General features: G+C 36.5%; 2 protein-coding genes across 4 annotated transcripts in view; one reads left to right on the top strand and one right to left on the bottom strand.

The window, feature by feature from the left end:
* Nucleotides 1-44,814: 44,814 nt before the first annotated feature.
* On the top strand, nucleotides 44,815-128,011 carry LOC121382313 (transmembrane channel-like protein 7). Of its 3 annotated transcripts, XM_041511891.1 has the most exons (19): nucleotides 44,815-45,046; nucleotides 46,699-46,774; nucleotides 47,633-47,681; nucleotides 56,036-56,169; nucleotides 61,601-61,670; nucleotides 72,771-72,843; nucleotides 73,282-73,454; nucleotides 80,088-80,218; nucleotides 82,062-82,212; nucleotides 83,561-83,664; nucleotides 91,390-91,471; nucleotides 93,429-93,509; nucleotides 110,048-110,188; nucleotides 112,982-113,071; nucleotides 114,419-114,532; nucleotides 119,706-119,911; nucleotides 121,345-121,527; nucleotides 127,331-127,409; nucleotides 127,891-128,011. In XM_041511891.1, exons 2-19 carry the CDS (start codon nucleotides 46,710-46,712, stop codon nucleotides 127,948-127,950), a joined length of 1,986 nt encoding a protein of 661 aa, XP_041367825.1. In that variant the 5' UTR covers nucleotides 44,815-45,046; nucleotides 46,699-46,709; the 3' UTR covers nucleotides 127,951-128,011. The 3 variants fall into 3 exon arrangements, with proteins under 3 accessions (XP_041367825.1, XP_041367828.1, XP_041367826.1); XM_041511894.1 differs by lacking the exon at nucleotides 112,982-113,071; XM_041511892.1 differs by lacking the exon at nucleotides 44,815-45,046 and having other exon boundaries at nucleotides 46,249-46,774.
* Nucleotides 128,012-140,132: 12,121 nt separating this feature from the next.
* LOC121381358 (bcl-2-like protein 2) overlaps nucleotides 140,133-144,179 on the bottom strand; it is a 36,771-nt gene continuing 32,724 nt past the window's right edge. Inside the window, exon 2 of the mRNA XM_041510640.1 lies at nucleotides 140,133-142,364. Coding sequence (XP_041366574.1) covers nucleotides 142,224-142,364 — 141 coding nt within the window. The 3' untranslated portion in view covers nucleotides 140,133-142,223. The remainder of the gene's footprint in view (nucleotides 142,365-144,179) is intronic.

Raw genomic sequence — 144,179 nt, 5'->3', positions numbered from 1 at the left:
GAAAGTGAGATTGTTCCAGAGATAGAGATAAGTGACTTGAGTATGGAACAACAGTTAGCTTTTAAAAAGCTTGAGTACGAAAGAGAAGAACGTGCATTAGATAGAGAGAGAGAGAGAAAAAAAGAAGATAGAGATAGAGAAAAAGAAGATAGAGATAGAGAGAGAGAGAGAGAGATAGAGAGAGAGAGAGAGAGAGAGAGAGAGAGAGAGAGAGAGAGAGAGAAAGAGAAGATAGGGATAGAGAAGATAGAGAGAGGGATAGAGAGAGAGAGAGAGAAAGAGAAGAGAGAAATAGAGAAGATAGACATAGCGATAGAGAAAGAGAAGAGAGGGATAGAGAGAGAGAGAGAGAAAGAGAAGAGAGGGATAGAGAATTCCAGTTAGAAACATTAAAAGTGGAACATGAGTTAAAGTTGAATACTGAAGAAGTTAGACGTGAGGCAGGAAATGGTTTTAACATGTCGGAGGCTTATAGATCAGTGCCTGTATTTGACGATCAGGAGGTAGACATGTTCTTCCAACTTTTTGAACGGGCCGCTAAGCAGCTAAATTGGCCGCAGTCTAAGTGGACATTGTTAGCCGTGTCTAAGTTTAAGGGAAAGGCTAGTGTAGCTTATAATTCAATGAGTGATGAGCGAGCAAGTCAGTACGACCTAGTTAAGGCGGCAGTGTTGAGGGCTTATGAATTACGACCTGATGATTATCGTTTACGGTATAGCGAGTTGAGAAAAACGCAGGGTCAGTCTTATAGTGAGTTTGTGGCTAAGAAGGCAGGGATGTTTGATAAATGGGTGATTTCTCATCAGGTAGAGTCATATACCGAGTTACGGGAGTTGTTGATCTTACAGGACATTAAAAATGGATTACCAGTTAGCTTACGTATTCATTTAGAGGATCGTGATGTCAAAAAGATAGAGGAGGCAGGCATAGTGGCAGATGATTACGTGTTAATACACAAAGCTCAGGCAGTACAGGGTAGCTCTTTACAACAGGGTGATAAGAAGAAATTTCAGCCAGGGTTTTCCCGGGAAAGTAACTATCGGGGAGAGTCTTCTAGTTGGTCAGCTAGTCAGGCAAGGAATGCACCTGGTGGGCAAAGTAAGGATAAACCTGCATTATCAGCCAATGCACGAACTTTTCGTCCACATTGCAGTTACTGTAAAAGGGATAACCATCTTGTCGGGGACTGTTTTAAAAGGAAACGCGATAATGCGCACGTGGTCGGTTTAGTGAGGTCAGCTCCGTTAGCGAGAGAGTTAATGGTTAGTCCCATGGCAGAAAAAGTAAACCCGTATGTGTCCACTGGTATGGTTTGTGATGTGAAACAAGAGTTGTGTCCTAAAGCAATATCAATCTATAGAGATACCGGGTGTAGTCAGAGTTTGATCACGCAAGAGTGTTTAGCTGGTATTGAAAATTCAGACATAGGACGTAGTTTGGCTTTAACCTCGGTTACTGGAGAAAATATGGTTGTCAGGTTATATAAGGTTTTCTTGTGTTCGAAGTTTGTGACGGAACCAGTCGTTATGGGTGTTGTGAAGGACTTGCCTGTTGAAAACATAGGAGTTTTGTTGGGTAATGATTTGACTAGTCAGTGTTGTCAGCCGAAATGTGACCAGTTGTTAATTAAAGACAGCCCTTTACCAGTAGGAGAGAGTGAGGTTGATGAGATTAAATATCCTGCGTGTGTAAAGACTAGGGCTATGGCCAGTAGGTTAGCACAAGACGCAGAGGATATTTGTGATTTGTCTGATACGTGTGTGAGCCATGAAATTGGAGTGGATGAGGTTATCAGTAAAATGGTAGATAAGTCAACTGAGGAATTAAATGTGGTGGAACCTGTTGATCTCCCGCAGAGGGGAATTGAACCAGTTGTGTTTGATAGAGGGGATTTACCTTGTAATAGACAAGAGTTAGTACTAGAGCAGGGGGCTGATCCAAATTTGTTGGCAGCTCGCACTACCTTGTTAACTGTGGACAAGGGAGTATTAATGAATAAGAGAGTTAGGGATAGGAAGGCTAGGAAGCAACTGAGCCATGCTCAGAGCAAAATAAAATCAGTGTTTGATAGGAAGACTAAGAGTCGGGAATTTAAACCAGGGTATAAGGTGCTGCTGTACCTTCCCATTAAACGGGGTTCTGTGCAGAACAGGTATTTCGGGCCCTATGTTGTGCACAAACGGGTTAATGAGACAGGGTATCTGATAAACACTCCTGATATGGTTAGGAAAAGTAGGTATTGTCACATCAATTTGCTAAAAGGTTATTTTGACAGACTGCCGATAGTTCCAGAGAGACCGGTCCAAATTGAGAGACACTCAATTTCCTGTGATGACGTCAAGACTGCAGAGGTCAAGTTGGCCAACGGCCAGATTCTAGCAGACTTGAGCCCCAAGCGAGCAAAGTTGACTACGTTGAAACAAGACAATGTTTCCATTTGTCAGAACCTTCCAACGGTTACCAATACCTTAAGCCAAGATGTGCGCTTGGAAACCAACGCTACACCGATTCGACAGCATGCCTATCGGAGAAAACCTGGAAAACGTGCGACGCTGAAAAAGAAGGAAACGAAGTTCCATTGGTCAGGTGAATGCGAGAAGTCATTCAACTGTCTCAAGCAGAGGCGCTACTCGTCTCCCATGATGGCAGAACCAGACTACCGAATGCCGTTCAAGCTAGCTGTGGGTGCCAGTGACGTGGGTGCTGGAGCTGTGCTGTTCCAAGAAGACGAAGACGGACTGGACCATCCTAATGAAAGCCTCCAACCAGAGAGTTTTGAGATGGAGTCTTCTTCTGCAAGAATACCCAATTACCATTGAACATATCAAGGGCACATCCAATGTAATCGCTGATGCCCTGTCCCGAAGTTGAACGTTATGATAATGTGTTGACATTCTTTATTTCTGTTTTGTTTATATATATTTTATTTGTATACCAGGGACTCAGAGACTCAGTGTGATTACTGGTAGTCACCTTATTATTACATGTGTTATAAATGCCCGTATGCGTCGGTTAACGCACCTTTTTGTTTTAATGTAGTATATTTCCCTATTTCTAGAGTAGAGGAAATATCCTTTTTGAGGTGGGGGTGTGTGACGGTACATGCTCTTAATTTTTGTTTTCGCCTGTGGCGATATTAATTGTGTTATAGAATCCCCGTGACAATTATACTTACAATAATGAATGAGCAGTGTAGATTATACGTATAATAATGAATGGGCAGTGTAGATTATACGTATAGTAATGAATGGAGAGTGTAGATTATACTTACAATAATGAATGGGGAGTGTAGATTATACGTATAATAATGAATGGGCAGTGTAGATTATACGTATAATAATGAATGGAGTGTAGATTATACGTATAGTAATGAATGGAGTGTAGATTATACTTACAATAATGAATGGGCAGTGTAGATTATACGTATAGTAATGAATGGAGAGTGTAGATTATACTTACAATAATGAATGGGGAGTGTAGATTATACGTATAATAATGAATGGGCAGTGTATATTATACGTATAATAATGGATGGGCAGTGTAGATTATACGTATAGTAATGAATGGGCAGTGCAGATTATAGGTATAATAATGAATGAAGAGTGTAGATTGTACATATAATAATGAATGGGCAGTGCAGATTATACGTATAAATAATGAATGGGCAATGTAGATTATACGTATAATAATGAATGGAGAGTGTAGATTATGCATTACTATTATAATGGATGGGGAGTGTAAATTATACATACATGTATACTATTAAATTAAATGGGGAGTGTACATTATAGGTATAATAATGAATGGGTTGTTTAGATTATATATGTATAATAATGAATGTGGAGTAGATTATATGAATAATAATGAACAGAGTACAGATTACGTATATAACAATGAATGTAAGGTGTAGATTATAAGTATACTAGTGAATGAAGAGTGCACATTATATGTATAGAAATGTATGGGTAGTATAGAATATAATGTACACAGAGTAGATTATGTGTATATTATACGTATAATTATGAATTGGGAGTGTAGATTATACGTATCATATTGAATGGAGAGTGTAGATTACACGTATAATATTGAATGGGGAATGTAGATTATATGTATAATAATGAACGGGTAGTGCCCATTATAATAATTTACAGGTAGTATAGAATATATGTCTAATAATGAATGTAGAGTAGATTATGTGTATAATAATGAATGTAGAGTAGATATGTGTATAATAATGAATGTAGAGTAGATTATGTGTATAATAATGAATGGGGAGTGTATATTATACATATAATAATGAATAGATAGTGCAGGTGGTGTGTATAACAATGAATAAGTAGTAGTGTAGTCTCTCTCTCTCTCTCTCTCTCTCTCTCTCTCTCTCTCTCTCTCTCTCTCTCTCTCTCTCTCTCTCTCTCTCTAATGTAGGTTATGTGTATTATAATGAATGGGGAGTGCAGATTATATGTATAGTAATCAATGAGCAGTGTATATTATATGTATAATAATGAATGTTGAGTGTAGATTATATGTGTAATAATGAACAGGGAGCGCAGATTATATGTATAATAATTAATGTGGAGTTTAGATTATGTGTATAATAATGAATGGGTAGTGTAGATTATATGTATAATAATGAACATGGAGTATAGATTTAATACTACTAGATGTGTAATAATTAATGTGAGTTCCAGGTTATGTGTATAATAATGATCTATTTATTATCACGCGCTGAACTCATTAAATTGTATAACATCAACTCATTGCTTGTGCAATTTAAAAAAAAGCTTTTGTTTGTTTAACGACACCACTAGAGCACACTGATATATTAATGATCGAATATTGGATGTCGAACATTTGGTAATTGTGGCATAGAGCCGTAGATTTAGGAAACCCGCTAAATTTTCCATTAGTAGTTTTATATGCACCATCCCAAAAGACATGCCAGTACATACCATGGCCTTTGATTTACGAGTCGTGGTGCACTGGCTAGAACAAAAAAAATAGCCGACTTGGCCCAACGACGAGGATCGATCCTAGACCGACCGCACATCAGGCGAGCTCTTTATCACTGCGTTATATTCCGCCCCTTGTGCATCGAGATAATCATGAATGTATACGTTATAAATGTAAATTGTATACATGATTAGTTTCGTTACTTACAACTATAGTATAGATCTATGGCTTGTGTATATTATTGCTTTATACGCTGATATTCATATATGTTACTATCATGCACCACAATTAAGTTACCTTTATTTGATTATTATTCTTCTGTTTTGTTAATATAATAATTTTCTATTTTCAACGGAAAATCGTTTGCAAGGTCGTCTAAAATTCGCTTTTCTTCCTTTGTCTTTCCTTTACTTACAATTTTTTTATATAAATGTTTTTAAACAAACAATGGCTGACAATATCGGATCACTGATAAGAACAAAGAATGCAGGAATGACGATGGACATACACGGTGATACTTAACTAGGGTAGGGTTAGCTCGAGTCACCTCCAGTCCCCCCCCCCCCCCCCCCATTGAAATTGATATAGCATAATCAATAAGGAGCGGGCTGGAGGTGACACTCGAGCTAGGGTAGGCTGGATCTGAAGTAATGATTTTTTGGTTCTGAAATATGAACCTATTTAAGACCAAGCTTTGCAACGTTATCGCCACACAATTACTGTCATATTAATCGGTAGTAAGAGAAGCAAGGGATAGGTGAAGATATTCTGGGGTCCATCCGGTCACCACGCATGATGAGTTGTTATTTTTATTCTGCAAATTTACAAGGGCGGATCCAGGAACGTTTTGGCCTCCATGGGTCCGCCCCTAATTCACATACCCATCTAGATTCGCCACTCAGTTTTATATCAACTTTTACAAAGTGCACTGACCATACAAACATAAAAAAAAAACATTTTTTTTTTATTATTATTATGTGAGTGCTTAAAAAATTAGTATAGCCTACGTGGGAGAGTGCATATTATTCAGAGGGAGTGCATATATATATATATATATATATATATATATATATATATATATATATATATATATATATATATATATATATATATATAGACTGGGGGCTTGTATATTACATGTATAATATGCACTGGAGAATGCTTATTCTACGTATAATCTTGACGACTGGGAAGTGCCAATCCAAGTGAGTGCACATTATATGCGACACATGTCTATATAGCAAGTATAACCAGTAGCTACGTATACACTACTAAATTAGCACAATACTAGCACTAACTGTAAGGACCTTTTATATACATTGACTCAAACATCACAGCATGGTTTAACCAGATTGTATTACCAGTATATCTTTATTGTCCGGTAACTGCAACAGATAATGATATCCCAATCGATTAGCAGACATGAGTGGTTGCTGTTTGCAGATAGTGTAGATAGGACAACACACAACAAGGCGTTTAATACACTAGTCGTGGAGCTCACTCGAGAATAGTTCTTTATCAATTTCAGTAAATCACGGTAATATGTTTACCGGTAAAATGACAAATCGTTATACCTGTCATGTTAAATTAATGTAGACATATTATCTGTATAATTAAGTACGATATAATCGTGTACATGTACTTCAACATATATATATATATATATATATATATATATATATATATATATATATATATATATATATGCATGTATGTATGTATGTATGTATGTATGTACGTACGTACACACACACACACACACACACACACACAACGAACAGATGTTGCATTTTCAGCTGTTTGTAAATTTATTTTAATGTTATTTTATTACAGCCTGAAATATTAAAACTACCGTAACTAAGTAGTGTCCAAAATAGAATAAAAATGATTTTCGTCGATTGTTTCTTTCATATTAAACTAACAAGTAAATATTTTGTAAATATCTATTTAGTGATACTCTACCTAATTTAGCATTTACTTGTTTGGGCTCTCATTGATGTACAAGGTGATGTTTACTCTTGACATTTTATTATATTTCCGACACTACTTGTTTTTTCTTTCTTTTTTTAGGTGCAATATTAAAACCACCATATTCTGGGGCGGATGTACAAGTAATAAGGGACGACATGCAACTTAAAAAGGGTACTTGTAATTCAAAATTTACTAACATGCATTATATAAACAACTTATCATACACATAACCAGCCGACAACAACAAACAAACAAACAGAAAATTCCACCTAAATAAATAAATATAAATATATAAAATAAAATAAATTAAGTTCGAGGGGGATTCGCGTACCCTAGCAAACCCACTTATAGAACTGCGCCTGGTAGTTTTGTGTAATAGCGACTTTCATAGAATGGAAAACATAACGGTATTTAATATTAAGTTAATTTTGTTTTACTTATGAGCAAATTACCACATGGGAGAAAATTATGTGCATGCGTTTCGAGCTTAAAGCCCCAAAAGCATACGCCAGTTATTCATAAGTATATTTACTCATGCAAGTATATGTAAATTTACTCATGTGAGTATATGTCATGCGAAGGGATTTACTCACATGAGTAAAATTACTTCCGGACTAAATTTGCAATCTAGTCCTGAAGTAATGTTAATCAAAACAAACAATTCATTGAAATTACATTCGCAAATATTATCTTTCATAATAATACAAATCAATAGTTTGGATGTATTATTTTCAAGTGACTATGTATGAATTTAGCTAAACTGGTTGACGCGTTTACGTCAGTTAGAGGGATTTGGGCATGCTGTTGCAGAAAGTTATAAAAATTAGTTAAGTAAAGTTCACAGTGAAAAATGCAGCTAAATGTATCGTTAAAAAAACGGGTACGGTATGTAGCGCAGTGGTAAAGCGTTCGCCTTATGCACTGACGAGTCATTTCTCATTCCAGCCAGTGTCCCACAACTGGTATATCAAAGGCCGTAATATGTTCTATCCTGTCTGTAGGATGGTGCGTATGAAAGACCCCTTCATACTAATGGGAAAATGGTGTGGCTTTCCTCCTAAGACTACACGTATGTCAGAGTTACCAAATGTGTAACATCCAATAGCCGATGAGTAATAAACCAATGTGCTCTAGTGGTGTCATTAAACAGAATAAACCTTAAACTTTAAAAAAAGGTTGGGATGTGTGGAGCAACTGCTCCAGTTGTCCCTCACCCACCCCGCAATCCACGACCTTGAGTACATACTGTATTTGGCTTATTTTTTATTAACCTTTTATCTTATGGTTTACACAAATAAAGAATTAAAATTCATCAACCCTTTTTGGTATAATTAATGAAATACTCACCTTTCGTTAATATGTGAACGCTTAGTAATTTTGCATTTACATGGGGGAGGGGGGGAGGTATATTTTGTGCATGCGTTTGAGGCTTTTGAAAACTAATTTCTAAAAATAAAACAATATATTGTCCTAATAAAATATTACACTATTTAAAACTAAATCGTGTTATTAGATCGAACATCGACCTGGAAACATAAAGAAGTTTAGGAGTTACTGTTACTGACGACCTTTGTATGCACCGGCAGTTTCTTTATTAATTAGAATATATCAAACATGGCACACACATCTCGAATGCGCAGGCGTGAGCTGTCGAATAAATTATTGTTTGACAGACTATCTCGATTTACGGTCCGAGTGCAATTATTGAATGTCAAAGACTGAAATGAAATCGGTGAAATACTACCATTTTTGACGAATCGCCTCTGTTGTTTATTGTTTAATTTGGTGTATATATGCTGACCCATTGTCTGTTAATTTAAAATCAAATCCGAAGTCGAGAGATACGCATCTGAACAAGGAATCATATTGTGAGCTACAAGGCAAAAGACGAATTGGAAGTAGAAAGATACGCGCCTTGGTCCAGAATCACACTGCGAGCTGTTGGCTAGAAGGTACACCACAACCCCGAAATTGAATCACACACCAGCTAGAGGCCAGAAACTAATATAGAATGACCAAGTCAACCAGGTTTGTAACACATCACAAGATGCCTTCGAGCGTTAGTCCAACTGAAAAAGTAATGACAGATGTTTGGTATACTCCAGCCACCAATGAAAGTGGTTGTTTCACGAAAGGAACAACTATTCTGAAGGGTAATTGCGAAGGAATAGATATATCTGCTGTTACTCCAAACACCATATATCTTGGAGGCGGAGGGAACCCTGGGAAGGTCTCTGATGAACACCGTAAATACACGACAGACGCAGCCAGACCAGTCTATGGTTTTAATGGCCAAAAACCGTTCTTCACTGCTGACCACCCATTTGCCACCCAGCACGGCTGGAGGGCTCTCGACCCTGTAGCAGCTAAGAAGATCAGTCCATGGCTAGATATAGGACATCTTGAGGTTGGAGATTATGTAAAACGACTTTCTGCTAAAATGGGTCCCCGTGGATTTGAATATAAATTGGAAAAGATATTCAATATCACGATGGAAAGTCTTCCAGCTGGTAGTGTTTTATATGGTCTTCACACGAAGGAGGGACCGAAATCATACAACGCCAATGGATATCTAGTACACATGCACTTTGCCGAAATCTTGCCAAACACTTTACAGAAGAGTATTGCGAGACTGTTCAAATCTGAAGCAGAGTCTGTTGTCGAAAGGGTAATAAAACCGCTGCTTTCCGATATGCATGGAGAACAGGGACAGATATATCTAGAAGCTATAAAGAATGGTTTAAAGAACACACACACTGTTGAAAAAGCTCACATTCCTATAGAGGAGGTCGTGCTACATGATATGGAGCTATCGTATGACATGGAGTGCCATGACTTGCCAATAAACATGAGCTTAATTCGAGGTGAAGTCTATATAAACAACGAATTCATTGAATCGGGAACTATTCTAAACGAACACCAAGTTGTCTGGACACGTGACATAGGCGGGATTCTACAGCATGGATGCCTACATCTTAATCCCGACAGAAGGACAGGATATGGTCGCATCAGTTTTACGGACTACCCACCAGCGCCAACCATCGCATCATTTGTACAAGACTATCCACCGGCGCCAACCGCCGTATCATTTGTGCAAGACGTAAGTCCGAAAAGTGATATGCTAGTACCTCACGGCAAATTCACCGCAAAGCTACCAGATAATGTATACAATTGTAAGGTTGGGGTTACCCCTCTTGCAGAAGGTGAAACAGTGTCAGGAGGCGAAATGGTAGACTGGGGAACATTAATAATGGGATACGTATACGATCCCAAGGCAGGCAAAATGAGACCAAGTGGCCAAGTGACTATGCCTCCTGTAGTGTCTAAACCCAGTTTTGCTAAGAAAGTAATATTTTCAGTGGACAAAAAAACCCAAGCGCTGAAGGTCGAGCTAACAGTACCACAAGATTACTACCCGTTCGGCATAAAATATATTCAAATGCAAGCAGTCTTCAGCTGGGACTATTCCTCATTGAAGGGTACGACAACAGACTATGACGCAAACGCTACAGCGTATCTAGGTAAAACATATGAATTTGAAGGACAAATCGTCTTGAGTGCTTCAGCTCAAGCCAGACTACAGCAAAGTCGTAATGCATCTGTTCTAAGACAAAAATCCTATTCATCAGCTGTTAAACCTATGTTAGCAATGAGCTCGCCTGTTCAATATTCAGTTCACCCAGACGCACTTGCTCTTGCCGACGCTTCAAGGAAGGAAGATCTTAGTCTGTCGGAATTATTTACACTAACAGCACCACCACAGAGTGAAGTACACTCTCTAACCTTCGACCTGATAAAGGAAATGATGACTCACCAGTTAGATGACAACGTTCGTAACAACGTTCTAGGCGTTACTAAACCAGATATAGGAAACCTTGAAGATTTTGCAAAGAAACATAAAACTTTCCTTGTAGATGAGTTCGGTGTTGGCTATATTGGTTATGCCCTTTCAAAGAATGTTCGCTATAAAGATTCGTTCTCAACCGATGATAAGAATGCAATGCTGTACTACTGGGCTGGGGATGACAAAACGAGCCTGTCGCACAACAAAAATTATAATAACACAAACACGGTGGTCTCGACATACGCATATGTCAAAGAAAACGAAAAACTACAAAAATATATGAACTCCGACCCAGCTGGCTGGGCGGAAAAGCTCTTTCACGAATTTGATAGCCCGTATGTTATGAATGGTTTTATTCATTCATTAGATGCAGCTAATACAAATGAGATTCTACAAAAACAGTGCATGGTCCTGCAGTGCCTTGCTCCGGACAAGGATTACGGACCCAAGCTGTTCTATAAAGTAATGGTACAAAGGCTTGCCGATATAGGGAAGACTTACACGGGTTCTACTAGCACCATTGAAATTCTACAAGAATTCATCTATGACGCTTTTGGCCAAATGATCACACAAATCTTGGCCGGTACTGACAAGCTGGATAAGTCCATTGGTGATGAGTTGCGAAAGAACATCCAAAAAAGTATGGAGGAAGTGCAGGCCACCTCGACCACTGATTATATGAATTCTATGCAGACAATGATAGCCAACGTTATAAGCATCTGGGGTAAGGAACCTGGGGTTCTCATGCAGAGGTTATCCAGTGCAGGTGCCAAGATGTTCAAAAATTCTCCAAAACTGGAATTCACTGGAAAGGTCTTTGGAAGTATTTCCTCTCTTGCCATGTACGGTTTCATGGCATATAATGTTGTTAGCATGTTCATGAACTGGAAGAACCTGTCTCCTGACCAAAAGCTACTGGCAGTTGCGAATGCGATTAGCTTTGCATTTTCAAGTATCGGAAAAATTCCATCCATCATGAATAAGCTACAAGAAATAAAAAAAGGTTTTTATGATTTTGACTTTGTTCAGGACTGGCTTTCTGCTACTGACAGTGAAACTACAAAATTGCTGGAGGAAGAGCACATGAACAAACAGGTTGAAGACATCGAAAATATTCCCAAGGAGGAAGTTGTAACACGCGTGTCAGAGCAGGCAACGGTAGCTGGAGGCACAGCAGAAGCAGAAGAAGTTACAGTTACTAGGTATGTTTTGCTATTGTAGTCAAACATCTTTTAATCCCTTAACCACTGTTATGTTTCTTCATTTGACTATCCGTTCTTCTGAAGATGTCTAGATCAATGTCATTTACATACATAATACACAGGGGATGCAGACATATATATTCCTCCTTTGTGTAGAAATTCTGGCAGGACTTGTACGCAAAAATAAGAAAATTAAAGGAATTTCAGTACAGAATAAAGAGTATCTCATTTCACAATACGCTGATGATACAGATTTTATACTTGATGGTAGTAGAGAGTCCTTCGAAGAGACAATAAATACTTTGAATATATTTGCGAAATTATCTGGACTAAAAATTAATTATAATAAATCTAAAGTCATGGATTGGCTAATTTAAGACCAGTGCAGTCAGATATTTACAAAACCTTCATTTAAAATGGAATCCTTCCACTTTTAAAGCACTTGACATTACCTTTAGTACTGATCTAGCTGAAATGACTAAACTTAACTATAATTCTAAACTGTTTGAAATTAAACAAGTAATAAATAATTGGATACGAAGAATTATCACACCACTTGGTAGAATAGCTATAATAAAATCCTTATTAATATCTAAACTCAGCTACTTACTTTTAACACTACCTAATCCCTCTGAATATTTTATGCGTGAATTAAATAAAATATTATTTAAGTTTGTATGGAACCAAAAGCGGGATAGAATTAAAAGAAATACCATGTGTAAATCTGTTAAAGAGAGAGGCCTAGGCATGATAGATATATTTAAATATGTTAAAACTTTGAAAATTACTTTGTTACGAAAACTGGAAAGTAGTGATTCAGAATGGAAACCTTTTATTAGTATGTTTTCCCCAACTACGTAATATTCCTGTATTTGGTAATGATTTCCCTCAAAGATGTTATAAAAATATTAAGAACTTGTTTTGGAAGGACTGTATTTGGGCTTTTTGTGATTTCTCTACAACTATTACGGTAACAGACTTTAAAGATTTTTTTATCAGAACCAATCTTCTATAATTGTCATATAAAAATCGATAGGAAAACGTTTCTAAAACAAAAATGGCTCGAAACAGGCATCTCTCAAATATGCGACCTAGTTAATGATCGTGGAAAATTCTTTACATTAACTGAATTTAATTATATTTATGACTTACATGTGTCAATTTTAGAATATCAGGGAGTTATTAATTCACTCAAGGTATACCTTAAAAAAACTAAGTAAAATTAAGATGGTTCCAATATAGGATATTACACAGAATACTAACGACAAATATTTTTGCCTACAAGCTAAAACTTATTGATACTGAAACATGTACCTTTTGTAATGTAAATAAAGAAACAATAGAACATCTTTTTGGGGAATGTAACTTTGTTCAAACGTTTTGGAATTCGTTTTTAAACTGGTTATCGAAGTACTGTAATCATTTATGTAACATAAAACTGTCTCTCGAACTAGTCATATTTGGATTTAAAGATAACATTAACACAGATTATATTTTTGATCTCTTGCTACTTCTAGCTAAGTATTTCATATATAAAAGTAACGTGCAAAAGGTTAAGTTAAATTTCATTCATTTTAAAAAAGAAATTAAACAAAGATACTCTATAGAAAAACATTTATATTTTAGTAAGAACAGTCTTAGCAGGGTTTTTTACCAAGTGGACACTGTATCATTCATTAGTTGAAAATATTTAATATAATAATTTTTGTATTATTATTATTATTTAAATCCTCTCGTCTCCAGCAACAGATGTAATATATAGTAATTTAATAAAACATCTACTTCCCGCAGTATCACAGAACATTAACAAACTATAATACAACTGATGGGAAACTAATCACATATGTACATTTGTTATCAAGCTATGTTGCGTGCTGGTGTATGTGTGTGTATGTGCATGTATGCTTTTTTAATGTTAAAACTGTCTTGCTGTCCTGTTTTATTTCATCTCTCTCTCTCTCTCTCTCTCTCTCTCTCTCTCTCTCTCTCTCTCTCTCTCTCTCTCTCTCTCTCTCTCTCTCTCTCTTCTTTCTCACTTCTATCTCTCCCTCCCTCTTTCTATGAAAAAATGTACAATCAATCTGAACATATTTAGTCTAACAATACTCATTATGTATTATATATATATTTAATGTTATTTATGTTCAACATTATCTGTAACATAGTGATTCAGGGCCCCATCCCTGACACTATCGACATTTCTGGGCTAATAAAAAATGTACAAAAAAAAAATAATAATAATTTTTAAAATGCCATTTACATACATGGATGGGTGCCAAGCAAGGAAGCATATATATACCGAGCAGAGTGGGGGGCGGAGAGGGGCGGACAGATGTAGGATTTTCTGAGAGCAAGTTGGCCGAGTTAGATATACATGTATTCCAATAAATATTATTATTATTATTACTATTATTATTATTGTATTATTGTTGTTGTTGTTATTATTATTATTGGCTTTAAATAGAGCTGGCCGCCTGTGCAATAGGCGATGAATAGAGTATATTCAAGAGTCACTAATAGCAAGGAAAGAAAGGTTTTATTCAATGATACTGCGGTATTTCATCAGTTGCAGTTCAGTATGCTAATTAGAAAAATGTCTAAAGAATGACGCAACAAACATGCGACCCGACATATATATTATTATTATTATTATTATTATTATTATTATATACTACCACACAGACAAAATAACACATCACGGCATTCGGTATATCATTTGTGGAGGAAATGTAACTAACATGATTTATGCATAGTATTAGACGCATGATGTGTAATATCTTTAAAAATAGATGAACATACAAATTAAAGATGCAGTCTCAGACATATTTTTAATATCGAAGCATTTAGTTTAATTCCCCGCCTCCGATTCATTCTTTGATTTATGTGCATTTATTTACCCAATTTATGTCTAGTCAGTATATGATAGCTAACACGAAATACTGAGGGTGGAGTGCTTAGTTACTAGTACAAGCTTTTATTATGGTACTACCTTAAGTGACAGATGGCGGCGTGTATATCGGTTGTCTTTATAACATTCATCTTTGTACACAATATTTAGTAAGTGTACAGTAATCAACTGGATCAGAGCGGGAAAAGATCTTTGCGAAATGCGGCATCGGGTCAGAACAAAGAAGGCCGTTAGCAGTGCAGATCAAAATAGGAAAAGCGATCAGAAACTATTAAAAAGGCCTTGTGAATATTATAGATTTTCCCACTGTTTGGTCCTGACGTTAAACTGAATTTCAAATTATACTAAATGTAGTGTATGCTATTAAAATAATTTTTTTCACTTTTCGTACAGATTTACGAAGGTTTTCAACGTTGTTGACAAGCTTGTTAAAGTATTCAACATCGTGGCGTTGTCTGCAGCGGTCATTGCCATGGGTTTCCAGATTGCTCGTGACTTCGAAGAAGGTCAATCGCCCGCCATCAAAGTATTGGATATTAGTGAAGTAAGTGCTAGATAGCATTTCATCGTGTCAAATTTCGAAGTGCATCTTACATTAAATAGCACAGTAAGTACTGCCACGAATGGCATTGTTGAGATATTCGACAGAACTTGTCACAATATGTTGGTGCATCAGGACAGTAAATTCATGTATGGTCAGGAGTAAGGTGTGTGGGTGGTGTGTGTGGGGGGGGGGGGGGGGGTCGGAGTGCTGTTTGATTACCGTTCATATATCCAAGATTCACGCACGGCCACAAAGGGTTCAACTTCTGACATTGCCAGCTATCGGATCCGGAACGGATAGAGGTGGTGTGTTTGAGGTGGGCGGAATTTGGAATAGGAATTAGTTGGAAAGCTAAAGTTAATTTGCAAAACGGAAACATTTGCAGCCAACAATAAAATTAGACTGCTCAGTGGAAAGATTCAAGGTGATTTAAACAATTTAGATGCGCTGTCAAATTAAACTGTGTGGAACTGTTTATATATTCCATAGTCTAGTATTATTATGTACACCAGCTTCGTCTCACCCGTCCACCTCCATCTCACACGTAACCGCCGTTGGCGTCGTCGGCTGTCTCTTCCTCCCAGCCCGCCCCTGGTTCGGTTGCCAAATAGTGATGGACACCGAAAAACTACGATCAGAGTACACCATCTTGTATTGAGTTATTGATCATCCGAATTCCTTCATCGCCCCATCCGATGTTGTTGTTGTTGTTGTTGGTGATGGTGGTGGTGTGTGTGTGTGTGTGTGGGGGGGGGGGGGGGGGGGGGTCCAAGGGAAAACTCTCATAGCTTTAGCAAAGCTCCTTCTTCATCGGCGTAGAAAAGAGGAATGTGAAATTCCCGTAATTTGACATGACCTATTATTAGTGTTGCAGGACCATGCAGGCACAATTGTTCTGAAACGTACGGAGTCAAACTAAGTATGACAATTTCTATGCAGATGCTTCTTGTTACATACAAAACCAGCAGCATATACCCCACTTTTTTCTAATTAACTTTAGGATTGGGGGATGGTGGTATTATTTAAATCTATGGTGTATATTTTGACTGAAATGTTACGTCACGAACTTTATCCACAGATGTTATTATTTTTGTGTATGTGATTTGATTTGATGATATGAGCACGGTCTACAGGGTGTATACCACCTAATGAAATCCCATAGATGGCAATAGTAACATGTAGCTAAAACTCCTACCTGCAGCATATCACGGATATAAATACTGCCACCCTTCACCCTTAAAGTAAATCTGAAAACAATGGGGGTTAAGCTGCTCATTTCAGAGATAACGGGTAACGTCTATAACTACCCTAGTTCTACACAAAATTTGTGTACTTTTTTTTACAGGCACCCCATACATGTTTCAAGTACAAGGCTATTTGACACAGTGGTACTAGATGAAATAAAATTGCATACATTTTTTGCTCAGATGTAACTATTTTTCTTTACAACAAACACACTCACAATTATCACCAATGACAGGACTTGTGGTATTAACTGCTCTATCAAACGTTGAGTGCATCTCGAACTTTGACCCAGCCCGAAGTTATTTGGTTTAGTATTACCTACAAGTGTACCGCCGCAATGACTTCTGATACCGCAATGGGTACCTTGCATTGGACCTCCAAGAGCTGGTCGTTCAGAGGTAGAACAATTTTCATACAGGCAATGTAATAAGAGTTGGTAACATCCACACAAACATAACACTTTAGTACAACGGCCATAATACGAGCTGGTAACCATTCACACAAAAATAAATTTGGTGCAAAGACCGTAAGACAAGTTGGTAATCATTCACACACAAAACACCTTGGTACAAAGACCGTAAATTGAACTGGTAACCATTCACACACAAAACACCTTGGTACAAGCTCCGTAAATCGAACTGGTAACCATTCGCACACAAAACACATTGGTACAAGCTTCGTAAATCGAACTGGTAACTATTCACGCACAAAACAACTTGGTACAAGCTCCGTAAATCGAACTAGTTAACCATTTACATACAAAACACCTTGGTACAAGCTCCGTAAATCGAACTGGTAACCATTCGCACACAAAACACCTTTGTACAAGCTTTTTAAATCGAACTGGTAACCATTCACACACAAAACACCTTGGTACAAGCTCTGTAAATCGAACTGGTAACCATCCACACACAAAACACCTTGGTACAAGCTCCGTAAATCGAACTGGTAAACATTCACACACAAAACGCCTTGGTACAAGCTCCGTAAATCGAACTGGTAACTATTCACAAACAGCTGCAATACCTTTGTACAAGCTTTGCAATACAAGTTGGTAACCAGTCACACACAACAGTGACGAACTGGTAATTATTCACAAAAACACATAAAACACCTTTGTACTAGTCCTGGAAGACGAGTTGGTAACCAATTTACAACAGATATTTCAAACGCTTAGTAGAGGCGATTAGGCATTCACCCACAACAGACTGCAAAACCAGTAACAACAGCCATTTACAATAGATATTTGACACAGCTTTGTAATAGCACTAAAAAATAAGTGATGGTGAGAATAATTAATAATTAGTATGGAAATACTATTAAAATATAATTATCTCCTCCCCGCCCACCCCACTCTGTGTGGGGTAATACAGATACTTTTGTTTGGTTTGTTTCAGTATTTCATTTTTGTATTTCTTGTATTTCAGGCAGCAGTATTTGGTTTACAGATCGCAGTTGAAATAAGCGCCATGGTGTTCGAGAACGCAGTGTTGTCGACGTTAGGTTCTGCCCTGGCCCTTGTTGGCATTGTTATTGCCATAGTCCTTATGATTATTGGAAGAAAGCCGCCCAAACCGAAACCCACTGCTGCTGACAATTTCGTAAACAATCAGGTCAAACCATTTGTCAAGAAACTTCCAGTTCCTGAAAAAGATTGGCTAGATAAGTATCATAATAGGTCTAAAAAGTAGACATTTTGCCCAAATAAGATTATTCCAATAGTAATACTGCTACCGGTCGTTTTGTTTTGTTTTTAGTTCTAGAGAGTTCTAGAGAGAGAGAGAGAGAGAGAGAGAGAGAGAGAGAGAGAGAGAGAGAGAGAGAGAGAGAGAGAGAGAGAGAGAGAGAGAGTGTGTGTGTGTGTGTGTGTGTGTGTTTGTTCAACACATAACGCTTATATTTGACGTGATTGTTCCTTGTAACGCTCATATAGACTGGGTGCGGGGCGTGCGTGCGGTCCGGCTAAACACAAAATCGAAATACATTAGTTTCAATGAGAGCGTCTAGCGTGTATGATGCGTGAGTACAAAACGTACGTGGCCACCCGCGATGTAATAATCGTACATGGTGTATATACCTGTCCACAGCGCAGGCCGCGATGTACTAATCGTACATGGTGTATATACCTGTCCACAGCGCAGGCCGCGATGTACTAATCGTACATGGTGTATATACCTGTCCACAGCGCAGGCCGCGATGTAATAATCGTACATGGTGTATATACCTGTCCACAGCGCAGGCCGCGATGTACTAATCGTACATGGTGTATATACCTGTCCACAGCGCAGGCCGCGATGTACCAATCGTACATGGTGTATATATACCTGTCCACAGCGCAAGCCGCGATGTACTAATCGTACATGGTGTATATACCTGTCCACAGCGCAAGCCGCGATGTACTAATCGTACATGGTGTATATACCTGTCCACAGCGCAAGCCGCGATGTACTAATCGTACATGGTGTATATACCTGTCCACAGCGCAAGCCGCGATGTACTAATCGTACATGGTGTATATACCTGTCCACAGCGCAAGCCGCGATGTACTAATCGTACATGGTATATATACCTGTCCACAGCGCAAGCCGCAATGTAATAATCGTATATGGTATATATACCTGTCCACAGCGCAAGCCGCAGACGCAATAGGCGCAACAGTGTGACCGCACGCACGCGTCGCATCCAGTCTATATGAGCTTTTAGTTTCAAAACGACGCTCGTTTCAAAACGGTCGGTAGCAATCAATTAATAGAGGATATTTACTCGATACGAGTTGAAATAATACGGGTCAAAAGCATCTAAATTTCGTCAGCGAAATAGTAAAGTTGTAAAGTAGTAAAGTAGTAAAGTTGTAAAGTAGTAGTAGTAAGAAATGTGTAGTAGAGTAGAGACATAAACTTTGTAGTAATACTACTACTACTACTACTACTACTACTACTACTACTACTACTAGTAGTAGTAGTAGTTGTAGTAGTAGTAGTAGTAGTGGCCATAGTAATAGTAATAATGTTATAGCTATGTATATGGTGGTGATGGGTTATGATGGTGGTGGAAAATAATAATATAAAAACATTAATGAAATTTTAAGAGAGGTTGCACATATTTATCAGTGATTTGAAACAACCTATACGCTTAATACACACAAATATTAATGATAAGAAGAATAGTGTTATGAGTAGTTGTTGTCAAAGTGATAATAGAACAAATAGTATTTAAAAAACCCCACACAAAACTCAGTTAAATACTCTTTTTTTATAAACAGTTACAATGTGCACAATAATTTAATAAATGTGAAAGTAATTAAGAAAATAAATAAGTAAGTAAAATGAATGTATAATTTTTATAATTACTTCGCGTATTGTCTGATTCTATATATACTAGTAGTCCGAAAAAACTATATATCAAGAACTAAATATAAAACATCAAAAGATGTCGAACAGTCCATAATAATATTTTATTTTAGGATTCTAATTAGTATTTGTGCTTTCTATTCGGGTTTTTGTTTAAAGTTTTACTCTAAAAGTTAATATGTTTTTTAAGGTTCGGTGTAAAACGTTTTTTAAAAGGCCCCCTCCAGTATTCAGGGAGGGGATGCAACGTTTAAAAATGGCACTACAGTATTCAAAACCTACAGAAATAGCATATTACATGTTACATCAATAAACGCATTGTATTGGTCTCCTAAACCCTGGATTTTTCGGGGGACTTCGAATTTTGGGGGGGGGGGGGGCGCACCCAACACCCGCCCCATGGATAATATTTTACTCTTGCAGTGAAACAGTTATATTATGACACCGTCTTAAACTTCGATATAACACTGAGGTTGAACATGTTTGTAATCACATCATATGATATTGTCCTATTATGCATTAATAAGCGGTTTTTTCTGGGAGTCATTACCCTCAGGGTTAAACATAAACTATTCTTTAAATATCGTATATATAACACGTGGTATCGGTCCCATGCTGCCCTGTAATATCACACCGATTGCATTGGTGTGAGTTCAGGTAGGTGATAATTATTTTCTGATTATCGATTATAACCGAAACATGATCGGTTCGGTTCCATTAATGTGACAACCCATAACCGATTCTCAGTGGAAAATGTTTCTTACACACCCATTGGTGATAACACATACTTGTTAACACATATACGTGCGATAACATTTTAAAGGTAGGGTCAACTCAAACAAGAGCCTTATGTGTTGGAAAGATGCATACCCGGACCACCAACACATACTGGCACTTTAACAAATGAAAAACGCGTAATTTTAGAGTTAATAAAACACATGATTATTCCTGCTAACTGGGGGCAGCCATTTTGTTTCGTTTTTGTGACGTCCGGTGGTATAGCTTGGGGCGAAGTGACGTCAGCTCCGTCCAACTTCTCTATGCACAGTGTAAACAAATGCTCTAATTTACGACAAGGCGCTTCGCTTTCATCAAACTGACTTGTAAAACAACATAAATGATTTGATAGTATAATAAACTATTTAACTAAATATATTTCAGGTTACATCAATAGAACGAAATGGAGTTGTAGTATTTTTCTTTTTTAAAAAATACAAAGAAAAAATGCATACTATTAGGCCTATTGGTAGGGCACGTTCGAGCAAAAACTACCACTCACGATACCCAAGTGATACTTTTCTTTTCTTTGGGACGACGTAATTGGTCAGTTTTGTGATTTTAGATGGGAAAGTCTACTTAATCAAGGGTTTTTCAGAATTACTTACAGTAATAAAGCAGGGCGGTTGGTAATGTCCATTACGATTTGAGGTGTATCCGTGCTATTATCACACAATACCCAGTGATCTTCATAAAAGAGGCACGTCTTTTTAGTGTGTCTACGGAAAGAAAAGACCGATTAACCAAGAAAACACTCCGATTATTGTTTCAGTACGTGGGTTAATTTATGTACGAAACATAATAGTTATTTCAACACTTTGACAATGGTGGTTTATTTTGTATTGAAAAATAATATATAATTGGTGCTGGCTTACTAGGATGGATATAATTACAGAACATTGCGATGCATCTGCAAAAATCAGGTATGTTTTGTTTCTTCAGTTCGAAGACTAATTCCTGACGTGACACGTTAGGTATTACGTAACCACCAGCTCGCCAGAGGGCGTATTCACTGGGATGGTACAAAATGGCTGCGCCCGTTATATATAATAGCCATCACATTTAACCGTTTTATTAATTAACTGTACGATTACACTTTGTTGATATTAAGCAATAATGTGCATTATATATCGTTGAATATGCATACCAGGCCAAAATTTAATGCCTTAATTGTCCCCTCCTTTAAAGACATACGATTGGCTGCTCCTAGGTGATGACCAGGTCACCAATGCCATACCATCCAATAAAAAGAACAGTCGAATCGATCACTCCGTGACGTACAAGTCAATATAGTTTAGATAATGAAATATATGTTGTTAATACAACCACAAAATAAATATATATCCTTAATTTGCTTAATGGTTGAATGGCTTTTCATTACTTTGGATAATATTATAAATGTATTGTGAAGTGTTATTTATTGTTTTATTTATTATATTTATTATTAATGTTGTTTTATTATTTAAATATTATAATATTATTATTATGTTATTATTATTATTATTATTATTATTGTTAACTTTATTACTAATATACTCTAAGTGGGGAGTTTACGGTTTGTTTTGGCTTTTTGGATTTATTTATGTTGTAATTTTCATATAATATAATATTATCAAATCTGACAAATGTTTGTAATTAAATCCTATTTCGACTAATTATTAATAAAAAAATTAATATAAAATATGTTTTACTTGTTACTTTTTACTCGCATGCATATATTAAAACGCAACAATCTTTCTTTAAATGCGCAAGATCGAATACAATTTTATGTGGTTCCATACAACAAGGTGGTAAAACAAAATATGAAGGCGTTTCCAAAATGTTGGTTAAATCAATGTTGGAAAGTGATAAAAACTGATTAATGTGAAGACCAAATGTTAGAATGGCATTCGGCTTTGTATCAAATAATTTCATATATTTGTTACCGCATTATGTGCAGGATGTTTTGGCATTGATTTAATCTTTGTAGCATACTGTTGAGAAAGCTTTGCACGTCTTGCACCTGAACTAGGTTCGTGTGCATCGACGTACAAGCTCTCCACAGGAGATGTTTTGAAAGCACCAAGACAAAGCCTAAGTCTCTGGTTAAATATAGGATCTAGCTATCAATACCAGGTTTTAAACACTGGTTGATGCTGTTAATTTTTTTACAGAAAATAAAATTATTGACAGGATGCTATCTTGAACCACACCCATCTCTTGGGGGTGAGAATCAGATAACGTAGATCCCACTCATACCTTGAAATACCTGTTTTTAAGAAATCTGAGATAAAGTCAGCCATACGGCCTCTTAGGCTCATGCCATGGATGTCTTTCAAAATCCCATACTTCCACGTGGTCAAGCTTTCTCAAGGTCAAACAAGACCGATATCAAATGCTGGTTATGTATGAAAGCATCCCTATAAAACGTTTCAAATCGAACAAGATGATCGACCGTACTACATCTAGACCTGAACCCACATTGCACATTAGTAAGCAATTTGTGGGACTCAAGATACCAGACAAGTCTACGGTTGATTATTGCTTCCATGGTTTCACAAATGCAACTTGTCAAAGCAATAGGGCGATAACTGGTGGGATTTGTTGGATCATTACCAGGCTTAGGAATAGGAATGACAATGGTTTTTCTCCATTCAGAATGAAAGTCACCAGAAATCCAGATTTTGTTAAAGATATTTAATAGAACCATTAAGGATGATTCAGGTAAGTGTTTTAAGAGTTGATAGTGTATTTCATCTGGTCCTACTGAAGTATCATGGGCTCTGTGTAAAGAGTCCTACAATTCCTCCAAAGAGATGTGTCTGTTGTATATTTCAGCATTTTGAGATGAAAAGTTAACAGGTTGCTTTTCAGCTTTATTTCTGACAGATGTAAAAGCATCGTTACTAAAAGACGAAGAGTAGTTATGAGAGACAATGCATTGGTAATGTCACGATGAGACGTCACATCCGTGTCATTGACAAACAAATGTGCAAATTGTATTCTTTTCCCTTGATTTTATGTCTCCAAGATGATTTCTTACTCTGTCTAATAGCTTTACAAGCCTATGCCCGAGCAATGCGATAAGTATTCAGGTTATTCCTGGTAAGTTCGCATTTGAACCTCCTGAGAGTCCTGTTTCGCTCTTCGATTGCATCTTTGCATGTTTCATTGAACCATGGTTTATTGAAACGCTTTGGTACTGCCGAAGTCTTAGGAATAATTTCCTCTGTAATATATTTCAAGATGGATGTGAACAAAGACATGGGATCATCGACACCAGTCATGGCAGTGTGTTGCAGTCCGAGTGCTGCATAGATGCCGAAATTCACCTCAACATGCCTTTTGTCAACCTCCATCTCTGAGCCCTTTCAAGTGATGAGGTGCATCATTTTCCAAAACAATTGGAAAGTGGTCACTGCCACAAGGATCTAGACAAAGTTTTCAGGAGAAATCAAGACAGTTATGGACTACAAAGGGTTAAATCAATAGATGTGAGATACCAACTTGCAAGATGAAAGTATGTATGACTTTTACCATTAAATTATATTAAGTCATTTTTGAGAATTAAATCTTTTAATTGTTTACCTCTATTATTTATGTCATCGCATCCCCACAAAGTGTGGTGAACATTAAAATCTCCACTGATAACAAAGGAAGTAGGAAGTTGATCAAGAAGACCTTCAAAATCGAGGAGGTAAATAAACTGAACATAGAGTGACAGTTGTAGGAGCCGTGACCTTTACAGCCACAGTTTGTAAATGAAAAAAAGTAAAGTTTGTTTTATTTAACGACGCCGCTAGAGCACATTGATTTTTTATCTTATCATCGGCTATTGGACGTCAAACATATGGTCATTCTGACACTGTTTTTAGAGGAAACCCGCTGTCGCCACATAGGCTACTCTTTTTACGACAGGCAGCAAGGGATCTTTTATTTGCGCTTCCCACAGGCAGGATAGCACAAACCATGGCCTTTGTTGAACCAGTTATGGATCACTGGTCGGTGCAAGTGGTTTACACCTACCCATTGAGCCTTGCGGAGCACTCACTCAGGGTTTGGAGTCGGTATCTGGATTAAAAATCCCATGCCTCGACTGGGATCCGAACCCAGTACCTACCAGCCTGTAGACCGATGGCCTGCCACGACGCCACCGAGGCCGGTAGTTTGTAAATGTGTCTTTAATGTAACTTTACTCTGGGGAATGTTTTCATTTACAAGAATGGAAACGCCTCCAGACGCCCTATTTTCAGTTTGTTTTACATTTATGGTAGAGATTAAATCCTCTAATGTTAATACTGTCAGTATCCTTCATGAAGGTTTCCTGGAGACACACTGCAATTAATTAATCAAAATTGGGCCTAAGCCCATGACAGCTGCACTGGATAATTTTATTTTCCATTTTGTGGGGAACTATGGGATCGATCTTTATCTTTTCTTTTTGTTCTGGCCGTGGTGGGTTTTGTGGCTGTGAATGATCCTGATTGGAATCATCCATGCCACCACTCACATCCATCTTCATAGGATCAAAATTATTGCTATCCGGGACAGATCTGTGCTCTGTCTTCTTGAGCCGTCCCGACAAGGGGCACTGTTTATATTTGGAGTCTTTTCTTGTTGGAGAGACAGTAGGACCTGGCACCTTAGTGCTCGCCTTAGATGGTTGATTCTGGGAATCCAAAGACACTTCTATCATTTGTTCTTTCTTCTGAATAGCTTCATTTTGCCGTAGAGCTGCTTTTGCTGTTTGTCTTTCAACTTTTTCAATATCCGAAATCTCTTTTTACTTGTTCTCATCATAAGGCCATGTTATATCAATATTTACCGAAACACTTCTGGCGGAGACCTAAATAGCAGCGGCATATGACTGCCCTGTTGTGACTGGTGATGCGTTCTCTACCAGTTTACTTGCATCAGGAAAAGTTGTGTGTTTTTCTACCTTTACCTGCTGAACCTTCTTTTCCAGTTTCCATCTCACACACTCTCTAGAATATGGGAATGGGATCACTTGCAATTGATGCATTTGATGCCATTTTTACCTGGCTTGCTCTCAGGGTCAATCTGACCACAGCGAGCACAAGTCAGCTTATTGCGACAAGAGTTTTGACAATGTCCATATTGTTAACACTTGAAACAACGCAAGGGATTAGGAAGGTAAGGCCCGACAGGTATATTTAAATACCCACCCTTAATCGATTTTGGAAGGATTGTTTTTTCAAATGTTAGGATAAAGGTATTCGTAGGAACTAACTCCTCTTGTTATCCTCTTGATTGCTTAAACATCCTGCGATGACAATTTATTTTACAAATTTCGTCATCACGTGAACGGATCACTCCCTTTGGTGAGTTCAGGGACGAATGAAGTGTTACAGTTATTCGGATATTGTAAAAGCTGGTTGATTTCAGCAAACACCTAGAATGACTCTCAGTGTTGCATTCAACTAACAACGACCCATTTTTCATTTTCTGCACACGTTTGGGTTCGCCGGCCAAACCAACGAGCCCTTTCTGTATGGCAAAAGTTGAAATCCTTTTCAAGGCTTCATCATCAAACGAACTGATAACTAAAAACCTTTAATTTATTTAAGATAGAAGTAGTCATAGAAGGGTCCCATCAAGTGTTTAAGACTTGTGTTTAACCATATTGTGGTTCCGACAGTCCTTCAACCATGTCCCCACCTACCACAGAGTCCAACAAGGGGGACATGATGCTGCGGATGACCAGCAGGCACTCATGCCAGGGATACATGGTTGATATACTCCGGCAATAATAAAAACAATAATTCACTCGATTGACCCTAGTCACCGCCCCAAGAGCAACAAATACAAATAGTATATCACAAATTGTCTGTTCGTGACAATATCAACAAAACAAATGTCCTTTGCTCTTGGGCTTGGCGTGACCAGCCGGTTGATCAGGTCGGGCCTTCCTGACCACACGTCTATTTGAACTCCGGGCCAAAGTGGTATGTTGCCAGAAGTCATACCTGTAGATATGCCCCAGCTCAACCACCAGGATCCCATCATCTAGCATTACGGGATGCACCTCACGGCAAACAAAGTGCCCCAAAAGGGGAGTTGTGCTGTATTGGCCATTCTCAAAGAGAATGTTACATCCCTGCACCACGGTGAGGTTACAGCACGCGCAGGGGCCACTCCTCTTGAAAAGTATTCCATTAAAAAAAAAAAATGGCAGTCGGCGAAATATTACAGGCTGTTGTTTCTCCAAGGATCTAAGCGAAGTCGATATAGGTGACATGGTTACAGTTTAGTATATGAAATTTGTGTCATTAAAATAATTTGTTTCAAGATTTCTGTCTGGACAAAATGTTGGAGAAATCTAGGTAGGTGAGTAATTTATCGTAGTTGTTAACAATGTGGTTCGGACTTTAAATCAAATCAGTTTATTCATAAATAAATGAACAGTATAAATGAGTTGTGCCACGTATTGTGTTCTGTTAATGCATGAAAAAACTAAATAATATGATAATGAAAGAAATCTTTTATTCTTATTTTTGTTTTAAATATTTGATCGCAAATGTTTAAAATGTGCGTGCGATAAGGGTCCTATAGTATATTAGGGGCTCTCAAAGGTTTAAGACGAAAATAGGTTAGTGACGTAATCAGGTTACGGGACGAAAATATAAATTTACGACTTTAGTAAAGTTAGCACACCTCGGAAACTTGGGGACTTTAGGTATGTTATTACTATAGATATTCTGCATCTATCCTAAAAAATTCAGCTCTGTACTATTTATTTCCGGGTTAAACACTAATTTTGACCTAATGTTCCTGGAATATCTATGTTTCAGAAAAACAGCCTTTATAATTTTGGCCCCTGGTGATTTTGACACTTGGCCTAGATACTGATTCACTGAGAAGGTAAACCCATGGCCATGACACAGACCATTACTTTATTTCAGCATTTTTGACTTTCACTTGAATTATTTGTTTACACCACCATCACAGCATCCTTTGGTAAATCAAAATCAACAAAACATCACAGTATCATACCACCTTTAAAAAACCCCACTGATAATCTATCTATGTCATTTTCCGACTTTGAAAAAGCGGAAACGTTAAATAAGTAGTTTATATCAATTTCAACGGTAGACGATACAAACAAAGCACTTCCCTTTTTTGAAAAACGATTAAAACAAGTAGTAAATTCTATAGGATTACCACTACAGTTATTATTCAATAAATCACTTCATTTATCGACATTTCCTACGAACTGAAAAATAGCTAATGTAAAACCACTATTTCAAAAAGGAGATGTAAGTTGTCCCACAAACTACAGACCCATATCATTGATCAGTTGTGTTGGGAAAATATTTGAAAGAATCGTTTTTAAACATCTTTATAATTTTTTCATATCTAACAATCTCTTTTACGAGTTCCAATGTGCTTACCGCCCTAAGCATAGCGCTTTATATCAATTAATTGAACTATATACAAATATATGTGAATCTCTCGATAACAAGGAAAAGTTTGTGCAGTGTTCTGTGATATGTCTAAAGCTTTTTAACAGAGTCTGGCACAAAGGTTTAATTTACAAACTAGAGCGTTACGGTATTACAGGACGTTTACTTAGTTGGATAAACAATTACATATCAAATAGATCGCAAAGGGTCCTAGTAAATGGCTCCCTATCCAACTATGGCACTTTAACGGCTGGTATACCCCAAGGGTCTGTACTCGGTCCATTCATGTTTTTGGTTTATATAAATGATATACTTGATGAGTTAAATTGTGCTACTAGATTGTTCGCTGATGATACTAGTTTAACGGAATCATCAAATGACCTTCATGCTATAGAAGCTAATCTTAACGAAAACTTACACAAACTCTATAATTGGTCTAATCAATGGTTGGTGACGTTTAACCCCGAAAAAACACACGTAATATTATTTTCAAAAAATAACAATCCACCACATGCTATTAACCTACATTTTGTACATCTTACAGATACCCAACTAGTAGGCCCCCTATAGACAAGAATAATCAAATATATTTTTAGTAAGTAGACATGCTAGTGGTCTTTATAAAAGATTTGTCGGATTTTTTGAGTAGTGAAAATTTTGTTATATAAGCCAAAATGTGCTAATAAAATATGAAATTGTAGTTTAATATATTGAAATAACTCCGCATTTTTGTCATAGAACATACAAACATTAATGGATATTACGTTGTACGAAAATAATGTCTATAATGCACACACACACACACACACACACACACACACACACACACACACACACACATATATTATATTATATTATATTATATTATATTATATTTGACATGTATTTCAATTTAAAAACTCTTTATTATGTATAGATTAAGGCATATTTTAATTTTCGAGACGTTCGAGATGTGTAAAAAAAAATCTAGCCCGGTGACACCCCGGTGCAGATGTGTGTTTTGATATGCGTGTAGAATAAATAGGTAGAAATATTTGTAGCAAATGCCTTTTACAGAATGTTGTAACATTTATTAGGCCTATAACATTCGTTTAATTAAATAGTTTTGAGCTTTGTTTTGTTTAATAACACCATTATAGCACATTGGTTTATTAAGCTATTGAGGTACTGGATGACCAACATTTTTTACTTTTTAAACTTGAGAGAAAACCTCTTAGATTTTTCCATTTGCAGCAATGATCTTTTAAATGCACTTTCCCACAGACAGAGCAACACATACCACAACCTTTCATATACCAGTTGTGATTTGGTTGGGTCCACTGAGGCGATTCGATCATATGACGCAAGCGCTTTACTGAGCTAGGTCCAGACTGTAAAGTATGTACTAACTGAACCAGCTTCCACTGAATATTGTTTGCCAATTTCAGTCTAAATTCACCTAATAAGCAGACAAACAGGGGTCCCAAATAATATTACAAATTACCAGTGATTGCGTTTCCGGGATCCTGATCCTACCTAGAAACAGGGGCCGATCATGTTTTTTATTTGACTGATCAAAAGCGTGCATGCAGCTTACTTGATGTTTGGTGGCAACAACTGTTGTAATCAAATACAGGAACAAAACTGACAAAAGAAGAATGTCAACAAACTGAATATATGTACTTTGAGAGATGAAATAGACAATTATCTTATTATAGCCATTGTGAAAAACTTGTGGATGTTGTGATTGCGAATCATGCCTTTTTACCTTCTAGTTATAAAGTTAAACGTTTGACAACACCACTGGAGCACATTGATTTATTAATCACTGGCCATTGTCTTGAATGTCAGATATTTGATCTCTAACATGCAGTTTCTGAGAAAACACTCAACATTTTCCCCATTAGCAGCAAGGGGTCTTTTATATGCACTTTCCAATAAACTTGACAGCACATACCATGACCTATGATATACCAGTTGTGGGGTAATAGTTCAGACTAATGTCAGAGTAGTGAATATGGAAATATTTTTTCTATTGATTCCATTATAAATGTTTTTACATATATAAACAAATATATGCATACATATACATATTATAACAATGGATCAGGCTTTCTGCCAGAAAATAATTGTATGAATTAAAAAAAAAAGACCACACGTGCTCCTACTAGGTGATTATGGGTTTAAAATGTTTTGACATTAGACAAGTGCTGCATTTCATGCACCGTGACAAATTTTAAACAGCAGTTCTCTTACAATAATCTATTTTAAAATTATTCAAATACATTGTATATCCATTAATTTCCAATATTTTAGGGTATGTAATTATACCCTTTCTACCCTTTAGAAGAAACCTTGTCTAAGATGTAAAAACTTTTATAATCGAATCAGTACAATACAAAACCAACAATAGTCAACCACCAAACCATAGTTTTGCAGTATCTATTTATTTTCAGCTGACATATTTAGACAGTAATTACTAGTACCTAGCTATTGCCAGAGCTCTCGTTTGCTTTATCCTACTCTTTAAAGACTTTACTTTGGTTACACAAATAACAGGTGAAATGGTGCTGTTTGTGATAAAACCCTACTTCATGTCTATTTTACTACCAATATTTAATTGCTTACAGTGGGGGAAAACCCCCGTTAAATGAGCTAATTTGCGGGGTTTTCACCCTATTAAATCAAACATTTGTTCATAAATTCAGGTGTCTTTGTGCTATACAAATTTCTCACCCTATTAAATCAAACATTTGTTCATAAATTCAGGTACCTTTGTTCTATAAAAATTTATCTGTGCGTTTTAAATTAGTATTTAATTATCTAAGTGATGTTTATCTCAGTTTTCTTACTTTTATCAATTTTAGGGGTTAGTAACGCAATATGATACATTTCGGGAGAATGATTCGTTAAAAGTTTCTCTCTTGCGTTTAGGTTTGACGCGGGGGACAGAGGGCAGTTCTTACCATGTCTGCTAATGTCTTGTTGTAGAGATGATGCAACCTGTTGAATTATCCTTTATAGCGTATCATAACTATATAAGTTATAAATTCACCAGTGTTGAAGTACTTATACCCTAATCTTTGAGTAAATAATTATGGTAGGTTAGTAAAAATACTCAATGCCCACTCCCATTACTTCCGTATCTTGTTCCTACGAATCCTAGGTGACTAACTTAAAGCTATATTGATAGTATGTCCAGGGCCGACACCACACGGGCTTTTTTTTACAATAAAAGGGACCAAATCATAATTGAGTATGTTATGCTATCCTACGATGAAGTATTGTGGCCCAACACATCACTGTTTGGTTTGTGTAGGTGCATATGGGTCACACCTAACTATGTGGAGTATTTCAGGCTCTCATTTCAATAAAAATTGCACAGTGAGTTAATTGGTGGGTTAAATTAGGGTACTTTTTATTGTACCAGATTTTCATATTAATTTTCATTGAAATCATCCCATTGTTGTAAAAATGTATGGAACATGTTTTGTGTTAAAATGACAGTAGTTTGCAGACAATTCAATTCTCTTTAAAATTTGAGTTATTTTATCAAAATTGGTCACCAGGTTCAAAAATTATTGCAATTTATGTAAATGTACTAGTTCGTTATGCTTTTTTCAAAGACAGTTTCTACCTCATGCTATATGGTCATTAAGTCTTTCAAAACGTCAGTGAAATTAAATCAAGTTGCACTTAATTTTCTCACAAATAATTAGTATTTATGATTTAGGAATAAAGAGTGCAATATTTTTTAATGTTACAAAAATTTACAAATTATGGCAACTTATAGGTTTGTCACAAACAAATGTGTAGTGTCCGTAACCATCTAATAATTTTTGACTTGATCAAAATAATTCTACATCCATTTTAGGGTTACAAGTCAGATGTACGGAGAAACTCTGCAAAATAATAGAAATGTGAAGGATTTGAAAATAATACACACTGAACGTAGATTTGTAGTGTCTATAACGGTAGTATCCGTAACCTTTCAAAAAGCATCATTATAAATTTAGATACTTTCTAAAAAAATATAAAATATGTACTCAAATTTTCTTCTATTTTATTTTGTAAGGCTATAACATGTTAAAAGAAGAATGGACATAAATAATATAGCTGAATTGGTAATTGTTAGTTTTATCCAGCATTCACCCCTAAAAATTTTTTAACAAAATATGACTAGCAGGACATTCCTCGTGCTCTACAGAGGGGGATTCTTGAATTACCTATAAGTTCGCTTATTGTCATTAACTTGCCCCTATCATTCCAAAGTCCGTAAAGCCATGTTTCAACGTCTATGTTAATCAATGTGTCTTGTATTAACAAAAACGTCGACCGTGATATATCAAATATGTTAAATACGAATAATTCCAAATTATTAAAAAAAAAATAACATTGTTATCCCATTGTTTACGATATTTAAGCGACCAAATGTTAATTAAAATTATAATACGATTTGTTAACACATTATTTAGGGTTTTTTCCAAAAACGCACTACTTCAAATCTTTGTTTAGCAATACACGAAAGCCATCTCATGTCACCTCAGATTGCCAAATTGGGAGTTTTACTACCCACCCCAAGAAAAAAAAAAACCCGACAAGCTTTGTTCTGAACAGTACTGATGCAATTAAACTCTCTAGTGCCCCATATGGCGGATCCGTATGTTAAGATGGGCTGAACAAAATGGTTGTACTATAATAATAGCACTAAGAACTCTGCTGGCAGATTTAGCTATTTCTTTTGCTGTGTAGTTTAAATCCAAATTTTCATGAAGCCAAATCCCTAGATATTTATATGCACGAGTATATTCAATCTCTCCACATGTAAAACCAAACTTTGACATAGCAACTGATGGATTTCGATAATAAACGATCTTGGTCTTTTTTCTCTCTTTTTTTTCATTTATCTGTAAACGCCATTTTTGTTACACCAATTAGTCACGCAGCTTAACATACGTTGTAAAGAATGTTCATCCGTCGCGATGAGGCAATATCATCGACATACAGAAGTAAACTTAACACCGAACTATCAATGGCAATGCCACAACTGAGGCTATTAGTTTCGTCAACCAAATCATTAATAAAACTCGAAAACAATGTTGGTGATAACGCACAACCCTGTTTAACACCGTTATTAACAAAGAATTATTCAGTAACAAAACCATTTACACACACCCTTAAGCGGTTATTTTCATACCAAGGTATAACAGCCAAATAAAATTTACCATTTACTCCCAGTGTTTGGAGCTTATACCAAAGGCAGTCTCTGTTAACTCTGTCAAATGCTTTCATTACATTAATATAACAAACAAATCTAGATTGCTTTTAAGCCATTCTGTTGTTAATAATGGAATATAATGAATAGATATGTTCAACAGTATTTCTTTTCCTGCTCAAACGGTTTTGTTCATCTGCCAAAATGTCATTTAGTTCAAGCCAATTAACAAAACGATTATTAAGAATACCAGCATAAATTTTACCTGGGATAGAAATAAGTGAAATTCCTCTATAGCCTAATGGATCCCTCGGGTCGGTATCAGGTTTACTTATTGGGGTAATTGTACTTTGTCGCCATACATCAGGGCGGGTGTTATTTTCAAAATAAAACGAAAATAATCTAAACAGAATAGTAATACATGTACTATTTTTAATATCTATTCCAGGAGCTTTGCCACATTTTGCCCGGTTTACAGACTTAAATACCTCATCACGAGTAATAAATGCATTCAAGTCACTAGTATCTACCTTGTCTAAGTTTAGTGTACCATTACTGATAGTATCTTTAATGTTCTGTAAATGTTCTTCGTCGAACCCGACTGTATTACTTACATTAAAAAGATAGCTATAATCCGATTTTCATCGGTTTAAAACCCTAGGCCTATCTGAAATAAGATTACTATCTTTGACAACCTCTCGTGGTATTGGGCAATGCTTTCAAAATACTGGGTTACTTAAATGTCACAGAGGTCAACCTACTTGTAATCATGTTTTACTTAACTTTGTAACAACGTAATGGAAACAATAGTTGTTTAGTGTACCAATACCAGTCTGTCACAATGATTGATGGTATTAGCAGATAATATTTATTGTTAATCATTGCCGACAAGCCACACGCGGTGGTAACTGATAGCTGTATATACTTGTGAACAAAACCTAGACTCATTTAATGGCTTGACGTTGAACAATAATGGAATCAGACTTGCCTGACGTTGTGGGTGGATACGGCACATACGATAGGAGTGTGCTGAAAATTAAGATGTATAATAACAGTTGACATTGATCTCCCCCTTTGTCCTTCCCCTGTCTGCTGATGTCTTGTTGTAGAGATGATAACCTGTTGAATTATCCTTTATAGAGTATCATAACTATATAAGTTATAAATTCACCAGTGCTTATACCCTAATCTTTGAGTAAATAATTATGGTAGGTTAGTAAAAATACACAATGCCCCCTCTCATTACTTCCGTATCTTGTTCCTACGAATCCTAGGTGACTAACTTAAAGCTATATTGATAGTACTTCCCGGGCCGACACCCCACGGACATTTTTACAATAAAAGGGACCAAATCATAATTCAGTATGATATGCTATCCTACGATGAAGTATTGTGGCCCAACGCATCACTGTTTGGTTTGTGTAGGTGCATATGGGTCACACCTAACTATGTGGAGTATTTTAGGACTCTCATTTCAGTAAAGATTGCACAGTGAGTCAATTAGTGGTTTAAATTAGGGTACTTTTTATCGTACCAGATTTCCATTTTAATTTTCACTGAAATCATCCCTTTGTTGTAAAAATGTATTGAACATGTTTTATGTTAAAATGACAGTAGTTTGCAGACAATTCAATTCTCTTTAAAATTTGAGTTATTTTATCAAAATTGGTCACCAGGTTCAAAAGTCATTGCAATTATAAATATAAATGTACTAGTTCGTTATGCTTTTTTTCCAAAGACAGTCTCTACCTCATGCTATATGATTATTAAGTCTTCAAAACGTCAGTGAAAATAAATCATGTTGCACTGAATTTGTTTCACAAATAATTAATATTTATGATTTAGGAATAAAGAGTGCAATATTTTTAATGTTACAAAAATTTAACAAAATTAAGGCAACTTATAGGTTTGTCACAAAAAAATGTGTAGTGTCCGTAACCATCTAATAATTTTTGACTTGATCAAAATAATTCTACATCCATTTGATGTTTACACGCCAGATGTACGAAAAACCTCTGCAAAGTAATAGTAATATAAAGTAGCTAAAGGATTTGAAAATAATACGCACTGAACGTGGATTTGTAGTGTCTGTAACTGTAGTGTCCGTAACCTTTCAAAAACATCATAATAAATTTAGATACTTTATAAAAATTACTCAAATATGTACTTAAATTTTATTTTGTAAGGCTATAACATGTTAAAATAAGAACAAACATAAATATTATAGCTGAATTGGTAATTGTTTTCATCCAGCATTCACCCCTAAAAATAACAAAAATATATGACTAGCAGGACATTCCTCGTGCTGAATTGTGTTGAGTGCGAACTAATTTATAACTTAATAACCAATTAAGTTCACAATGATAGATACCATTGAAGATATAATCCTACCAATAACATACTACTAGTGGTGGTTTATATTCAGTAATGAAGGAATGAAAGAAGGAAATGGTTTATTCAACGACACTCAACACATTTTATTTACGATTATATGGCTTCGGATATATGGTTAAGGACTACACAAATATGGAGGGAGGAAACCCGCTGTCGCCACTTCATGGGCTACTCTTTTCGATTAGCTGCAAGCGATCTTATATGAACTATTCTATAGACGGGATAGCACATGCTACGGCCTTTAATGTATCAATCGTGGTGCACTTGCTGGAGCTAGAAATAGCCCACTGACATTCAGTAAGGATTCTCTGTAGTGTCTGTAACCAAACAATTAATAAATATAGAAGCTTTGTGGTAAAATGTAACTTGCCCACAACTAAGTGATTAAAAGTCAACAGTAATACCAATAAGATATAGATTTCATATGAATATGATATATTTTTGCAAATTACCATTTTATTACATATTTTATTTAGACTTTAAGGTGAAATTTGAAGAAAAAAAATCATTTTGGTCAAATCTTTCCTAAAATTTACTTTTACAAACAAGTCATATATAGTAAACAAATTAAGTTACATTGAAAATAATGCAAGTAGCAAGCTTGATACTCACATCTGAAATGTTCATATTTTGAAAATAAATATCTTCAGTTAATTGGTTATTGACGTTGTCACATCCGGTTATGAACAGGAGATTTGTAGAAATTTAAACCATTAATAATCATCTTAAACATTTTAAAACTGTATTTTTTAAATATGGAAAATGTTATTTGTTTTATATCAAACCGTTTATAGTTATATTCAAAGTTAAATAATTTTGTTCAGATGTATGATTACCATTAGTTTTAACAAGATTACTGTTTACTTGGTGTTAACAAAGTTACCATTTATTTTCTAACTGTTTCTTGAACATTTTAAGCTAAAGAATGCACATTTTGACAGTATATATGTTTACATACTGTGTATGTATATTATGATTTTATATCTAAAACCTATGTTTTGTTTGGAATGTTAAATCTTAGATAAAATAAATATTATGTTTATAATTGTTCATGAATCTGACATCCTGGCAAATAAATGCCACAATATTAGTTTGATGAAGTGCATTTACATGTATGTCTTGTTTTATAAGTTTGTAGTGTCCATAACCTTAATGTGACATTGCCAATGTCTACTAAGGTAGCCCTCTTCTCTGTGGCATATTCCTTCTTCTTATCCATTCTGGTGTTCCTAATTGGACAGGTAGCCCTCGCTTTCTTGGCAAAGTGAAGAGGTTGGTCGGCCATTTTGACACTGAACGCTTAGCCGGTGGATGCCCGTCACGTGATTCAAAAAAAAATACGTCACACCTCTACTATCCAAATAGCCATTATTTTTTTCTGAATTATGGACCGTGGACATAATTCAATTATTTTTACAAAATATCAATAATAAATGGGATATGGTGGTTATGTAGGTAGGTAAATAAAGGACTTTTAGGGACAAATCAAATGTATATATTTTCAGATAATACTTTGTTGGGTCAGTAATTAGGTCAGCCATCTAGATGCCTTTATCTTCTGGTTCCGTCTGAGAATAAATCCCTGAACTCCGACACCGCCTTGTTGTGTTTTCTATCAACGAGTGTGTTACAGAAGTGATGTACAAATTAGGGATATACAAACATGTAAGAAGGATACCAATGCCTGATAATTGGTTGAACAGAAAGCAATGTTAAATTAACTAATTTTCTCTTTGAAACGTTTTTATAGACTATAGGGTGTTTGAAGTGGTTTCACTGAGGACGATAAAGTGTAGAGTAGTAACGCTGATTTGAATGTTGAATAACCAAAGACCAAACACGAGGAATCCGATGCCAGAATAGATGTCTATGCAATTCACTGATCAAAACTATCTGACGGAATACTATTGTATATATTATTGTATATATTAGTGTAATACTGATGTCCTGAATTTTTATTTTGTTTGTTTGTTGTTGTTGTTGTTTATCTGGGGTTTTGTGGGATTTTTTGCTTTTTCACATGTCAAATATCCATAAAACAACTGAACAATTTGTGGAAACATACCTCTTAGCACTGGACTGTTGTGTTTGCTTTTCATACTCTGGGATGCAGTGATACTAGTTTATGTTATGTTTTTTTTTAAGAAAATTGATTACTAAATCAATGTGCTCCAGTGGTGTCGTTAAACAAAACCAACTTCAACTTTGATATTTTTTCGGATTTATGGCAGCAAGTTAATAATGCCCTTATAAAGACTTGGATGTCGATTTAAAAAAACATTACGACAAATGGCCGACATTTTGTTTTCCGATGTCTTGTTTTTCATTAGTTGACCATAAAACTAAATTTTTAGATTTTCAAATTAGATTTTATAAATTGACGTAATCACATCTATGCTAATGCCTTAAAGTGCTACAAAGATCGTTGGAATATCAATTAAATACTTTTTTTATTACACAATATCCCACTATTTCTTTTTCTGCCATTTTGAACTATAAAAACGTAAAATTTTTCTGAGATGCCCAACATATTGTGGGGGTTTTCAGCATCTCCAAATTAGATTTAAAATCTATGTTGGACCAAATCCTAACAACAAATGCTCGCATATGTCATATTTTGGTGAAACTGGACCCGACTTTTACTTATTTAACACCAGAAAGCAACATGTTATGTATGTTTGTATGCTCTTTAATGACAAATACAAAATGAAGAATGAATATAATCATAATACAAATTCATAAAATTATTTTTAAAATAAATTTTACCCCAAAAAACATTAGCAGATTTTTAATACATTATACTAGATACATATATGAATGCAAAAAAAAAAAATAATTTTTATTCTAATTTCTTTTGGGTTGGCGTAATTGTTAGGTTAAATATCAAACAGTGTGCACATCCAGGGCTCAATGCAAAAGTTTTATTTTACTTGCTTCTGGCTAGTAAATGGCATATATTCACTAGCCAAATCTCTTTGTCCACTCCACAGAGTTTATTTTAATATATATTTAAAAAAAGAAATAGATCTAAGTTTTGTTTATTCATTATGATTTGAGCACGATTTGAGTGGCGCAGTGAACAGTATTCAATAATTGACCAGATGACCCAGTATTCAACCACTTCCTAATTAGCCACGGTAAAATTCAACTCTGAAATTATGAACATTTATACTAAAAGGCAATATGTATCGTGACACACAAAAGACAAAGATAATTGATGATAAGTTTTTACTGCCGTGTAGAAACGTTATAACATGGAAAGAGAAATGTTCGAAGGTATGGAAACGAGCAATAGTCCACGAAAAGGGCGCACCTGCCATATGCAACTGAGGCACATCACTAGAAGGGGTCCAGAGCGAAGTCCACACAGTCAGTAGCGAGTGTGTCTACACTGAGCACTGATACATGCCTGGCATCGTCGTCTCATTGAGGCCACTAAACGCTGGAGAAAGTTCCTGGCAATGCCATTCCAGATCAGAGGAAGGATCAGCTGGAGTTCCTGCAGTGTTGTTGGAGGATTTGGAAGACGTCGCAAGCGTCACTGAACTGAACTTTATTTACACCCAGGCCATAGTCTACGGCATATGAGGACATGTTTACATAGAACAATCAATACATTGTGACAAGATGGTGAAAGCACAATAACATACATAAACACAAAAACACACAGAAAATCAGCCAGAGGGTTTGAAAGTATTCATAACTAAGTTACAAAATATAGAAAGTTTTCTAAGGACACCAGTTTTTTTAGAGTTAAATAATTTATAAAATATATATATTTGGTTTTGATTCACAGAAAACGGGTAAATAGCGATTTCTTTCATTCTTGAAAAACATACATGTAAATATATAATGAAACTCATCTCCGATGTCGTAATTTTTACATAATGGACATATTCGATTGTTTAGTGCCAGTTTCAATAGGAATCGTAATAATGGACACCAGTGGTTTTTCTCTATAAGTGTGAGATATGTTTCAAATGCAACAGACATGTTCGATTGGTGACAAATTCGGGGACCTGGCAGACCAGGGTAGCACATCAACATTGTTCTGATTCAGATGCTGCTGCACAACTCTAGCAATGTGTGGTCTTGCGTTATCGTGTTGTAATGTCTTCCCGGGGCCGTTCGGTTGCAAACACGGTAACACAGCTGTTAGCAAAAATTCATCTCGGTACCTCACAGCATTCAAATTGCCTTCAATCACAACCATCTGGGTCCGGCCTGTGCCACCACCTCCAAAACGACCCCCTTCAAGAACACATGGCGTGACGTAACGTTCACCTTGACGTCTGTAGACACGTGTCCTGCCGTCAGATCTGTGGAGAAGGACACATCTCCAGTCACATGCTGTCCATTGCAGGTGTTGTCTGCATCATTGGAGACGTCGACGTCGATGTTCTGGCGTCAGGATTTGCCTTCTGGCTGGGCGTCTTGCACGGATGCCGTAGATGAGTAAACTTCGTCGGACTGTCCTAGCTGATACACCTCTGTTGCCAGGGATAGTATGGGCTGTGAGGGTTGCTGGCTGGAACCGGTTTTGCAGATGCGTGGTCCGGATCCATGTGTCTTGGTGAGGGGTTGTCACGGGTGGTCGGCCGCTACAGGGACGGTCTCTGACCTGGTTGTTTTGTTGATATCGTTGCCATAAGTGACATATGGTGTTTCTGTGGACGTTGAATTGACGTGCGACGTCACGCTGCGAGGCACCAGATTCAAGCATCCCTATGACTCGCAATCTGTAATTTTCGCTGAGGTGTGACATGACGAAATTGCATAAAACAGTTCACTAATGGTGTTTTTCTGACTTCTGCACAGAGTGGCAATGATTTTCGACTGAATGTCTGGCCTTTTATGGTGAACGCTTGGATGCATTTCTTCGAGCTGTTTCATACACATTTTCTCTGGTTTACATCCATAAATCCATTCACAAATTTTTTACTCCAAACAATCCATGTCACAATAACTTATGCCTTTTAGTATACTTACGTTTATCTCCTGCTATATAGCGCTTTGGAAAAACGACGGTTTACCACAGGGCCTACTGTGATTGTTCAAAATACTTTCAGAAAATCTGTGATGCTTAGTTAAAAGGAGTATACAATTTCATTTGTTGAATACTGATGCTCTTGCTCCAATATTTGTTACAGACAATATGAAGTCTAAAGAATACTAGCTTTGGTATGTAGTAATCATTTAATGCACCAAAGATACAAATGGACATTAGCTGTCCGACTCACGATCTAGTAGGGTCATATTTGGCTGCCCCGTGACCATTTTTCGGGGACCAAAGTTTGAGGGTGGATTTAAAATATTTGGGACCTTTAGAAAACAATTTAGCCCGCATGTACCTCGAGAAAGTTCCGACTAACTCCACCAGAGGGCCAAATCAATGATGGCCGCCGGCGACCATACTGAAAATCGAAAATCGCCATATCTCACTTAATATAGAAGTCACAATCACGAATGAGGTGTCTATTCCCATTACAAAGAAGATGCCTAATCTTCTGGTGGGGTTATTTTTGTAATTTGATGGCATCCTGATATTGAAATCCAAGATGGCCGTTGTTCACCACATTGATAATTAGAAAACGTCAGAGCTCTTGAAATATTTGGGTTAGATCATAAGTGAATAGTGTTTTCATACTAAAAAGTGGATGCACAATCTATTAGTGATATTATTTTTGAGATTTGAGATCATTTTGATCTTCAAATCCAAGATGGCCATTGTTCATCATATTTAAAATGCAAAAATGCTGGAACACTTGAACTAATTCAGATAGAATAATAAATGAGGTGTATATTTCCACTAAACAGGGCATTCACAATATTTTTATGGGTCCTTTTTGCAATCTGATGCCATTTTGGAAAGCACAATATATTTCGAAATAACCGTATGTCCATTAGAACTATAAATTCAATGAATATAGGTTATAACTGAAACCTAGTCTATCTCACAAAATTGAACAGATCAGGTGCTGATGCTGAGCTGTATGTGTACTGAATGTTCATTGGAGTGTTAGCTGCAACCAAGACCAACAGAACAGGGGTATGTGAGAAAGGAATGGCAGATATAGATGAAGGCTAGGGGACTGGTGCTTAATTAGTGTTGTACGAAAATCAGTTGTTTCTTTTTTATTTTGTTAGTGCCACTTTTATCCCAGGTTTCTGAAGGGTTTGAGCTACCCATGTTACAATACACGAAGTTCATGACAAGAGTTTTCATGGTTTCAATGGAGAAAGTAATGATCTAGGAGAGCTCAAGCTTCTTTAATAGTTTACTAGTACATTTCTCATTCGACATTATTTTCTGAATGTCAGTTATATTAGCTAGACCATAATGTCACGCATGGTATTGTTCCATTTTGACGAAAGTGGGTCTAAGCAACCCATAAATGAATTAAAATCCACTGTCATTGACACTATCGACTAGTTTTAATGGCGAAAACATGCTTACATTTGCACGTAAATTAGGGCGAAAGCGAAAGGTCTGCTAAGTGCCCATAACTTGCTTTTTCACAAAGCGCTTCATTTGCACGCTTTGCACGTGTATTCCATGTTCCCAATGCTGAATTTCCGTATAATTGGAGCTTGCGTTCGTGTACGGTGCACACTCCAAATTCGACAATGGTACGACTTCAACTGACTATCGAAGATCGAGGAAGGGCTATTGCTTGGCTTCAAGATGGCAATACGCAAAGAAATGTTGCTCTGAGACTTGGTGTCAGTCAGAGTGTCGTTGGCCGACTGTGGCAACGGTACCAAGCTACGAATTCTGTTCGAAATCGTCCACGTTCGGGAAGACCCCGAAGCCCTACAAATAGAGAGGACCGCTACATCACCAATATGGCTCTACGTCAACGCACAACCACTGCACGCCGATTACGTGACAATCTGCGGACTGAGACTGGAACTCGAGTGTCTGATCAAACCATACGCAATCATCTCAGAGCCAATAATCTACGCTGCCGTCGCCAGGCTGTTCGACCACCACTCCTACCACGTCACAGAACGGCCAGACGTCACTGGTGCACGCTTCATCTGCGGTGGCAACGTGTTCAGTGGGGTCGAGTGATGTTCACTGATGAGTCCAGGTTTAGTCTCCAGTTCAACGACGGTTGGGTTCGTGTCTACAGACGTCCTGGGGAGCGCTTCGCTGACGTTAACGTTAGACAACGTCACCGGTTCGGTGGTGGCAGCGTCATGGTGTGGGGCGGCATCTCTATCCACCACAGGACCCCCCTCTATGTGGTGGATGGCAATCTGAATGGAATCCGCTATCTGAATGAGATTATCCGGCCGTTGGTTCTCCCAGGCCTTCAACAGATTGGCGGCGGGGCAGTTCTGCAGGATGACAATGCCAGACCCCACCGCGCCAGGGTGGTAACGGACTTTCTCAGACAACAAGGTATCGCCAGGATGGATTGGCCAGCATATTCGCCTGACTTGGCCCCAATAGAGAACGCCTGGGACGAATTAGGCAGGAGAGTTCGGGATAACCATGCCCCTCCGGCCAACCTTCATGATCTGGGTCAACTTCTTATGGCAGAGTGGCAGGCCATTCCCCAAGAGTTCTTCAGACGTCTGATCAACAGCATGAGGCAACGATGTGTCGAGTGTATTCGCGCCAGGGGTGGTAGACCAGTAGAGCTAATATTAATCAGATTGATTAGTTTAAGGACTCCAGCATGTTCTTATTTTAAATACGGTAAACAACGGCCATCTTGGATTTCAAGAACAAGATTATCTAAAAATGCATAAATGAATTCACCTAAATATGGTATATCCTCAATTTTTGTGCAGATAGACCTCTTGGCTTTAGCCAAAATATATTAAGAGTTCCATTGTTTTTTTAATTATCAATATGGTGGACAACGGCCATCTTGGATTTGAATGTGAAGACGATCATAAATTGCAAAAATAACACTACCAGAAGAATAGGCACCCTCTGTGTAATGGGAATAGACACCTTATTCGTGATTGTGACTTGCATATTAAGAGAGTTATCATTCATGGCGATTTTTGATTTCCAGTATGGCCGCCGGTGTAACGTGGTATCAAATCCACCCTCAAACTTTTGTCCCCAGTAATCACTTTATACTTTACATTTGTTTCGAAATCCTTTTATACTAATTATTAAGATATTAAATACCGGTAAGTGATGATTTCTCAGGCATGTTCAACTTGTTTTTGCTTACTAGGCCCAATATTTTTATCTCGCCAGTCGGCTATATACAGTCACCTGTGAACAAAAGTTACTCGCAAATGCGAGTGTTTTACTCGCCGTGTAGAGAGCCCTGACATTGTTGTTTTTTCCCGGTTCATACTTGCATGAACCAAAAAGTAATTGGGGTCAATTCAAAATGTGGGTATAAACATGCCAGTCATGACTACAGACTGTTAAATCGAAGATAATTTCCGAAGGTTCATTTATCTGAAGCAGAAATATTTAGCAAATAGATCTATTATACATGAATTTTACGAAGGTGAATTATATAATAAAATAAAATACAACAATAACCAAAAACGATGGATGTAAAACAAAATTTCAAATGTTAAATTAATGGATAAATTTTAATAGGTTGTAGGCCTACATTAATGAGCACTGAAATGAGATTTAGCCCTAACAAATTGCTAAAAGAATTTTAAAAATACAATAATGTTTGTATAGGGGAGAGATAGGGGATATTAGCTGTGGAAATGATCACAGGGAGATATTAAAGGGGAGGAAATGTCTTTTAACCTGTAGACCTACACGTGTACCCTTTACTGAAGTTTTACTGAATTTTACCTACTGCTGAGAAAACAATATCTGCCTGCCGATCCTCTTAAGCTATCTAATAAATAGCTTCAAACTAAATGTATATCTTAAATTAGTGTTTATGAGTGTTGAGACATAAAACAAAGTACTAAAAACAATGACCATTAAATAATTTCCTCCTCTTGATAATTTATGCTGATTATTTAATGCTTTTGATAAATAGGAGTAACCATAAAACACAAAAGAAAAAGAAAGAAAAGCGCCATTTGTGAATTTCATACACAAATGACAATAACGACGATGGAATTTTCATAATCATTAAATTAATTTTAAATATACACCATTGCATTAGTATTTCAAAATCAATAATGCCACCGATAGTATTTAGTTTTTGGCCGACAAGTAAATTATAATTTATTGACTTGGAAAATTCGGTGTCCGATTATTTGTTTTACAAAATTGAACTTCGAAGTCTGTGATACACTGATAGGCCACAGGTACACCCAAACAGCAACCCCGAGTGCTAATACTATAGTTATATATATATATATATATATATATATATATATACTCTTTATTATCTTGGAATGCATCACTTGTCAGAATTTACTCAAACAACATTTAAAAATCATCTAATTAAAACTTGCTAACAAGTTAACAGGAAAAACTGCACAAAACATCTACTGGCTCTTAAATAATTTTGTTGAGTAATAAGCAGTTTCAAGGAGTTTCCCAAAACAATGTGGGAACTTAGGGGGTGAGTGGTGGTGGGAGTATGTATATGATTCACCTGTACTTATTAAGTACTTTAAAATTAAAAGTATTGAACCATCAACGTCCCAAACTGTGTTCACCTAACAACAAAAACACAAATACGATATTTACAGAAATACTATTCTACATTTTTCAGCTACGATACGTGAAACAAAATAGACCAATCAATTAACGTAAAAAATCAACAATGTGGACTTAAAAGAAATCTATTCTAGTAAATAAAAGTGAAACACCCTCCGGTAAACAGGAAAGAGTGCAACATTTGTAACTGTGTTCAGGCGCATGCGTTTCCAAAAAGTATCGTACTGCGCATCAGCGATTCGTCATTTTCCATTTTTAAGGCCACTACATGAAAATAAATTTAAAAGGAAAAAATCTATTTGTGAAGTGTTCTGGTCTGGTCCGCGTTTTACCAACACCCAATGCTAACACTTGATGTCAATACTGATAGGTATTACGTTCATACCAGTGAATAGTTTGTAAAATATAATTTTTTTAATGAATTGATTCTTAATTAACACAATTTATACACTCAAAATTATTTACAATTGTTATAAAATGGATTATGAATACTATTTACTACAGTAGCTAGGCACAAAAATGTAGCATACCTTTTGCAGATCAAATATAATAATTGAAAACAAATTCTAACATCAGGGGTCTTAAAAATCATACAATTAAATGATTTGGCTTTGTTGATCTGGTGCGTGTGAGGTCATGTCACACACACCGAATGTTAAGTTATCTTCCTCCATTTTAAGTCAATTTCTATGAGTCATGTGGACCCGATATCGGTAATTTTAAGGAATAAACAAAAACGACTTTTAAGTAAAATTAATGGTTTTTGGGGTTTGTAAAGTTTTGTATTTAGATACTTGCTGGAACTTTATTGTTAATGAAAATGTTCTAGAACTGAAGAAAAACCTCACAAATGAATGCCAAGCAGATCGACAACAACAAATCGGATGTTAATTGCGTGAACAGTGCATGTGAAAACAAACTGAACGGAGTTGGAAGCATAACGCAGTTAGGGACGCGGACGATATATATTTGCTTTATGCAAATGTTTGGCATGAAATTTATTTATTTATTTTTGTCTCGCCTTTACGAAGTAAAAAATAGGTGAGATATAGGTATTAATTTTCTGAAGGTAGTTGCAGCGACGGTGGTATCAACTTTTGCATTAAAGTTTAACATTAGAGTTTTGCGTTTACATCAGTTTCTCACAAACTATAAACCCTATGGGTATTCGTCGCAGTGCATGTGAAAAGAATAAAACAAATTATTAATAAGATATTTTTAACTGAACTTTTGCGTTAACTTGGACATTAAAGTTCCACAGAATTCTTTTTCTTTTTTGTATGTGTGTGTGAAGAAAAACCAACCATGAGCAGGGTTAATGTAAAATTGCTTGAGCCAGGAGCGGTAGATTCCCAAACCTCAACCTTGAGGTATGTAGACTTATTTGATTTATGTATTTGTCAAATTAATCAATAAAACTACAGTAAAGTACACTTGTAACGAACATGCTTAGAATGAACTGCTACATAGAACGAACTGATCATAAAATCACTACATACATTAATAACCAACTTCTGCAAATGTGTACAACGAACTACTGATACGAACTAACTCATATCCCTTCCAGTTTGTTATAAGAGTACTTTACTGTATGCTTTGATGTCATATATGAATTCTCTACTCATGTTGTAATTGCATGATCATCACATCACTAGAACCTTACCAATGATTGTTTTACAATAATCTATCATGGTGGTAAAGTGCTTATATGAATTAGGATCCCTTGTTACTGTTGGCAAGAATAGCCTATATAGTTCTAGTTGGTGTAATATTCTCTAACATAATCAAATCTCTAATTCGAGGCCATCCATAAAGTATGTACACACAAAATCTGGGATTTTGTATCCACCCCTCTCCCCCTCTACATCTTTTGTATGTTTGATCATTACCCCCTCCCCCATCTATAGTTTACATAATTCTTTTACACTGAAAAGTAAATTGGATACAATTAAGAGCATGGTGTATGTACTCTGTCAACCAACTTCCCCTTCCCCTGTATTATCTTCATATATACTGCCTGAATGCCCCCTCCCTCCTTCGGGGTATTTGTATTTTATGGATGACTCCTTAATATATCCTTGAGCAAACATACCTTTAAATTAAGTAATGACCAGTCCTTTGAAATTTGAGATACATAATTTTATGTACAATCATAAATTTACCTGTACATTTTAAACTAGATTCATGATTAAGATGTAAATTATGTGGCATTTTTCTCTCTTTTTCAGTGAATTAGTTGACGAGCAGCTATTTAGAAACATGAGACAAGGAAAAAGAGTATGTCAAAGAATGAAACTACATTCATATATATATATATATATATATATATATATATAAAATCTTAGATATAGAACACAGTTTTAGTTTAAGCATGATCAAAATTATTGTTAGTAGTTTTAACTTCAAATGTTATAACATCTGTTAACAGATCATTTCTGATACCAATTTGTCCATCAACCTCGAGGGTTTTTATTTTGCTTTTTTTAATCTTAAAACTTGGTACAGGGATTCTCTGGGGTGCTGGTATTTGTACAAACTAATAGATATTTTCATACCTTTTACATTTTGATTAAATTAAAAACAACTTAAAACTGAGCTTCAACATTGCACATTTCAAAGTCTCAACCTAGAGTTTTGAATGGATAATTCTGAAACTTGGTACAGGGATTCTCTGGGGCAGTAATAAACACATTAATAGATAAATGTATCTTAACATTGATTATTTTAATATCTACTGCCTCATAAAGTTTGGAATGGATAGTTCTGAAACTAAGTACAGTATTCTTTGGGACAGTTTCTTCAAACTAAAGAAGATTTCTAAAAAAAAAAATTAAATTGAAAACATTGAAAATGTCAAAGTCTGTCCCTTGCATTTTTCACAGGAATTCTCTGAAGCAGTGTCTACAAGTAGAGAGAGAATTCTAAATTAAAAAATAATAATAATAAAAGTAAAATTGGAGTTAAAAATTTCAGTTTTGTCTCCCTCATAGAGTTTTCATTGTAACATAACCCAGGCTCTTTTTCTGTATATTTTCTTTGATGAAAAGATCTAGGTTTACGATTTCTCAGAACACTCCACATTTTTAAGAATTGTTTTGTCCAAAGTCATTTTCATCTGTGATATATGGGTGGATTGACAATTATGTATTGCCCTCGGGAGGAATGGGGATTGAGAGATGTGAAACTTTTTTCTTTCTTTTTTTAAATAGTCTTTATTATAAATCCATCTTTGACAGCATGTGATATATGGGTGGATTGACAATTATGTATTGCTCTCGGGAGGAATGGGGATTGAGAGTTATGAAGTCCATCTTTGACAGTATGTCGTCTGTCCGTATATCTACCTGTCCATATGATCATCCGTAAATTTTCCGTTTCTGGGGCATATCTTTCTTATCAATGTCAAAGGCTAAGCCCGTAATGGGTGTTCCTGAAAACCTAGTGTTATATTTGAGTACATGAATAGAATTCAGATTCTTATCAATTACTATAGGATCATCAAAACTTGTATTCAACTTGGGATGGCACTGTGGTGTGTCGTGTACCATAACTACCTAGGTCACCACCACTTACTTTTCATGCATTACTGAATGTTAAAAGAAATCCTAGTTGTCGACAGTCATTAATTTGGTGCTTTATCAAACTGCTGATGGACATTACATATACACTGGTACTCCTGTTTTTATTTATAAAGTAAAATGCAGCCAGTTACTGCTATTTTGGTCTTTAAAGGGACAGACCCTAGTTTAAGCCCATGAAAATTAACACTAAGTTTAGGTAATTTACAAACCTATAACACATTTGGATAAAGTTACAATTGAATGAAACATGAGTCTGTGACTTTGAAATGGTGAAATACCCTCTTAAAAATAGACTAAAACTTGACTCCATAACTTACTTCTCAGACACACGTGCGTTTTTAAAAATATGAGAAGTGCATTTTATGATATTAAAAACACCAGGTTGACCAAAAACACTTCAAATGTACGGAAATGGATATTCTAAACAATAAAATCTAAATAATGTCTTATTTTAGTTATTAAAAACAGCTCTAATAGTCAAAACTATGCCTCAGTGTTTAAAAACTAGGGTATGTCCCTTTAACAGATCATTTTTTATGTAGCATTTTTTATCAAACCAGTTACAAACAAAATCTATTAGCCATGTTACATCATTATGAAAGGGAAATCAGAGGTAAGGGATATTAAAGAGTGTTACATAATTTTACATTGGGGTGGGGGGACAGGGGCTTTATTTAAACATGCCATATTTTACATTATCTAATTGTTGAAAGGCCTATATTTACATGTTATATTGAATCATCTAACAAGTTGATAAATTTAGTAAGCTATATATTTGTTAACTAGCATAGGCCTCTTTAAAAAATATGTAACTGACTTTAGTTTGTCTTGCCCAAACAAAATATCAAAATAAAAGGTTGTTAAACAAAGTAATTCCTGAATTATCATAGGTACAAATATATTTGCCAAATTTAATAGTCTCATAATAGGATTGAGGCTCATTTTGGGGGTCAAGTGGCAGCTACTATACTACCAGCTAATTTTCTCATTCCAGCCAGTCCACCACAACTGAAAGGCCATGGTATGTGCTATCCTGTCTGTCAGATGGTGCATATAAAGATCCCTTGCTGCTAATCGAAAAGAGTAGCACATGAAGTGGTGACAGCGGGTTTCCTTTCTCAATATCTGTGTGGTCCTTAACCATATCATATGATATATCTGACGCTAATAACCATAAATAAAATGTGTTCAGTTTGTTGTTAAATAAAACATTTCCTTCCTTTCTTGTAGCTCGAGTGACCTCCAGCCTACCCCTTATTGATATTGATATGTTGGCTGAGGCTAGAGGAAATAAAAAATTTTCCTAAATCTGATGCCACAGAGCCTTAGTTTGATTAGTCGTGACATTAAACTTACCAACGCTACACAAACAAATCAGAGTCGGCTATATGTCACCACAAGAAAGTTAAGCGCAGGTTCATTTTGTATACGAGCGTCAGGTTTCTTCTTCATGTATATTCAAAAATACTCTTTTGACACTAGCATATTTCTTGTGAGGATACAATCACACTAAATATCAGGAACCAAAATATAAAGCAATTTTTTTAAAATGAATTTGTATTAGTAACCAAGACATTGTATTAGCTACAATCAGATGAGCTGCTACGGCTTAAATTTAGTAAATCTTAATTCACCATCGCTAGGAAACCGCATTATTGGCCTAGAGACATCAATATTGGAACTGCTCTTTACTGTTTAAAAATGTATTAGTGCCCAAAAATGGATAAATGTTGTTTTAAAAATGTATTATAACATCATCCTTTGTAATGGCTTAAAATGGCTTAAAATGTCAAACAATTAAAGAGAATGAAGACTATCAGAACCAAAATATAAAAATATAAAAATCGAGGCAGCTATGTTGATGACATCATTTGACCATGTTGCCCAACAGACATTCTGGGTAATTTTTACCCAGGAGATACTCAGGACCCATACTTTCATAAAAACCCAAAATTAGCACGGTAGTACGATAGTTGTTACTTAGATCATTATTAGAGCACTTTTTGGGCCATCTCCTGCACGCTTTTAACTTTTGTTAGGCATTTTGGAGATAGGGATTCTAGGATTTTCATCAAAGTCAATTGCCATCTGACCAGTGAATTTCAAAATTCATTAGCCAGGATGAAAAAATCACTTTTCCAACTTGCTACCTACATTGTAGTTCATTAAAAGCAAAACATGCTAAAGGCATTCATCATTTCAGAATAATGTTACTTACAGTGTATGAATTTGATAAATAATAATGGAATTACAATTTAATACTCCTACACTCCTACCTGTAAATTTGTAATTATATACAGTGATACTAAATTCCTCTTTGCAGTGGCTTAAAAACAAAAAGGGGTGGGACATAGCCCACTGGTAAAGTGCTCACTTGATACATGGTCAGTATGGGATCGATCCCTGTTGGTGGGGCCCATTGGGCTATTTCCTGTCAAAGCCAGTACACCATGACTGGTATATCAAAGTCTGGTACATGTATGTGCTATCCTGTCAAAGCCAGTACACCACGACTGGTATATCAAAGTCTGGTACATGTATGTGCTATCCTGTCGAAGCCAGTACACCACGACTGGTATATCAAAGTCTGGTACATGTATGTGCTATCCTGTCAAAGCCAGTACACCACGACTGGTATATCAAAGTCTGGTACATGTATGTGCTATCCTGTCAAAGCCAGTACACCACGACTGGTATATCAAAGTCTGGTACATGTATGTGCTATCCTGTCAAAGCCAGTACACCACGACTGGTATATCAAAGTCTGGTACATGTATGTGCTATCCTGTCAAAGCCAGTACACCACGACTGGTATATCAAAGTCTGGTACATGTATGTGCTATCCTGTCAAAGCCAGTACACCACGACTGGTATATCAAAGTCTGGTACATGTATGTGCTATCCTGTCAAAGCCAGTACACCACGACTGGTATATCAAAGTCTGGTACATGTATGTGCTATCCTGTCTGTGGGATGGTGCATATAAAGGATCCCTTAATTTTGCTACTAATGAAAAAATGAAGCAGGACTCATCTCTAAGACTATATTATATGTCAAAATTATCAAATGTTTTACATTATTAGCCGATGATTATATCAATGTTCTCTAGTGGAATTGTTTTTAAAAAAAACCTTAAAAACCCAACATTTTAGACACAAAAACAAAATAAATCTGATATTTTGTAAAGACTTGAAATGTATATGATATATGATTTACCAAATTTAACTTTTGTACGGTAGTTTGATATCTGTTAAGAAAGAGAAAAAACAAAATATGATTTGAGCTGAACTAGTTTAATCAGTCAAAATCAGCAAGTCATATTATTAGTATAAAGTATTTAATTGGTATAAAAACAGTATATGATGTGTTAAAACAACTTGGGATGCATGGGCAAGTGAAAATATATTGTGGACAAGTCAGAATGCAAATCTTACTTACCCTGGAGCAATTCAGTAAGTTTCAAAATAAATATTTCACTTCTGCATACATGTATATTAACATAGTCTAATAGCTTATGTCAAAATATACTTGAATTATTCAAAATGTGAAACAAGTGAAAATCTGCATACTGCTACAATTTTTAACTCTCTTTCATACAAAAGCAAGACACAAGCAATCTGTTCACAATTTTACCAATATAATATTTTGGCTTCCAGGACACATAAATACTTGATTTAAGTTGCTAATTCCATGTTTTCAGACCCAAGGAATTTAATAAACATGGTAACTATAATGTATATTTATTTTTTATACTTGAAAATAAAATATGGGCCCCATTAGATAGAAAATATTGTGAAAATGTTAATTTACCATTTGTGACACCCAATAGCTGATGTGTATTTTTGTGCTGGGGAGTCGTTAAACATTCATTCATTCATTCCTAAACACGCACACACACACACACATATTTGGTTGGGTACTTAAATTTGTGTATCTAAAAGGCAGTTTGTATTATATGAATAGGTGTATTATATTTTCATTGTGTTCTTAAATTTGTTGACTGTACTAGTCCTCAGATTACATGAATATTTGACCACCACAAACAAACATGATTTTACAGTATATGTATAAACCTCAATTTGAAATATGTTGGCATCTTGTTATATATATTTAAGCACACTTTCAACACCTAAAAAAAAGGTGACTTAGTTGAATATAATTTGAACATGATGTGTCTTCAATTTTGCTTTTTTGTAATTTTATGTTGGTAAATATGTATACAAATATTTACATGCATTATCAGATTTATAGTTTGTGAAATATGTATATAGGTTTTGGAACCAAGGTCCTATTTGCTTTAGTTTCTAGATTTTCATTGAAAATGTTTACATATGGTGGCCATCTTGAAATCCAATACGTCGAACATATTACCTACTTTTTATATGCACTGGTGGATTCACAGCTCATTCAAATACGAGAAAAGGTTTTGGAATCATGGTTCTATGTGCCTAAGAATCCAAGACTTTCAGTACAAATTGTAACTGGTGGTAACCATTTTGAAATTTAAAACGGGGGCCACAGGCGGAGATAATATCTGTTTTTAAATTAACACAACTAAGCAAAAGAAGATTTGTGTCAAGTTTCATGCTTTTCTAAAAAGTGAACAATTGATTGGTATTTAGGCTTTAGCATATTCATAATTAAAAAACCCCACAAAATTATTAATATATAACAGCAACACATAAATAGTAATAATATTATATGAAATGTGTCATTGAAGCTAATATTTTATACCTTACACTTTTAAATGTGATTCAAACTGATAAATATACTAAAAGGCAAAAGTTATTGTGACACACAAAAGACAAAGATAATTGATGATAAGTTTTTACTGCCATGTATGAAACGTTATAATATGGAAAGAGAAATGTCCGAAGGTATGGAAACAAGCAATAGTCCATGAAAAGGGCGCACCTGGCATATGCAAATGAGCCACATCACTAGAGGCGGTCCAGAGTGAGGTTCACAGTCCATAGCGAGTGTGTTCATCTTGAGCATTGATACAGGCCTGACACCGTTGTCTCATTGAGGCCACTAAGCGCTGGAGAAAGTTCCTGGAAATGCCTGTTTTGCAGATGCGTGGTTAGGATCCATGTGTCTTGGCGAGTGGTTGTCACAGGTGGTCGGCCGCTACGAGGATGGTCCCTGACCTGGTTGTTTTGTTCATATCGTTGCTATAAGTGCAATATAGTGTTTCTGTGGACATTGAATTGATGTGCGACATCACGCTTTGAGGTCCCAGATTCAAGCATCCCTATGACTCGCCATCTGTTATTTTCATTGAGGCATGGCATGACGCAATTGCATCAAACAGTTCACTAATGGTGGTTTTCTGACTTCTGGACTTCTGAAGGCTGCACAGAGTGGCAATGATTTGCGACTGAATGTCTGGCCTTTTATGGTGAACACTGGACAGAATTTCTCCCGAATATTCCATGTTTCTTGCACAAAGCATGCAATCGCTGCAACAACGGCTTGGTTGCATTTCTTCAAGCTGTTTCATACACATTTTCTCTGGTTTACATCCATAAATCCATTCACAAATTTATTACTCCAATCAATCCATGTCACAATAACTTTTGCCTTTTAGTATAGTTAATAAATAGCCATTTTGAAATGTGACGTTACCTGGTTAATAGGGGTCACTGCCAGGTTGGTCCTATATCAAGTTTTACTCTACACATGATGGCCTAACTGCTTGCAAAGTGGCATGTTAGTATGACATTTTGCACTATTATACCCTTACTTTTATACAGAGTTCAAATCAAGTTAGAAAAAAAAAAAAAAAAAATTATTTAACGACGCACTCAACACATTTTATTTACGGTTATATAGCGTCGGACATGGTTATGAACCACACAGATATTGAGAGGAAACTGGCTGTCGCCACTTCATGGGCTACTTTTTTTGATTAGCAGCAAGGGATCTTTTATATGCACCATCCCACAGACAGGGTTGTACCGACCACCTCCTTTGATATACCAGTCGTGGTGCACTGGCTGGAATGAGGAATAGCCCTGACGGGGATCAATCTCACACCGACTGCGCATCAAGCGAGCACTGTACCACTGGGTTACGTCCCGCCCCAAATTAAGTTAGAACATGTGTCTGATATTAGTATCATAACCTAATATACTAACTAGTATATAACAGCATATACATCCTGATACGCATCTATTAAACCATAAATATTTTCATTGATCATTAAATGTTTTATATAAAAAAATTACTTAAAAAAAAAAAAAAACTGTCTGACGATTTGTGAAAGTGCTTATGGTTTAATAATTTTGTTATCTCTGTGTTTTTACAATTTTTTTTTTTTTTTTTTTAAATATGCCCCAACACAAGGGTTTGCTTACACATTTACTATTTATATGACTAGCAGTCCTAAGTCTGTCACACAAATCAACATAGAGAATGCTTAACAACCCACTTAGGTTTTTTTATATTTTTTTGCCAGGACAAATTGGCAATTTTTTTTTTTTTTTAAATGGTTCTCATTGCTTAGCTTAGCTTAGTAACTTGTTTAACGTGTCCATATACCACTAAGGTTTCGAACACGCCTATCCCGAGTCCGGCCTCCGATAGGATCGGGAGTCTGACTCGGGACAGGGGTTCTCATTGCCTTTGAATGGCTAAGAAGCTAATATGTAATATGTGATTTTTCATATACCGTGTATATATATATATTGTTGTTGAAAGTCATGTTAAATTTGACAAACAAGAAGTGATAGTAGGATATTTTAGTCAGTTCTGTTGAATTCCTTGGGTGTGAAAACATTGAAATAGCAACTTAAATCAAGTATTTATGTGTCCTGGGACAAATAGTTTTTTGATGGTGGCCATTTTGAAAAGCAAGATGGCTGTCTCAACTATGGTTGGATCACGTGTGTCATACTTTATAATATGAAAGAGTATTACAAATTGTAACAGTATTATAAATTTCATGCTGCTTTTTTTTCTTCACATTTTGAATTTTGTTTACCTAATCTACTAAACTAACACTCCACTTCTAAAACTATTTTTCTTTGTTTCTTTTCTATGCTTCAGAAACTCTCGGTAGCTCAAGTATTCACAGCACGGATGATCGGTAATATCGAGGAAGACCAGAAAAAGGCACCAAATAAGGAAGAAGATAACTTTTTTGAAATTGGTGATAAAACTTTGGCCTCGACAAAAAAATGGTAAATACTTTTATCGTATAGTAGGTAGCATATCTAATACAACAAAAGTATGTGATATTTTTCAGATCACATACTTTCAGAATTTGATATCTTTACAAATTAGATGCAAATTAATCAGGGCATAGCACTACGTTAATTGATATGTAAGCAAAGGTACTACAGTGACACTCCAGAATTAATTATATGCATTCAATCATCAAACAAATACATTTCAAAAGCAACTTTACCAAGAAAATTGTCCCGCATTCTAAAAACAAAAACAACAACACATGCATTATGCACTATAGTTTATTTTTATGTAAGGATATCCATTATGGTGATATTCACATATAAAGTCATTCTCATTAAAAAAGATACTGCGACATATTCACACATCATTTTAATATCGAGTAATGAATGCAATTATAGTTCTGTATAAAGTTTACAAAAACATGTATTAAGCTTGAGAGTATATGTTAAAGAGATTATTACCCTTGCGTGTTTCGGGAGGAAAGAATGTTTTATTTCACAATGCACTCAACATGATTATATAGCATTGCACATGGTTTGTGTGTTTCAGTATCATCAATATCGTATATATTAGAAATAAAAATAATATATTATGCATAATACAATTTTTATAACATATGGCATTGATAATGGCTAATAATAATCTCTATGTAACACAAATATAAGTACTATGCAAACAGTTATTATATTATATTAATGAATAATAAGTACACTGAAACTTCACTTTAATGACAACCCCAGTTCTAAGACAACCCCATTATTAGTGTGGAATATTTCCATATTTCCTCCATAAATGTGACTACAACATTGTATTGCCTTTCCTGTTTTATAAATGATAAACAATAACATGATGAAACTGAAGCATTGTTAAAAATTGTAATGTGTCTGAATGTTGTATCAGTCTTTAAAATCTTGTCTTCACAGTGGTGTTAAAGTTAATAACATGCTGCTCAGACAAATATTTTAATCTTGAGCTGGTAGGTACCGAGTTCTTGTCCCACTTTTGGCAATGGGCAATTTGTCTTTCTAGTGCCAGCTCCAACCCAATGTGAGTGTACCACTAGGCTCAAAGTAGAGGTGTAAGGCCACAAACACTGAGTTTCTCCCATTTCACAAGTGTTATGGGTGTGACTCCCAAGTAGAAGTGTTAGGCCACATACACTTAGCTTCACCATTTTCACAAATGTATGACCCCACATGGTGGATGATTACCCAGCAGGCACTGCAGGTTCCATGAATCCCTGACTCAGATGATATGGAGATAGCTCAGCTGACAGAAAGATGTACCATGCTGTACAGTGCTACAATAAAACAGAAAACAATATTTACCATCTCCTAGGGACATATTTCCTTGTGATACTATGAAATTTGAATAGTTCATTTTCCATTATATTCTATTACAATTTAAAGACAGGCCACTGGTAGCTTCGTGAGTTTGTTCATTCCTCAATGAACGTAAAAATAATGTCATAAGGGAACATGGTATCTGATGACATCACTTTATATTGGAATTTTGTGACAGTCTTATTGAGAGTTAATGTTTATGAACCAAATATCATTTTCACAATAAATAATGAACATTTAGTGTTATTATTAGTAAGTATATTTTAAATTTAATTATAAGGATTGTATGTTATTTCTTTTACTTTTATTGAGGTATGAACAAAAAAATCATCTGCAAACTTAAGGTTTTTTTCATCAAACTTACGTGTGAATGGATGATTTGTTTTTGTTCATACCCTATGAATGTAAAAGAAATTACAGACAATCCTTATTTAGTAATGAAATACCACAGTGCACAAAGCCAAACTGCCAAAAGTTACTAAAATCATTTTCTTTTATTCAAATATCATATGTATAAGCCATTTATGACTGAGTTTAATAGGCCTGTAACATACATGTGTACCAAGCACCCTTCTCTTTGTTCAGTTGCAGACACTGGCCTACAGGACATAGGCAACTACCAGCAGTGTTTCAATATATTACCAGCAGTGTTTCAACTTGGAAATCAAGTGTTTTAACTTAGAAGTTTACCACCAACCTTTAGCTGGGCTGATGAATGGCTACATATTAGGACAACCAACTTTCTGGAATTTTCCGAAAAATCCAGAATTTTTAACCCATATCCAGAATTCCGAAACTAAAGCAAAATATCCAGAATTTTTTCCAAATTCGCTCTCATTATTTTTTTGGGAAGCAACCATTTTTGAATATATTTTAAATTTTCTATATTTTTAAGTCCTGAGTTTATCATTTCAACTTGAACTCGGTATTATCTACATTTTTGTGCTATTACTAAGATGTTTGTCTTTTGGCTATATTTGTCAACAGCCGACCAATGAAAATATTTTTGACAATCAAGTAAACTGAAGTCATGTATGAAATTTGTCTTACTTGTTATGTAGTTTATGTATTCATTTCAAAGGTTCTTTGTCGATGCATGCAACTTCGCCACGGTGGGTAAAAACCTGAATATATAACAGAACACTTACGATCGTACAAAAACAACAGACACTGATCGTATTTCACTAAATAATATTTGACTCAGTAATCTGTGACACATTCATGACATTAATATACCTACCGCTCTTGTTTTATTCAAGTAAGTTAAACTATAAACAATGTAACTTTAAACAAACCATTGTTAGATTTTGCCGCAATATTTTTCTTTACACTGGCACCAAATAAGTGCTACTCTAATAGTAATGTAAGCGTAATGTGTAATGATGGCCAGTCTTAATGTGGGTACCAGACGTTTTGTCCTTGATTCAGTTAACCACAAGTTAGTTCGACCCCACTGATGAAATAGTGCAAATGTGGCAATAAAACTAACATTGGTCTTTAAGTTTGTTTGTCACTTTATTACTAATCTCTAGGTGGGAGTGAAGCTGTATTACACTATTTGCTAATAAAGTGGGGCTTTTGATTATTCAATGATCACAGCTTCTAGATTATGGTAGCCCCACTCCTATGGCTAGTAATATTCAATGTTGGGCTAGTAAATAACTACTATTAACATGCCCAATGGCTAGTGAAATATTTTTTTTGTCAAATGCTACATTTAATTCTATTATGTAAATATGAATATCCTGGCCCCTCCCCTCAAATCTAAGTGGGGTTTTTTTTCCAGTTCTATCTCCTTCTTTAGGTGACATTCCTATTAGCAAAATTGTATTTACTTAAAGTAGGGCTAGTGTATTTTTAATCATGGCTAGCAAATTTTTAAAATCAATGATCCCATGGCTAGTGGGGTTTTATAAAATTCTAGAAGCCCTGCATTGATACTTAAAAGTGCATCCATATGGCATTTTCAAACTTTTATTTATTCACTTTGATACTTAAAGTGCAATTCACAATGAAATGACATCAAAGTGGAGATTATAATGTACACACTTATAGATTGTATAATCGTTATACAAGCTCTGCATGGACAGGGCCCTACTCCCGGTGACAATGCTGATGGGATCTTACTTTAGACACACCCTCGGACAGTGTCAAGGATATCTTTTAGTTACAGGTACGTTTTCCCTCAGACAGCGTCGAGGGAAGCATAACCTATACACTCCCTAAGACAGCGTCAAAGGGATCCTTTAACTTACTCACTCCCTAAGACAGCGTCGAGGGGATCTTAACATACAGGTGCATTCTCCCTCATACAGCATTTAGGGAAGCGTAAGGCTGCCTTTCCATTGGTGCGGTTTTACCCGCACGGCTATTTCTGCCACTAAGCGGTAAAAATTTAATGCGTTGATTTGCATTGACGTCTTTCATAAAATGACATCATTTTGGGGGTATTACCCATGATTACCCATCTCCCACACTTGTGTGTTTTACAGCATTATTTAATTTTCAAGTTTTCGGAGTAGGGATTTTTAGCATTCTCCGTGCAATGGGCGAGGAAAGTTAACACATGAGCAAATTGAAATTTTAACTGACTTGATAATCGAAAACCCGGTATTTATTACAAATCCTTAGTGAATATAAGTATCAGATCTGAACTAACACTTACTGGACAAAGATCGCAAGAAAATTCAACGTCCAAGACATGTCAGGTGCAATAATAATAATAATAAAATTTTAATATTATGCTACTATTGTACACCAGTCCCATAGGAATGACTTTGGGAGGGGGGGGGGGGGGGGGGGGGGCACTGACGGATTGGGTACAAACTCTATATCAGATTTTGGCTCAAAAAAGGCTCACAAGTGTCCCCCCGACATCTCCCTCTCTCCCCCTTTTTAACAGAGATATGGCCCTTGAACTTAGGCGATGTGAAAATTTGTTTTCCAGACCTTTTTTCAGAAGACCTTTAGATATATTGAGCTGAAATTTTGTTTATTGGTTTACCACATACTGTTACAGATCAAGTTTGACTTTCATAGCAATTTACCCTTTTTTGATGGAGTTATGACCCTTGAACTTAGGAGATGTGAAAATTTATTTTCTGGATTTTTGCAATGCCTGGAGATACCAAAATGAAATTTTGTATATAGCTTTATCATTTGTATATAGCTTTACAGATCAAGTTGAAGTTTCATGGTGATTTACCCACATTTCAGAGTTTAGGAGATGGTAGGGAACATGTATTGCATTAGCAGTACTCTCAAAATGCTTCTTTAAAAGGACAGATCCCAGTTTTTAAACACTAAGGCATATTTTTCACCTAGACCCTAGTTTGAACCCGTAAAAATGGACACTAAGTTTTGTTAATTTACAAACCTGTAACAAATTTGGATATAACAGAGTGAAATAAGAATCTGTGACTTTGAAACTCCCTTAAAAATAGACTAAAACGCGACTCCATAATCATTACTTCTCAGCCACGCGTCCGTTTTTAAAAATATGAAAAATGCATTTTGTGGTATTAGAAACCCCAGGATGACCAGAAACACTTAAGTTGTATGGAAATTGATAATCTAAACTATAAAATAAAAGTAATGTTTGATTTTAGTGATCATAAATGGCTCTAAGAGTAAAAAATATGCCTTCGTGTTTAAAAACTAGGGTCTGTCCCTTTAAGAATGATGTCATGTTTTAATTTTAGTAGATGTGTATAGTGTAGTTTATAAATTTAGTTTATTCATTGAGTATATAAATGTATTATTTGTTAGTAATACATTATTTACAAAAGTATTGTTGGTTGTTTATAAAACCCCGTATATTTGAGCCCATATGGGTAATAATAGGCAATTCCATCTTACAGTACAAAATGATTATTGTTATATTTTTAAAAAATATATTAAAAAATACAAAAACATTTAACCCTGGGGACTACATAGATTATTGATCTGTTTTTTAGAAACTATTAAATCTACCAGTGACTAAAACAAATGATTAAAGTAGCAATGAACTAATGTTTATATATATGTGTGTTTTTATTACTGCAGATTACCTGTTTGAAATACTAGGTTTTCTTTTCAGCTTCCAAAGATGGCATGTGAAAGCCAAAGGTAAACAGAAAGATTTTAGACTTGTTTGGATTCATTTAAAGGTGAGAAGATTATTTTTAATTACTAACCTTGATGGTGTAATAGTTAATAGTACTAACTGCAAGTACTTAGTGAGTGAGTGCAGATCTCATTGACAGATGTATGGCTATGATACCAACTTATTTCTCGCTTTTACTGTTATTCTGTCGTGATAGAAAGCTGAGATTCGTGAGATATATATACCTTGGATATTGTACTTGAATCTTAATTAAACATGAAAATTAAATGTTAAAGGTACATCACCCTCAAAAGGAAGGTCTTTTCTTCTGGCAATTTCACTTTTATAAAAAATTATTGAAATCCTGCGTTGGTCTAGGATGGATTCCTATGGGGGGGGGGGGGGGGGGGGGGGGGGGGGGGGGGGGGGGGGGGGGGGTGTCCATTGAAATAGTGAGGTTATATGTGCCTGTCATTCCCCATCAGCTTTTAGCTTTGGCCTTAGTCTGACCACTACAGAGAGTATTCAGTAGTTATTTCTGGCATACTTCAAGAGGCACTTGTAACTACCTACTATACTCCCCTACTGCCATGGGTCAGACCAGTTTTATTAGCGACAGAGGATGAGGATGCCAGGTGGATATAGGGAAGTACACAGAGACTGCACCTGTGGAGGAAGTTCAAACAGATAGGCGATGGTGTGGACAGCTCAGAAAACATAGTTGGAGGAAACTGACAGAAAGGGTCGAAACAGATTGAAATTGAGTAAGAAAATTGGAAAGTTTTTTATATTAAGATAATGAGAATGGTAGGCAGAGGGTGATAGATAAGAAAGATGAATGAAAGTGTGAACCAAATTTGACGGTATTTGAATCAGCTTGATTGTCCATCAGCGTATCCACTAGACCACGGAGCTCACTGTTAACTGCAATTTTATTGTTATTGTAACTGGATTGTAAGTAAATTTTAATGATAAGTTTGTTATTTGTTTTGTTTGCTAATAGTAATATGCTGTAAGATTCCTTTATATGGCGGTATTCATTGACTGAAAGTGACATAACAGTTAACATGCGAATGACACGTGTACGGTCATGAACAATGGGGTTGTATCGGGTTGAAAATTTAACATATACAGCATAGTAAGTCCGCAGTGACATGTCAGTTCAATCTTTATCTTTTAATTATATTACATCAAAGTGTCAGAATATATTTAATATGATATAGAATTAAAATAATTGTCCTTAATGATGGCATAATTTCTGTTAGGATTTAATTAATCTGTCACCAAGACTGATTGCCCTCCTTTCCAACCCAAGTAAATTGGTAAAGTTTGTAGTGTGTTTTTGTTTTTATTACGCCACTCAACACAAAAAAAAGGTAGCATATTTTGTTAATATAAATGATGGAGAAATTTTCATTAAACTGAATAGGAACAATCTATATATATGTATATTTACAAATATCTCATCATCAGGCTTGTAGGAGTGTATGCTGAACATTTTACTAAAAAATAAAACACCCGTAATGCACCATAGCCATAGTTCATCAATGTAAGCTGTTGCCCCCCTGTAAGCCAGTGGTCCCTGCAATGCACGTGCTATGAACAGTCAACCAAGTTCAATAATCAAACAAGTTGACGTTTCGTCCGACTTCCTGGCATGTTGTAATTTCATTTGGAAATGAAATACAGTTGGTATCTTTCAATGAAGCCAGGTTAAAAAATTAATTTGGTTAAATATATATGTTTAAAACATAATTTTCAAAATGTCAACAAATCACGTTCGAAAATGAAATAACTTTATAGTAACAAAGCGCCTAACAAATGTATTGTATAATGTGTACTTTAGTTATTTTAAAACAAATATATAAGTTACCATTTAATTTTGATTGCTTAATTGACATTTGTAAGAACCGCAACACAAGCTAAGGTAGTTACACAAGCTAAGGTAACTGTTGATAAATACAGACTGACAGCTAACCCAGAGCATGCTTATATCACACTACCGGTTTATTCAGCCGATGTTAATAATTACTGCTACCCACGGGACTGTTTATTCCGTTCGGGTGTATCACATATCGTTCTTTCCCAACCGGTGTTTTTCTTCCATTATGATGTCATCACATAGATGACGTGATATACTACTATCATACTATCTTAATAAAAACAAAACAAACAAGAAAAAACTAAAAATAAAAACAAAAAAACTTCTAATGTCTCCAAGCTTAATAAGCTTGTCTTTGCTCAAGTCTCTTGTTTCAAGTTCCAATATGTTCACTATTGTGTGAGATAAATGATACTAAAAACAAAAATAATAAACTGAAATAGAACACAATGTATTATAGTTATAGTCACTTCAAGATCAAGGATACGCCTTGGCTTTGTCTCTCTGCCTGCACTGGTTTTGTATGAGCCAGTTGGTTTTTGCACTGCTGTTCCAAAGGGTTGTCAGCTGTCAGCACTGCTGATACTGGTAGGTCCGATGCCTTGGTTGCCTTTACATCAGAAGAAGTGTCATGCTCTGGAACATGGGTATCAGACTAATCATCATCAGGATCATATTGGTGTATGGAATTATGAGTCTCTCGAGTCTTTAATAGATATCTACGATTCCGCTGGTATACTCCACCTTGTTCTGATCTCACAACCTCTGCAATCGGCAGTGCTGTGGAGATTGCCATGGAGGTTTTAGTTCTCCGGCCATGGCATTTTCTTGCCTTGGACTATTCAGGTGGGGGTTTTTCAATGTCATGTTTTTTTGCCGTGGACATTTTCTTAATTGCAGGGGTTGTCTCACAAGGTAAGAGCGTGGTAAGTCAGGTTGTGTGGTTTGAAGGATGGCAGCAGGTTCCCACTGTGGCTTTGGACCTGGGGTGCGAAGACATACATGTTCCCCACTGTCGAGTGGTTCAAGGTCTTTCGCAGATTTGTCGTAGTTAGCACACTGTGATACTTGCTTGTGTTCCATCATGTTAGCGATGATATTGGGATCCACCAATGCGGGTTGCAGATGCTTGGCTGTGCATGGAATTGATGAGCGTAGTCGACAGGACATGGCGAGTTGAGACAGGGACACAGACCTGTGTATGGGGGTGATGTGCAACTCTAGCAGGCTTAGGTAGGGATCTTTCCTCTCTTCTTCTGCTTTTTTCATGAGTTGTTTGATGGTCTGCACAGTTCTTTTGGCTAGGTCATTCGATTGGGGATAGGTGGGGCTTGATGTGATATGGTTGACGTCCCAATCCTTTGCGAAACTGCTGAATTCATTACTGGAGTACTGAGGGCCATTGTTGCTCACCAATTTCTGACACTTTCCATGACGTGCCAGTATTCCTTTTATTTTATTGATCACTGTCCTTGAGTGTGTATCCGACAGGTGTTTCACTTCAGAGTAGTTGCTGTAGTAGTCGACTACCAAGACGTATTCTCTGCCATCGAAATTGAAAAGGTCTGATGCAACAACTTGCAATGGTAAGCTTTGGGTGGTTGATCAAGGTTTCTTTCTGGTTCATGTTTCGGTGTGTCTGGCATGTCTACAGTTTGTAACCATTTTTTCAATGTCACCATTCATCCCTGGCCAGAATAGTGTCATGCATACTCGTGAACGACAATTCTCGATACCAAACTGACTGTCGTGATTCGCATCAACATGTCTTGGTACATTTTCTTTGGAATAACAATGCAGTCTCCTTTTAATACCAATCTATTGGCATACATCAGCTCATCTCGGTGGTTCCAGTGGTCTAAGATCAGTTCAGGGCATTCCTTACGCAGGCTTAGCCACCCGGTTATTGTGAAACGTTTTAGCACTTGCATGCTTTCATCATTGGCTGTGTTTGTCCGAATCTCTGCTAGTTTTGGGTCACTGATCAAAGAGTTTCCATCAAGTAGTGGACGGCAACGTCTGCTTTATTTGTGAACTCATCCTGTATTGGTTTTGCATTTGAGACAAGGTTGCTCCTCAGGCAGTCGGTCTTTTCCAGGTTTGTGAACGATACTGATGTCATATCTGTATCGTTGCATCTCAAGGATCATTCTTTGTAGGCACTTTGGAGCTGATGATATGGTCTTCGCATGATTATCTCTAGTGGTTTGTGATCAGATTTTACAGTTGTTTTCCGCCTATACATGTATTGACGGAACTGTTCACAACCATGTACAGTGGCAAGCATCTCATGCTTGATAGTTGCCCAATTCTGCTTTGACTCATCTAGAGCCCTCGACATGTACTCTATCGTTCGGCCCTCTTACATGAGTGTAGCACTTGTGGCCTTCTCAGAGGCATCCACCTGGAGAGAGAGCTCTTTTTGAGGATCATATACTGAACAAAATAAGAAACTTCCACTAACTTTGCTTGAACATAACTTGATGAAGACAAACCGGGGGAATAATTGTTATATATGCGTTTAAAGAGTGTTCCATGATGCATCGTTTGGTGCAAAAATCATGGCCATAGGTTAACAGAAACTGGGAGAAATTTTGACCAAGTGTGGTAGGGGTTAAAAAACCCAAAAAACCACTTAATAACGGGTATGACCACCTCTTGAATTGACCACTGCAGTGCATCACAGGCGCATAGAATTGACTAAAGTGTTGATTTCTGCCTGTGGAATATTGTTCCATTCCTGAATGAGCGCTTGACGAAGTTTGTTGACGTTAGCGGGTGGTTTGGGACGACGCCTCAATCGTCTGTCCAGACTATTCCAGATATGCTCGATGGGGTTGAGATCAGGACTTTTAGCAGGCCAGTCATCAATGAAATCAATGTTATTTGTCCTAAGAAAATTTACAGTGTCTCTAGCTGTATGAGAGGTGGCATTATCATGCTGAAAAATTGAGATGTTGGCGTTGTTATGGAACAGAGGAATGACGTGATGAGCGAGAATGTCATCGCGGTAATGTTGAGCATTTAAATTGCCATCAATGATGACTAGTGGTGAACGATAACCATGGGCAAAGGCTGCCCAGACCATGACAGAACCCCCACCCCCGAAACGATCTCGTTCAAGAACACAACAGTCAGCATAGCATTCATTTCTCCTACGGTAGACGCGCACCCTGCCATCACCACGTTGTAAAGAAAATCTGGATTCATCCAAAAAAAGAACTGTATTCCAGCATCACCGTATCCAACGAGTGTGTACATGTGCCTAATTAAGACGATTTAGACAATGACGTTGTGTTAAAATGCATCCGACGTAAGGACGTTGTGCATGTAAACCATTCTTCCACAGACGATTACAAACAGTTTGCCCACTGATTCGGTTATTATGAAGCCTAGGTGTGTTAGCAGCAGTAGCAGTGGCAGTTGGAATCGATTGCGCAAATGCGTGTTCATGATATAGCGGTCTTGACTACGATGTGGCAAGTCGTTGGTGCTTCGCGTCGTTCGAAATCTTATGCGAAGATTTCGTATCGCTCGACTAGAACTCCCAACATACCTTGCATCATCTTCTGTCGACATGCCAGCATCAAGCATGCCAATCGCCCGTTCGTGTAAATTATTGGGTATTCTTGGCATACTAAAAATGCTACAATGTAAAAACGTTAATTTTGAAGCGTTTTCGTTCACTTGACAACAATGTCAGTAAGACAAGTAAAACAAATTGACCGAATACTACACGGGATATATTGAACCATGCATGCACGTGCAAATTGAATTTCACGTTGTCGACGATTAACAGTGCAAAAATAATCGATAAAATTCATGAATCCTGATAATACAGCTCACGGCTAATACTACCTATATAATTTCATTACACAATGAATTCTTTAACACAACAAATACTATATGTACAAATCGGAAGTTTCTTTTTTTGTTCAGTATAGAATGCTAGCAATGGAGATCAAGTGATTATGTCCTTCATTTTTATGAATGCCATTTCCTGTTGTGTGTCCCACTTGGAGTCCTTTTTGAGTAGGTCGTGCATCAGTGCAGTAACGTCACTTAGGTTTATTGAGAATTTCGTAAGGTAGTTTGTCTGTAGTTCTGTTTTGTTAACAGGGATTGCCATTTTTACTATGGTTTCTTTTTTCTTGGAGTCTGGCTTGACTCCATCAGCCGATATTACATGGCCAAAGTAGCTGACTTCAGTCATGTTGAAACAACACTTCTCAAGGTTGTATCACTGTCCATGTTCACGATTGCGTTGGAAAGTTGCACGCAGTGTCTGGAGGTGCTCTTCTCTTGATGTACCAGTGACCAGGACATCATCGTTGAGGCCAGTAACTCGTGGCAAGTTTACATAGACTTCGTCGACGCAATGCTGGAACACATCTTGGGCAGCATTTATACCAAAAGGCATCCGAAGGTATTGATAATGCCCGAAAGGTGTGTTGAAAATTGTTAATCGTGATGTTGAGTCTGACAGTTTGATTTGCCAATATCCACTCCGTGCATCTAACTTTGAGCACCTGTGAGATGGCTAGTTACATCATCTAGCGTTGCCCATTAATCTTGTGCACAACAACCATGGAGTTTACCCAGGCAGTGGGTTCAGTTACCATGACAATGATGGGGGTTTTTTTTTTCATACGTGAGAGTTTTTGTTTGACCGTGTCACGAAGTGCCACTGGTATCCTACATGGCAGGTGTACAACAGGTTTTGCATTTGGGTGTAGCGTGAGCGAATGTTCTCTTGGAAATTCTCTGATACTTTCAAATAAGTCTGCATACTCATTTAGGAGTTGGTTTAATTTTGCATCATCACTTTTGAGTTGGGGTTGTGTGTCAGCAGTAGTTTTACTGTCATATAGACAATATGAGTTTCATAATCTGCATATTAATACAGTATTTGAGCCCTAATATAGGAGGTGCATGCACGTCTACCACATTGAACTGCAGTTCTGAAATGAAATGCTCTCACAAGGATACCATCTATATGGTATCCTTGTGAGAGCATTTCAGTTCACATATGCCGAGGTTTTTAAGTGTGTCCGTCATATCCGTGAAGTGTAACTTTACTACGCTTTAGTGATTGGCGTGTGTACAGCTTGTCAAACTCAGCTTTTGGTAGGACATTTACTTGGGCACCTGTGTTGACTTTGAATGTTATAGTCTTGTTGTTGAATGTGAGGTTCACATATGCCAGGTCATTGTTTTGAGTGTCAAGAGTTTACAATGTTTATGTAGAACTCATCACTAATATCACTTTCATGGTCTGTCTCATGTGGGTCTATGCTGTGGACAACTTTCTTATGATTTACTATAGAGAAGTGATTTTTCTTTTTGCATGTATTACATGTGCAACCCCTGGCGGGGCATTCAGCCATGTGTATATGGGGATCATATCCACAATTACCGCATTTAGATCTTTGATTTACACGTCTTGCCTTGTTACAACCGGTTGCTCCTCTCGGTCTCCTTTGGCTATATTTTACAAACTGCACTTGTGCTGCCTCTCCCTCCATGCTTTGTAATTGGCTTTCGTGTGCATGCATGGGCAATGTCAGTCGCATTGAAACAGGCAAGGTAATTTCCACGGTCGATAAACCGTGCACGGTTTTGCACGAGTTTGTTCCATATATGAGCCTATCGCAAATCATTTCGTCTACCGTATCATGCTGGAAGCTGCAGTCTTTTGCAGGTATCTGTGATGAAACTGTCAACAGATTCATGGAGGGATTGGGTACAATTGTAAAACTTGTATCTCGCGAATATGACGTTGGATTTTGGGGTGACATATTGATGGAACTTGCTGCATACTGTATCGAAGTTGTTCCGGTCTTCCGCTTGGATGGCTGGCACTGGGTGTGTCGTTTATTGTCTCCACGGCTGCCCTTCCTGGAGCCAAATTGAACGTAGAGTAAATATCTCTGCCCTTCTCGCCAGTCCACAAAAGTAAATAGCTAACTTTTTGGACATTTTCGCTGAGAGGTCCAACGAACATGTTCGAATTTCGTCTAAGCCTCTGACAGAGCGGGTATTTCCCAGTCAAATTTCGGTTGTAGTCCACTATAGAGCGAATCCATTGTCATATGTAGTATGAAACAATATTATGGTTGTAGGTGTGTGTTTACTGTCTGACACCATGTTATGATGTAGCAAGAACATGTTTTACAGAAGCATACGTTTCTGTTCCGTTCGGGTGTATCACATATCGTTCTTTTCCAACCAGCGTTTTCCTTCCATTATGACGTCATCACATCGATGACGTGATATACACGCATGTCACCTTGGTCTGCGCGGCACAAAAGTCTGCGCACGTTAATGATGTTACATTACATCTTGAAACAAGTGTCGGGGTATGTTTGTAAACAAACAAACAACGTTAATTTAATTCACAAAACCGTTGTTAAAACAACACATCTTGATTGTGAATATATGTATAACACTTTTATTGAAAAAAACCCTGAATTAATGCACTAAAAGTATACTTTTGCCAGCCTCGATCAACGTGTTTTTCTATCACCTGTCAACACGTGTCTGTCAACGTTGTAATGATCAACCTTGCATATCAACTTACATAAATTTACATAGAAGCTTCAATACATACCTTATTGTAATTTATGAATCCATAAATGAAATGAATGTCTTATTTTATCTGTTGACATAAACATCCAAGCATACTTTGAATTTCCCTCCAAGTGACACAGTGCAAAATGGCTGCACACAGACTTTGAAGATTGCACTTACAGCATGGCCTATTTTAGCTATAGTCTGTTTCAAAATTATCATTGATTATCCTATATGTCTAACGAACACTATTTGTGCTCATTTACACAGTTAATAACAGACAATATTTGTTGAATAATGATCAAATATTTTTATATTGGCTTTTTTTTATATTGTCATTTTGTGTTGTCCAAACTAAGGAGCATGTAACACCATTTATATTTATCTCATTTGCACAATCTAAATGTTTCTGAAACAGACTATAACAGGAAGTGTTTGTCATTTAGAACTTATAAAAGTCGGATCCATTGTTTGTTGCTGTTTTATGTAAACATTAGCGACAGAAGTGGTTGTTTTAATGTTTGCTGCGCAGACTTATGTGCCGTCATGCAGGCCAGTAAATGCAGGGGGGTCCCACTAAACATGCGCTCATTACTTGAGTTTAAAAAACATTAAAATTAAAATAACTTTAGTTGTAACACGTTTATTGTTCCATTGTACTGTGGCAGTGAAACAAATATTTTTAAAGAAATATTTTAACTTTAAACTATAACACAAATGCTTAGGTGCGCAGACTTAGGTGCCACCAGTGTACTACTATCATTACAATCCCCATTTGGGCCTCACATTATTACTATTAACTATTGTATTCTTGAACCTTGACTATATTGTTACAATGTACTTTGTTTATTGTGATGTTTAAACCAATTTATCTTTCTTAATTTATGAAAAGAATACATTTGTTAACATTTTGGCTTGTTTTGTGTTTTGTTTCAAGAATACGGGTCTCCCATTTAAGGCCTGATTTATTTCCCTTCCCATAGCAGCTGACATCTAAAAAATAGCATATTACTGACTAGGAACGAAGGAAATGTTTTATTTAATGACATACTCAACATATTTTATTTAGTTATATGGCATCAGACATGGTTAAGGACCACACAGTTATTGAAAGAGGAAACGCACTGTTGCCATTTCATCATAAGTTCATGGGCTGCTCTTTTCGATTAGCAACAAGGGATCTTTTATATGCACCATCCCATAGATAGGATAGTACATACCACGGCCTTTGTTACGTTGTGGAGCACTGGCTGGAATGAGAAATAGCCCAATGGGTCCACCAATGGGGATCGATCCTAGACTGACTGCTCATCAAGCGAACGCTTTAACACTGGGCTACGTCCCGCCCCTATTATTGACTAGGAGACATATCTATAAAAATATGTATGACATTCTGACATTTATTTGGGAGCCAAAAATGACCCTTATTATACCTACTCCTTTGTACCGGACAATGTCCGTGACCAATCACTTATTTCCAGGCTAGCTGAAGTATATGCAGAGGTGGATCTAGAGAGGCCGTCACCTCCTAAATTTTGTGACAGTTATAATTTTGTTATACTGTAAATCATGAAATTAATGCGTCATGATATTATTGCGTCCGTACATGAGTGAACAAAAATGCGTATTTTTATTAATGCGTCGGGCAAAAGTCCACATCACATAAAAACCACAGTTGTGTTCTTATTATATTGTTTGGGCTTCATCTTTCATGTTAAAAGAAGTCAGTAGTTGTTTTGACAGCTACTACATAATCTGAAGTTAATCGCATGGTGGGTCGACCAGGAAGCCCTAATTACTTAAAGTAGTGTAATTAGTATAACTACACCTTATTGTTAAGGGTATGCCTTGCACTTTTGTGTGGTGATTGTTTCTAATTAATCTACCAGTAGGAATAAAAGGTAAACAGGTCGCTATTGCAGGGCACAATATTTCAAGCGAACGAATTATTCTAACAAATGTTTTAGACTGATTTTATACACTTGATGAACTTTTTAAAAACAAAACATTTGGAACATCACTGTATTATATAACCGCTATGATATTCCAGGAAAGTGAAAATAGAATGGCAACATCGAAACGAAAGAAAGATTATTGAAGTATTCACAAAACGACATTTAACAAAAATAGTTTTTGTATTTTGTTTCATCTTTATATTATAAAAGTTTTATTTTATTTAGAAGTATTATAGAAAAATCCTGCAAATTTTTTGTATTGGGAATGAGACTAAACAAAATGCGTCAAGTTATTATTGCGTCGATGTGTTCGCCGCATTTTTCGCATTAATTACTTGCTCGCATTAATTTCATGATTTACAGTATATTAATTTCCATCCCCCTCCAAACCTCCCCCAAAGTTCCCTTGGCATTCCGCTTCATGTCATTGGGGCCCCCTTAAATGGATTTCTGGATCTGCCACTGATATTAATTGCTGACCGTTCTGACAAAAATCAATGTTGGACTAACATATTTTGAAGCTATCTAGGTGGAACTGTAGATACGTTTCAAATCTTTTTTAAACAGTGATTCGTAATCCAAATAATAGCTGAATATAGGTGTGGCAAAGTAAACTGATTTAATGTGAATAGAATTATTAATCCCTGAGGAAAGCCATGTTAAAGCTGAAATTTAATTGAAATAAATCTTCTATTTTTAACATCTAAAAAAAAAAAAAATCTATCAGGCATGCATTTAAAAATAAATGTTTTTACAGAAATGGTATAGACGATTGAACAATAAGGTACCAGAAAATCCTATCCTCAACAAACAGATCAAGGTAATGGAAGGTAAATAAATGTGTTTTTGTGTGTTTATTGATAACTGGATCCGCGATTTGTTTTACAGGACAGCTTATATTACTGCAATTTTGATTTACGGCTGCCCTTGTTTGGCAGTTCTAGAAATTGGAATAATCAGAATCCCAAATGAGCAATGCAGAATTCAGTTTCGACAATTCCCAACCTGGAGGTGCATTGCTGTATAGTACCCTCACTTTTATACTTTACTCTTCTTTGGTTCCTTGACTAAAAACATTTACAGGCCAATAAAAAAATGGAGCTAACGTACCATATCACCACTCTTTTTCTATCAGTATTGAATTTTGTGTTAATCATTATAGTCAACAACGGACCTAATTATATGATTAAGAGCAGTGGATTACTCTCCTGATATTCCTAAATGGAGAGGACTGTTTAATATTTATATTGCTACTTTTAATTTTACAGGACATTTTGGATCAGGTATTGGCACGATGTTTGAGTTCATTCGATGGGTACTTGTGTTGAATATAGGACTTTCTATTATTTGGGCCACTTTTATTGTCTTTCCCATGGCTGTGAAATTTGACTACTCTTCTCCAAAGCAAAATTTTGCCTACAAACACTTGCTTAATGGACAGGTATGTTTAAAAAGTAGATAAAGAGACCATTCACTACTGTCGGTATTTTCACAAGCATACAAAGAGTAGTCATTGATTATCCACTTTTCTTCTAATAATATACAGGGTTGGACAAATTTAACATTTTAATGGTAGCCTACCAGGTATTTAAAACGTGGTAGCCTGGCAACATTTATGGTAGCCCAAAATTGAAAGATTCCCAGATTAATATATATATATATATTAATATAGTACTTTTAAAACAAAATTAATTGTACTGCTTCTTATTTCAGGTATGTTTAACAAAGCTATTTCGGCTTTAGACTTAATACAATAAGATCGTCACTTGAAATCAAATGTTGCATGAAATTTATTTCTGATGGTATAATCACCAACAAAATTTGTCTAGTACTTAAGCTTTTTCCCTCCCCAATAACGTTTCGTAATGTATCCTGTGGTACATTCCCCCCCCCCCCCCCCCCCCCCCCAAAAAGAAGTTTTTACAGTTTCTTCTTTATCCCAGGATCATCATCTACATTGTGTGCAACATGTGAAAATAACATCTGTGTTTCTAGCATCAATGATAATAACAGCATCAGTTATACCAGACATTCTAAGTTTGGAATAGATGTATAAAATTTAATATATTTTCATGCTGACATTGGGATACAACTAATTTGGTGTCACCTACATCAAAAGATTAATTCCAACAGCTATTTCTTACTGAATAAGCAAACAATATACTGAACAACAAAATAGCTAGAGTATTCAAAATAGCACATCTGTACAAGACAGACAAACAAACATTCCCTTGAAACATTCATCTGTATAAGGAATACCATCTGATTCCAGCATGATTTGACAAACCTGCACAAACATAGTTCAATAGATATTTCAGTGATGGCTCTGCCACTTGCTAAATTCGCAAATTGTGAAGTTTATGAACAGTTGGTAAATTTTATTTTAATTTGGCGAAAAGCAATTGTGTAATAATTAATATTTTGTTGGAACATAGCTATAAGTTTTGCATTTTAAAGATAATTTGGTGACCTATTTTGGTCACCCTAAGCAAGCCCTGCATTTAGACTAGTGATGACACCAACTTATAAACGATAGTCAGAAGAATGGTGGTACCAGGTGTTGGTGAAAGATGAGCATATCCTGCGGCTGCCTCACTGCTGGCACCCGTCATAAGCACAATCTACACTTGGAAAATATGTTGTTATAATCAGTCATGGAAAAAATATGCACAGTATATTAACCATTATGTAAAGGTTCAAACTAGACTATAACATCAGATATCATTACAGTTATTAATGTATTATATCGAGAAATAGCATCTAAATATCTACAATAATTCTTTAAGAAAGATTCAGGCATCCTTGAAAGTTTTAATTCCAATAAAGCATCTATGCCAGAATGAAATGGCATCAATTGTTGGAAATCAGCACATAGCCTATTGAACATGCATTATTATGCATCTCAGCAGTTAATACGTAAACACTAAAAGCTGGATCGAGCTAATAAATTGCTGCCTGACATAATGGACCATTGACCATTGAAAACGTGAACTCGTCTGTTTTGGCATATACAGCTTAGTTTGGGATCAGTGTATTACTTTGAATCTCTATATTTACAATGAGTATGAAACTGACTTGGTATCTTCAGTCCTTAATGTCTTATGTCTAACTTTTTAGAGGGTACTGAAATTAAACCTTTTAGTCAGATAATTTTGTTTTGATTTAACTGACTAATTAAGACATAGTTGACGCCAGGATTTCCAAGGGCCAATAATAAAGAGGAAGTCAACACCAGATCAGGACTCTAACAACAAGTGTACCTGTTGCTCAATTATTACAAACAATATGTCCCATGGCCACCTTCTTCATTTGACCATTGGATGGCACCTGAAGATAGTGCAACAACACAAAGCCTATGCTTCCCAAGACATTAAGTAGTCTCATATCATGGCAACCATGGTAGAGGATGCAAAACATAAAACTTGTCCAACTTAACAACTGATTCGGAGCCAGAGGAGGAAATACCATCCTGGACATTTTCATGGGGCCCAGTGCATTTGGACAGTGATGTTCCAATTACATGACCCCACTATTAAATTTGGTTCGTCTTCCGTCTAGGGGTAGCGCCTTTTGTGGTTCCGCTGACTGTTAAGTTAAATAAATCATGACGATTGGCAATTTCTATTAGTGATTTTATTATATCATAACATATATATCACATGGTAGGCCAATGTTGCCAGATACAATATCCACATAGATGAGTTGCCTTACTATCTATAAGTTATAGTTTAGTTATAGGTGTCTTAATTATTCTACATAATGAGTACCCTTGTGGTACTACCAATATATCTTTAGATCAATATATCACCTAGAATTCATAGGAACAATATACGGGAGTAATGGGCGTGGTCACTGGGTAGTTTTACTAACCTATTATAACTCTCTACTCAAAGATTAGGTTATATTTACATTACCACTGGTAAATTTATAACTTGTATAGTTATGTTACCCTATGAAGGATAATTCAATATGTTACATCATCTCTACAACAACAACGTGTCAAACATAACACAAGACATAAACCTTAAACATAATTACCTAGTTCCATTTGTGTGGTAACCCAACGCCCAGGCACATCTCTTTTTCCCTCTTTTGTTCCTTCCTTTGTCTTTCTATTGTCTCACTTATATATCAATTAAGCAGACGTCATTGGTCCCGCTGGTTAATCACTGCTAAATATGTGGGTAAGGCTAATGTAAGCTGCTGTTAATTTGCAGGTGATTACAGCAAATGAATTACTGTTAATTACAGAGTCATATATGAGTAACACATACTGTTAGTAAAACATGCAGAAATGGATGATGAGCCCACGTCTTTCATTAAGTTTTATCTACCAGTACGGCGGTACACAAAACTTTCAGTGAGTTATTAGCCGTAAAGATGAAGGGTATAATATCCGCCCGGTCCCCTCCATTATTTTTAGTTAGGGTTGAGGGTTAGGGTTGGGGTTGGGGTTGGGGCTGGGGTTGGGGTTAGGGTTGGAGTTAAGGTTCGGGTTAGGGGAAGGGGGGACTGGGCGGATATTTTTCCTAAATTATTAACATTATTAAAGATATCCATCCTGTAACAAACACAGCTATCGTTCAGTTAGCTAGATCTCAGCAGAAATTATCTACAGACTGCTTGGGGGTATTTCTAAGGTATATGGAAAGGCCCTAATAAGGTTGGGCTAACAGTTTACCGTCATAGATATAAATTATCATCAATAAAAGGTTTTTTCTTTGTATCCAAATCAGTTTGAAGGCAAATAAGAATAATACAGCAACTGTCTGTGTGACTTTCCTAGATCAGTTCAGTGAAACCGAAAGAAAATTATGAATTTTGACAACTATTTTGGATTATTATTTGAAATAATTTCATAGATTAATCTAAAGCTATGTGCGCGTATGCGTATACACGAACGTGTGCGTATCTAAAAATTCACTTCTATGTATTTAAATTGTGGTGTCTCCATGTGTACGTATGCATGTGCGTGAGCATCTACATAAAAAAAATGTACGCACAGAACTGGTACATGTAGTGAATTTTTCTCTATGCTCACACAGTACGGAAACGTAAATTCCATAAAATGACGTCATCGGTGAATTTCCCGCTAATTTTGAAGCTAACATTGTGTGCGTCTTTTCATGATTTCAATCTTTTCAACATGAAACCATTAAAGTGTTGAAAGTATTGGTGGAAACACGTTTCATCTAGTAACAATTCCTTCTTTTTTTGATGGATAGGATGAACCCACCACCGGTGGTTTCTTCTTCCCCTCTTTCTTAAAGTTGTGGCAATTGTCAATGCCAGTAACATGTCGTCATCCTTTTTTTCGGGCAGAAGGGCTAGAACTTTCCCCCTACTCATATTTCAGTGGCCACTTCCTCAATTTACACGTTCACACCAAGAAAAATCTATGCATTCTTCTATGCACACATGGAGACCGTCATTACGCATACATATATGCATACGTGCACATGGAGACATAGCTTTACACTGTTCTAGTGTGTAAAATTTAATTCATTGACCTCCAAAACATATATTTAGACATAAAATCATCTTCATACAGCAAACAGAAGCAGAAAAAAAACATGTTTTGATAATTTTGGTGGCCATCTTTGATTTCGTCACCTGGCAGAGTTAGCCTACACTTTTGATAGGGTCACCCCCTGCTACTTTTATTCAGAAGGCTTTGAAGCTATGAAAAATACCTTCAAACCTTTGTCCCCATAAAATGGTCACAGAGCTATTATTTTGCCTCTACTACTGGTGAAAGATTAAAACAAAGACTAATGATTGGGCCAGCCTTTTAAAAAAGAAGGTCATATCACATGATCAATATCATAATTCATAATTTTTTTCTAGTCAAACACTTTGTTGTGGGATCAAGAATAGTCTAGTATATTTACTGTTTTTGTTTTAGATGTCTTTTTCTTCACCAATACATCCAATATTGAAGATTTTAAAACTTGGTAAAAGCATTGCTTTTTCTTTCTTTTTTTTCATTGTGTTCAAGGTGCTTTAGTAAAACAGAAATAATAAGAATTCTGTCTGTGGGAAAGTGCATATAAAAGATCCGTTGGTGCATTAGATAAAATATAGTGGGTTTTCTCTGATGACGTGTCAGAATTACCAAATGTTTGACATCCAATAGCCGATGATTCATTAATCAATGTGCTCTTGTGGTGTCATCAAACAAAACAAAAACCTCTTATTATGACAATAACATTAAATTGATCATTAAATTTTTTTTAAACCAGATGTATGAACACTGTGTGTGTGTATATGTGTGTGTGTAGTGTGTGTGTGTGTTTTATGTAGTGTGTGTAGTGTGTGTGTGATGTGTAGTGTGTGTATGTAGTGTGTGTAGTGTGTGTGTGTGTGTGTAGTGTGTCTGTGTGTGTGTGTTTTATGTAGTGTATGTGTTTTATGTAGTGTGTGTGTATGTAGTGTGTGTGTGTGTAGTGTGTGTAGTGTGTGTGTGTGTAGTGTGTGTGTGTGTGTGTGTGTTTTATGTAGTGTGTGTGTGTATGTGTTTTATGTAGTGTGTGTGTGTGTGTGTGTGTGTGTGTATTTGTATTTGTATTTGTATCATTATGACCAGAGGGCATCTAGGGCAACAAGTCAAACTTCAATATGCATCTTAATATAACACAACAACGCTCATTCAAAATAAATAAGTGAATAGCTTCATTTTTTTATAACTGTTAGGTGTTGTGTTTTAGTGTGAGGATCACTTAGTAACATGCACAGCCAGTTTTGTCATGAGACTCTTTAATTTTCAGGGCATTGGGGCATATGACTAGGGCATGCAGCAATCTCTGTCTATGTATTGATGTATGAATATCTATATATTGTATGTATGTCGATTTTGACTATAACATACATAGATATTAACACACTGGCGCAGGGAATAAAATCCTTTCTGGCCTCACAAATTTGCTCATGCTATTGCTGGAACTTGAACCTGTGGCACCGAATCGCTTGAAGTGTAGGTGTTAATGTTTTAATTTTTGGAATACATTTTTTTTTTTTATTGTTTCGTTTTTATCACACCGCTAGAGCGCATTGATTTATTAATCATTAGCTATTGGATGTCAACATTTTTATTATTTAATTTAAAAAAAAACCACTACATTTTTCAATTAACAGCAAGGGTTATGTGCATTTTCCCATAGAACAGCAGAAACCACGGCCTTTGAAATACCAGTTATCGGGCATTATTTGTGTTTGGAATACATACAAAAAACATGGTTACATAATTAATAATATTTAATATATTTATTTATGCATGTATATTCAACCCTGACATCTAAGCTTGTCATTTTTAATAAAGGCTATTTTAGTTTTATAGAAATTATTCTTAATACTGCATTAAAATTGCTTTTGGGCTAAAAAGTTTTAAAAAATAAACATGAGTTAACTCCCTTGAATAGTTACATTTTTCCGTCTGCAGCTGTTTTGTGTAAATGCTGAAAATGATCAAGAAAGAAAGAAATGTTTTATTTAACGACGCACTCAACACATTTTATTTACGGTTATATGGCGTCAGACATATGGTTAAGGACCACACAGATTTGGAGAGGAAACCCGCTGTCGCCACATAGGCTACTCTTTTACGACAGGCAGCAAGGGATCTTTTATTTGCGCTTCCCACAGGCAGGATAGCACAAACCATGGCCTTTGTTGAACCAGTTATGGATCACTGGTCGGTGCAAGTGGTTTACACCTACCCATTGAGCCTAGCGGAGCACTCACTCAGGGTTTGGAGTCGGTATCTGAATTAAAAATCCCATGCCTCGACTGGGATCCGAACCCAGTACCTACCAGCCTGTAGACCGATGGCCTGCCACGACGCCACCGAGGCCGGTGAAAATGATCAAGAATGACATTACATGTGAATAATTATGTTATCCTTGTTTTCAAATAAAGTTTGGCATTTTGTAACATCTTCATGGTGCATACATGACAGCAAAACTAGGAATAACACTTTTTAATCAATAATGGGAATAAAAAGTATATAGTTAAATTTAGGGGGTTTTTTCCTTCCTTTTTAAAAATTTATTTTGTTTTTATTTTTATTTTTGGACAGGGACCTGTTGGTACATCATGGTTCTTTTTTGGTGCTTACCTCCCGTGGGTTGAAAGATATCATATGGGCCTTGCATATTTGCTTGTTATTTTGGTCACTTATTTTGGAAGTCTTTTGATAATACTATTAAGGTAGGTATATGGCATGTAAGACTATTTTCTCTTTAAATCTTGCAACCACAGTAAGGGCAGATTATAATGGGAAAGAGAGAGAAATGTTTTATTTAACAACGCACTCAACACATTGTATTTACGGTTATATGGCATCAGACATATGGTTAAGGACCACACAGAATTGAGAGAGGAAACCCGCTGTCGCCACTTCATGGACTACTCTTTTCGATTAGCTGCAACAGATCTTTTATATGGACAGACAGGGTAGTACATACCACGGCATTTGATATACCAGTCGTGGTGCACTGGCTGGAACGAGAAATAGCCCAGTGGGCTCACTGATGGGGATCGATCCCACACCGACCGCACATCGAGCGAGCGCTGTACCACTGGGCTACGTCTTGCCCCAGATTATAATGGATGATTAAAGGGGCTTTCTCAGTTACATTGTGATTGATTTCAGAAAAAAAAGCGCATACATTTTAATTTTGTCATTGGCACACAACTCAAGTCTCTAAATTTAATTATATGCATGCATTATTTTCACTTCAGATACCAACCGTTGCTCACAAAATTTACACAGTGTGAACATGCACTAAGGAATATTTGTGAGAAATGTCTTTTAGCAGCATTTATCTGGTTTACAGTATTAATATTTGTTTTGAAATGTAAAGATTATACCTGATTTTCTCTGTACTTCTATTGTAAGCCTGTTTAATTCTGTTTAATTTTCAGGGCATTGGAGCATAATTTATTTTATATGACATTTGGGCAATTTTCCGCATGGCCGCCAATAAATTTGAGCCCTGCTATTTTAAATGCTTAAATAAAAATGTTCTTGAGACAGCAGCTTTAATCAATATGCTTATGTGGTGCCATTTAATATAATACATTTAGTAATATTACTTTACTATTATTATTACTTCATTGTCTTTTAAACACTGGATTTTGGGGCAATATGAAGATTGGAGTGGGGGTAGGGCTGCATACCTCAAAACACACCCCTTGGATGTGTGCCTGTCTTATGAAATATATGCAGGGTGTGCACTTGGGATTTTGTTTTTACTTGCCATTGGGACGAGTCATGTCAGCACTTTGACTTGCCCGTGCAATTTTTGAGTAGCCTGAATTTGTTTAAATTTTTTTTAAAGTGTTGTATAAGGAATAGAAGATCAGTTTTAATGGGCATGTGCATCTCTGTTCTAAAGTATATCAATGTTTATAAAGAGGTAGTTATGCAAATGGCTAGCTTTTTATTACTATTTCTACCCTTCAAATGAGCACTAAATTGCCTGTTATGTAGCGAACTTTTAAGAATTGTTGCATATGAGCAAAGTCAGGCATGTGCAAATGTAGCACTGTCATCAAATGCAATTTATGCAATGCTCTAAAAACAATTGTGGAGCTATTTTTAACAACCACATAGGGCTTTTGATTTTAATAATATTTTACACTGAATTCCGATCGCTAAATCAAGCACTCCCAATGTATAGCTGCATACTGGTAAACGAAATTGGCTGAATTGTTCCGAATACTTTTTATTTTAATGAACTGGTTAACCCCCCACATTTCCCCAGAAATCATGTATGGTTTTAGCTGCATATTATATATACCAGAGAACCAGTGAAATGAATTATTATCAAAACTATCTTTCTGGTTGTTTTACAAACATTACATTTTGAACATTTTAAAATAATTCGCTGTAAAGAATGCACAAAATTTCGGTCACCAGGCGGGCGACTCACAATAAGGTTTTGGCTTGCCCGACATTGTTTTCACTCGCCTGGGGCAACAGTAAACAGTAAAATGCATACCCTGTATAAGTCGCTGGAGTTCACAGTATTTCTGTTTAATTCATCAGCATAGCTGCATCTGAAGAGCCCATAAGTGGATCAAAAGAGTTTAATCAAAAGTATGCATATTCCCTGATATTGTGGACATCTTGGGATCACTCAGTCACGACAGAAGAGGCTACTACCAACCTTAGCAAGGGCATTGCTAGTGCTTTTAAGGTAGGTCTTTCTCCACTATCTGAGATCTAGCCAGTGCACCATGACTGGTATATCATAGGCTGTGGTATATGCTATTATGTCTAGGAAAGTGCATATAAAAGATCCCTTGCTACTAATGGAAAAATGTAGCCGGTTTCATCTGATGACTACGAGTCAAAATTATCAAATGTTTGACATCCAATAGCCGATGATTAATAAATCAATGTGCTCTAGTGGTGTTGTTAAACAAAACAAACTAACTTTTTTTTCCACTATAAAATAATTTTTTAGGTTGCACACCACCCTTAATTACTCCATGCAGTTCAATAAAAGTTCAATGTCAGAAGACATTCTGTGAAAAATATAACAACCTTAAGATGGTCATGTGCCTAATAGTTTTAGGGAGTGCCCTTAATAACTACCGTGCAAACAAATTCAACTTACAGTCCTTCCCACGTGGAATGTCTTTCTTTTTTTTACACTCTGAAATTTACTAAAAGTTATTTATTTCTGAGCCGATTGTTTTCTAAATTACACACAAAAATTGTATTTTTTATGTTAATTCCAAAACGCTTTTATTTTTCTTCTTATGTCAAATCAAACTATTTACAAAAAACATTTTTGTAGGAAGACTATAGGTTGACCACACAAATTATTAATTGCCTACTCTCATGCCAGAGAACCGCCTCCTATTGCTGTTATGCATGTGGCAGTATACTGTACAGTTGTTATCACATATAACAAGTAACTTCAAACCAATGTGTTATTTAAATACTACTGGGGTCAACCTACTTGTAATCATCAAAGAAAGATTTCAAAAGGTATATCAGAATTTTGTATTATTTTTTTATGAGGAACTATTTCTAAAACCGGACTATTACATTGCTACAACAAGTAACCTCAACAAATGATGACGTAATGCTTTAATGACATAACACAATCAGAGCTGCGTTTAGGAAATAGGAATATCTAATATCACTGAGATTTGGTAGTCAACCAAGCCACATAGGATTACAGGAACACGACAACTCAAGTTGATGTTCCTCCTACATTTATTTATAATTGCTACCCGAGTACAACACATTAACTGTAAAACAAACCAAACATTTAGGCAAGGTAAACATATAATGGTTCTATTACAAAAAGTAACTGGTTATTTGAATTGAGACAAGAAAATTAATTTATAAATGGTCCATCTTGTTACTAAAAAAAGAAAAGAAATAAAGGCTGAAAGAGAGTGAGTCAGGGTGATTTTTATGAGTTGCTGAGGTTAACAAGTTTTACAAAGTTGGCCTGACTTGTTGAGAATTCACTATACTGCATGTTATTACACAGTTCTAATTAATTATTACATCTTTCACTCCTTCAGGATCACCTGTACGAACAGAAGGTAAAAGAGAGGAAACTGAGTAGAAAGGAAAAAGATCCACATGCTTTTGTAGCCCGCCGCTGCCTGGCTTGGTTCATAACAATGTAAATATTTCTGTTGATTGCAAGACAATTGATTAATTTTGTGATTCTTGGTGGGTTTCTAGCTCAACTATGACATTTACCACTGGAGCTTTTTTAATATACATACATCAACAATTTCAACATTTCCTTTTAAGTCTGTATTCTCCTAGAGTCTTGATTGATTGTTCTGAAACTTGGTACAATGATTCTCTGAAGTACTCCACAAACTAATTTAAGAGATATTTTGAATTATTATTAAATGTTTTTAAGTTAAATTGAAACTTTGAAAGTTTGTCATGTGGACACCATCTGGGAGAGGGACAGACCTGTCAACCTTTAGTCAAGAGAAAGCAGGAGGTGTGTGTTGAAAAAGCAGGAGATTTTTTAAATTCACACAATTTAACCCAAAATCGCAAGATTTAAAAAAAACATTATTACAATAAGTTATATGAATACTTTATAATGTCATATATACTTCTTAACCTTAGATCTTGGCATTAAAAAAAAAAGTTTAAATATTATTATGATTTAAAAAAACAAATTAAAAAAAATATATATATTTTATTTAAAAATGTTAAGAACATGAACAAGAAATAAAAAATTTAATTAGTACATTTACGGTATTACACTTACAGGTTGCGTTACATTATCATTTGTGGTTAGTGTACCTAAGTACCAAAGACAATTTATATAAATCTTATAAATTAATATTCAGTTTTTACTATAATGAGGAACAGTGGCGTGGTACTTATTTAAAATCATTATAATGATGCAATAAACATTGTATTTTCATTAATCATAAGTAAAACCTCATTACAGACATCGTGTGAAATATACCGGAGTTATACCCATTTCCGTGAGTAACTTTATGTCAATGTCAAACACAACATTTTTTAATTGTACAAAAATAATTTCTTGAAGTGTACCCTTATAACCAACATTTTACCGCACAAACATACAAAATTAACTGACACAAGTATGTTTATACAGCTAATTGGTCTTTTCGTTGTCTTGCTGTGACATGTGATTTTAACATGCATCGTGTGTATCGCTGTCAACTCGGGAGTCTGGCAGTTCAGATTCGTCATAGTTGCATTATGTAATCCAGTGGGAAGACATTTTACAATTCAGAGGTGTTATTAGAATTAAATTGGATAGTTTTGTTTTTTTATATATGGCAACACTGAATGTCAATACACAGTCTGTTGAATTAGCGGCAACACGCTTCGTAGCCATTACGATGACAACAAACATTATAATAACACGTCATTTTATAAACTCCATGTGCTTTTTTAACAATATAAATAGGCTATCCCACAATTCTCACTTCGGCAAAGGTTAAACAGTCGGGACAATTCGGCCTGTTACATTCTCGGAAACCGAAAGTAGTCGACATTTTCCGAATGAGAAAAAAAAGGCAGAGTTACTTCCCTTCTGTTATTTTGACAAAAGAGGATCGATTTTTTTTTATGCTTACAAAAATGTCATTTAACAGGAGAAACTGTCTCCCGCACAGGTGAAAGGAAATTTGATCAAATACCGGGAGACTCCCGCGGAATCCGGGAGGGTTGACAGGTCTGGAGAGGGATAAACAATGCTGGCTGGTCGATATGTTATGGTACTTGATGTAGGATCCCAGTGCATCAATACAGCTTTCGTAGCTGCAGTGTTGATGTGTTTCCTGGCAGCTTCCATAACCTTCTTTCTGATAGCATGTCTCCAGGTTAATTGGTGAAGAATTAGTGACTATGCAAGCCTGGTAGATGGGAGCTGATGTGCTAACATTTGTGTGGTCTCCACTATTGCGAATTGTGAGTCTCGTGCCAGCATGTTCCCCATATCATGTAAATGTACAATGTAAAAACAAAAATGGAAGTGGTGCCTGAAAATCTAGTAAAAAAAAATCACCCTCCTTGAGACCTCTCTCCACCGCATTCCACCTTTTCACTGCTACCAGAAGGCACAACCTAACCTAGCTAGGCCTAGGTTGGTGCCACCAGGGCCCGTGCTTATAAGAAGTTTCGGATACAATCTTTAATGACGTCAAATGCATGCAATTTGTATGGCATTGTCATGACATTATTGTCTCTGACTTTATAACAGTGACTGTATTAGTCTTTAGTCAAGAAAGTTTTATAACAACCAGGCCTGGGCCCATATTTTTGAAGCTAACTTAGCACTACGAAATTGTAAATCCATCATAGGCTATGACATCATAGTGTTTTCCCTAGCTTGTTTTAGCATGGTGCAGCACCATGCCTCAGTAGTCTAGCAAAATCTTATTTTAATCAGTGCCATGCTGCCCTGAGATTAAACGAGCCTTTTACAATAATTAATTCTAAAATTGCCTTTATAAAACACCTCAAATGTTATTATTAATTAATAAAATTTGCTTTTTATATCTTTTGCCATTTATTTATTAAAGCAAGCACATAAATTACATTGATGTTTATTTCAGTTAATTTTTGTGTATTTTTAATGAAAAACAAGTGCACCGAAAATGGTGAGAATGCCCCAAAAGTGTTTGGTCTACCATGCCTTGCCTAATTTCTAGGGAAATCACTACAGCACATGACATAGTGACGTCATAGCCTACAATGGTTTTACAATTTCATAGCGCTAAGAGAGCTTCGAAAATATGGGCCCTGGTCTTTGTCTTACACCAAAGAAAGTTATTTTCACCAAGGAGGAGCTGACACACCAAATGGAGTATTTATCTAAAAAGTTGATATTTACAGTTATAGTATTTTAATATGAGATTTTTGAAAAATAGTTTGGTATGTGTAATTACACAGAAGGATTTGAATGCAGCCGACTTCCATCTCGCTGCTACTTGAATTTCCTCCTCTGGTGCAAAAGGAATGGGACTTAAACTATAAGCCTTTCAAGCTTAATTGTTTCAGAGCTTTATTCAGTACTGCTGTGAATTGGTAACGGGTGACAGGTTTTCCCCCAAAATGACAGAAGAAAGCTCCTTCTGGCACTTGTCGTTCTGCTAAATATTTCTCGGTGTACTTCAATAACAAATACCCCCTGCAAACTCCAAAATATGTATTTATGCACCTCTTTTCTAGATTCAATATTTTAAAATATATATTCTTAAAATAATCGATTCCTGTTTCACATATCTGCCATAAAAGAGGTGACCATTTAGATCCTCAGCTGTTTCTGGACAAAAATCCGGTTCCAGTTGTGGAGGAGACCACATTTCTGAGGTTTATTTTTGACAGGAGGCTATCTTTTGTTCCTCATTTAGGCTACGGTATGTGAAAAAGAAAGGCTTAAAGGCCCTCAATATCTTAAAAGTTATTGGCAAGACTGAATTAGGTCTAAACTTGATTATGGGTGCATTGTGTATGGGTCAGCACGTAAGTCTTACTTGCAAATTCTAGATCCTATACACAACCAGGACTTAGGATTTGTCTTGGCTCCGTTGAGAGCTTGTACGTCAATGCACGTGAACCTATTTTGGGTGCTAGACATGCAAAGCTTTCACTGCAGTATGCTACAAAGATTAAATCAATGCCAAAACATCATGCACATAATGCAGTGTCTGATAACAAATATATGAAGTTATTTGATGCAAAGCTGAATGCCATTCGAACATTTGGTCTTCACATTAAGCAGTTTTTGTCAGTTTCCAACATTGATGTATGTATCTGAGATTTTGGAAATGCCTTCATATTTTATTTTGCCACTCTGGTGTATCAAACCACTGAAAATTGTATTCGATATTTGCATCTAAAGAAAGATTGCACAGATGCAGTTATTTATAAATAACATTTCATGGAAATCCAAGAGAGGTACTGTCAGACAGATCATGGGATGGGAATTCTGTGGCTTCTGCTACAGTTTTTCCATCATACAAAATAATTTCCATGTGATTGCCCGATTCATCATCAATCTTTACTGCTGAAATTTGGAACAGATTAAGGACTCCTATGCATCAAAATAAATTATTTTTACTGACTCACTCTTCAAGCTATACAGTACATGAAATTGGAGCATCTCTTAGTTGGGATGGTGACACGAAAGTGTGTCTTTTTTATCAGTTGCCAATAAAGATGTTATATTTTGTTGGGTACCCAGCCATATTGGTATTAAGGGCAATAAAAAGGCTGATTTTGCTGCCAAGTCTGCTTTGAATTTGCCCCATGTCGGTGATTTTAAATATCATGTTAACCAATATATCTTTTCGACTTGGCAAGATGATTGGAAAGGTGCGGTCGCGAACAAGCTTCATTCTGTCAAGCTAGTCCTGGGAGAATTACAGGCATTGCAAAAAGGATGAAGTAGTCTTGTGCCGTGTCCGCATCAGCCATATGTATTTGACGCATTCATTTATTTTTAAAAAGGACCCTCCTCAGTGTGAACATTATCAATGTACACTGATTGTGCGCCACATTTTGGTGGAGTATGATCATCTCAAGCCGACAAGAAATGATATATTTGGCAACAGAAACGTTTTGGAATCTTTGATTTGTATACAAAATTTTAAAATATACTTACCTTAAAGGTAGGGTCAACTCAAACAAGAGCCTTATGTGTTGGAAAGATGCATACATGGACCACCAACACATACTGACACTTGAGCACATGAAAAACGCGTAATTTTAGAGATAATAAAAAAACATGATTATTCCTGCTAACTGGGGGCAGCCATTTTGTTTCGTTTTTGTGACGTCCGGTGGGATAGCTTGGGGCGAAGTGACGTCAGCTCCTGACCATCTCCTGTATGTACAGTGTAAACAAAAGCAGTAATTTTCGACAAGGTGCTTCTCTTTGATCAACCTGACTTGTAAAAAGCATAAATGACGTAATAATATAATAAACTATTTAACTAAATATATTTCAAGATGCATTAACGGAACAAAATGGGGTTATAGTATTTTTCTCTGTTTAATAATCCAAAGGAAAAATGTACACTATTAGGCCTATTGATATGCTACGTTGGAGCAAAAATTACAACCCACGATACCCAAGTGATAATTTTCTTTTCTTGGGACTACGTAATTGGTCAGTTCTGTGGTTTTAGATGGAAAAGTCTACTTAATCAATAGTTTTACAGAACTATTTACAGTAATAAAACATGTCCATTACAATTTTAGGGGTGACCGGTAATATTCCACAATACCAGTATGTATTTTTGTGTCTAGACAGCGTCAATCATTTGGCTCGTCTGGTTACCAATCAAATACACACCTGCCAATCAGGAATCACAGATAGAAGTAACTAACAGCATAGACCAATTAACTAAGAAAACACTCCGTTTATCATTTCAGTACGTAGGTTAATGCATGGGCAAAACATTGTTAATTGTTTCGACTTGTTGTGTAGCCACTTTGACAATGGTATTTTATTTTGTATTGAAAAATAATATATATAGTGCTGGATATACTTATTGCTGGCTTACTGGGATGTGTATTATTACAGTATATTGCAATGTATGACTATTTATCATCCCGCAAAAACCAGGTAGATTGTGTTTCTCTAGTTCTAAGGCTCATTCCTGACGTGATGCGTTAAGTATTACGTAACCACCAGCTCACCAGAGTGCGTACTCACTGAGATGGTACAAAATGGCTGCGCCCGTTATATATAATAGCCATCACATTTAACCATTTTATTAATTAACTATACGATTATACGTGTTGATATTAAGCAATAATGTGCATTATATATCGTTAAATATGCATACCAGGCCAAATGCCTTAATTGTCCTCTCCTTTAATATTTGTATTGTATTGTATTTTCCACACAGCTTTTTAAACTGTTTTTACATAATTGTATAAATAATATTTCCATATACTTACCTTTTTATGACACCCAATAGCTGGGGTGTCGTTAAACATAATTCATTCATTCTTTCATTCATTCATTCATTCACTCATTCATTTGCTTTAGCAGTACTCTCTGAATTCTTGTTGAATATTAAAAACTAAGTATGGGTGTTCAAAGAGAGAAACTTAATGCTTAAATCAAATAAATGTAAACATGTATTATTAGTCCTGTACTGGTCTTAACTGGGGGAACCACAGTTTTTTTTAAATCTGTCAGTCTTGTCTGTCAAGGTATAATATAAAGTATGTCTGTTGTGTAAATTGACAAAAAACCTGATCAGACATGGTCTCAATTATATCAGTATCACAGTTTGTACAATGAAGAGTTATTTAGATTCATTTAATTTTTTTATTTTATCACTTTAAATTAGACACTGCCAGAGAATTTTCAAATCCACTAGTGCTCACAGCAAGTGAATTATAAAAAAAAATCTAGAACCCACAGGCATAGCCTTGGGGGGAGGGGGGGGGGCATGCCCCCCCCCCCCCCATTCAGACATATTTCCCCCACTACCTTTTATGTTTTCTTGTCATCCCATATAAAATTCTGGCTACACCAAAGCTAGAAATCCTGCAATATCACAAAACAAAATAGACTAGAACTTGGTAAAAGAAAAACTTCAATTCTTTAATTCAGACTAACTTATGATTACAGTGAAGGTGGTTATAATCAGTGTTTCTGTAATTCATGGACTGTTTTACAACATTAAAGGAAGGGACAATCAAGGCATTTGACCTGGTATGCATATTCAACGATATATAATGCACATTATTGCTTAATATCAACAAGTATAATCGTATAGTTAATTAATAAAACGGTTAAATGTGACGGCTATGTAATACCTAACAATTCACGTCAGGAATTAGTCTTCGAACTGAAGAAACAAACCAACCTGATTTTTGCGGATGCATCGCAATATTCTGTAATAATAGTCATCCCAGTAAGCCAGCGACAATTATATATTATTTTTAATACAAAATAAACCACCATTGTCAAAGTGTTGAAATAACTGTATTATGGCTTGTACATAAATTAACCCACGTACTGAAATAATAATCGGAGTGTTTTCTTAGTTAATTGGTATTTTCTTTCCGTGGCCTGTACCTGTGGTTCCTGATTGGCAGGCGTATATTTAGACGGTCCCCAGACACTGTGTCTAGACACTAAAAAGATGTGTGTTAACCGCACAGACGCCCCTCTAATCATAATTGATCAGCCGTCCTGCTTTATTATTGTAAGTAATTCTGTAAAACCCTTGATTAAGTAGACTTTCCCATCTAAAATCACAAAACTGACCAATTACGTAGTCCCAAAGAAAAGAAAATTATCACTTGGGTATCGTGAGTGGTCGTTTTTGCTCGAATGTAGCATACCAATAGGCCTAATAATATGCATTTTTTTCTTTGGATTTTTTAAAAAAGAAAAATACTATAACTCCATTTCGTTCTATTGATGCAAATTGAAATATATTTAGTTAAATAGTTCATTAAGTCAGGTTGATGAAAGCGAAGTGCCTTGTCGTAAATTAGAGCGTTTGTTTACACTGTGCATAGAGCAGATGGACGGAGCTGACGTCACTTCGCCCCAAGCGATACCACCAGACGTCACAAAAACGAAACAAAATGGCTGCCCCCAGTTAGCAGGAATAATCATGTTTTTTTATTTACTCTAAAATTACGCGTTTTTCATTTGTTAAAGTGTCAGTATGTGTTGGTGGTTCGGGTATGCATCTTTCCAAAACATAAATCTCTTGTTTGAGTTTACTCTACCTTTAATAATTTGTGTAAACATTTCTTTTTTCAATCTTGGAAATAAAAACATTGTGAATGGTGGTAGTGTTCTTGTATTATAAAGATGGTTGGTTGATATATTTAACTCAGTTTGTATGTATTTACTTTGTTTCAGTTTTCTTACTGCTGGTGGATGTACTGGAATCATTTTCCTGGAAATAATACTTCAAGTAAATCGGTCTCAAAAAGATGAAGATGTAAGTAGTTCAATACGAAGAGACAGGTGATGTCCTAAATGTTCTGTAGTGTAAAGTAGTTCAGTACAAGGAGATAGATGATCTGCTAGTAGTTCAGTACAATGAGACAGGTGATGTCCTAAATGTTCTGTGGTGTAAAGTAGTTCAGTACAATGAAATAGGTGATGTCCTAAATGTTCTGTGGTGTAAAGTAGTTCAGTACAAAGAGACAGGTGATGTCCCAAATGTTCTGTTGTGTAAAGTAATTCAGTACAAAGAGACAGGTGATGTCCTAAATGTTCTGTGGTGTAAAGTATTTCAGTACAAAGAGACAGGTGATCTCCTAAATGTTCTGTATTGTAAAGTAATTCAGTACAAAGAGACAAGTAATTCAGTACAAAGAGACAGGTGATGTCCTAAATATTCTGTGGTGTAAAGTAATTCAGTACAGACAAGTAATTCAGTACAAAGAGACAGGTGATGTCCTAAATATTCTGTGGTGTAAAGTAATTCAGTACAGACAAGTAATTCAGTACAAAGAGACCGGTGATGTCTCAAATTTTCTGTGGTGTAAAGTAGTTCAGTACAACGAGACAGGTGATGTCTCAAATTTTCTGTGGTGTAAAGTAGTTCAGTACAAAGAGAGGTGATGTCCCAAATGTTCTGTAGTATAAAGTAATTCAGTATAAAGAGACAGGTGATGTCCTAAATATTTTGTGGTGTAAAGTAGTTCAGTACAAAGAGAGGTGATGTCCCGAATGTTCTGTAGTGTAAAGTAATTCAGTACAAAGAGACAGGTGATGTCCTAAATATTCTGTGGTGTAAAGTAGTCAGTACAAAGAGAGGTGATGTCCCAAATGTTCTGTAGTGTAAAGTAGTTCAGTACAAAGAGATAGATGATCTGCTAGTAGTTCAGTACAATGAGACAGGTGATGTCCTAAATGTTCTGTGGTGTAAAGTAGTTCAGTACAAAGTTAAAAAAAAGTTTGTTTTATTTAATGACGCCACTAGAGCACATTGATTTTTTATCTTATCATCGGCTATTGGACGTCAAACATATGGTCATTCTGACACAGTTTTTAAGAGGAAACCTGCTGTCGCCACATAGGCTACTCTTTTTACGACAGGCAGCAAGGGATCTTTTATTTCCGCTTCCCACAGGCAGGATAGCACAAACCATGGCCTTTGTTGAACCAGTTATGGATCACTGGTCGGTGCAAGTGGTTTACACCAACCCACTGAGCCTTGCGGAGCACTCACTCAGGGTTTGTAGTCAGTATCTGGATTTAAAATCCCATGCCTCGACTGGGATCCGAACCCAGTACCTACCAGCCTGTAGACCGATGGCCTAACCACGATGCCACCGAGGCCGGTTCCAGTACAAAGAGATGGGTGATGTCCTAAATGTTCTGTAATGTAAAGTAATTAATTACAAAGAGACAGGTGATGTCCCAAATGTTCTGTGGTGTAAAGTGTTTCAGTACAAGGAGATAGATGATCTGCTAGTATAGTTCAGTACAATGAGACAGGTGATGTCCTAAATGTTCTGTGGTATAAGTAGTTCAGTAGAATGAAACAGGTGATTTCCTAAATAGTATGTAGTGTAAAGTAATTCAGTACAGAGAGACATGTGATGTGATGTTCTGTGGTATAAGTAGTTCAGTACAATGAAACAGGTGATTTCCTAAATGTTCTGTAGTGTAAAGTAATTCAGTACAAAGAGACGTGATGTGATGTTCTGTGGTATAAGTAGTTCAGTACAAAGAGACAGGTGATGTCCTAAATATTCTGTAGTGTAAGGTAATTCAGTACAAAGAGACATGTGATCTCCTAAATATTCTGTGGTATAAGTAGTTAAGTACAAAGAGATAGGTGATGTAAGTTTTATAATTTTATCTGCTATTGATTTTCAAGAATTGTCACTATCCAGTATTGATTTTCTTCACTACAATTGTAAGTACATGTATTATCATTTCAGGATATGGCATTTTTGAGGACATACTTTACACCTGTCTTTATCAGTCTGATCAATGTTATTGTTCCTTTCTGTATAAGAATGGTAAGTTTATAGAGAATACAATGTTTCAGTCAAATAAGTTGGGTGTATTTTCGTTGGAGTATTATATAATTTGACAGGACTTTGTTTTTCTTTTAGTGAACACTTGATTATTGTTTTCAATTTACCTGAAAAGGCTATCAAATTTATTTTTAAAATATTGTTTTATATGAGATGAAAGAAAAACCTTAAATTTAGTACAATTTGGAGGTATAAACATGAAGGTATATTTTCATGGGTATTTTTATTATTCTAAGGAGTGGGTGTTCTGGGTTTGTATTGTTTGTCATCAGACATATTCAAAATTAATGTTTTATTTGGATGCCAGTTTGCATCAAAAGACTAGGTTGTTTCTACGAATATGAATATGTTTATTTGGAGTTCTGATCATTTCACATTGTGTTCCATATACAAATGCATATCATAAAATTTAAATGCATTTATTATTCACATAGTTCAAGATGTACAGGGAAGTATAACCAGTATAAAACATGTGTCATAATGATTTCACATGCACAACAAATGATGAAAAATATGGGGAAGCAAAGTCATACTTTAATGCGGCTTTCCCAGTCTTGGATCAAGGTGGATATAAAATTGAAATAAACTTATATAAATTAGTACAATTGTGTTTATTTAAAGGGTTTAGCATTAATAAACATAATTTAAGTTCATCGTGGACGGCAGTCTTTTGTGTATGGTTCAGGGCGACCAACTTTACGGAATTTTGTGAAAAATACTGAATTTTTAACCCATATCCGGAATTAATGCCAAATATCCGGAATTTTTTCCAAATTCGCTATCATTATATTTTTTGGAAGCAACCATTTCTGGATATATTTTTAATTTTCTATATTTTTAAATCCAAGTTTATTAAACCAAGTTTATCATTCTGCATTCTCCATTTCAACCTGAACTCTGTATTATCTACAGTTTTGTGCTGTTACTAAGACGTTTGTCTATTGGCTGTATTTGTCAACAGCCGACCAATGAAAATGTTTTTGACAATTTTGCCGCAATATTTCTCTTTCCACTGGCACCCCAAAAGTGCTAGTCTATAGTGATGTAAGCGTAATGCAGAACGATAGCCAGTCTTAAAGGGAGGGTAAGCTCAAATAAGAGCCTTATGTGTTGGAAAGATGCATATCCAGACCACCAACACATACTGACACTTTAACAAATTAAAAACACTTAATTTTAGAGTTGTGAGTAATTTTGTAAAATCCGGTGGTATAGCTCCTCTAAGCACAGTGTAAACAAATGCTCTAATTTAGGACAAGGCACTTCGCTTTCATGAACCTGACTTGTAAAACAACATAAACGACTTGATAATATAATAAACTATTTAACTAAATATATTTCAATTTGCATCAATAGAACGAAATGGAGTTATAGTATTTTTCTCTTTAAAATAAATCCAAAGAATTTTTAAAAAATTTATTAGGCCTATTGGTAGGGTACGTTCGAGCAAAAACAACCACTCACGATACCCAAGTGATACTTTTCTTTTCTTTGGGACGACGTAATTGGTCAGTTTTGTGATTTTAGATGGGAAAGTCTACTTAATAAAGGATTTTACAGAATTACTTACAGTAATAAAGCAGGACAGCTGATAATGTCCATTACGATTTGAGGGGTGTCCGCGCGGCTATCAAACAATAACTTGTCTAGACACAGTGTCTGGGGACCATCTAAATATATACCTGCCAATATGGAACCACAGGTACAGGCTACAGAAAAAAAAGACCAATTAACCAAGAAAACACTCCGATTATTATTTCAGTACGTGGGTTAATTTATGTTCAAAACATAATAGTTATTTCAACACTTTGACAATGGTGGTTTATTTTGTATTGAAAAATAATATATACTTGTTGTCGGCTTACGTTTTATTAATTAACTATGCGATTATACTTGTTGATATTAAGCAATAATGTGCATTATATACCATTGAATATACATACCAGGCCAAATGCCTTAATTGTCCCTTCCTTTAATGTGGGTACCAGACGTTTCGTCCCCGATTCAGTTAACCACAAATTAGTTATTTTTGTTGATGATTTTTGATGTTTGGTGTGTGTGTATGTGTGTCTGTGTGTGTGCGTGTGTGTGTGTGTGTGATAATGCTGTTAATTGCTGTACTTGGTATAGTAACTTTATTTACACTGACGAATAGCCATAAAAGGAAAGAAAAATTCTGCCACTGATGTGGATTGATTTATACTTTTATTATTGAATACATAACATTCCAATAAATAATACAATTTTTGTATCATTATGTATATCTTTGGTTGTTATTTTTCAAATATGTCAAACATGGCGCTATTTAATTTTTAATAAAAAAATTTGAAAATGGCATTTTCGCGTGCTTTAAACTATTGTTTTGAAAGGGGGGTTCACGCACTAAGAAATGGTTATTTTTAATGCTTAAGTCTTTTAAATATATGATTCTTAATTCATCAAATTTGTTACAATATAGTAAAAAGCACATTTCTGTTTTTGTTCACCTGAATTCAGAAGTTACATCCTATAAACAAAAAGTAAATTTGTTGATGCCTAAATGCAGTTTGTTCTGTATGATCCCATTCCCTTTTGACTGTTTTTCAATCTGTATTTATTTTTAGTTTTTTCTATTTTGTTAATGCTTTGCTTTTTGGTTTTATTTTTGGAGGGTTGGGAGGGTAATCCACTGGTTTTCAGTTCATTTGTTTTCTTTGCAAAACTAACTTCAGTCATTAAGAATACAAAACAACATTTTATTTCGTCAAAATATTTCTTCTCTGACAACAAAAACCCTGTTAATTATACTGCACACACAACCACGACACATAGACAAAACAAGACAACACAACACACAATACAATACAATGCTTTAGTGAAATCCACAAAGCAGCAGTAGAGAGGCTTTTTAAAGTTATACTCATATTTATTTTATTAATTAATGTTTTAATTATATTCATATTTATTAATTAATGTTTATAGTAGCAATTTTAAAGAAACATTTTAGAAATATTTATAAGTTGTGAAGTTTAAATATGCTCTGTTTCTCTTTTTTTTTTTCTTTTTTTTTAATGTGTTCTATTGCAGATTATCAGTTATGAGTCTTAATGACAGTGTTTTTGGATGTTAAAAAATCATGTTGAAAACTGAAAATTAGTTACATTAGACATGACTGGGAATATTTTCATTTGAGCAATCCATTTTTTTTCTCAAGGGCTTTTTTTAAAAAGGCTTTCATTGAGTATTATAGAAATTATTTGTAAATTGATTTTAAAATACATTACTTTTGTAACTTGGGCAACTACGTTAGTTAACCAATCCTTATAGCCAAATATAACTACTTACTCTTGTAGCCAAATATAACAACTTACTGAGCCTGAAAACAAAACGGAAAAACTTTTCTGCATCATAGATCATACTGGTCATGCTGGCTGTGCGGGACTGCCCATGTCTGGACCTGATAACTTGGATGTTTCCCAGCATGTCACCTCTAACTCTGGTGGTTGAGCAGAATTGCCCCAGCACACCAACCCTAACCCGGCCGGTAGTGCAGGCTGTCCAGGTAAACAGCTAAGAGGGACAAGTACCAGCATGACCCCAGGGCAACACAGTGACTGGGCCAGTTGGGCCTGGTGCGGCCACAGTAGATGGCGGGATTAAGCCAGCCTGGTCTAACAGTGCGGTCCCTAATGGGGGAGCTCAGCACTTGGGTCCTGTAACCAATAATGCAGACACAGTCCAGCATCCTGGTTCTTACAATTGTGGGTTTAGTCCTTCACCGACTTCCATTCCTAGTAAAAGGAGACATGAATACAATTCCAACTCAGATTCGGAAATTGATTGCACATCTTTGGTCTCTGTGCAATCAGGATCAGAATCCCACACATTAAATTGCTGGGGACAAGGGTCGTCAGAACTAATGGATGTGCGGGAGGATACAGAATCTAAGGTGTTTGCAGAAGGGTACAAGGAAGCAACTGTTACTGCCAAGTCGTTCCTGTCTAAAGGTAATACTAAACCAAATAACTTTCGGCTGGGTCAAAGTTCGAGGTGAACCCAACTTTTGATAGAGAAGTGAACAAATGTGATAAATGTGACTGTTGGTTGTAAAAAAAAATAGTTTGGGGTACCTGAAAAAAAAAAGTACTCAAATTTTGTGTGGAACTAGAGTAGTCATAGACGCTACCCGTTATCTCAGAAACGAGCAGCTTGAACGCCAATTTTTTCTGATTCACTTTAAGGGTGAGGGGTGATAGTATTTATATCTGTTACATTTATGTTGATTGATATGCCGCAGGTAGGAGTTTTAGCCACATATGTTTAGTCTTATTCAACTTACCATACTAGCACAACAACAATGCTATACGACCCTGAGTTATAACCTCCACTGCAGAATTATCTTCCCTTGCCGGATGTATAACCTACACCCGCGCATGGGTAGACCGTATATCCTCGTTTTTGATTCTGCAGTCATCCATTGCAGTCGTGTTCGAGTTCTGTAGTAAAATTTTTGTCAAATTGTCAGATTGTTTATTAATTTGTAATTTTGTTTTACTCTGTCATACGAGGTCTTTTGGGTAATTTACACAGGGGGTTAATGTCTGACACGGCTTCCTCGGGCTCCAACCGGTTGGTTGTGTGTGCCGAGGGGGGTTGTCTTAAACGACTGCCCCAGTTTGATCAGCATTTGTTATGTCGTTCTTGTTGTTTTGAACGCCAGTGTCATATCTGTGTAAATTGGTCCTCCTCGTCTGTTCGCCATCTTCATGGTGATACCAGTAAACCCGAAGCGCCGCTTGGCGCGGAGGGGGCGCTGTTGCTCCCTGTTTCGGCTGAAGCAGGGAAGGTTTCTTCCAGGTCGGGCTCCGTTCGACCTGGGGATTTGCTTTTGCCTCCGTCGGTGGAGGCGGCGCCAGTTATGGTTGTAACGGGGGCGTCAGTCGGAGGGAGTGCAGTTGTGGCAGGAACGACTGTGTCTCTCAGTTCCGACTCCCATCTTGCTGATGGGGGCAGGGTTATCGGTCCTTCTGTGGAGGGGTCGATTAGCTCTAGAATGAAGTCGGCTTCGCGGTGCCGTTTGGCTCACCAGATTTCTGGTGCAGGGTTGGTCGTGGCGTCCGAGGGCGCCGTTTCGGCCAACGCGTCTTGAGGCGCTACTTCGGTGATCGAGCCACTTGGCGAAATCGCGACGTCTTACAACGTTGTCTCGGTCACGGAGCCGGGTGGCGTTGTTTCGGGTGCGACGCCAGTAGGTGTCCCTTCTGTTGTTGGGGCGCCTGTACAGCGTCATCAACTTTTAGATCGTTCGCATGTGGCTACGTCAACTGGGTTGGCTAATCCACACGTGGTACGTTGGGTTCAGAATCCAGACCTGTCAGATCGGGGTAGGGGTTCCAGGCGTTATCCCTCGACTGCGTGGGCGGAACCTTTCGTTCAGGGTCCGATGGTTTCAGGTCGCCCTCAGGGGCGGACTCGGGGGGACTATGTTTCTCTTTTTGAGAATTTCATGGCCTGGCTAGGGGAATCTCCTCCACCAGTCCCTCCACCGCCGGGGTTTCCAGCGAGACCGGGGTTGGACCAGTTTGCAGATTCGGCCGGTCCGCATCGTCCTGCCCATGCAGTTTCGTTTCTGTTACAGTCAGCGCATGGCGTGTCGTTAGAAAAAATTTCTTCTTCGGAAGACGTTTTTCCCTTCGAATCAGTGTGTGGTTCGGGGGAAGGGTCGGCACCAGGTTCGGTGCTTGACGAGATTCCCAACTTGGCCGATGGTATGCCAGATGGCAATTATGATTACCAGGTGGTTCTTGGTTTTGTACGGGAACAGGTCCGACTGGTGTGCGCGGATGCAATTCCGTCGGAGGAGGCTGTTCAGTCTTACAAGGGTGTTTCGTTTGGAAACCGGCCTTTAGCGACGGACGCTCCGCGGCAGGATTTTGGCTTGCCGTTAGCGCACGAGGCGCATGAATCTCTTGCGGAGATTGATGCTTTGATTGCGGGTAGCGATCGTATTTTGGGGGCGGTGGTGGAAGAGTTTTCGGCAGCGTTAGCTACCGGGAAACTGTTGTCTGCGGCGAAGGTTTTGTCCACGTCTTCGTATAAGACATTGGGAGCTACCTTCCTTTCACATCCAGCGGTCGTTTCCGCTAGGGTGAAGGCAGACTGCCACCCATCTCCTAATGTCAGTGTGCCACTCACGGATTTAGAGACTTTGGAGAGGTTATCTAAACTTCTTTTTCAAGTCAATAACCATTTAGGTACGTTCCTATTTGGGTTAGATAAAGCAGTCATGGGTCTTCCGCCGATGGCTAAGGGTTGTTTGTTGGCGGCTTCTAAAGCCTCTCATCACGTCGCTCAGCTTGCTGGGCGTGTTTTTGCCAACAGTCTACTGCGTCGGGATCACTACCTGGCGGGACTGAGAGCGACGGGTGTGGTTAAAACCTACTTTCGTAGTCGCTCAGTAAGGGAAACCTTACTTTTTGGGACCAATTTTAACTTGGTCATGGACCAAGAAGCGGCGAAATTCGTCCCTGCTGCTCCGTCCCGAACTGCTCGTAAGCGCCAGGCGGCGTCTACTTTTAAGCCTCCACCTGTTAAGAAATCGACTTTTCTTGACAGTTATCAGATCCCTGTGGTGTCTGATTCGGGCGTGCAGTCTGGTAATGCCTGTGGTTCATCGAAACAAGGACGTTTTCGGGGGAAGCCGGCACGTTTTCGTGGTTCCGCTCGGGGCAAGGCGCCCAGGGGTGGGAAGCGGCCGGGATGAGGGTGCGTGGACAATCGACATCTGCTTACGGAGGTTCCGTTAGCAGATCTTCCTGTGGGGGGCAGATTGCACCATTTTGTTCAAAGTTGGTGCGAACTGCCAGATCTGGACCCATGGGTTTTGTCGGTTGTCCGCAATGGATACAGAATTCCGTTTTCTTCACCCCCTCAACTGACGTCCTCCCCCCGGTTACCTGCAGTACCGCATGTCGACAAACGAGTACTGGTGGAGAAGATGGTTGTCGAGTTTCTCGACAAGAAAGCCATCCAGGAGGTGGATTTGGGCATTTTATTCCCATCTGTTCTTCGCCCAGAAGAAGAATGGCGAGTGGCGACCAATTCTAAACCTGAAGCCACTGAATTATTTCGTCGTTATTCCATCTATGAAGATGGAAACGTTTCAGTCTGTTCGCGCTTTGCTTCAGGTGGGGGAATGGGCGGCGTCCATCGATTTGAAGGACGCTTACCTGCATGTTCCAATCCATCAGGATTTTTGGAAGTACTTGCGGTTCCTCTACAACGGCAGAGCTTACGAGTTTCAAGTTCTGCCGTTCGGATTGGCCACAAGCCCTCACGTCTTTACTCGGGTAGTAAAGGCAGTGGTGGGGCGTGTACATCTGTTGGGTATACGGATGCACAATTACCTGGACGATTGGTTAATTCCGGCGGCTTCACAGACGGCATGTCTCGTGGGCGTGGAGTTCGTGATTGACATGATTCTCCGATTGGGGTTTATTCCCAATTGGGTCAAGTCAGAATTAGTACCAACGCAGGTTTTCACTTATCTCGGGGTGGTTTTCAACCTTGTGGAGGCGTCCATTCTTCCAACGGATTCGCGACTTCACAATTTCAGGACGTTGGCACAACTTCTGGTGGAGCAAAGTGCGTCGGTGCGCACGCTCCATGTGTTGATAGGCCATCTCGAATCGCTGGCGGCGCTGAATGTGCGGTTCAGACGGTTCAAGAGACCGCTTCAATGGCATTTGTCCCGTGTGTGGGATGGTCTCAGCTGGGATTTGGTGATACCATTGGGGCCTTGGTTCATTCTTCCGATCCAAGAGTGTCTAGTGGACAAGTGTATGTCCCAGGCCGTTCCTTTACACCCACTTTCTCCAGAGTTGGTCCTGTTTACCGATGCTTCCCTCGAGGGGTTCGGTGCACACCTTTTGGATCAACATCTGTCAGGGGTGTGGACTCATTCAGAGAGGAGTCGTCACATCAACCTATTGGAGATGGAAGCAGTGCGTCGCGCTTGTCTCCATTTCAGGACTGTTATTCGACATCGTCGGATTTTGTTGAGGTCGGAAAACACGTCGGTTGTTGCGTACCTCAATCGGTGGTGAGGCACCAAATCCCTGTCATTGAGTCTTGCGGCTTTGGAGATTCTGGAATGGTGCGACGATTGGGGAGTGGTGTTATCGGCCAAATACATTCCTTCGTCCGTGAACGTCTTGGCGGACGCTTTGAGTTGTCGTTCCCCAGTTCAGACGGAGTGGATGTTGCACCGGACGGTGGCTTATCGAGTTCTTCAGTTGTGGGGGAGTCCTCAACTCGATATGTTTGCCACTCGTCTGAACAGTCATTTGCCAGTGTTTGTATCGCCGGTACCAGACCCACTGGCACTGGAGTACGATACTTTGAGCATGGACTGGACGGGACTGGATTTTTACGCCTTTCCCCCTCCGGTTCTGCTTGGCAAGGTTCTGGCAAAGATCAGACAGCAACCTTGTCGTGTCACGCTCGTAGCCCCGAGTTGGGCAGCTCAAGCCTGGTTTCCTCCGCTCCTGTCACTTTTAGTGCAGGAGCCGGTGCGGTTGCCATTGATACCCGATCTGCTCAGTCAGAGACTGCGTCGGACAGAGTGGCATCCGAAGCCGGAGGTTTTCCGACTTCACGCATGGCGGTTGTCGGGGTTTCCTTCCGAAACCGAGGCTTTTCTAAACGGGTTGCTGAGCTCGTCTCCTCGTCGAAGCACCGGTCTACGGAGAGGGTCACTGGCGCGCTTGGGTTCGTTGGGCGACTTGAGAGACGTGGATCCCTTGTCGCCTACTGTTAATGATTTAGCTGAGTACTTTCTGGCTCTTGTCCAAGAAAGACAGCTGAAGGTTCAAACAGTGAGAAGTCACCGGTCGTCCATTTTCACTAGTCTGAGGCAGTGTGGATGTCAAGATTTCTCAACGAATCTCGTGTTGCATGACTTGCTTAAGTCGTTTCAAAACACGGTTGAGAAGCCTTCCATTTTGCCTAAATGGAATGTTTTTCTGGTTCTGCATGCACTCAAAGGCAAGCCCTACGAGCCTTTGAAATTCGCCAGTCTTCGTCATTTGACGTGGAAAACTTTGTTTCTGGTCTCACTAGCGGCTTGCCGTCGTATTAGTGAGATTCATGCTTTTTTGCATGATTTGGTGGATTACAATACGGACGGGTCAGTTACATTACGTACTGATCCTGTTTTCGTGGCTAAGAACCAGGTGCCAGGGGAAGAGTTTCCTCCGGCCATTATTCAGTGTTTATCTCGTACACTTTCTGCGGATAATTCTGATAGACTTCTTTGTCCGGTGCAGGCTTTGAAATTCTATTTGGAGCGTACTAGAAAGCTCCGGCAAAACACTAAGAGACTGTTTATCTCTTTCACACGCCAACCAGGAGACATTACAAAGAATGCTTTGTCGAGATGGATTGCTGCAACCATCAAACTGGCATATGAGAAGGCGGGTGATCATGTTCTGCGGAATTTCTCCGTGCGACCTCATGAGATTCGGGCGATTTCTGCTTCCCTTAATTTCCATGATTCTTTGGACATTTTCAAGGTCATGAGTGCAGGATTTTGGAAAGGTCGACACACGTTTGACCGGTTTTATTTCCGTGATATGGCTGTTGGTCCGGACGGAACTCAGCGGATTCAGTCAGTCATTGCAGGGCAGCAACTCATTTCGGTGCGCAGGGCCACGAGTAGGGGGCGACCCTTATTTCGTCCGGTCGCTAGCGGCAGTCTTTCTGGGAGATAGTTCTCCACCTCCTGTTTGGAGAGTGGGGGGGTGGATGGTTGACTATCTGGGGCAGTCGAGTGTCGTTTACCATTACTTGGTGTGCGGGTTTCCTCACCTTGTTCACTTGGTTTACTTTTAATTGGGGTTGTAGTTCTTCAATTTAAAAGTCACTTTGACATTTTATACCTCGTATGATGTGGGTTGCTTTTTCACTGTATCATTACTTGAGACGAACACTACTGGTTGAATGGGTAAGTCCTCCTTGTTTTCTTACCTCCTCCCTTTAATGTTAAATTCTCGTGCTTTAACGGTGTTATATCACATCTGTTATAGCATTGTTGTTGTGCTAGTACGGTAAGTTGAATAAGACTATTAGAAAATTTGTTTCTAATTTTCATTATTATTCATACTTACCTAGTACTAGCACAACAACAACCGTTACCTCCCACCCGCCCCGAGAGAGGTCTTTTTTGATTCAGTCATTCCGGACTTTGAATCGATAACGAGGATATACGGTCTACCCATGCGCGGGTGTAGGTTATACATCCGGCAAGGGAAGATAATTCTGCAGTGGAGGTTATAACTCAGGGTCGTATAGCATTGTTGTTGTGCTAGTACTAGGTAAGTATGAATAATAACGAAAATTAGAAACAAATTTTCTAAATTATTGTTGTCTATGGGATTTGATTTGGTAGTATACACCTTATACAGGAATCAAGTGATGGGAATCTTTTTCCCATGGACCCTTCATCTTGCCCTGCAGCTTCTGCCGATGAGATAGGATCAGTGCTTTTAGGTGCTGATCAAGAAGAGCCTCCTGCAGCTCTTCCTTGGATTTCGGATATGAGGTTTTACCTCCGCCGTATAAATCTGGCCATCAGAGGTGTACCGAAGTCTGATTTTGGTCAGCATCTTCGGGGTCCCCTAAGAGGCTAACTGAACATTCTGGCACTCTCTAAGCCACCGAGACAGGATAGTCTAAACCGAATGGATGGTCCATCAGGGAACAGTGGACATGATTTTTCACAGATAGGAAAAATCTCATGTGGATTTGTTCACTACTCACCTTAATGCGAGATTGCCCCTGTTTGTTTCTCCGATGCCAGATCCTCTTGCATGGAGCTACAAAGCTCTCATGTTAGATTGGATGGGCTGGAGGCCTATGCTTTTCTCCCACCAGTGCTATTGCTGAGGATTCTGAGGAAAGTACAAATGTTAACACTCCTGGCTCCAGCTTGGCCAACTCAATCTTGGTTCCCACTACTACTTTCACTGATCATGGAATTATTGGTCAGGTTGCCCTTGAGAAGAGACCTTTTAACCCAACCAGGGTCGAAACTGGCCCATCAAAAAACAGGGCCTGGTTTAATGAACATGGTTATAAGCTGTGACAGCAAAAAGCTGTCCTATCCACTGCGTAGTTACAGTCGTGCACACATAGCAAAGTTATGACAACTCTGCAGTTTTGCGACTGATACCATATTTGCTCAATGTCTCAATTGGGATGGTGCAAGCCAGACTATATTTAGCTGAGACAGGTAATCCCAGGATTTTCCTGTACATCCAATGCAAACTTCCACTTATTTCCACTGTTGCCAAAGCACTGGCAAAGCCAGAATGTTTCTCATTGGGGTGATGGCAGTGGCATATACCTCAGCAGGTTCAGGAGGTCCACAGCAGTTGCAATCTTTAGGAAAGGCAAGAACATTAATAATTCATTAAAAATTGGAACCACTCTTGTGTCAAATGAATGTCATATCTATAATTTTGCAAAACTTACTTTTCTCTTTACTTATATTTTTGTTGATGGCTTTGTGTAGTGTTTCTCAATATGAGCGTCAAAGATAATATTATCTTTTCTAGTGGAACCATCAATCTTTCCCAAAACTATGTTGACAAATGTGTTTGCAATTAGTTTGTTAAATGCATAGATCAGAGCATAACCATCAAACATGTAAGGTAAGAAAAAATGTCAGTCTACAGATTATAAGTTGACATAACATTCTCTTGCCACAATTATTATCCCAATTTATCATTTATCTGGTTGAATGCAGACAGACACATAACGTTTTTAATGGTTTGCTATCTTGACGAAGCTTTGATAGCATATGGGTTGTCATCAAATACTGGGCAGGGCATACTCTACTTGAAACACACTGATGTCACTGATCTCAGTGGGCATTGTGGATTTTCTGAACCAGTTGATAAAGCCAGGGAGGAGAGAAGGCTACATTTGAAAAGAACTAATTTCTAAACATACTTTCTAAGCATTCCATAATTCAACAGCCTAAGGAGGTTTGAAAAATAATTTAAATTTGGCAAAACAAGGCAGGTATGGATTCCAGAATACTGCAGTCCAAGGGCCTAATTCACTAAACTCTTGCAACTTTGCGATCTCGCAGTGCACTACTAAAAGACTTGCAAAAAGGATGCATTGTTATCTAGCAGAACCAAAGAGAGCTTTGTGAATTAGGCCCCACTACTATAATAAGAAAGCGGTTAGTTATATAGCAATTGTTTATGTTGAATGATATGTTTAATCATAGAAACCAAATGAGACATTATGTGGATTGTTGCTAGAATAATGGTGATATTGTCTTTAATTAAATAATAACATTATCTCTTAAATATTGACAATATTTACCCCCCCCCCCCCCAAATGACTTTAAATGATCCCAACATCATGACCTTTAAAGTCAAGATCACGTGGTACCTACACTGTAAACCTTACCCTATATAGCATTAAGCATGTCTCACCATTTCTAACAAAACATGCCTGAAAACATGTTTGGTCAAGATGGGATATGTTTAAATTCCCAATATATGAAACATTTCATTCTACACTAAAATCAAAGATTAAACATATAAATTTACATTTCATCTTTATATTCATAAACAGCTTTGGAACAATTAGTTAACTTTAAAATATAAAATGACTTTATTCAATTGAGAAACAGTCAATTTAGTGAATACTTCTTTGTCTTTGGGTAGTGGCTGACAGAGGAAACCATTTTGACATACCATTAAAAACATACACATTCCCAGCTAACATACAGGTTTATTTTTTATAACTGCTATACCAATGCAAATTATAATAGCCTGTCAGTTTATATGCATTGTAGATCCAGTTATCTATATACAGTTAATTAATATTAATATTGTAAAATAAATGCATTTTTCCAGTTAACATGCAAATTATACTGATCAATTAGATACATTTAATAATCAAAGGTAAACCTTTAATAGCACTTTCTGGAAATAACTAGACATATATAAAAAGATTTTAAAAATAAAATGTCGATTTTGACCCCAGCTAGTGTCTAAAATGACACCTTAAAGGTCAAAATGGCATGAGTACCTATGTTTACCATAAACTATAGTACTCTATATAGATCTCAATAAAGGTCAATTTAGCATGGGTACCTACCCTCACCATAAACCTCACCCTGCAAAGATAACAATAAGCATGGATACCCACTTTTGGCAAAGTGCTACTGTTAGTTTTTAAAAGACATGTTTTAGACACTTGTAAACAAATTGTTTTGAGATAATTGATTTTAATATTAAGATTCCCCATAGTTTGCATGTACACTGTAATGATCTAATGTAATCATATTTATGAAGAGTGAACCTTATGTAGCATATTTGTCAAAAGACCTACCCTCAAAATTGTGGAAAAAATTTAAAACCTAATTTTTCCTAAATACCTTAAATGACCCTCAAAATTACCTTTAAAGGTCACATTTGCGTGGGTACCTTCACCATAAACCACACCTACCTTCACCATAAACTATATACTCTGTACAGACCTCAGTATGCATGGGCACCCATTTCTAACAAACCATGCCCCAAAATTTCTCCCCCTTTTGTTAAATTATGGATCTGTCATTGAAATTTCAATCAGGAAGCACTAGATGTTTAATGGATATATCTATAAACCAGTAATATGATCAGTTTGGTTGAAAGAATTAAAATAGCCAATAGTTTGTGTCATGTACAACATTATTACATCTTCAGAAATGACCTTCATTTGACCTTGAAAATGTAGGTCGAATTGACCAATTATGAAAATCAAGCAAATCAAAATGGAATGCTTGGATATTAAAGCTGCAGTGTCTGGAATATTTTTATTATTTAAGCATTTAGAATAGATGATCCAGTTCTGTTTGGTACATAAAAGGCCCACCACATCACTATAGTTTCGCAATGCTCGCTTATCTACATTATCTAGGGCAACTGCAAACCCAATGGCCAGCTTGTTTTTCTTCAATTAACTGGGAATTTATGTGATTTGCGCAGGTGCTGAACTTCTCACATGATTTTGAACAAATTTAACTGTCTTGATTGAGGGGTCGTCTCATACCTCCAAAATATATTTATATCCATAAGAGGTATGGTACAATACCTTTCCAGGGGTCGGTGGGGGATTTGCCTTGAAATTTTGACAGTGACCAGCGGTTGGCATACGCGTTACATGTAAGGGGGTGTTAATAATTACGTAACGCTCTAGGGGTAGAGGAAGAGGGCGGTATGTTCGATATACGTAACATTTATGAAGACTATATGTTATTTCTATTCATTACTTAGACCTAAAAATGTGGTGGGGTTTTTTAATGCGCAGTCGGTCTAGGATCGATCCCCATCGGCGGGATTCTTCCAGCCAGTGCGCCATGACTGGTATATAAAAGGCCATGGTATGTGATATCCTGTCTGTGGGATGGTACATATAAATGATCCCTTGCTAAAAATAATTTAAAAAATATGTGCAGGGATTTCAGCGTGGATTGGAGTTATAGACTGCATTGAGTGAAGTTTATATGGGGCCATGTTCCCCCAGAAAATATATCTTGGTCAGGGAAGGGTTTCGACCCCCAATGTACCCTCCCCCCTGCACATGCACCCGTTTCCTCTCTTAGATTATGTCAAAATTACCAGACATTTGACATCCAAAAGCAGATGATTATTAAATCAATATGCTCTAACACTGATGTCATTAAACAAAACAAACTAACTTTACCCTTTCCAAAAGAAATAATATTTATTTGAATTTGTCGATTTTACCACACGTAAAATTAAAAAGTGAAAACGGTCATTTTCTACTTTAGTATATTTTATTAAAAATATATACATGATCAATGTGTTATACAAATTAAACTTTGAAAGTTCTACTAACACTTTATAAAATATTAATTCTTAAATAGGAAGGTACGATTGTCAATAGTACGTTATCAAGATCAAAACCAGTTTTAACGAAAGAATAGTACGTATCCTCAACTGAACGTTCTTTGTACAGCGCAAGAATTGTCATTTCATTTTTTGAGACGAACCCTACAATTTCAAATCCGCAAATGCACCTGTTAACTGAAATTGACAACAGGCTGTCGTTTGTGGTTTGCCGAGCAATGGCTGCACAGGTGACGAATCGAGCGTATACTTTTGAGGTTCTCTGTTCATAGTGAACACACACAAGTTTTTTAAAAGTGCAGTTGAACTTTTATTTCATATTTGTGCATATTATTATATGGTAACCAGACACTGTAACTTTAAGTGTCATGAACCTTTTTTTTTTCCTTTTTTTTCAAAGAGTTTAATCTCTCCTATAACTGAAATCTGGTGTGTGTCCCTTTGATTGTTGTTTTGAAGTAGCAGCAGATCGAAAAAAAAATTGTCTTTGATGTACCATTAAAAGTATGCAAGTTACATAACATACAGGTTTCGGCAGTAAGAGTTGCAGATCTGAAATTAATACATATTTTTACATAAGAATCAATTGACCTGGCTCCTGGACTAGTAGTAAAGCAGGTTCCCACTCCCATGAACTCGTTCACATGGTCTCATTCCAGCCAATGCTCCACAACTGGTGTAACAAAGGCCGTGGTATGTGCTATCCTGTCTGTGAGATGGTGCATATAAAAGATCCCGTGCTGCTAATCGAAAAGAGTAGCTCATGAAGTGGCAACAGCAGGTTTCCTCTCAATATCTGTGTGGTCCTTCACCATATGTCTGACGCCGTATAACTGAAAATAAAATGTGTTGAGTGCGTCGTTAAATAAAATATTTCCTTCCTTCCTTCGTTCACATGGTTTTCCAATTCCCCTCCCACATGGTCATGGTAGGGGATAGAGACTGAGATTTTCATTATGCTGAAATGAAGCAAGCTCCTCGATCACCACCAGGCGAGGTGAGTAGAGTTCTTTGTTTACATTGATGTTGTACATATATAATTCGACAACAGTCTGCTCTAACACCCTAGGCTCCCACCTTCCTACTTGAAATAATAAGGAAAAAATGTCTCGCTTATTTTTTATTTCTGTGAAATACAACAATAAACACCCCACCCACTTCGGGTATTTTGGAGACGGCAGTCTGGTTAGTCTATATTATGGCGACTCGAGCGCTTATAGGCTGATAATATGCACGTGCAGTCGATTGTGACGTACATGTAATCGGAACAACAGCACAGACCAGAATCATCTATAACAAGGAAAGGTTTTTCCATTTCGCCTTAAGGCTCAGTAAGTAGTTATAATGTCTAATCAAGTGTTCATTGCCATAAGTATTGGAATAGAAAATAAGGGAGAACTGTTCTCCTATTTGCTATAACCGGACTAAATCATGAACATTGCCCTAATGCTTTTATTTCACAACCATAATATTTTCCTTTCATCTTATAGTTTTCTAGGGCAGATGACCCACAACAAAATTTGCAGTTCACATTACAGGAAATCAAACCTTTTTGTAAGGATGGCTGCATGTTAACACTGTAAATGTAACTGATTTAAACTTCAGCTTGCCAAGATAGAACACTATGTTTCTGGACAAACGGAACTGAACATCACAGTTGCACGAATCTTCGTTCTCCGAATGGCCCATCTAGCCACCTTGATAGCCTCAGTGTATTATAGATCATCAAGGATGTTTGTTCCAGAGGTACATTTTTGTACTTTTAGAGTAATACAGTTATGGAAGAGAAATTGTGTTTTGTTAAAAAGTCAAGCAACCATGCAGTAATAATTCTTCTCTTTTTTAACAGCTGTTAGTCATCAGCTTCATTTATACCTGCTATATCTACCACCTTTCTTAAAAGACAACATGACTATGCTTTCAAATAATCAAATATATTAAACAGCTATATGTTATAGGAAGCCATTTCATACTCACCTGCATTATAATAATTATTAAGCAGGCACTTTTTAAGACATCACCTGACCAAACTTCCGGGTAATCTGATAAAATACAAATTAGTCTGTCAAAAATTGATATAGCTCAAAAATGATGTCATTGTTGCACAGTATCATCATGCAGTGTTCATGAAATTTAATTGTTCAGTGTCAGAAATTAATGTAGTGCTCCAGAATTAAATATTATGGTCCTAATTTGTTTTTGACTTTCATCATATGGTGTGCCTAGCTCAGAATATGAACTTTGAACCGTGCATATAATCACTGCGTATCATTGTACACAGGATATTTTGTGAGCTCCAAAGCAAGTAAGTTATTCGCCCTTTTCTATGATCTGGTGCAGATTTATGTTGACCAATGTTATGTAATTACTAGCTAGATAATTTCCTAATAAAATACACAAATTATAACAATTGCTCATCTTCACTTTCACAATATCCCGACAAAAAGGTCAATTTACTAAATGGTCATAGCGAAATCGATCCAAAAAGTTACATATTAATTATCTTTAGACTATATCAAACACACCGTGTAAGTTGTGTATTAGAAAATTAAGGTTTTTTTCGTTGTATTTGTTAAAAGCCCAAAATTGCATGGTACTGCGAATTGAGATCGAGTGTACTGCATGTTGCAATTTAGCAAATATTCAATGTACATTATATTGATTAATTTATTAATGAAAAAAAATTATGAATATTTTGTCTAAAATCGATATTCAAAGACTGCACACTAAACGATGAAAACTGAGATTAAAGGTATATATTAATAATTAGAAAACATGTTAATTCCACGTATGACTATAGGAAAAGGTGCAATGATTTATAGGTGGCTTATACTGTGAAGTACATTAAATGTTTTCTGAAATAAATCTTCATTCATAGCTAGCATATTTCCCAAATATTTAAGGCATCAAAGTGAAGAAGAAACGGTTTTATAATTGTCCAATATTATCATACATAGATACATGCATAGAGATATTTTGTTTTAAAAATACATCGGTCCACCTCCTCTCTCCCTCGCTCTCTATATCTCTGTCTCGCGCACACACACACATGCAAGCACATTATCCATTGAATTGCTAAAATGATGCTTACAATTTAAAAACAATAAATGTCTTATTGTCCAAAAGAAAGCCAAAGCAAAGGATTTTGGAAAGAGGCTGCAGCCATGGATATGGTATCGATCAGACATGAAAAATGAGAGAAATTTACCTACGTGAATAAAAAACTAAATTTAAGAAACTTAAAGAAGAATGTTTTATTCAATAAAGTTGGAACAAATTTTAAAACAAAATCAAAACAATTAATTACGTTTGTCTAGAAATAATTGTATTTTTAATAATCCTGTTTTCTTGTAAATGTATGATAAAAGAACCAAATAATGTGTATAAAAACGAAAACAATATCATAAATTGTACATTAAAATAGCATAAGTGTGTAGTAATTGTCATTTATTATCAGCATACACATCTTTGTTCACATGCTGTGGTATTTTTCTTTAATATTGTACAGTTTTGAGTGCTGTAATTTTGTTTTCGTAAAAATACATCTAACGGCATCTTAACATGTATGCAGTACAACTTGTTGATTATATGTGTGTATGTCCGTGACAATTAAATTAAGCTAAGTCCCATATATGTCCTTTACAATTAAGTCCAAACTTTTTAACGTCTTTGCCACGCAAGTAGCTCAATTTAGGATACTGTCTCACTCTATTCCTGGATCTGTTGTAGGAGCACTTGTTATTTGCAATGTCGTTTGTACCACTTCATTAATTCTGGAAATATAAAATGATGAGGCTGTTAAGGGTATCTGCATGACAATATTTTACAAATGTCAGATGACACATATCGGATTGTTTGAAACTAGAATATAATACAGTTCATAAAACAAACAAATATACACTTTACCATGTATAAATAAAGGGTTATTCAAGAGATTTTCATTAAAAAAGCCAAAACGACCTCGTTTTTGAAAAGCAAGACACAGTATACACCCTCGTTTCAATTAATGGTACACTACTAGACAATATAATTGCAATATGCGGTACATCATTTTGGGGGGTTTTAGATAAATATTTATAAAACTACAAAATATTGTATAGTATAACTTACAAGATGTATTTAATATAGTATAAGGGTTATTTACATGTAATTTTGGACCTCCGTGTCAAAATAATTCTTTAGAAAATGGATATTTTTGGTCAGGTATTGTGAAAACGACAACGAGCAAACGTGATAGATTTTGTTTTATTTGAAGATCTATCATTTCATATAGCTTTCCGATGAAATAATTGTATTGGCAGATTATCTAGCAAATAACCGCATAATACTGTGCAACATAAATTAGCACCAAATGAAAGAAAATAGCAAATAATTTACCTCGATGCGTCAGTATTTTGCCTTTCTCTTGCTCAGGAGCTCGCAATACACAGTGATACCCAATTATGAAATTCATAAAATAAACAAAATGTCTCAATAATGTTTTGCTTTGAAATTAACATTGAGTATATTAGGAATCTACTGATTTTTTTTGGGTTCAAGCAAACCATCAAGATCAAGTCTGAATTTTGCACAGGAACAATCATTGGACAAGAGCTTTATAAGTTAGTCATTATGGACACCATTGTTCAGGTAACTACGTGTATATGGCATTTTTCATGGTTGTAAATGATTTTCAGGTATCTTTGTTTATGTTGTGAAGACTTCTCAACACCCTAGAAACAAGTATGCCTCAATGCCTTTGTCTCACCCATTATGTCCAACCTTGATCTAAGGACAGTAAAAAGTATCTCCGACAAAGTATTATTTTCACAATTTCATATGCAAAAAAAGAGAAGAATTTATTACATTGTCTTTGTTTTTATCAAATGCAATTTTATGAGTACATATAGTTGTGTCTTGTGATACCACTTGTTGTTGAATAATCTTGTCCATATACAATGTAGGCACTTTTATACAGGGAAAAATACATTCTTTTTCTTTTGACTTGCACTGTAAAAGATCAAACCTCTGCATGCATGTTTTAACCACTTTGTTTTCCTTTGAAAACATAATTATTGTTGCACATGTTTAGGGGTGTCGCGATACACCTACCTCACAATACGATACGTATCACAATAAATAACCCACGATATGATATGTATGATGATATACCTGATTCATGGTGTTTTCCCAGTAAAACAAGAAAGAAAGAAATGTTTTATTTAACGACACACTCAACACATTTTATTTACGGTTATATGGCGTCAGACATATGGTTAAGGACCACACAGATTTTGAGAGGAAACTCGCTGTCGCCACTACATGGGCTACTCTTTCCAATTAGCAGCAAGGGATCTTTTATTTGCGCTTCCCACAGGCAGGATAGCACAAACCATGGCCTTTGTTGAACCAGTATGGATCACTGGTCGGTGCAAGTGGTTTATACCTACCCACTGAGCCTTGCGGAGCACTCACTCAGGGTTTGGAGTCGGTATCTGGATTAAAAATCCCATGCCTCGACTGGGATCCGAACCCAGTACCTACCAGCCTGTAGACCGATGGCCTAACCACGACGCCACCGAGGCCGGTAGTAAAACAAGAAGTTGAAGCTCAGGTGAAATGATTTGAAAATAAGAAATAAACATGATAAAGTGAAACACTGATTAAACAGTTTCAATGACATTGACATAAACAGGCAAATATTCTCTGTCCACTTCACTTCTATTCCTTGAAGGAAATAACTGTCAATAAATAGACCTCAGTATGAACTGGTGTTGGTAAATCGATGCAAAATTAAATGTGATTCGATACATGGTCAAAATATGAATTGATACACAAGCAAGCATATCATAAATTGTATCGTCAGTAGTAGTATTGTAATGCATCGGTGTATCGTGACTCCCCTACCCATGTTACAGTCTTTGTACAAGTTGTATTTTATGTCGAGTTCTCAGTGAGTAATTTCCGTCTCACTTGGTCATTGTCTTTTATATTCAGACTGTAGCTGAAATGGGTCTGTATTTTGGATGCTATTTCTGGACGCAACAGAAAGATGAGTTCATTATTTCTTCATCTGTGTTGGTCCTCATTTACAGACAGAGTTTAATCTTGGTAAATATTCTGTTTTCAGCTTACCTAGAGTAAAACACAAAATGTCAATATTCACTGGATGTGTAAGGTCTTAGCTGGCATTCAGCAGAGCCTGTGCTTATAATAAAACGTTCTAGATTCAAATCTGTAATCCAAATACATTGAATTGTTAGACTGCCTATGATCCATGTCTAACTTAATGACAAAACATTTTTTTAAGACAGATTTTTTTTAATACAGGCGATATTATATAAAATTAGATGATACGGCAAAATAGAATGGTGGTTGCCAATATGTGTAATAGACATTAACAACAATAATAAAATATTTTGTTCCAAACCACTCTTGATGGAAATAAGCTGTATATGTCTTGTGAACTATCAGCACTGTTTTTCTTATTTGTGGCTATATGTAGTCATAATTCAGTTACTTAATTTACCAAATATCAATAACAGGTATGTAAATGATTAAAAAAAAATAGTTTTGAACCTCAATACCCCTGGTACACCTTAGCAGTAAATTGAACTATATGGAACCTCCATTAGCAGTTGCTGATCATTGACCTCCCTTGCGCCTTGCCACTGGTGGCATCACGAAAGCATCACACTCTCACCCGAAAACATCCTTGCTGCACGCCAAACTTAGAAACCAAAGGAATCTGGTAACTGTCAAGAAATGAATATTTCTTTGCAGGTGACTGCTTGAATTCTGGCACCGCAGAACAGCGCTTATGGGTATTTTGTGGTGCTGGAATGAACTTCGCCGCTTCTTTGTTCATAACCAAGTTGAAATCCATTCCAAAAAACAAGGTTTCCCTTACTAAGCGATTACAAAAATAGGTCTTGACGATCCCAGTCGCAATCAGCCCCACCAGGTAGTGACCCCAACGTAACAAAATACTGTTTGCCAACAATTGTCCAGCAAGCTGAGCGAGGTAATAGGAGGCTTTAGAAGCCACCAACAAACATCCCTTCGCCATCAGAGTATAAAGCTCTATCCTAAAGCTGTATCCTAACCAGACGCGAGCGATTTTTTAGAAACCATTGATTTCAATTGCTGCATCTTAACCACACGCGTACAGCGCGACAGCTTGATGTAGTCGACAAACATATATTAATTAATCAAACAACTTTTACTTGGCGGTTTCAACTTTTCATAACAATTTTAAAAAGAAGACTGTCGTTATTGTCATGTCTGGTTAGGATATAAATATTATCGCGTTGCTCGTGTCCGGTTTGGATACAGTTTTACGATACAGGTTAAGACTCGACAGCCTTGTCCAACCCAAAGAGGAATGTTTCTAACTGGTTGTTGACTTTAAAAAGAAGTTTCAATAACCTCTCAAAAGGCAGAGGGTAGCAGTCTATCTTCACCCAAGCAGAAATGACCACTGGATGAGACCGGAATGTTGGTCCTACCATCTTAAAACAAGATGAGACCACAACCTTCGCAGCAGACAAAAGCTTCCTGGTATCTAAAGCTGATAGGTACTCCTCAGCCACAGCTCCCAGAATTTGATTGCTACTGGTGATCAGCACTTCAATTTCAGCAAGCGACACTAAAGCTGTATCCTAACCAGACCCATGCAATTTTTTTAGAAACCATTGATTTCAATTGCTGCATCCAAACTGCATGCGTATAGCACGACAGATTGATGTAGTGGAGCGCGCGACACCATACCAATAGGAATTGTTTTGTTTCTATTTTTTGTCGCACGACATGATGACAAACATATATTAAGTAATCAAACAACTTTTACTTGACGGTTTGAACTATTTATAACAATTTTAAAAAGAAGACTGTCATTATGGTCGCGTTTGGTTAGGATACAAATATTATTGCATCACTCACATCACACGTGTCCGGTTGCGATCCAGCTAAAAGCTTGATCCTAACCAGACGCAGGCGACATGAGCGATGTTTTTAGAAACCATTGATTTCAATTGCTGCATCCTAATTGCACGCATATGACGTGACAGATTAATTTACTCAAGCGCGTGAAACGGTACTGATAGGAATTGTTTCTATTTTTCTCACTATAGTGACAAATATTAACCAATCCAACATCGACCGGCCTCGGTGGCATAGTGGCAGGCCATCGGTGTACAGGCTGGTAGGTACTGGGTTCGGATCCCAGTCGAGGCATGGGATTTTTAATCCAGAGACAGACTCCAAACCCTGAGTGAGTGCTCCACAAGGCTCTTGTAAACCACTTGCACCGACCAAAGATCCATAACTGGTTCAACAAAGGCCATGGTTTGTGCTATCCTGCCTGTGGGAAGCGCAAATAAAAGATCCCTTGCTGCTAATTGGAAGAGTAGCCCATGTAGTGGCGACAGCGGGTTTCCTCTCAAAATCTGTGTGGTCCTTAACCATATGTCTGACGCCATATAATCATAAATAAAATGTGTTGAGTGCGTCGTTAAATAAAACATTTCTTTCTTTCTTTCCAATCCAACATACTTGGTGGTTTCAACTGTCGATAACAATTTTAAAATGAAAACTGTCGTTATGGTCGCATCTGGTTAGGATATAAATATTATCTCATCGCAAGTGTCCGGTTAGGATATCTTGCTGCGGATCTTATGTCACCAGGTTAAAGCTCTATTGTTCGAAGGTTTAATAGTCCGAAGGTTCAGTAGTCCGAAGGTTTGTAGACCTAACTATAATCACGAAGAATGGCAAAAGAACAGTGTCAAATGCACTAAACACATGTGAAGTATTCATAGTTAAAGTGGGGCAGTGGGGGAAAAAATATATGATATGAAAAAAATGGGCAAGCCATAACCAATGATTGATGTTTTGGCAAAGACTGTGGAATCAGTTTTTATAATAATTCACATTTTCTGTCTATTGAGAATGAATATTTATACTTCATTGCTGCAGTTTATTTACCATATCAGTTTGTCCCAACAACGATGTAATTTGTCACATCAACTTTTCTCACCTTAACATTTCAGTTACTAAGTATCCGGTTATGCCTCTTGTTGTCTTGCAAAAAGTATACTATTTTAAAAATATGCCACCCAGAGATAGGTGGCCTAACAATGTGCCTTCACAAGAACGTGCGCGCACATACACACACTGTGAAGTCGACGAACTTTGGTTAAATGTCTGCGCTGAAAGGTTGGGAAAGAAATAGTCAAACAACCTCTATACTAACAAGCAGGCTTATGAGGAGAATGCATGGAAGTGAAGATCACGTATCACTGGATGGTGTATTTTCATAAAAATACTCTTTGTTAGGCAGAAACCATTTGAGTATCCTGTGAATATATACATGTAGCTAATACATGCATTTGGTTATGGTCATCATTTGCAGGTATAGCTGGAACATACTAGTACATGTATGCTAGTAATTGGAATGTTAAGTGACAGAGTTTACAGCACAGAGTTTCTGATAAATTGTCCACAAAATACATTTGATAAAGTGTATATATGTATATCCATTATTACTATTAGAGGTAGAAAATGAGAATGATAAAATTATTAACATCAGTATTCCCGTTTATGACAGCAAGCTTGACATTATGAACTACTTGTAACTTTACAACAATTGATACATCGTTAAAACTTAACAATTTGATTTCAAAATCATTGTTTTTAGGTGATGCCATTTCTTCTTCTTTTTTCTTCTTTTTTTGTTAGCCATCTTGAATTCAAACAATGATGAAACATTTGCCTAGTTGATATTAACTGGGATGCATTGCACTTTCTATGTTTTGGCTGCGGTAATGGCGGCCATTTTGGAGTTGAATGATATTGCAATGCCTAAATCAACTTGGGGTAGTTCAAAATGAATTTTATGACCCTTAAAGCACCTTCATAGATATCAACTGTTTTGCATAGGTGATAAAATACCCTAAATATTGCCAGTTGTTTGTTTTGGCAGCCATCTTGGACGCCATGTTGAATATTTCAAAATATCCAAAATGCACCCCTTGGATCCACAATCAGCACCTTCCAAAGATGCAAAAACCACAAAGAACAATTGTGGGTACCGAAATGCAAGGTTCAGCCACAAATGAGGGTTTGGCAAACAGACTAACTTGGTATGAGGGAACAGCCTCCTCAAACAGAATTACATCCATGTACACTTGTCAGACTTGCCGCTCATGTAGTCAGCCTGTAGCCATCAGGCCCTGAGAACAAGTCTCAGCCTACGCAGACAAGAGGTATCTCCTCAAACTTCTACCTCAATCATACAGGTCAGGATTAACCATCAGGGTAGGAACAGGAGCCCCAAAGAATGCCGCAATCTCCCATATACCTGCATACACAGACAACAGGACTGCCGGCTCAACCGGCCCTTCCTGATATTTGTATAAATATGAACCCAGGCACTGCGTCGAGTCCTGGACCCAGCGCACCACATTGGGATCCGTCAACGTCTGTGACAAAACCCCAAACACCTCATCCACAACAGAGCGGAAAACTTCTTGGCAGTACTGACTCAACGTGCTAACAACAGAAGCAGCACCACTACAGACAGCCTTCAACCAGAAACCTAGCAGGCAGAACAGTACCCTAAAACTGATGGCACCTTTGAACCACTATGACCCTCCACAGAGGGACCAGCAACCCAGCGCATCTGTACAATGGGAATCCAACCTGGGAGGAACTGCCATGGTTAAAGTGTGGTAACCTTTTCAAGCACCTACCCTCCATGCACCCCACCAGCATTGTCGAGCTGGATGAAGCCATGTCCGACATCCTACCCCGAGACAAACCAATGACCTCGTATAAGGTGGTAAATTAATGAGAACAAATGAGACAAAAATAAACACACTTTACAAGTTAAGTTTACATCAATAGCAAAATAAAACATCTGAAACGATGGAAGAATTGAAGACGAGGGTGATGGTCTACCCATGTGCGGATGTATTACTATATATCTGGCAAGGGAAGACCAATTCTGCAGTGGACGTTATGACTCCGGTTGTTTGGCATATTGATTGTGCAGTGGGAAGCAATCTTTGCTTCTCAGATTACAAGATGGAAGCCACTGCTAGAAAGTGAGAAGCATTTCTATAAATGAGTCTCAAAATGTGACTCCTAATTCAACTTGGCACCCATGTGGAATGCTTTTACTTTCTGAAATAGATGTCTTAGTACAAAATAAATGTCAGTTTTGTTTCACTTACATGTATATCGTTGAAAAATTAACTTCATTTATTTTTGGTTTGGTTTTCAGTGTGGTTCAATTACCTGCCCAGTGCTTCCTTTGATAGGGGTGCTCTCAATATTGGAGTTTTTCTACCTCAACTATATTATTATGCTGTATACATGCAAGCCACCAATCAAACGTTGGAAACAGTCCCGCAAGACCCAGTTCATCATGACCTTTTTGCTGTTATCTATTCTGTGCTTGATAATTCCAGTTTCAATCGTTATTGGAAGGTACAGTTTTTCAGGCCTATCCATGATATGGACATAGCAGAAAAGCAATTTATTGCTTTTGGTAATAATTTAAAGCAAGAATTTTCTAATGAGGAGAGTCACACATTTAATTTTTTTTACATAATAGGAACAAAATTCATATTTCGTGCAAACTTTTGTTGTGTTTGCATGTCGCATACAGTATGTAAATTTAAATTCGTTAATTATGCAAGGATTATGTGTGGTAACTTTATTTATAACTTTATTAATAACCATTTACCCGGTCCCATTGTGTTTAATACAAATTTTACCTCTGAAGACTGAACGATCAAATACATTAAAGAAGTAATTGGCCATCTGTTGAAAAATGGTTGTCTACTTTATTCATACATATATACCCCCATTCTACTTCTACCTAGTATACACATTTAAAAGAACAAAAAAACAAGCACCTTTAATGGACATGAAGCCAGCGTTTATTAAAACATAATCAATATAATGAATGACAAACATGGTCAAACACATAAACAGATCTATTCCAGTGTAAACTCCACAAAACCCTTCCCCGGTTAAAACTCAAAAAGCTAAAAACTCTGGAAAACCTTATGGCAACAACTTCCTTATTAATATTAAATTCCTTTTAAAAAAACAAAAAAAAACAATGAGTGAACATGACAACCTTTCCATATATGGAAAATGAAACAACAAGACATAATTTTTCTGTTACACGAAACGCAGAAAAATATAACTAATTATTCTCTGTTACCTAGAGTAATGCTTAATTGTTATTTGCCAACTGTACCCAGTCATATGTAACGGTGATTACACATCTAATGGCTAATCTGAGCATGGAACATGTGTATGTTGCACTAGCTATGTTCACAATCATTGTCCTTGATTGTCCGGTTTCGGAGGTACAAATTGCACTAAATAGAGAGTTTGGGATTGACTTATTAAAAATGTCTAAGATATCGAACAGGCTACAATGCTTAAGCAACGATGTGCACATTAGCAGACAACAATGGAACACTTTCTTAAGCTTGATTGTAAAAACAAAATTCCAAACATTTCTTAACTATTCAAAGTGTTACATGTTCATACATGTAGTATGTTCCAAATGTGTTTGTGTTATGTGTTTATAAAAGCTCAACAATCTATAAAGAGTTTATCCTTTAATTTGGTTATTGTTGGTTATTAAATACGATTTAACACACGTTTTCACGCTGGCTATATCAATAGTAAAAATAAAACTGTTGTAAAGGCTATTTCTTAAAACCTCAGTAATCTGAACACCCCTATAACCTATTTATTTGGTCCCAATGGTGTTCGGTTTAGAGGAGTTTCACTGTATGATAAAAGCTGTAATATAATTCATATTTTTTTATTATATGGATGTTGCTTCTTTAATATTTTTGTATAACAATTTTCTCACCGAACCCACCTATTTTTTTCAGTGATGCTATTAGTCTTGGTGCTACAGAGAAACCTGGTGTTTTTGTTGGACCCTTTAGAGACACTAGGGTGCCAACTGAGGTTGTAAACCATTTTGTGAACAGTATTGAATCAAAGACAATGCAAAGTATTCTCCGATGGCTTGGTTCACACACAGTTATGCTTCCTCTTGTTTTGATGCTATTGTAAGTACAAGCATGACAAAATACACAATGTATGGGAAAATATCAGTCAAATGATCAGGGTAACTTAGTAACTTTGTACCACGCTTTGGTGTCGGTCCCTTTGACAAAAGTATGGGTATTTGTCCATACACTGCACACTTTTGAAACCCCTCTCATGTGCAGACAGACCTGTGATTGGTCAACATTTGTTCCCGCCTATTGTTAAACTGGGAAAAGAGAACTGAGACTAAAAGGTCGAATAAGTAATACTTTAATTGTATTACATAAATAAAGAAACATTGTTCCATATCCAGAGAATGCCACCACTAGGCTAAGGGGCCGTTCAACTATTACGTAAAGATTGGGGGGGGGGGGGGGGGGGTGGGGCAGGATATCATTGGTATGCAGGTGTTATCACAAGCAAATATTTTAAATACCACCGAGAGGATTCGATCCTTCTATCCAAGCACCTCGGGCGAGTGTTCTACCAATTGAGCTAGATGCTGCCTTTTTAACATGATTTTCCAGCCTTCATGAACATTATTTTGTAAATTATTTCAGTTTGATTTGTTTTGTAAATAACATAAAAGCACAATTTTTGTATGCAATTTAGAAAATAATCTGCTTAGAAATAAATGACTTGTAGTACATACCATAGTAATTAAGAAAATGACGGTGAGGATTATAGATGAATTTCTATCTAGTATTTATTACTAATGAACCAAACAAGCATAAATACAAACATAAAAAATGCACCAATATAGAATTGTTTTCTAAATTGCACACACAAATGATTTGTTTGTTGTTTGTTGGGGTTTTTTTATTTCCAAAACACTTACTTTTCTTCTTACGTCAAACTAAACTGAATTTTTTTTTTTTTTAAATGTGTTGGACTATAAACCAACCGAACATTTAACTAACTGGCAATAGCTGCAACAGTACAACTGTAAACGAGTATTCCATGATTTTTCTCTAAAGTAACAAAATAAGGCCACTTCAATTTTCTAGCTAGGATCAAATGCAAGTATTAGATGCTTATAGGCCATTTAAAACAAGTCTGAGCCAAACTTCCTTATTGCATCATGCAACGTCATATAGGGGCGTGGTACAAACCAGTTACCTCATAAACTTGCTCATGGTAGGAATGGTTATTCGCAAGTTTTCGATGTTTTGATGGACAGCCGATAGTTACCTTGTGCTGCGCACTTGGGCCTATCAGCTGTCGATCAAAACATCAAAGGTGTGCAAATAACGATGAATACCACTCGTCTGTTTATGCGATAACTTTAACTTGTAAGTGGTTCGTGAGAGAGAAGTGGGTGTAGTGGCCTTACACCTACCCATTGAGTCATTAAAACTCGCTTTGGTGGGAGCCGGTACTGGGCTGCGAATCCTGTACCTACCAGCCTGTAGTCCGATGGCTTAACGACAACGCCACCAAGGCCAGTACTTATGTACTGAAATGATAATCGTAGTGTTTTCTTAGTTAATTGGTCTATTCTTTCCGTGGCCTGCATCTGTGATTCCTGATTGGCCATCCCCAGTCCGGACCTCGCTGCGGTAAGATGTGTTTGTTTCGCATGTGCTCACTGCACGTGCTTTCGTGTGCCCGACTTGGGAATCCTCCATTTTGTTTTTGTTTTTCAACAAAATGGAGTTTTCTACTGGGATGTATGCGGCCATTGTGACTGATTGAATGCTGGGACGCTTCTCATTTCAACAGCCTGCACCACCAGGTTGGATTCTTTTCAGCGAGATTCCTTGCCTCCACGTCATTTCTCGTATCCTCCGGAGCCGGGCCAGTCTGCACCATTATACCAACCATGACGACTGGACTACACCCTAGTCTTAGCTGGTAGGAGCTGATGTCACTTCACCCCAAGCTAGAATGAGCTACGTTCAACCAGACCGAGGGGAAAAACGTCTGCTAGATTAGTTTAGGTGCCTCACGTTAAATCAAATGGCCATGTCGGGAACCAATCAAATAGTTTGCAAACGTTAGTAAAATGTTTGCTGGCTGAATTTAGGGCTGGACACAAAGAAAATGAAATTACACGTTTTTCATTTCTTGAAGTGTCCGTATGTGTTGGTGGTCTAGGTATGCATTTTTCCAATATATAAGGCTCATATTTGACTTTGGTCTAGGTATGCATTTTTCCAATGTATAAGGCTCATATTTGACTTGTCCTCCTTTTTAAAAGTGTTGAACAAAACACTATCGAGTGTGACCTATGTCAAATAAAATCCCATAAGCAACCATTTTAACGTTTGTGTTTAAAAAAAAAATATATGCAATCTATCAACCAAACTATGACCCATAAATATCAGTACTACAACCCCTACCTCAAAGTATTAAATGAAGAAAATGGTACCTTTCATGGCTCATTTTCGGTATAACCATTTTTGAAAAACCCCATACATGTTTCAAGCACAAGGCTACTTGACACAGTGGTACTAAATGAAATAAAATTGCATAAATTTTTTGCCCAGATGAAAAAATAATTTTGTTTATAACTAACACTCACATTTACCACCAATCAAAGGACTTGTGGTGTTAGCTTCTCTAACAAAGGTTTGGTGCATGTTATGTTATTGTTAATATAAAACACACTATAGAATGCTTGAAACATCGGTAGATATCTTTACTCCCTCATGATGGTGTCCAAACAATGTCAAGGACGAGATGGTTGTATATAAAGTCAGGAATCAAAAATGTTAGTCATTTAGCGGGACAGGATTAGAGACATATCATAACAGTGCACCTTGAACTTTGACCTAGCCGGAAGTTATTTGGTTTAGTACAACTTATATCGCATCTGCAGTGATTGTCAGTGTCAGCCTCAGTAGGGTATGGCATGATCGAAAAACCTTTAGGGCTAATTTCATATGTCTGGGTTTCGTAACAGCGGGTTATATCAAAACCTAGGTTTAACACTGGTTTATGTAAAACGGTGAAAAACTTGACAAGACCTACACCCGTGGTTCATTTCACATGTGTGTGTTTTACCCGTGTTTACAAAACAACGCTTTTTACATGGGTTAACTGCAGATCTGTAAAGGGGCATAAGCAAGGGAAAGCTTACACATCATCACTTTGTAGTTGGAATTTGTTACTGGTATAGTATTGGCATTCTCGTACGAGATTGGGGATCAGCAACCTCCTCCCCCCCACAGTCTGGGGCAAACATTAGTATTCGGGCAAAAATTATGGAGATGTTTGGGCAAAATGAGCTGGCCTCGAAACGTTTCACCATCATTTTACTCACAATATTAGTTATAATCCATGTAAAATGCTAACAGAACCCTACATAGCTGTTGGTAATAATACAAATATGAATAACAGAATCGGGCATTTCCCTTTAATTTGGGCAAAAACAAGCCTGCAACCCCCTCCCCCCTCCCAAAAAACCCCCAAAACAAAACAAAAAAATGGGGGCACCGAGACAACTTTTGGTCAAATTTTTAAAGCTGTAGGACTATCTCACCTTTTGCCCCCTTTATTAAGACGAGACAAACACGAAATCATGTCATTGTAAGACTGCAGTCTGTGCTTTGAATATGGTGGTAACGATCAACTTCCAATACTAGTACTTACAGTTTTTGTGCAGTTCATACACATGAAGAAAATTATTATTTTTACTAATTTAGAAAATAACTATATTTATTACCCCAGCGGTCACTCATAACATGGAAAATATTTTCCATATTTTCTCAGTGAGAAATATTCTGCAGAGGTGTAACGTACAATATTATTGATTGATTTCACGCTTACAAGCCAATGACTGTCGGTACTAAATATAATATCAAGATTTGTCAAATACACATAATGATGTCATGTAGTTTAAAGGGTTGACATTCACAACTGTTTTAGTGTTAAATATATTTTTAAAATGTCATTTTAATGCAATTCATTATATATATTTTTAGCAGAATACAGAGAACTTTTGTTTTTGAAAATCTGTGAACGTGATTAAAATACTAAGTTATAGCAATACACAGAATAGTGTGTAATATCCCCTTCACATACACGGATTTTTCTTACAAGTCCTTACGGGTCGCCAACTCGTAGTCAATCGCAAGCATCCGTAAATAACTCGCTGGTATCCGTAAATAACTCATCACAACTCGCAACAACTCGCAGACACTCTTAAGGATCCGGGAAAGGAGAGGCAATTTTTTTGACATGTCAAAAATCTTCTAACGATTGTCCACGGATTGATTTTCCGTAAGTATCGTAAACCGCTTGCAACAACACGTAACCATCCGTAAACTGCTCGCAAGAATCCGTAACAATTTTTTGTACGATTTGTTACGGTTAGTTTACGATTTATTTACGGATTATTACAAGTGCTTACGTGTTCTTTACGATTTCATTCGGGTCGTGTTACGATGGCTTTACGAGTTATTACGAGCACTTTACGTGTAGTTACGAGTACTTTACGAATAGATACGTATACTTTACGTATTCTTACGTATTGTTTACGATTTGGGGAAAGGTATAAAAGCTGCAAAATTGAATACTTCATTTCCAGTTGTTATCAAGAAGTCATAGAAGTCACAACTCTGCATATCTACTCTACAATATCTACAAGCATGGCTCCAAATAAGAAGTCACATCTCTGCATATCTACTCTACAATATCTACAAGCATGGCTCCAAATAAGAAGGCAGTCAACAAAAAGTCTCCTGCTCTTCGAATGATAATACATTGAGATTTGCAGGATTTATATATTTTTTGCGAAAAAATCGTAAGGACTCGTAAATACTCGTAACTAACTTGTAACTATTCGTAACAACACGTAAACAGGTCGTAACTAACATGTAAAAGCTTCGATGAATAGTAACATTCCGTAATATACTCGTAACAATCCGTAAAAAGCTCGTAAAATGCCCGTAAGTTATTCGTAGTTATCCGTGACAACTCTTAACAAATAGTGGAATTTTGCCGTAAATACATCGTAATAACTTGTAATAATCCGTAATAAACCGTAAATAGTTCGTAATAACTCGTAACAACTCTTAAATCGGTTGTAAAAGTGGCCAAATCGTAAGGATCCGTGAATTTGTGCGATCCGTAAGGACTCATAAGAAAAATCCTTGTATGTGAAGGGGGCATAAAGTGGTTCACATTGTTTCTATACATGCACATGCATATGCTTCTAAAATACACGCGTTTAGAGAAAAAAAATAGCTGGGGTAATAAATAAAATAACAAACTCGGTACCAGTTATTATCAAATTATCAAACCCCATCCCGCCACCCTTTATTCGCTACTGTAGTGGGTTCAAATGGTCTCTAAAATACATTCACATTTTATGGCTCTGCAATATTGATGTAAAACATGATTTTGTTGCCAATATTATCCATGAAGAAAACTTACTTTGAGCAAACACAGCGAAAAACCACCTCCATGGCAGGTTTAAACAAGCAATATAATTGTAACCCAGTTTTAAACTAGGGTTATTGAAAACCAGACGTGAAATGCACAGTAGACAAGACCCATATGTTTCCAAAACCCACAGATATGAAATCGGCCCTTAGTGTTTCATTCTGAGTATTATGCAACAGAAAGCTGCTAGTTGCTAACAGTTGGGTTTATTAAACCAAAGGTAGAGTAGCAAAAACTGACAGGGGGCATCAAAACATGATAACAAGGTGACAAAACCATAAACACAATAACAGGGCAGTGCATGCACCTTGCTAACACAAGGTAGCAAGTATTGATTCATGTTTTAATCATTGACGGTCAGGAAGTGTAACTTCTTCAGATACCAGTCCAATTGGAAATGAGTTTATCCCACTGCTTATTGGCTTCTTTTTTCAGATGTCTTCTCTTTTATCAGTACAAAAGATTTATTGGTGAACATAAGCATGCTCTCATCCTTCAAATTGAATTACAGCAGGTAAGTTCTGAATGTACTCACTAAAGTAGTAGTATTATAACTGCATAGTTGGTGATTTTCTTTCTAACTTAATCTGACCTCTAACTACATGTACTTGCATATTTCTCTATTCCATCTGATTTGGTGTGAATATCCCAACAGCCAATGAAAATTATTAAAATCCTCCATGGAGCCTGGCTCACAAGGTACCATCTTGTTCCTCGTTTCTCCTTCGCTTCTTTCTTTCATTGCATTAATGTAGATTAAAAATATACACACAATTTCATATGCATTATTTTTAATTCTTATTTATTGCTCCAATTATATTATGCCTCAAAAATATATACCATAACACTGCATCGAGTGGAATGTTTTTACATGTAATGGTGCAATAAATAATACTGTATGTACATAGGTGGTAATGGAACAGATTATATTTTGTATTATATAAAAATTACTTGCTAGAACAACCATATGTTTATTTACTTTTATTTTATTTCAGGAAAGAGCAGATAACAAGCTTCTTGCAAAGAAACTTTATGAACAAATACATACGGAATAATTATTAACTACATTTATCCTATACCTTACCCATGATTTCCATGTCATAAACCTGTGTGATAATTTAGTGTATTAACCCAGTTAATAATGATATGCAAATTTAAAGGTCTCTAGGTAATGTGTTGCAGTGGATGAGTCAATTGCTTACAAGCCAACAAGACCTGTATACCTGAGCGTAATATTTTTCAAAGATTTCTTTAAAATGTGTGACATCAAACTAATTTGTGCTAATTGTGATGATGTCATATCACTGATGGCGGCGACTTTAGTACTGTGATTTACAAAAAATTGAAGTAACATGATAAATAGAATTTGCTAATCATATTTTTTAATATGTAAAATATTATTCTCGTCTAGTTAATCGATATTAGTCTTGGCAAAGCCTCGACCAATACCGATAAACATAGACTCGGTTGATATTTTCCATATTAAAAACTACTCGTAACGAATCCTCTATGTATACACAAACTTAAATGAAGTATTTATGGACAGTGAAACCTTGTAAACTGAATAATGTTGTTAATAACTATAAATCATAAAATTAATAAAAGCAAAAATACTGATGTATCACATCAGATTTTGCTACCTGTATGACATTTGCATCTTTTATACATGTTTGCTGGGTATGCCAGCATGCAATATCACAATAATTTCTTAATTTAAAAAAAAAAAAAAATTAAATAATGAAACATACAAAAAATATGTCATTAGTTCTTCTAAGTGTTTCTACAAGTTCTGGGATTTCTGTTTATTTACATTTTTAATGACCAACTAAAGAAAAAGTATTATATTTATCATCTTTAGAAAACCCACATATTTTCCATAAACATGTTTGACATGATTGTGGGGGAAATACAAACCTATATTCAAAGCAAAACAAAGATGCAGTATTGCACTGGGGATGATTTAAAAACAAGACATGTAGTCTATGTTTTCTGTATTTCCAATTTGCTTGTATCTATTACTGTTGTTGGGGTGGAGCTTGATGTTCAGTTGGTTTCTAATCAATCCCCCTCAGTGGGCCCATTAGGCTATTTCTCGTTCCAGCCAGTGCTCCACGACTGCTATATCAAAGGCCATGTTATGTGCTGTCCTGTCTGTGGGATGGTGCATATAAAAGATCCCTTGTTACTAATGGAAAAATTAAGCATGTTTCCTCTTTAAGACTATAATGTCAAAATTACCAAATGTTGGACATCCATTAGCCAATGATTAGTAAATCAATGTGTGCTAATGGTGTCGTTAAACAAAACAAACTTTTTCCCACAAGAAACGCCTTTTTTCATAATATGGAATTTACTACAAGTTATTTATTTCATAGCCGATTGTCTTCTAAGTTGGACACAAAAATTGTATATTATTTGTTATTTCCAAAACACTTATTTTTCTTATTATGTCAAACCAAACTGAAATTATTTACAAAAATCTTTTTTGTAGGAGGATGGGACGGACTATTGTATATCTTACTGAACAAAATGTGATGATGTTACATGCATGAATACAGTTCATTCTGTGTAATCCGGATTTCTGTTTAAACCGGCAGTTAAATTTTCAGGTGTTAACCTCTGCCTAAGCCTGATACTGTCTACTCCAGATTCCGGATGCAAATCCAAGAACAAAAGAGTTGTTTATATAGGCTATTATAGCCTATATTATAGGTATTTATACACTGGCACGTGCATCAGTATTGCCAAATAGTGTGTATTTGGTGTCATGATAGACATGAAAGACAATTATTCAGTAATTAACCGCTGATCTTGTAAACAGTTTAATAGATATCTAAATTTAATATGATAGATCTTGAACTAATCTTTATATAGGGAAAATTTGGATGACATTAAAGGGATAGTAAACTGAAACATGAGCTTTGTGTGTTGGAAAGATGCATACACGGATCACCAACACATACTGACACTTTAAGAAATGAAAAATGTGTATTAAAAAAATGTGATTATTCATGCTAACTGGGAGCAGCCGTTTTGTTTTCGTGGTGCTATAGCATGGGGCGAAGTGACGTCAGCTCCTACCAACTCCTGTATGCACAGTGTAAATAAATGCTCTAATTTACGACAAGGGGATTCGCTTTCATCAACTTGACTTGTAAAACAACATAAATTACTTGATAGTACAATAAAGTATTTAACTAAATATATTTCAATTTGCATTAATAGAACGAAATGGAATTATAGTATTTTTCTCTCTTAAAAAATTCAAAAAAAAGCAGCATATTATTTGTCCTATTGGTAGGGTAGGTTGGAGCAAAAATTACCACTCACGATACCCAAGTGATAATTTTCTTTTCCTTGGAACTACATAATTGGTCAGTTTTTACAGAATTATTTACAGTAATAAAGCAGGACAGCTGATAAATGTCCATTACAATTTTAGGGGTGGCAGGTTATCCCACAATACCCTTTGATCTTAATAAAACCGGCATTTTTTTTTGTCTAGTCAGTGATAATTAATGACCTTGACTGGATACCTTCCAAATATATACCTGCCAATCAGGAATCACAGGTACAGGCCATGGAAAGAAAAGAACAATTAACTAAGAAAACACTCCCGATTATCATTTCAGTATGTGGGTAAATGTATGGACAAAACATGATGCAGTTATTTTGCCAAGGGTGGTTTATTTTGTATTGAAAAATAATATATACTTATTGCTGGCTTACTGGGATGGATATTATTAAAGAACAATGCGATGCATCGGCAAAAATCAGGTTTCTTCAGTTCTAAGACTAATTCCTAGCGTGGCACATAAAGTATTACAGAACCACCGGCTCGCCAGAGGGTGTATTCATTGGTATGGTACAAAATGGCTGTGCTCGTTATATATATATAATAGCCATCACATTTAACTGTTTTATTAATTAAATATAAGATTATACTTGTTGATATTAAGCAATAATGTGCATTATATATCGTTGAATATGCATACCAGTCCAAAAGCTCTGTGTGAGCATTCCTTTAAGGAAATTGCATGTACATATAATTTGTTAGTTTAAAAACAAAAAACATTTTGGAAGTTATTGTAACAAGTTGTTACATGGAAGTGCTAATATAAGGATGAAAGTGAGAATTTTTTTCTTTTTGTTGATATATAGAGTTTATTACCAGAGTGTTTTTTGGTATCGTCAATATCATATATTAGGAATAAAAATTGTATTATGCGAGCATAATACATTATTTTTATTCCTAATATATGATATTGACGATACCGAAATACACGAGGGTAATAATCTCTTTATCATATAAGCTCAAGCTTAATACAACATGTTTTTGTAAACTGTACAAGCAACTTTAATTCCAGTCCGCCATTACTAGATATTCAAATGATGTAAGAATATGTGACGCGGTGTATTTTTGAATGGAAATGACGTCAAACTCGAATGACGTCATTTTGGTTTTCCTTACATAAAAATAAAGTTATGCCTAACGTTTTTTGTTTTCTGAACGCTGGACAGCTTTCAGTGTCAAATTGCCATTGAAATGTTTTTATTTGATGACTATGAATGCATACGTCAATCATGGAGTGTCACCTAAGTACGTTTGCTTAAATGTCAATAAACCTAGTGCCGAGACCTTGACTAATTTACATCTAATTTGCAAAGTTATCAAATTCGTAAAGTATGTGATCTGAAAAATATCACATACTTTGATTGCACTGAAAATGTAAGATATTATATGATAAATACAAATGCTAGTATATTTATTATTAGTTTGAATTAGATATTTCCAAAAATATGTAGTGATGAATGCGGTTCTTAAAATGTGATGATGATTTTTTAACTGTTTCGTAATATTTTGATGGTGAAATATGAGCTACAGTTAGACTTTGTTTTTATGAAAATGATAAGAGCATGTTTTTTTAAAAAAAGAGAAAGACCTGTTACAAAATTCTTATTTTATTACAAAACATACATTGTTGATATTATATATGGATACATTTTTAAAACGCATTATTTGTTTTAATGTGACAGATAAAATGATCTCATGTAAATCTATGAATGTATTGCTATAACATGCTAAGATGTACTGCAGCATTTAAGTGCGGTTTTCCAGAGTTTTCTGGTCGGACATCTGTTTACAAAATTAACACACAAGCTGAAGTATGCTCACAATACTTTGCATGTGCAAACTACGAATGTTGAATGCATAAAAGCACAAAAAGCTGAACTCAGTTACTGGATAATTCAGTCTGAAGCATTGTCACAACTCGGCAGTGGCCAGAGGGAGTGCATGAGCGTTAGGAGCCTTCACAGATGCAATTTCCCAGTTTCCCATTAAAAATTGAACGAGTGACAACTTGATTCGAAATGTCCGTGACTGTCCTCCACCAGGCCAACTTCCAGTTACAACTCCAAGACAAGACGGACAGACAAGGAGAAACCATAAACATGACTGCCTCTTGTTAGTTGCAACAACAGTCAACAATATGATAAGATGTTAAGGTAGGCCAATAAATCCAATTACAGTAATTTGGAGCAATTGGAACAAGATGTCGTAGACCTAACATTACAAACATCATGACTCCACGCCATCAAGCTACTAATACTAGACTTCAGTCTGCTCAAAGTCATGGACACCAATCTCAAAGAGTTTTTAACTGAGGGGTTGTCTTGGATGATTTCAGATGATATTAAAATGTATATGTATACCAAACAAAATTGCATTTACTTTTATTAACATTGTGTTTTCAAAGTGTTATATAAAATTATACATACTGTTAACCAAGTTATATCACTAATTGTTATGGAATCTACATTGTGTACATTTTTCATGTATGTAGATATATTATATCAAGATGCATGTATTATACATGTCTGCATATATTGCTTTTATGAGTACTCGTCTACATGATCTATTTCAATAAATTATTTATTTCAGTTAAACAATAACAAAACATTTATTTGATATATTTGTTAACAGTGGTCAAGTGAGTGCTTGGTCATTGCTGTCGGAATATTCTAAGGATGCTCAACCTGGAGTTGAGTGCTACCTATTTGGGGCATGCCTATTGCTCTAGCTCATTTTTGATTTCTAAAACTAGAGCCAGGTGTGAGGTACATGATACACCTATCAGGAGTTTGATAAAGAAGCATACACATTAATGTGTTATGTGTATGATTGGATTATATTTGTGCAATGGGATGGATGAACACTTTGTTTTGGACCAACTACTAATGATACTGCACCAATTGAAGAATGTGCTCTTTGTTGTTCTTTATTAAAAGATGGAACACTTTTGTAGCATGGGTACAATGGTGATACATTATTTTTGACAATGACTTCCAGTAAAGTAAACCATAATGGATTCTTCAGAGGCTGAACAAGACTTTCCTATGATGTTCAGAATGTGAACAAATTATATGATATACCTGTAATAGAAGGTCAGTTATCTAGAAAGTACGTCTGAATGCAACATGTATTTAGAACTATCAAAAGTATTTTGTTGTGAAGTAGTTATGGTACATGACACCGCTATCGATCCCTAGGTTGTACTTACAAGGTTTGATGATTATATATCAGTTAGATAAGTTAGATATGGCCCTGACAAGGATTTCCTTTAATGTACAGTACTGTGAAAAGTAGGTCACAGTGTCCTGGTTATGGTACGAAACACACTGCCATCCAAAGTTTGATCCATGCACCCCTGAAATAATTGTTTTTGTAGCAATACAAGTACATGTATCATAGACTTATATCTAAAATTGCTTAATTTGAGCCCTGTTGGTGTAAGAAATCTAAAGTGGCACTCGTTTATGTAATACACATATATAACATAAATGTATTCACGAATGGGGACCTTTATTGGACCTTGAAAATTGGGTCTTTTAAAAATTGCCTTTTTCATATCTCCATCATATTGGAATTTATTACTGGGATGGTCACCTTTATGAAAAACACTATGTAGTTTAGTCCTCCCAAGTGGTACCAGTAACCCCTTCTGGCATCGTAGTGTTATTAAATAAAATATTTTCAAAAAGTTAGTGAAATTAACCGGGCCAGGCCTCCCAGACCTCCTATATTTCCTTTATAGGATCCTATAAAACTCATATTGATGATTCATTTCCTATATTTGACTCCATTGCTTTGCGAAAATGCTGCTTAATAAAATACATTACCGAGTTATATTCGCAGTGAAAGGCAGCCAGCCTGTCAGAAATTGAGAAGATGCTTTGAATGTGGGAGATGTGTATCAAGTGCCAACCAAGATTCTGCTCACCTGATGAGGTGAGGAGGATGTATTACCGTACTGATACAAGATGCACCAACTTTCAAAGTATCCTGGATATGGGCATGGACTGTTGGCAAGCCTTGGTATACATTTGCTGAGGTAGTAGATGGTATCTTGTGTACATACGTAAGGTAAGAACATACCATTAGTAAATGTCTAGAAATCCATGTAAAATGCCTATAATCATGATAATAGGTCCAAATTTTCCTATAAAACGCCTATATTTGACCTCGAAATTCCTATAAAACTCCTATATTTAGGTATGCAAATTCTTTTATTTCAACATGTATAAGTGGCTGGGAGACCTATAAACCAGAATTCCCTCAAAACTAGATGTTTTTCATAGGATCCTGGTCGGTGGGCCCAAATATTGGTCTATTTATGTACAAGTTTAAGCCTGGATATGTCAGTGCGCAATATCACAATAATAATTTCTAATTTAAAAAAACAAGTTCTGGGATTTCTGTTTATTTACATTTTTAATGACCAAGATGAGAGACTTGTCCAATTAAAATCGCACAATCAAAAAATAAATATAAAGAGATGCCTGGATTACATTTATCATCTTTAGAAACCCACATATTTTCCGTAAACATGTTCGACATACTGTGGCTTGGGAGAAATACAAACTATATTCAAAGAAAACAAAGGTAGATGCAGTATTGCACTAGGGATGATTTTAAAACCAGACATGTAGTCTCTGTTTTCTGTATTTCCAATTTGCTTGTATCTATTACTGTTGTGGGGGCGTGACGTAACCCAGTGGTGAAGCACTACAGCCAGTGCACCACGACTGGTATATCAAAGGCCGTGCTATGTGCTATCTTGTCTGTGGGATGGTGCATATAAAAGATCCCTTGCTACTAATGGAAAAATGTAGCAGGTTTCCACTCCAAGACTATGTCAAAATTACCAAATGTTTGACATTGATAGCCGATAAATTAATGTGCTCTAGTGGTGTCGTTAGACAAAACAAACTTAACTTTTTTTACATGGTCCCATGGGTATCCCATGACAAGGGGCTTTATTGTATTTGAAGGTGTGTGTGACTGGTTGTGAAGGTCAGAGTTGTATAAAGTAGTACTAAACCAAATAACTTCTGGTTGGGTCAAAGTTCGAGGTGCATCCAACATTTGATAGAGAAGTTAACACTGCAAGTCCTGTGATTGGTGATAAATGTGAGTGTGTTGGCTGTAAAAAGAATTAATCTGGGCAAAACATGTATGCAATTTTATTTCATCCATTACCACTGTGTCAAGTAACCTTGTGGTACCTGTCAAAAAAAAAAAGTACTAATTTTGTGCGGAACTAGAGTAGTCTGAGACATTATCCATTATCTCTGAAATGAGCAGTTTTACCCCCATTTTTTTCTGATTCACTTTAAACCGGCCTCGGTGGCGTCGTGACAGGCCATCGGTCTACAGTCTGGTAGGTACTGGGTTCGGATCCCAATCGAGGCATGGGATTTTTAATCCAGATACCGACTCCAAACCCTGAGTAAGTGCTCCGCAAGGCTCAATGGGTAGGTGTAAACCACTTGCACCGACCAGTGATCCATAACTGGTTCAACAAAGGCCATGGTTTGTGCTATCCTGCCTGTGGGAAGCGCAAATAAAAGATCCCTTGCTGCCAATCGGAAGAGTAGCCCATGTAGTGGCGACAGCTGGTTTCCTCTCAAAATCTGTGTGGTCCTTAACCATATGTCTGACGCCATATAAGCATAAATAAAATGTGTTGAGTGCGTCATTAAATAAAACACTTCTTTTTCTTTCTGATTCACTTTAAGGGTGAGGGGTGTAGCATTTATATCTGGTGTTATGTCGATTAATATGCTGCATTTAGGGGTTTTAGCCACATGTTACTATCGTTGTCTATGGGATTTGATTTGGTAGTATACACCCATAAATCTTTATGAACATCCTTAGGGCTGTTCCAGAGCTCATCACAAGTCAACAGATCCACCAAGCATACAATAATGACAGTGCCTCCACCTACCCCGCGTGATCCATCATGGAATACGGCTTGTATTGGTTTTTTAAATATGTATCACAATGAAAACACAAACGATTCAGTCTACAGCCTCTTTATTTCCTCAGCATGAATTTGTTACTCGAAACAAAATGGATACTTTTCCAGAGGTTAACAAAAAATCAACAAGTTTACCACACAGATAGATGGAATAACGGCACAGAAGAGTAGTTAATTATAAATATATCACTGTTATCTAGTTGTTTGTGCTGTAAAAATCTTGCCTTTCAGCAAGACAGGACCCTGTGAGCTAAACCCTCTCTTAAGAACTTATAACTTTTATTTAATTTTGATACTGAAAAATAGAAGTCAAAATATGATGTATATGTAGTAAAACCTGCTCAGATGGTTAACCTCTATTAAGCAACTACCAATCTAAGTGGCCACATTACTATTCTCACATACTGTTTAATATACTAGACTAACCTGAATTAAAAAGGAAGCTAAATTATACAGGATCTTAAAGAGGCCATGTTTTACACATTCCTTTTAAGAGTACTGAACACTGTGCTGCATTCAGCCAGACCAAGCAGAAAAACATCTGCTAGACTGGTTTATGTGCTTCACATGAAACTAAATGACCACATCAGGAACCAAGCAAATAGTTCGCGAACATTAGCGAAACGTTCTCTGGCTGAACTTAGGGCTGGTTTGAGTGTATCCAGGAATCTAAATTCTATATTTTAGAATGATTATTAATTAAATGTTTCTTGATATTCTTACAAACATCACAACCCCATGTTTAAATATTCAGGCAAAGGGAAGTATTTCAGGATCAACACCAACATAACCCCAACCCACCCCCACTCTAGCAAATTTTCTTTTTTGTCAATACATTTATAGAGGAGAATGTCTTGACCCCCCACCCCCCACCCCCCTTATAACTTCCTTGCGACTGTCTATACCCCCATGCTAAAGTTCCTGCACATGTGCCTGATATTAAATATAAATTTCTTAAACACAATCAGTCATTGATAGTTTTAAGCTTTGATACCTCAGAAAAAAACTAGATATAGGATTTGTATCAAATTTGTTGTAATTGTCAAACAAATCTGTGTAACAGCTGATTTCCATTCCATCAAGCAGGTAAAAATAAAAAGCCTATATTATTAATACAATGGAAACAATAGTTAACTATCCTGCTAGATGTCTAGGCCTGTTTATAGAAGCAAAACAATATTTCCATTTCTGTTATAACAAGATTACAAACTCTTTTTGATTTTTGATTATGACTTCTTTTTTTTACAGTGAAATAAATACTTTAGAAATTGTTTTATTATTTGAAACAGGAAATGAAATGTTAATATTTAGGATAACAAATTACATGTAGCTATGATGCAAAATATAGGTCTCTAATTTGACAACTATTAATTTTCCCAGTACATTTTAACTGACATTCATCATTACAAATCATAAAACTGTGTTAACTAACATTTACAGTGAAATCTCAAACCAGTTCCCACGTGTAGATTTAGAAGGGCCCCTCTTTTTGGTTATTGTAAGTACTTACATTTTTCTTTGTGTCAAACGAGGAATCTAATTAAGGACACTAAATTGATGTTATGAGTCTAGTGAACAAAACTGAAAGCAACCCACCCCAAAACTATATATTGTAAAAATTAATGTATGTGATAAAGAGGCTACATGACATTAATACAGAGGCTGGTTTGGGCCAGACTTCTATTCCTTCTATTCCTTTCTATTCCTGCCAAACCTCTAATATATTGCTGACAGACCTTTTAGGGTTTGCCCTTATTCCAACCTGTGTTGCAGAACAGCTATATTAAAGCTTGTGGTATGGGCCATTTTGTATATTAAAAAAAATACTATCACAATATGAAAACAATAACAATTTACATGTGCCACAAATATGCAGAAATATCTCTCATTTGGCATGATCCTTACGAACAACATCAAAACAAACTAATGGATTGTTATACACAAAATAGCCAGACTTCTGCTATATTTGTTATGAAAAATAAATAAAATACATTTATTTGTAACGATGGCACGCTAACAAGAATAACTTTAAATGTAGCCTTGTGATGATACATGCAATCCTATTCCTATCTGGGTTTCTTCACAATTCTCAGCATCTTCACAAGTGTACAAACCACAAGTTTCTGGGGAACATACATTTAACATTTGATAAAAAAAAAAAAAAAAAAAATTATCCTTGACAAAAGGACCATTTTTGTTCTATGTACACTTTAGGAGAGAGATGGGGAGAAGTAGCAAACAGAAAAGAGTAATGACAAGTCCAGTCTGACCACACTATTTTTTCCTAAACCAGTCCTCTGCCTCACTTTAGGTTCAGTCTCTAACATCTTGACCTCATCTGAGCTAAGCCGTCAACCCTGGACTGAATATTTAGTTGGGTTTTTTTTACAGTAATTTCTGATGCTACCTAAAGTACATGTGACCCTATGATTATTTCCCCTAACTACACATTACTTTGCTCTGGACTTGTTGGTGTATCTGCAGCATTACTGGTACATGTATTGGAACTGAAAACAACTGCATATCAACTAGTTGAAAATAACTGTTTATACACCAAAATATCACTTTATTGACGAGAATTATCACATTCACACTAAAATTCTAGTAGTATTATATTGTACAGGTCATATATGTTTGTAAAAAAAGAATGGAGAGCGTACATACTGTATTAACCAGATACAATCATCACGAAAGGCATTTTCAAATTGACACAAATAACTTATTGAAACAAAACTGCTTATGTATAAACAATACAATAAAAAGACAATACAAACATTTATAATATTCACTGATTTGTTACAGACAAATTCACTATATTGGACCCATAAGATAACAAACCACATTTAAATAAACAAAAGTACAACATACTTGTATGTTCAAACCTGCTTTTTTAAAGAATGTTTGCAAGGCTGAAATACACATCACTTGGCAAAAGAATGATAACAAATTTTTCATTCATGATGGTTACGAAAACTATTTCGAAGCCAATGTTTTCTATAATTACAATAACAAACAAAAAAATATTCAAAGATTTTGCATTTATTTAATAATAGTTCACAAATGGTCAGGAAAACCCTGAATACCAATACCTGGTACTTTAACTTAAGATTTAATAAACAAAATGTGATGGTCAACTGTACAGAACAACAATCTACAGAGAATGCAATACGAGTATATACGAACATGAGCACTTTAGAAATATACAAATATTTCAGGTCAGGGGGTGGGTTTTGGGAGTCGAAAACCCTCCCTGCTCAAGAAAATATTCTTTTTTTCTTTCAATTACATTTTGTAGGAGAGCAGTCTAGACCCCCATGCTAAAATTCCTACATGTGCTTGGGTATTATTGAATAATAAATAAAATGTTGGGATAAAAATAACTGATTTTAATTTTGGGGGGAAAAACACGTAAAATGTTGAGATTCTTCTAAAGTTTCTTTTTCTTATGTAAATTGCAATTAAGCTTGTATGACAAGACTCATTTATGCATTAAATAAATAAACAGTATGCCTAAATGTAAGCTAAATATAAAATCCACATTTAATAGTGCACCAGAGACCTACTGTACTTAATTTTACTCCATCGCCAAACTTGTGATTGATGAATTCATAACTGGTTAAATGATTAAGTCAGAAATACTCCATGATCTAGATTAACCAGAACACTACATGTACTATTATTCTCCCTGTGATATGCCAGACATATTCAAACAGGCCTCTTAATTAAGAAGGAAGGAAGGAAGGAAATGTTTTACTTAAGGACGGACTCAACACATTTTATTTACGGTTATATGGTGTTAGACATATGGTTACGGACAACAGATATAAAGAGAGGAAACCGGCTGTCGTCACTTCATGGACTATTCTTTTCGATTAATAGCAAAGGATCTTTTATATGCATCATCCCACAGACAGGATAGTACATACCACAGCCTTTGTTACACCAGCTGTGGAGCACTGGCTGGAACGAGAAATGGGGATCGATCTCAAACAGACCATGCATCAAGCATGTGCTTTACCACTGGGCTACGTCCCGCCTCCTGTTAATTAAGAAGTGAAATAATACAAACTACTTCAGTGATGGTAAATACTGCCCTGTCATCTTGTAGCACCTTGTTCTCACACATCCCTCATCCTGTTTAGTATTACAATGTGATTACCCGCTATGTGTACATTTTGTACTTCTAATGATAATGAAAATCTGAAATACAAACTTTTTAAGTGATATTGTCATCTAAGAAAACTACCAAAACCAAAACACCACACCTATGTTTAATGAGTATGGGTATGTGACTTTTTGTTGTGCTTCTATCAGAAACCTGTTGTGTGTGCAAGCTCTGACTTCCCCAGAGAGTTCTGTCCAAGACTAGGCATGTCTGATCACTATATGATCATTTGTTGGCTGGGAAGGGATGTAAACAAGATATTTTATGCCTGTTTAACACTTCATGCGAGGTTTCAAACCCATTATATTGGCTAAAATATTTTTATTTTCATCCTCATTAAACACATGACACATAAGTGTCTGCTTTGAACTCTTACATTAAGTTTGAATCTCACAAAAGAAAATGAGGTATAAAGTTTCTGTTTTATATTTTTTAACTGGCATCTGATTCCAGTCGCCTACAGTAAAGACTGGTAGCCACAAGAAGAGTACATGTGCAAGTCATGTACTGGTTGGTGGCTATGTCACTCATCTATTAGTATATGACCATGATGTTGATAAACATGCAAGTCACCCACTTATTTAGTGTCATATGGATAGTAAATATGCCAGATACTTGTTATGTTATCATAGCTCATTACAGATATATGTATATATCATTAACAAACATTTTAAAAATAATTTGTAACCGAGTTGCATGCATTCAAGCTTAGTAGTAAAAAAATTATGTTCTTTATTACCAATGTTTAAAGAATTATAATACAACACTGTTAATGACATACATTACATGATATACTACACTAGATGCTAACATCAAAATCAAAATGTAGAGGAAAACTTAACAATAAATAGTACGATTGTAGACGGATGCAGACTATAAAACCATGTGATTGTGGTAAAAGGGCTGACAAACACCAGAACAGAGTGAGGACACAACTATGTTTCTACAGGTTCAGAGATGCCAACATTGAAAACAAAACAAAAGTCAACATTTTGGTCTCACTTGCAATTCAAGTTGTGGAAGGCAATATTTTAATTAATCTTTCCATAAACTTGAAACATACATGTAGCTTTGTCCTGCTTTCCATTAACATGTTTTATCATGCAAATGCAAGCCTCTGATAATTGAAAATCTGCGTGACCCATTTATCGGTTACGCAGAAATAAATTCAAGTAACCCATTTCCTTGTTGCGTCACCCATTATATTCAAGTAAATGGTGATCTCCAAATTTGGCGCAAACAAAAAATACTTTAATAGGTTATGCAAACTTAGATTCGTGCGAATGATACTGTCGTTCTTGCAATTTTCAGAGACTTGAAACGTGCTTTTCCATATATCTTGCGTTTTCTCAAGTGGATTACCATAGAACATTTGACGTTGTCAGAGTTTACTTTAGACCAAAAGTAAATGCTTCATGTTATGAGATAACCGCGCTGAAAATTTGCATGCATAAAAATCGCTCATTGATCGACTTTTTTCAGCGCATTGAATACCTGTGTGGAATTGCATATAAGGAAAAGGTACTATATAAATGCCCTGTATTGATAAACTGGCGTTAATGGAAAGTGGGCCTAATACTCATTTATCTTTAAACAATATTTTAAAAGGGTGAACTGCACAAAGGCTGAGAAGTCTGGTTATAGTATGAAAATAACTGCAGATGTTGGCATCTCTGTATCTTAAGCTGAGTTCAAGCTACAAAAGTACACATCAAACTCCCATCTACTGTTGCTTCTTTAGGTACACTGTTGTGTTTATGAACTTGTTAACTTCTCACTTCCTCGCTGGTCCGATTGTTGATGAAAATATGCCAGAGAAACATCGAGTAATGTATCCATCTCAAGATTTTTGAGTCAATATGGCACCCAGTGTCAACACTCCAATAGCGCCCACAGCATACCCACAAATCTGCTTTAAACTAGGCCACGGGCTTTCATTTCGTCTTTCTTGTCCTTGTGCATAGAATTCCACAAAGCCATCCTGAAAAAAAGGAAAATATCTTTAACTAGATTTGTATACAAATTACGATATCTCTTAAAGACCAACAGGTTGTCTTCAATTGTGCAAAATCCAAGATTTCTATGTCAAAATTTCAGGTGCAAGAATGTTCAAGTCAAGGTACACCACCAAACTGCTGTTCTGATTGGTAGTAATATGCACAATAAACTAATTTATTACCCCAGTTGTCACTAATAAGGGGGAAAATTTTCTCTGTGTAAAATACTCTGCATTAATTGGTGTTATGTACAATACTATTGGACAATTTCATGCTTACAAACCAATGACCATGTCGGTACAAAAGATGACGTCATCACAATCTGGCAAACACAAAATAAAGTCACATAGTTTAAAGTGTTCATGTTTATGGCTCTCTGTTTTCCTGGTGACATTTGTAATAAAATGTTATTTTAATGCAATTCATTATATAGTTTTTAACAGAATAAATAGAACTTTGTTTTTTTGAAAATTATATAAGATTCCAGAATGTTATTACAATACAAAGTTAAAGCAATACTCAAAACAGTGTGTTATCATTTCTCCATATGTATATGGAATATAAAAGGCTTTTAGAGAGAAAAAATAGCTGGGTAATAAATAGAATAACAAACTTGGTACCAGTTATTATAAAATTTATGTCCCTTGTGAAATAATTTTCATTTGTCATCCACTAAAGCTCGTGATAAGTGAAAATTACTTCATGGGGGACATAAAATTGATAACTGGTAACTTGTTTATTATCCTCTATATATTTTTGTTTACTCTACAGTTGTTACTCAGTGTACATAAGTTCAGTGTATAATAAATCCAACCGTGAGTTTGTGTGAACATTAGGGTTGTTAAACATTATTTCAATCTCATAACTGGCATGTCTTATTCTTCTAGCTGGAGCCAGTGCACAAAGACAGTGATATGTGCTATCCTGCCTGTGGGGTGGTGCATATAAAAGATCCCTTGCTACCAATGGAATAATCTAGCGGGTTTCCTTTTTAAGACTGTCAAAATTACCAAATGTTTTATATCCAATAGCCAATGATTAATAAATCAATGTGCTCTAGTGGTGTCGTTAAACAAAACAAAACATTTCTTCTAGGTGGAATAAATATAATAAGGTACCACACTTTTTATATGTGTACAGTCTGTGTGGACTTGTATACTGCTTATATAGCAGTTTAAAAAGATGCTTAATGTTATTGGAAATATGGCAATTGATTTGGTCTGGAGATACCTACATTTTATGAAGGTGCCAGTGTTAAATATCTTCAACAGACTGAGCCAAAGTAAATGTGTATTAGTATGCAAATGATAATAAAATTAATACTGCCAATAGTTATCAAGTCAAAACCCAATGAGGTGACATGTAGGTTTTTTGTTTTGTTTTTGGTACTTACAAATGCTAGAATGCTCAAATAAAACTACAGTTAGAAGATAATAAAACAAAAACATGTTTAATATCCAATTAAAATGAATACTTGAAATAAAATTAATTATTACAACAAAAATCAATATAAAATCCTGATTTTTTATTGATTTTTTTGGCAGTTATTTCTGGACACATTTTCTATCAATATGGATACTGACAGCAAATTCAGGGTAGAGCTTTTAACAAGTAAAAGGAACAATATTTTTAAAAGACTGAGTTAATACAAATGCACTTGCAAATACAAATTGCAGATACAATGTGTGGTACTGTGTACTAATTTAGTACAGTATTCAGATAAAACAAACTAAATCAATAACATTAGTTTTTGAATATATATCATGCACATCTATCCTGAAATATACATGCACAATAAA

Source organism: Gigantopelta aegis, chromosome 9, assembly GCF_016097555.1.
Source record: "Gigantopelta aegis isolate Gae_Host chromosome 9, Gae_host_genome, whole genome shotgun sequence".
Lineage (NCBI taxonomy): Eukaryota > Metazoa > Mollusca > Gastropoda > Neomphalida > Peltospiridae > Gigantopelta > Gigantopelta aegis.
Note: the sequence above shows the minus strand (reverse complement) of the source record. Positions and strands in the feature narration are given on the sequence as shown.

What these genes read in the sequence shown, in the direction of transcription:
- LOC121382313 (XM_041511891.1), top strand. Translation starts at nt 46,710, where the DNA reads ATGAGCAGGGTTAATGTAAAATTGCTTGAGCCAGGAGCGGTAGATTCC. An exon ending in CAAGGATGTTTGTTCCAGAG is followed by an intron (nt 110,189 to 112,981) that starts GTACATTTTTGT and finishes TTTGGGTTCAAG; the next exon opens with CAAACCATCAAGATCAAGTC. An exon ending in TTATGGACACCATTGTTCAG is followed by an intron (nt 113,072 to 114,418) that starts GTAACTACGTGT and finishes TTTTATATTCAG; the next exon opens with ACTGTAGCTGAAATGGGTCT.